The sequence below is a fragment of the Haemorhous mexicanus genome, chromosome 1, assembly GCF_027477595.1.
Source record: "Haemorhous mexicanus isolate bHaeMex1 chromosome 1, bHaeMex1.pri, whole genome shotgun sequence".
NCBI classification, from domain to species: Eukaryota; Metazoa; Chordata; class Aves; order Passeriformes; family Fringillidae; genus Haemorhous; species Haemorhous mexicanus.
This window is the reverse complement of record NC_082341.1, coordinates 6,165,688-6,296,288: the sequence shown is the minus strand read 5'-3', so window position 1 is coordinate 6,296,288 and position 130,601 is coordinate 6,165,688. Positions and strand designations below refer to the sequence as shown.

Here is a 130,601-nt window from a genome sequence, read left to right as displayed (position 1 = left end):
TCATAGCCGTTCTCTTTGCTGAGACTGTTCAACATGCTTAAACTTCCCAGCTGCCTGAGCTCAGCCAGTTCACTTGTTCCTTCATGTTCCTTGGGTTGCCCATAAATGATTGACTGAATCAGGCTGAAATCCTGCAGATCTTGGGAATCCCCTTGGAGGTTCTGTGCCTGCAGGTGGCACGACTCTAGATATGCAGTACAGAGTTCTGGGAAGGCTCAGCAGGCTCACGTGTAAATCTGCTGTAGCTGACTTGTTAATAATTACTCCTGCCTTCCCAATAGGCTTGTGTCTTACACCTGGGTTACCTACCTCAGCTGCAGTCCTTTCCTGCCTTAACCAGGGAGAGGACAATACTCTGTCAGACACTCTGGGTACTCTTGAAGTTGGCTTTTCTCTACCTCAGAAAAGCACATGTAAAGTTAGAATTGTTCTGATGTATCATGGCTTTGTTAGATCTACTTTGATACTCTGCCTTCAGCAGTGACAAACACCTGGTGCTCTCTAGCAAGCAGTGCCTCCCTTGCCTTGTTTGTCCAGTGTTCTGAGTTGTTGTCACATGGAGTCTGCCTCTGGACCTTCAGGCAGTTGGCTTATACATTGGGACAGGAGATTTAATTAATCTCATTTCAGTTTGAGCTGGCATTCAATACAAACATTATTAATGGTCATAAAAGTTACCCAACCTTTTTAAAATTCCAGTCATGCTGTTTGACTCTCTGACCTCCTGTGAAAGTGACTTGTGCAGACTGCCTGTGTGTGGCAGGAGGAATTACTGTGATAGCATCCTTAAACCTGAAACACAGGCTCTGTCTTCAGAGATGTGAGCTTCACTTCTCATTAGAAGAACATTTAACATGTAATGAGTTTGTATCTGATCAGAAAATATTATAAATTATTTGTGCTGTGCCATTCCCTCAGGATCACAGAAAAATCATCACATGTAGTCACATGAGTGGTTTATACAAGTCAGTCCCCTCCCAAGCAGCTCCATGGGTAAGCAACAGAACCACAAAGCAGGTAAAGGAGCCAGATGGCCAGTGAGACAAAAGGAATGGGCCCAGGTGGTACAGCAGAGAGGAGGAACTGCAAACAGGATTAGCTCAGCCAGTCCTATATACATTGCAGTTTGTTTGCTTCTCAGGGAAAACTTGTGAGCGGAGTCTGCATAGAATTGTTAAGGCTGGAAGAAACCTTTAAGATCAGCAAGTCAACCCAGCACCACCATGTTCACCATTAAACCATGTTCTCAGGTGCCATTCCCCAAGTGCTTTATAACCCTTTCTATAAAAAAATTTCCTAAAATCCAGTCTGAACCTCTCCTGATGCAATGTGGGGCCATTTCCTCTCATCCTGCCACTTGTTACCCAGGAGAAGAGACTGACCCACACTTCACTCTGACCTCCTGACAGGAGCTGTAGAGAGTGAGAAGGTCCCCCCTGAGCTTCTTTTTCTCCAGATTGAGCCCCCACAGCTCCATCAGCTGCTCCTCATCAGACTTGTGCTTCAGGCCCATTCCCAGCACAGTTGTTCTTCTCTGGACACACTCCAGCAATGTCTTTCTTGTTGTGACAGGCCCAAAACTATACACAGGATTTGAGATGTGATTGAATCAGACTCTGGAGGTGAGTATGGGTTTGTGTGTATGTGTGTTTGTGCAGATACACTTTGCCATTAAGGCATGTCTCTGTGTCTGTGTATATATGCACATACACATATCTGTATATATACATACATGTGTGTGGTTTTTGTGAATAATTTGCAACCAGGATATGATTAATAAAAGAAATTGCAGCTCTAATCTCCATGACATCAGAAAATACATGAGGTTAATTGTGGCTTTGATGTGTAGTGAGCTGATGTAGCTAATCCTTGTTATGCCACTGGGATAAACTTGAAAACAGATTTCCCACAGGTTCTTTTCTTACAGCATAGTGGAACAACTTCTTTTTAGGTATTAATAATAAATAAAAATAAATTCCTATTGTCATGCATGCATACCATGTGATTTCTTTTAAAATCAGTCAATCAATCTTAAAATCGAGTTACCTGGAGCTCCAGAGCCCTGTAGACTTTTCCAGTATGCAGCAGGTGGCACTATTGGAGTGGCATGGCTGTGTTTGCCTGAGACTGACACCTGAGAGATCCCCATTTGGGTTGCTCTAGGTTGCTGAGGAGTATAAGCAGCCAAGCCATTCTCTAACACTGGCACATGTATCTCCGAACAGCACTACAGGTTCTGAAAATTTATTGCCATGATTAGGTTTGTGTCAAAACTCGTTCTTTTTTAATTGAACAAATTCCTGATCAAAACCTCATCTGAGTGGTTTTCACTTGATTATCCAGTGAAGTCTGAAGTGCCCTGTTTCCCTTAAAGCTTTTCTTCCATCACAATGGAACCAATTCTTCATTTCCTTGAGGCAAAACAAAATTTGAGAATACTTCATAGTCCAAAAGCTGTCTTTTAGAACCTGAAGTAGATGTTTACTGCCCTTGACCTTGGTTGCAAAATCTCATTTAAAAAGATGCCACTAATTTTATCTCAAACTAATTAATTTGTGTGTAGTAAATTAGTTTTGTATTAAAAATTGTTTGGAGGATCTTTTAGGAATAATTGTTGATTTAAAGATAATTAAAAATGCTCATAATGGTTAACTGACTGAATGCACTTCCTGTAACACTGGGTTTTACTGCACACCTGAGACTAGAGGTATATTATTCATGATATTCGTGTGCTGAATTATAGACATGTTCAGCACTGTTCATGGAGGCTAAAAAGACAGAATACAAATGTCTGTAGATTTTAACTGGCACTGAGAAGGAAAATCAAAGTTACTGTGCTAATCCTCTTTCTCTAGCTTTCTACAGTGCTTTTTAAATTTTTATTGAAGTGCAGGCTTGAAGTGTAAGAAAGTGACTATTTTATTGTTAGAAAATGTAATAACACAAAAAGGATAGAAACTAGGTGGCTGCTATTATTTGGATTCCAGGCAGTATTAGTAGAATCAATAGTAATTGTTTACTTTTTAGTGAGATTTTTGATAAGAGCACACACATTTCTATTGTTTGAAAGCACAACCTTAAAGCGTGCCCCAGCTACAGTGTGTTGTGAGTAGAGCACAGGACTTTCTGATGGGGCAAGATTATTTCTGGTGCTCTCTGTGTGTCCTTGCTAATGGGGTAAAAGATCCCATGATGGAAGTTTTCAAAATGATCTTGAAATGTTTCCTCTGATCTGATATTTTCTTTGCTTTTAGACCTAAAGGGTCAAGTATGTCAAAGGAAGGGACCAGCTGTCCTTCAGGTTCCTATGAAGGTTTGGTGAGCTTGGGTTGCTTGTAGTCCCTCTTCTCATTTCCTTGACAGGATTCTAAATACCCATTTTATTCCTTGTGCCTTTAGGTAAATATAATTAGGTAGTGTGTGTAGGTAGGCATATCCCAAATATCTCTGATCCTGCACTCTGCCTGGGTGTCTCTAACGGCCTAAACACACCAAGTTAGCACTGAGGGTTTCATACCAAATATCTTGTGCTTTACATTCTTTTACCAAGTAAGGCTGGACCAGCTGATCCTTGAGGTCCCTTCCAACCTGGTATCCTGTGATTCTATGATTTAGTACTCACTCATCTGGCTTTGCAGGTGTCAGGAGCTTGGTGCTATCCAGTCTCCTTTGCAGAACCACATTCCTTGTTTATTTTGCTTTTTGTGGATGGTAAATGTGGTCAAACAGAAGTTACTGTGTTCCTGTATGTCAAATTCAGTGCTGCTCTTGAGGAGTTAAATGCAGCAGATGTTCTGTATGTGCTTTTTGTGCCTGGCATAAGCAGCGTTAAAAAACCTCTGTTCTTCTGTCTTGATTTGTGGAGGATTAAATCATATTCCTTTGGAGTGTTAGTTGCTAAAAAAAGGAAACTAAAATGCTGCAACATGCTTTGTTAGAAGGCTGCTCCCTCTGTTGGCTGTCTCATTGACAGGACTGAAATCTCTCCTGGGCAAACAAACAGCCTCCAGAACCGAGGGTCAGGAATTGTTCATTTTACAGCTCTGCTATCCTTGCCCACCAAGAACTTCTGAAATTCTCTTTTAGAGGTGACAATGTGCAGAGAAACACATTGTCTGTGTTCAAAGTCTAAGAAGTAACTGAACATATTTACCAGCTAGAGATTTTAAACAAATGAACTTTTGACGTCTTTCCTCACAGTTCCCCTGTCCTCCTTCTCTTCTATACCAACTACTTTTCTGACTGTTTCCTATCCATGGAGTTATGAAGGCTACAGTTCTGTGGTTATTTGTTCTCCCAGAAGACATAACAGGCAAATAGAAATCCTGTGGGAATTTCAAGCAGGTTCTAAAACAAATTATGTAAGCTATGTAACTTTTCCACCTAAAAGTCTGCCTTGATTTTTCCACCTAAAAACTACAGGGTTTTGATTGCAAGATTTTTGGTCCTTCCAGGATGGTGCTGAAAAGAGCAAGGTTTGTCCCTTATTAGTGTCCAATTCAGGCGTTGTTTGAGTAGGAATGACTTTATCTTTGATTGCTGTTAATCAATAAGATGTACTTATCTGTAAGTGAAGTTTGATAAGAATCAAGTACAGTGTGAAAGAACTGGTTAATGTGTTGTTAATGGAAAGTTTTATCTGGATGACACCATCTTGCTTCTGATATATTTGCTTTTGAGCACTAGAACACAAACAACTTTGGTATTAATCTCCAAGAAACTCTGCTGGGTGAATAAGTTAACTTTAATAAGCCTTGCAAATGGCTGTAGTTAGGTAGTCCTCCAAAGAGGATGGTTAAGTACTGTTACTATTGTGTAAATGAATGTGGACTTGAAGTCTGTGCAGGGGAGGAAAGTATCCTAAAAATAATTTGTTATTCAGAAGTATCCTTCACTTCCATGCAGAAATCTCATGAGGACTTTGTACTGCACTTCATAATCACTGGTAGCCTAATTGAGTCAAGGAAATTACATCTGTAAAACTAGAGTATATAAACTAGAGTATATAAACGAGAGTATGTAAAACCAGACACGATTCCACAGCATTTGATTCAGTACCCACTGAAGTCAAAACATCTTCTGCTGAATTCAACAGAAGTGAAATTGGAGGATTTTATGCACATGATCAAATAAAAACTGCAAACTGACCAATACCCATGAAGCTGATGGTATAGTGGAGATTGTGTATTGAGCCATCATTTAAACTCTTTTCTTGTACCCATTATTTGTGTGCTTGTGTATGCTTTTATATGGAATCCTGCACCAATTCCTCATGAGCTCTCTGTAAAGGGCCTTAACTGGTTAATGAAGTACCACACCTGGCATATTGAATATGCACATGTCAAAAAATTAACTCAGCCACTAAGTTTGTGTAGTAATTACTATACTTAAATAATCTACATTTTTAGTCTCTGTGCAACAACTGTGCTTTGGGCTTCCTCTTGTGGAGCTCATTCACGGGGATTTTGCTGGATCTTTGATTGTACCTTTATAGAATCACAGAGTGGGTCAGGTTGGAAGGGACCACAGTGGGTCATCTGGGTCAACATCCCTGCTCAAGGGTTGTCCGAGGGCACATTGCATAGAACTGTGTTCAGATGGTCCTGGAATGTCTCCAGTGAGGGAGACTCCACAACTCCACAGCCACTCTTGGCAGCCAGCACAGCAACAAAGTTCTTCCTCACACTCCCATGTTCATGGCACAGTCAGTAAAAGAACTGGCCACCTCAATCTATTTAAACATTGAATTCCTATTCTTACAGAGTGAAGACTTTCTACTGCTTTTGGAGGTATGGACAAACATAATGGTTACCACAAGATCATGTGGAAAAATTATTTCAACAGATAAGCACATATTTAGGGAAAGAAAAATGCTTTTGGTATTAGAATGCCATCTCAATAAAAAGAACAGAAACTTCAACTTTTAATTTATGGTACTGCGGTATTTTATATTTTCAGTACTTGGTTAAACATTGCTGGAGATTTTGTGATAAGAGTACTTGCAATGCCAAGTAGAAAGGGAATGACCTTTAGGGCTTTGCCATTGTTCAGATATTGTTCTAGCAGGTAGGTCCAGTGCTCTGGCTGAGGCTGTTTCTTTTTTAAACGTGATGTGTTAATGTGTTACTGTTGTGTTACTTGGAGCTTAACATTGTAAACATCTCCTTCCTCATTAGCAGCAGTGCACGTGACTCAGGTTTCTTGGCAAAAAGGCCAGCTTGCATCTGACCCAGCTCACTATGCTTTGTGTTTCTGAGGCTGATTACAGAGCCACAGCATTTCTTATTGGGTAAAGGATAATTGTGCCAGCAGAGTTAACAATACTTGCACTAACACGGGCTGCTGTGGTTTATTGCATGTTTGTAGCTTAAGTCTGTATTTGCGGTGACTCTTACCTGTCCCCTTGCTTTTGCTGGGCCCACCTATGCAATGTGGAATACCTGCTTGGGGTTTAGAAACACTTGGCTGCCTGCTACTTAAAATAACTAGTTAGGTGCCCAAAATCTACTGCTGGGAGTAGGAGGATTGTGAGCTTTGTAGTTGCCCATGGGTTTCCTGTGGAGGTGTGAGTCCTTCCACATCCCATTAAATTATGTAGCTGATATAAATCAGGTCAGCTGGACTGCTGTCAATACAGTCACCCTAATTTAAAGCAAAGGTCTGGTCTATCTGCTCTCTAGCTTGGCATGTCTCAGATGATGTGGTGATAATGAAGCCTGGAATTTAGGCTGTCACCATTTTCCAAGGAGTTCCCCTGTGCAAAGCTGAAGAGGGCGATTAAATCTAAGTTCATATTAGGGAGCAGCTGAGATCAGAGGCAGGTTTTGATACTGGAATTGAGAATAAAAAGTGAAAAATCTCAGTATGTAGGAATGTGGGATGCAGTTAATTTGTGTTTTGCAATGAATTGATATAAATGTGCAGTTGCAGTTAACTGACAGTGGGGTAAGAAAAAATAGCTTTAATTGGCATCCTAGTTGTAACTTATCTAAACAGCCAGGGGCCTAGCAAAGCATGGAAGCATTGCTTCTCCATCAGGTCAGAAACTAGTTAATAGGAAAAGGGGAATAAACTTGCTTTTCCCTTTACTCTGCTCCACGTGTCTGGAGTGATTAATCTGTGCTTTGCCTCGAGCAGTTAATCTGCAGTGGTGACATTTCAATTATAAACGGCATTTTGTCCATCCCCTCTGGAAATTCTGGATTTGTCAGTGCTAAAACCTCACCAGTACATGAATTCAACTTCACTGATAAATGCTCAGCTAAACCTTTTTTGCTTTCAGGAGACATTTTTGGAGGCTATGGAAGTATCTGTAAGCATGAATTTGAGTCCAGAAAGAACAGCAGCAATGCACATTTTCTATATTCAAACAATAAATTTGAGACAACACTGCATTCATGAAAAGATGGGCAACAGAATGACTGAGTGAGGCATTGATTCTACAAACTTCCTGACTTTCTTTTGAGAAACATGGACAGTGAAAGTAGCAACAATAGCAGTCCCACTTTGTCCTTCTCCTCCTTACTTGTCTTGGCCCCTTATTCCTAATTAAGGAGATTGATAACACAAGGGAGGTTATTCCAGTCCCAGCTTTTCTGTGCCGTTTAAGTCAACTTATTTCTTGTTTTTTGAGAGTATTCTGACCTGACTGCTGAAAAATAGAACTGATTCTTACATCCTCACAAGATTGCTTTTTTATTTATAAACTCTGGTTCCCTTTCTACTAGCCAATACCTCCTTAAAAAAAAAAAAAATGAAAATCCACTCATTTTTCTTTTTCAGAAGTATTCAGCATTCTTACATTCAGACTTACAGACTTCAGTTTCATGTTGTTTTTTCAAATCTTTTGAAAATTGCAGTGCTTCAAGCCTCAGCCTTTGAATCTATCATTGTTTACAGGGACTGTGCAGCCAATGAAAGGGCTGAGCAAACCTCTCCTCTCTGGCTCACCAGCCACATTCTGCATTAATAAAAAACCCAGCCTCTGTGTGTTATTTGATCCTTTGTTTTCTGGTGTAAATTACACCGAGGAAACAGTTCTTGGTAACATTTCAAAAACATTATTTCCTTCACAGCCTCTGGTTAAGTGAGACCTTTGTTCAGGACAGGTTCATCCAGCATGAGCTTTTCAGGGGCAGGCAAATTCCACTGCTGCCTGGTGGCCGTTGTTCTAAAGGTTGTTCTTTGTATCAATAACTGGAAATGCTGTAAGTATAAACCAATGGGTGTTAAGGCTTTGAGAAATCACTGGATATATTTTTAAATGCTCAGTCTATGACAAAATTTGGTAATATTTTATAGTTAGAATCACAGAATGTTCTGAGTTGGAAGAGACCCTCATGGATCATCAAGTCCAACTCTAAAGTGAATGGCCATACAGGGATCAAAGCCACAACCTTGCCATTATCAGTACCATGTTCTGACCAACTGAGTTATCCCAAGTGTTTGTACTGCAAAAATAGTTTAAGATCCTGGGCATGCAAAACCTATTTGACTTCATTAAGGCTCTGCTGAGATACTGCCTTGATTGCAGAATGGAAGTGTATTTTAGATGAGTCTTCTTTTGATTAAGGAATACCACTTTGCTTGTCACAGGCAGATAATGCAAAACCCTAAAACCTTCCCAACCCTCCCAAGTGAGAAAAGGCAAATGAGAAAACAATAATTCAGCCAAAGTAACAATAGTGGGTTTTTTAATGGAATGCTGTGTGTGTTTGTGCTGATTAGAGTGTGATACCACAATAGGGCTGTGGGATAGTAATTGCAATAACATGATAATAAAATTGAATTAATTCCTTGAGACTGTAGCTTGAGGTTGCTCATTTTGATTTGGTTCTGGACCCTGGGTGGCTCCTGCATGGCAGCTCTGGTGTTCTCTCTCTGGCCTGGGTGCTGCTCCTGGGGATCCCTGTGTATGGGTGCTGGTTATCCGTGCTCAGCTGCCCCATGCATCACCCTGGCACAGTGTGACCCACCAACACATCATCCCACCAGCCCATCATTCTGATCCCAAGCCCCTGAACAAGGGTCTGTGTCAAACTTTGCAGGTGTTTTTTTTTTAGCTGCTAACCACTAGCTGTAGCTGGACAGTTAGGATTAAGCAACTGCATTGTGAATTCTGTATGCTTGGCTAATCTGTTGTTTAAAGGAAAAGGGAAGACAGTCCCAAGATGAATGAGCTGGACAAGAGCCACCAAGAGTGAATTCAGCAGAACTGAGCAGTAACTGGGGGAAAAGTGATCGCAGCAGCAGGTAATCTCGACCATCGATTCACAGACTGCCTACTCAAAACCGACTCAAATGCCGGGAAAAGTTATATAATTTGTAACCAATAAAAGCTGACGCCTTTGTTATAATGTATAAACAGTGTAAAGTTTTGATGACCTGCGCGCCAGCCTTTTGTGGGTTACCGCCCCGCTCCCTGCTTTGCTCAATCTGGAAGGAAGGGACAGCATCACCTCGCCCCGGTGTGTGAATTGAGGGTTCGCAGCGGGGAACGGGCAGTGTTCGGGACAATCCCACCGCAGCATCACCCCACCACGGCCTCTGTCCACCACCACATCGCCCCCCGAGCTCTGCCCGGCCTCTCAGTGCGAGGGAAGGAGCGCTCCCCCCCCTCCCTGCCCCCTGAGCACTCATTAACCGCGGTGCCGCCGCTCCGCGGGGCCGGGCCGGCGGCTCCTGCCCGGGGAGGCCGGGCCAGCGGAGCCGCCCCCTTCCCGCTGCCTGCCCCGGCTCCCGGCTGAGGGCCAGGGCCGTGCCGTGCCGTGCCATGGCCGCTCCCTGCTACCTGGGCTGGGATTTCAGCACGCAGCAGGTACCGCGCCACCTCCCCCGCCCCTCCCCTGCTCTCCCCTCCCTCGGCCGGCGGCGGGGTCGGGGCTGCCCTGCCCTGCCTTGCCCTGCCCTGCCCCGCCCTGCCCCGCCGGCTGCGCTGCCCGGGACGGCTCCGAACGCGGGCCGGGGCTGCGGGAGCGGGAGCTGCCCCGGAGGGATGCGGGGGATGAGGGCGGTGCTCCCCGCCGCGGCCGCCGAGCAAGATCGGGGCCAGGCCTTCCCTCTCTCGCCGCTTCCGTTCCCTCCCCACGCCTTCCGTCCCCGCTCTCCTCCTTCCCCAGGCCGGTTTGGTTTGCCGGGCGGGGCTGCTCGTGGTCCCCGGGCCCGGCCGGGGCTGCGGGGAACGGGGCGGTGCTCCCTTGCCCGGGGCTCGCAGCCCCTGCAGCCCGACACGGCTGGTGTCAAATTATTCGCGGAATCACACAATCCTTAGGTCTGGATTGCCCAGAGGGGTTGTGGAGTCTCTGTCACTGGAGATAGTCAAGGGATGTCTAGACAGAATCATGTGCCAGGTCCTTAGGGACGAACCTCCTAAAGCAGAGAGGTTGGATCGGATGATCCACTGTGGTCCCTCCAACCTGACCGATTCTGTGAGTCTGTGGAAAGGACCTCTGGAGATCATCCAGTTCAAACCTCCTGCCAAGGCAGGGTCACCTGGATGCAGGAATATGTCCAGGTGGGTTTGGAATGTCTCCAGAGAGCAATACTCCGTGTCCTTCCTGAGCATCCTGTTCCAGTGCTCTGCCACAGTCAATGTAACAAAGTTCTTCCTCATTTTGAAGCGGAACTTCCTGTGTTTTAGTTTATGGCTGAAATTACTCCGAGTGTTTTGTGTGTTTTAAGATGTCCATGGCCTGCTCACAGTGCATGTACCTGGTTGTTCTCATATCCCCTTCACCTTCATCCCTTTCTATTTGCCCCGTCAGAAGCAGTGGGTTGTATATCCAAATGTGTCCTGCTTCCCCATCCTGCTAGGGATGGGTTAAATCCTGGAGGAGTGCTGTGGTCCTTCTTTATATGCAGGCCCCTGTGGTCCTTCTTTATACAGACCCCTCTGCCTGCTGCTGTAGGAGCTGGGATTTGCACCCACACCTGGCTTCCCAGTGTCTTTGTGTGAGTCAGGACTCTGAACCTGGATGCTCAGGTTTCTGCTTGAAATTCTGATTTGTAGGCACAGCCAGGTATTGCTGCACTGCAAATAGAAACTCTGCCCAAGTTGTGCAGAGACCTGAACAAGTCAAAAATAGGTGTTTGAGCATAAATCACCATTATGGTTGTGCTGAAGTTTGGGAGTTTGAAAAGACACATCCAGGTTAGGTTGATCAAGTGTTTTTATGGGGACATGCTGCAAGCAGAGAGCCAATTAAGCTGCAGTGGGTCAGAGCCATTTTTAAGCTAGTGCAGGGTGGTAATGAGTTGTGCCAGGGCATAGATAATGGCTCTACACTACTGTGGTAAAAATGGGGATGGCCTTGTTATTTGAATGAAGCTCCTTGAGATGACAGTCTTTGTAGTTTTTTTTAAAAATCAGTTCCTTTAGCAGCAGTTTGCACTCTCCCCCTGGTTGAAATAGGCATAGAATGTGAGCTTCCTTCTTGCTTTTCTTCTCAGATCTTACTGTCTTCTTCAGAACTAGGTGAACTTAAGTGAAGATAGATGAGGAATGGTTGTGGTACCCTTCTAATTCGTGCTTACAAGAAGGCTCAGCTTTATGGAGTTGGGGATGTTGCTTTCTGTTGCAGTAGCTCAAAATACACTTATATAATGCCCTCTGAGCTTTTCCAAATGGGCAGAATTTAATTTGCTCACCACCTGGGAAGCAGGAAAGATGTTCAAGGTAGCCTGAAGGGTCTGTGAGGTTCCTTGGCAAGATAAGGGAAAAAAGAGGAGGTGACAAAAAGAAAAAGAAGAAAAAAAGAAGGTGTATGACATCTTTAATCTAAGATACTGTATTTGGAGGAATTGGAAAAACTGGCTACTGTGATGCAAGCTATAAACCTGGTAACATGTTTGCCATTCTTTAACACATGCCTGTAGACTGATCTTGTGCATTCCAGGAGAAAGAAAATACAAACAAACCTACATGTTGCTGAATAGGTAACATTCTGGAAATTCACATAATAATTTGTTTAATGTAAAATTATGCCCTACTTTCAGTGAGTGGTATGGATTGGGGTGATTTTTAATTCATTTTGTCTGTGGGAATTAAATTATTATAAATGAGTCATCAGTGCTATTCAATTATTGCTAGATTTTGTTAACTTCCTGTTTTATCTCTTCTAGTTGAAAGTCATTGCTATTGATGAACAGCTGAGGGTCATTTATGAGGATAATGTTCATTTTGATAAGGACCTTCCAGAATTTAAGTAAGACTTTTTATATTTCATATTTTACTTGGATGTGATTTAAAGCTTTGGAGATTGGGGGGGGGGGGGGACTGTTGGCCTTTTTGGTCCCTCTGATATGTATGGAGGCACAGAAAAAGTCATGCCATGCTCATGTTTCCCACTCTGCAAGGGCAGTGTATGCTATTGCCTTCCTTGAATGTAAATATAACAAGAGCTCCCAACAGGAGACAAATTAGAAAATATACTCCAAAATATTACATGTAAATAAACCATTCTTTTTCTTTTGGATCTTCAGACTTGTGGACGTGACTGGGTGGGAGGCCCTCAGAACAGCATGTAAATTGCATGAGGGGAACATCTAAAAGGCATTTGGAGATAATTGCATGAGGGGAACATCTAAAAGGCATTTGGAGATAAATTCAGTTGTTAGGGTGTGGGACGACAGTATTTGCTTACTTAAACAATAGACTAGAATTGACAAATGTCATCCTCCAGTCACAAGTTTCAATAAAACACATTTATTTACTTGATGGTTTAACAGCAGAATTGAACTTCATCTTTGAGGTTCAAGTCACTAATTGTGACAGAAATAATTATGAATCACATGCAGCCAATGAGCAATATCAGCAATGGATTCTATCACAGATCTTTAGGATCAGGGCCTTTCCTTGAAAATCACTTATTTTGCAATTGTGTCAAACATGTCACCTCCTAGGAGCTGGCTTTTACTTTTCCATGTTTCAAACACTGATCCTTGCTTTTAACATAAAAGCATTGCAAATTCTCTTTGGTCATTATAAACTTGAAGAACTCTACTTGGTAGGGAAAATAAATTGCTGAATTTATCAAGAGAAAATCCTGTTTTTCTGTAGGACTCAAGGTGGAGTCTACATTCACAGTGACAGACTGACAGTCACTTCACCAGTGCTTATGTGGGTCAAGGTATGAACAAAATTTATATGGATCAACTTTTCCCTTGCTGTTACAGAAATGAAAGTTTATTGTGAGCAATAGTGGAACCCATCACTCAAATCAAAATAGTCCTTTTGCTTACATTCTGTTTCTTTGAAGTGTTGTTCTGTGTCTTTGGTATGCAAATAGTAATGCTATCAACAAACATAGTAGAAATTGCTAACATTTTGATGGGTTTTTTTGTTTGTTTCTTCACTCTCTACTATTACAGCATTCTCTGTGTGAGAAATTCCTTCCTGACTTTCCTTCATTTGAAAAAAAGACCAGTTTTTTTCCCCTCATACACAAATGGGGCAGCTGTCACTTTGCCTTTCTTGAATCTGTGTTTTTGTAGCACCCATATTACTTAAACTATTTAATTGAGAATAAGCTTTGCTTACCAGCTGATGTCGCAACAGGTAAGTGGTGAAAAGGCAATTTATTCACTGGTTCCCAATAACTTTGACTGATGATTATTTTGAAGTACAGCATTTTTTTTTTTCTATTTTAAAATAAGGCCTTTCTTACTTGTGTGCAGATTCTGCAGTAGTTACATGCAGGCACACAGTTTGTGGTCATTGGGATGGGGCTGTGGCTGAGCCTCATTCCTAATGGGCTACAGCTGTGAAAAGCAGGTGACCAGCATTGACAGCAATGAGCCATGGAGTGCCCAGGTGTGCTAATCACCTAAGGGAGCAGAGGGCACACAGGTGCAATGCATCAACATGAGGGGATAAAAGGTTGGGCTGAAGAACAAGAAGGGCAGATGCTTGCAGCCTTCTGAAGTGGGAGGATGTTCTGTATGGGCAGACCTCTGAAGCCTTCTAATGTGGTAAGGTGTTGCTGTGTATGGACAAATGCTTAAAGCCTTCTGGAGTTGTGTGGTGATGCTCTGTGTGTTGTGGCCATCTCAACTGTGACACTTATGTGATATCTGTGAATTTGAGGGATTTGATTAGTTAAAATATTAGGTCAGAGAACCCCCAGTTGGTTATCCACAGTAGCTGACAATGGCTTGGTAAATTTGCTTGCAGTTGGTTTTTTGAACCATAATGAAGAAACACTGATTATTAAATTAATAATATAATGATATAGGTATATATGATGTTTCTTTGGAAGTCTTGCAGTGATCCCTTTGTCAAGAGCATCTGGGAAATGCTAATCTAAATTAAACTATTTAAAGATAGATTAATTTTTGGCTTTAAACTTCAGAAAAATGCGTCAAGAACAAAATTTACCTAGGTGCTTGAAGGGCTAAAATCACTTGAGTTATCTTTCTGTTAGAAAAGAAAGAATCTGTGAATTTATTGATGCTGGAGGCCCTGGTAGTGAGGTTACCTAATGTCTTGTAGGATGGGGTGCAGGGTGTACCCTATTAAGATTTCATAGATTTTTCAGAAGTAAGAACAGAAAAGATAATCTTGCTTTGTGTCTAGCACTCTTCAAGTGCTTTTTAATGAACTGGAGTTCTTTAATTTTTGCCTCTTATTTAGGATTCAAAGAACGGATCTTTGTGATTTAGTTTCTTTAAAGATCTTATTTTTCCCCTGTGTGACTCAACTTTTCTTTTATGGCCTCTCACTTAATAAGTTAATTTATGCAGATTTTTGAAAAGTCCATAGTCATTAACTAATTTTTCATTATCTGCCAATGAACTCTTATCAGTGATGACATGAATTTACTGTTTAATTCCAGATTGTGAGTATGCATAATTTGATAGCTCGTTACTGTCATTCTTGAATCTGTTTGTTGTTGTAGGCTCTGGATATTATCTTGGAAAAGATGAAGTCTTCAGGCTTTAACTTCTCTCAAGTCAGAGCTATGTCTGGTGCTGGCCAGGTTAGTTTATACAGAAAAGTTCAGTTTTACTGCATTTCTTTGGTAGAGTATAAGGTTGAGGGATAAATTTAAACAATTGTATGGCAGAAGACTGTAATGGCATAAAATAATATCTAAACCTCTACATAAGCATCCACAGACATTCCTCAGGGGAGCTGGACACCTGAAGCATACAGAGCAATCACTAGAAGATGGTGGGAGTGGAGGATGAGGTTTACAGTGCAGTTGTTTAGATCAGCATAGTGCAGAACTACTTGGCTTCATAGTGTTTTAATTCTTTGGTCATTTTGAATTTCAGCAAATCCAGGTGCTTGTGGAGAATGGGGTAGGAAAACCAGCAAGGAGCAAGGTTTGCTAAAAGCACAGCAAGATCCCACTGAGCAGTGTTTTGTTGGCTTGAACAGGGATCTGCACAGAAACAACAAAACCCAAATGATGCAGAAATGGCAAAAATGATTCCATGATTTAGCCTGTAGAGCATAATGCCTTTTTTTTTTTTCTTAAATTTATAAAACCCACCCTGACATTTAGTCAGTTAGCCAGTCTCCTCCTTGTACTCCAATGAATCAACAGAGGCTTTTATAACTTTCACAGATGATATTCAGGGTGAGGACAGCACCAAAGCAACAGCTAATTCTGACATGTGAGGTTTAGATTATTCATCTTGATGTATCTGGGACTAATTAATCAAAACCTTTGCTTTTATCTCCACGTTTCATTGATTGCAGTTGGAAGTCTGGGCAAAGTGTCTGAAAATCAGAGCTGGTATCAAGGCTCTGTTATGAATTCTTCAGTGAGGACAAGGTGGGGACAGCCAAGTAACCCCACCTTACTCAAGTGAATGAAGAGAGTGCACTTCCAGACTGCCAGTATTCCCTTTATTCCCCCCCTCCAGCAAGGGGCACAGGCTTGTAACTGATGGATCAGGGGGCTCTGCTGAAATAGCACAGAACTAAATCTTGACTGTGGAGCCCTGGCTACAGCTCAAATAGCCCTCAAATAAGTATCTAATGCCATTAACAATGCAATAATTGTCCCCACTAGAAAATTCCACAATTCAAAATAATATTGTGGTTTAGTATCTGCTTTGCTCAGTGGTAAATAAGAGATTTTTTTTGTGAGACCCTTGATTTGAAATGGGCCATTTTTTTGGTCCTGATTTGGCGAGAGCTCTTTAGTTTCTTAGAATGTAAGATCAGGATATGAACTTTGAAGCTTGGGAGGGCATCTCCAACTCCTGTTTCTGTATTTCCCACAGCAACATGGGAGTGTGTACTGGAAAAAAGGAAGCATCCAGATTTTAAAGAATGCGTCATCTGAACTGCCTTTACATCAATCACTAAAGGTAAGGTGCACAAAGGCTCTGAAAGGAGGGCTACACTGTCCTTTTTCTGGTCCTTACACATTGCTTTTCTTCCTCTTGTTTGGCTGGGCTGCAAGCCCCTGCAGCAGCTGAAATGTAGTTATTCCTTCAGTTGCAGGACTTTTGACACTTCACATTCTCCTGAATGACAGTGTGTTTTGCTTTAAGAGCTTACAGGTGCCAGTAGGTGCCCCAGAATCTTTCTAGGTCAGAGTAACAGCTTCTTTGTTCTTCTAGAAAATGTAATATTTTTGTAAACCATCTGTAAATATTTGACATTTTTAATATATTTATATTAACAAAAATTTGTAATTTGTGGTAGGACTACTGTACTGAGTTCTCTTGCAGGATGTGCAAGTGATTTCATAAGAAAGTATATCTATTTAAAAAAACCAGTTTACACTTGCCTCTGAAAAGATAGAACTGTAATGTTGTGTGGACTCAAAATCCTAACCAAGTACCTTGTTGAACCTCAACATTTTGTATGTGTGTGATTGGTGAGCTTTGAACACAGACTTGACAAGCTTTTATTTAAAAAGAAAAATTGTGAGGACTCAGTTTTCCTCTGGAAGACCCTTCTTCCCTTACTTCAGTGTCAGAAAGGACAGATATAGGTTGAAAGGGAGACTTTTGTGTTAAATGTGCTAAATCATTAGTTTTGTTACTATCTCATCTGTGCAAAACTCGTGGAAATTGCATTAAAATTCTGGAATAAATGGTGTATTAAGCCACAGTTGTATTTCCAGGTGATTATGTCATGCATTAAGGAGAAATGTGTTAGTAGAGCTGTGGGAAGATAATCTGATGGTTTGTGGAAGGGGTTCTAAAAGGGGCTGGGGTTCTGGCTACCAGAGGATGTGCTGCAGGGTCTGTGAAGAGACAGCAGAAAAAGAATGTTGCTTCCCTCTAATGCAAAGTTTGGGTTGAACTTTTCCTCCCTGGCCAACATTGTACCCAATATCTGCATTCTGTAATTGCTGAGAGAAGGGCAGAAGGCATGCAGGGAGCTGAGCTGTGAGCTGATACGTATGGCTGCTGTATTTCATTACTCTAGCAGGGACTTCTCAGAGACCAGACTTGCTAACAGAGGGTGTTCTTGATTACAGGGCTGTTTTTCAGTCAGTGACAGTCCCATCTGGATGGATTCCAGCACAGCCTCCCAGTGCAGAGCACTGGAGAAAGCCCTGGGGGGAGCTCAGCACCTGGCCAGTGTCACTGGCTCCAGGGCCTATGAGGTAAGGGATGGATGGGGAGAATGTTTCCAGCACAGGATCCTGCTGGGAGCTATTCTGTCACCCCAGGGAGCTGCAGCAGGTAACCATCAGCCATTAACTGTGAGAGACAGCTTTTGAAGAAACTCCAACCATACTGTGCTTTGCATTAGTCTCACAAAGGGAGATGCAGAAATTTCACAGTGAAATAAACCAAATGCTGGAGATTTTGCTGCAGGAGGCAGTTGCAGCATTTGGCCAGTGCTTCCCAAATGCAGTGTTGGCTGGCCATGCTTAAAGTCTCAGGGCTTGCTTGACCCCTGGGAGCATCTTGTGTGGCCACATTTCTACTGGACTGGAAACCCAGTTTGTCTTACATGTTTGTTTAGGGTAAATCCATCCACCTATTTGTGAATCGTGCTCTAGGTTACTTCTGCAATTAAAAGATTGGCCTTTTAATATTCCCTGGAGGCTAACAAGCAGCTGTTGACCTCAGAGAGGTGTTTCAGAGGCTTGGGACACTGTCAGAGATACGCTGTCACTTGTGTCCTCTTCCTGAGTCTTCCCTCCTTGTAACTGTGACAATGAGTTCTGGAGTGGGAGCAGGGCTGCCCTGCAGGCACCTCAGTCCCTGGCTACTCATACACTTGATTAATCAGAATAAGGTTTCAACTTCCCAAACTGATGTTTCTGAGTCATCATGCAAGGTTTATGGCTGATGTTGAAATCAGACTTTGCATACCACTAACAGGTTTTTTTTTTCACTTGTTAAATGTTAAGGTTTCAGTGTTAATAGTTCTTTTGATTATCTGACATAATACATGGATGAAAAATAAATATTCTTACAGCTGTTTTTAGCCTGTGCTGGAGTTTCTGCTTTGAGTATGAAACTTCCTGTTTTAATTTCAATTCACCTGCCTCACAGGCAGGTACTCAGATTGTGTAGCTTAAACCTTTTCAAGGATTTGAAGGCAGCATTTGAATTGTGCTGGTTCCTGTGCACAGAATAAGTGTGATTCATTCCATTGAACTGTCATTTCTGAAATGTAAATTATGGATAGTAATGCTTTTCCACATGCCTTTTTTTCAAAAGGTGAACAAAATTCTCATAATGAGACTATGTGTTATACCCTGTTTAGTGCAGATTGCCTGCTGTGCACTGACTTTCATCATGCATCAGGCAAATTAAATATCCAAAGTGCAATGTTCTGAACTCATTACACAGAGTTAATGATTATTGACTCCATTTAGGGTTTGTGTTTCTAAGCATTTGCATTTCTTTCTCAGCGTTTTACAGGAAACCAGATAGCAAAGATTTACAGCCAGAATCCTGAGGTCTACAAGCAAACTGAGGTTGGCTTAACTTCAATTCCCTTATTGGAAAACATGGTTGAAAATCTTTTGCAATTTATTTTGTGCAGATGTTTTTACAGACCTTTCTGCTAAAGATTATTCTGATTCTTGTGTTTGAATTTAAGATGAAAATAGAATTTTAAAAATTCTTTTAAATTATTAGTGGTTAGGCAGATAAAAATCTGATATCTGTTCTACTTCTCAAGCTGCTGAATTGAACTTTAAACTGAAGTTGTTGGGGGAGGAGAACCTCAGAGCATCCCACTCCTATCAGGTTGGTGCCAGAAGGAGATACCCAGAGCCTGGAGAGGGATGGCAGGTCAGCAGGAGAGCACCTGAAGGGCAGCAGCAGCCAGCAAAGGCACCTTCATTGGAGGGACAGATTAAATGTCTGGGCAAACACACATGGCATGGGGAATAAACAGTTAGAGGGCCATGATCCTTTTAGCATCATAGGGATGCCTCCTGCAGTGCTGGAATGGAAGGATACAGGCTCTCCTAAGCTGGTTCATATTCAAGGATCACCTCCTCCAAGCTCTGAAGTGATGCATCCCATCTAAGGTGAAGTCAGGCAAAAACATCAGGAGGGCTTTGTGGATGAACAAATTGCTCCTGGACAAACTCAAACACAAAAAAGAAGGCTAGAGAATGTGGAAATAAAGGCAGTAGCCTGGTAGAAATACAGAGAGGCTCTCTGAGCACTTAGGGATCAGGTCAGGGAAGCTAAAGCCCTGACAAAATTAAATCTGGCCAGGGGCATCGAGGGCAATGAGAAAAACATGTATAGGTATGTCAGTGTTAAAAAGAAGATTGTGAGAAATGCAGGCCCCCTCCAAAGGAAATGGAAGACCTGGTTACTCAGCCTGTGAAGAAGGCACTCAAGGACTTTTTTGTCTTGACCTTCACTGGCAAGAGTTCCAGACACATCACCTGAGCCCCATCAGGCAAAGGTGGGGACTGGGACAATGAAGAACCACCCAGTGTAGGAGAAGATTGAGTTCAAGACCATCTAAGGAACCTGAAGCTGCACAAGGACCTGATGAAATACTTCCATAGGTCCTGAGGGAACTGGTGGATGAAGTGGCCAAGCCACAGTCCATCATATTTGAGAAGTGACAATCTGAAGTTCCCACTGACTGGAAAAGGAGAAACATAGACTCTGTTTTTATAAAGGGAAATAAGGAAGATCTGGTTTTCCATTACTTCAGTTCTTGATAGCATTATTATTTTTTTTTGTTGGTTTATTTCTTTAAATCTCACCCCTTTAAGAAGCAGTTCATTACATGAGACAGTGAATTGCAGCATTGACTCTATTTTGTTGGAGAATGCTTGATTTATAATTTTTTTCCCTTCTTTCTTTTACATTCATATTGTAACTAATAAGGTATGAGATGAAACAACACTGATAGAGTCTGGTCATAAGCTTAAGACTAAATGTAGAGAAAGATATGTTATTGGGGGGAAGTGGGACTGAGAACTGGTTAAACCAATTTCAGACTTTGAGGGCTGTTTGAACTGATGGCAACTTCTAGCAATAAAGCTTATGCAAAATGCATTCAGGCACAAAACATCTCTCTGCCAGAGCTGCTCTTGGGGACCCTCAAGGAGCATTTAGCAGCTTGGCAGTCTCAATGACATGTGGAAGGTGGATGTTTTTGCTTCTGTAGGTCAGCTTGCTAAACTGGCTGGCTGATTCACAGTTTAACTTCATCCTTTTTTCCTTCCATTTCAGGCAGCTAGTGCCCACTGGGGCACCACAGAAGGTAGGCCTTTGTTACCTGAGCACAATGTGATGTATTCTTGGGGAGAGATGCACCAAGAGCAAGTGCATCATTAAATTTCCTGGCCACTACAACCACCTCTCAGATCTCTGGCTATAGGCTGCCCTTGAGTGCTGTGAAGCAGTGCTTTTGTGATCATGAATAAAAACCTGTCACTTCTGGCTCCCTCCACCTGTAGAGGTTTGATTCTGTTTAGTTATTGGGTGACAACCATATTTCTTCTGAGTGAGTCACAGCACAGAATGAGGGATTTGTCTGCTTTTGTGCCAGCTTCCTGGGATCAGGCAGTACCTGGTCATGCAGAAAGCCAGGTGGTGGCTGGTTAACCTGGCAGCTCACACAGCAGGTGTGAAGAGGAGGAAGGTTCATGGTGGATCAGTGTCCTGTGTCATAGGGGGCATTTTTTGGCTGGCCCTACAGCTGGATCTGATGCAGCTGGAGCATGCCCTGAGGCAGGGCTCAGTTCAGAGCTGTTTATTACCAGCTCCTGGGAGTTACTCCATTTAGGTCTTCCAGCTGGAGGGAAGGCAAGAGGTCACAAAGAGGTGCTAAAGGTGCTCCAAGAGCTTTGCCAGAGCTTCTAAAAGTTTACATTGTGGGTGGGGCAGAGCAGGGTTCTGAGCATTTCCCCTGTCATCAGCACACAGGTGGTTTGTTGTTTCTGTTTGGTATTTGGGGTCTCTTTGGTGTGTATGTGTTTTTTAGTTTTTTTTTTTCTTTAGTAAAGGAGATTCTGTAATAGACTGAAGCTGTGGGTTCATGCTAACACAGTATGATAACATACCAGGTGTGTTTTGCATGTTTCAGAAGGCAGAGCTATTAACTGCTTTTATCATGGGATTACTTTTAGGCTGGTATGTGCTGTATTACTGTGGTGGTCAGAGCTGAATAATCCTTCTAGATGTATTTTTGTGTGCTTTCTGGGCCTAACCTAAAGCATCTATTAACATTTGCTGCTTCCAATTATTTTATTTGCTTTCCACTTTCTTTGAAGTGAACAGTGATGTGACTCACTACTTCTCACTGTTTTTTTTTTTTTTTTTTCAGAGAATCTCTTTGGTCAGTAGCTTTGCAGCTTCCCTTTTCCTAGGAGCTTATGCACCCATTGATTACAGTGATGGTAAGTGTGGGCTTTTTTCATAGTAACAGTTTACCAAGGAAATTTTCCTTCCAATTTCCACATTACATAGATGGTGGACGAGGTGTTTGGTGCTTGTTTTCAATCTTTAAATTTTAATGACAAGTATATTAGATTTTAAGCTAAGTTTCTCCTTTCAGTTTGATGTTTGCTATGCTTATCTATTTCCATCCTGCTGATTCCCACTTCTATCAAATGGATCTACAGAAAAGATTCTTAAATGTAATTATAGCTTTTTCTCATTATTTTGTGATGTATAAAGGAGTGGTGAAAGATCTTCTAGAGGCATCAGAAAGTTGTGGAATCTTAAACTGAACGTCAGAGTTCTGATATTTGTTCTTTAGTTTTGCTGGTTCAGCTCAGAGGTGCACAGGATGAACATGATGTATATTGTGATGATTTCTTCCCCACCTAGCTGGAGTATGGATCTACAACAGAAGTATATTTTCAAAATGAACTAGGGAAAAAAAGCATAAGTGAAGCAAAATGCACTAAACCCAGTTAAAAAAAAAAAATCTTCCATATCTCTCCATTCATCATAACAAAGACAAAAAAGTGACAAGACTACTGTCTTTCTTTTCTGTTGTGTGTTATCTCAGTTATCCCACTTTTAAATGGCAATTTAAAATGGCAATTACAAAGGACAGCATTTTCCTGGGAGCTCTGCTGTTGTTTTTAAAAACCATTTCTGATTTCTGCTCTGAAACTAAGAAGATATATTTCAGAGCTGAAAGGTTGGATAACAAGGCTCTCTACAGAGTTTTTGCATTATAGAGTCATGGTTGACACCCATGTGTTAAGACCAATTCATTTTTTCTCCTTTGTTATTCCATCAAATCTTACAGGAAAAGAGAAGACACCTCAATTTTAGCTAATGGACAACTTCCTTGCTATCAGAGCTTCCAGTTATACTGGAGGCTCAGAAATGGCAAGGCAATCCATGCTTATTTCATACCACTTCTGAGATTATTATTTCTGTTTTCTGGACCTGTCCTTTTAGCCAAGTATTTCGCAGCTGAATTTTGTTTTTGTGTATTATTGGCAACAATAACTCCTTGGAGATTTGCACTTTGCTTCTCAGCAGGTCCAAATACTGAGCACTTGGGCTGCACAGCCACCTATGCATTTCAAAGAGAGATAGTGAGGTCTTTAGGTGCTTTTTCTGATAAAAAAAGGATACTGGTTTTTTATTTTGCAATGAGAGTGAAGTGTTAATTTTGATTTGAATATTTAAAACTATAAGCATTAAAAATATCACCTGTTTGAGTTTGGTTTTTTTTTAATTTTTTGAAAATGTTGCTTTACCTTTTCTCCTTGGAAGCAAGTGGAGGAAAGCCATGCTTCTCCAATTTCAGAACATGAAAAATGCTTGGAAAGCAAAATATTTTAAAGTAAAGAATTTAAATTTCCTTAATTGGAAAACTTTCTTAGAAAATGAGTCACATTTTTCAAACAGCTCCAGGAGAGTGTGTTCTGTTACATCTGTGGGTATTTACAGAACCTGAGGAAATGTTATGTGCTGTTCAGAGCATGTAAGATTATTAAATCTTTTGTGGCAAAAGATAAGAGAACTAAGCAGGCTGTTACAGTTCTCTTTACAAGACAAAAGATTTTTTGGCATTGTAAGCTATATTTTGCCTCATTCATTCCTTTCTTCTGTTAATATAATGAGAGAGAATTCTAATTCCAGTAATAAAATATAAGTATAGTGGATGCAGTTGTTATTTGGATGCAGCTGAAAAAGTTGTTTTCTTGTCACTTAGAATTTCTTGCAATTCACTTGATCTTTTACTTAGCACCTGTGTATTGTAGTTTAAAATGCATCTCTCAAAATAATATTCAGCTAATAGACCTATTCTTCATTTCTGAAGGTTTAACTTCAGGTCATATCATCTTTAAAAGACCCTGTCAAATTGTTTAGCTCTACACAATAACTTGTCTCCAAATTGGCAGGTTATTGTGGGAAATGTGCTATTCAGTTTCAGAATTTTTTCTTTTTCTTCTTAAAGGTCCAATCTTTTAAGGGTCAAATCACTTGTGAATGGCTGAGCACTCTGAGTGATGGATTTAAAAATAATGAAATTACCTTCTAGTGGAATGAATGATTTTTATTTATATTGTGCAGATGTTAAAAGTAAGATACATCTGGGACCTAAGAAGTTGAACACTTGGGGCATTGTTTCTTTTAGAAGATACCTTAAGGAACAGCAATTCAGCTCTTGACCTAGAGAAGCTTTATCTTTTGAAATGCTTTTCTAAGAGCCTTAGGCAAATTGTAGCTTAGCATACTTGGTTTTTGTTGTTCTACCAAAAAGATGTGTGAGACTGGGGTGTGGTAGGCTGAATTTACTCCTCCTGTAGCTTGTGTGGTGTCAGCAGTTACACTTCACATGGCTTCAGCTCTCTGAAAAGGCAATCCAGAGGGCTGTAATGCAGAAACAGATGCACTTAGCTGCTTATAAATGTATGCAAATATTGATCTTTACTTTGTGGATTAATAAAACCAGTTAGTCTGCATGGCTGGGTCATTGGAATGGAAGTGTTTGTGTTCTCCCCTTTCCCCCCACATGTTCAAGCACTTCTGTATTTGTAGTAAATATTAGCAAGTCCTGCTTGTGCCCCTGGTCATTCTGTGCTAAAAGTCAGTGATGTTTGCAGTGAAATATGGAAATTTAGTAATCCATATTTTGACCCTTTCCTCAGTGCTTGCTGTGCCATGGCCTTGGCTGTTGACCTTCACTGCTGATGGGGTGATGAGTCAAAGGGCTGCCTTTGGTTTTTGTTTTCTTCCCTTACTCCTCAGATTATTACTGATTTTGTATGTTAAACCTTGTGATGTTTAACATGAGCAGAGGTTCCAGAGTTAGGAACTCAGTGTGAATCACTCCTTGTATAATCAGAGGAGCATTCAGCTCTGTTTTTTGTCTTCCAGTGAGACTCCCATGCCCACAGCTGGACAGGATAAATCCAGTCCAACAGATTAATAGTTATTCTAAAAGAGTTGTTTCACATTTTTTAAATGAGTTTCTGAGGTTGGGGCAAATTGCCTCACCTCTCTTTTCTCAGGGCATATCAAAGTCTTTGTGCCACTGCATCTACCAGTCAATAAACTGAAGTGTTGTTTCTGTATAATGTAAACATTGAGTTATAAAGATCAGAGGCTTTTCTGTTTTATGCAGGAAAAATTGAAGGCTGCCCTAATGTCTTGTAAAATTGCATTAGAGGATTCTGATGAAATGTTTCTCTAGGCTTGTGGGGTGTGGACCAAGAAGGATTAAAAAAAAAAAAACCCAAACAAAAACCTACAGAAAACAACAGCTAATCTTTCTGTAGAGAAATCCTATTTATTTAAAGATTTGGTTCCTCACTGCTTTAGTTTAGTGAAGAGGTTTTTGGCCTTTTAAATCATGGACTCTTCCAGGAAAATTAATAGATTTGTGTATTTCCTTGTAGAAAGTCCTGTTATGCCTGAGAGCATGGAACACATGACTACTCACAGCCTCTGCCTCTGAAAAGTGCAGGTGGTGACTCTGGCTGAGTTTACCTTGTCAGAACAGTTTACCCTGGGAAGGAGGGGATGGCTGGATTTCAGAGTGATCTCTCATAGAGACATGAGAGATGCTGGATTAAATCTTGCCATCTTTCCTATGTGTGTGATTTTGATGGCAGAAAAGGATTCTTTGCCTGTGGGAGGGTTGTTGCACTTTGTGCTCTGTCAAAGTCCTGCTGCTTCAACATAGGCCAAATATTTTAAATCTGTTTAATTTGCCTGAAATGGAATGGATTGATTGATTTGGATAAAATTAATTCTATTTTTATGTGAAGTATAATCCACATTTGCTGCTGTTTGGCTTGGGTTGTTCCAGTGTCTCAGCTCCTGTGTGCAGCACTTTCTGTTTATAACACCGTGTGGAGCACTAGGTCCAGGCAACACTGGGGGTGCTTAGGATTGTGCTGAGAAATATAAAGTTTGTTTCTAAATGCTATTAAACCCATTTTTAAGCCTGTATGGAAAAGTCTGCTAAGAGTTGATAGGGTGGGCTCACTTGTGCTTGTGTAACCAGCAGCAGAGTGTGTGTTGAGTGTGTTGAAGGCTCTTTCTCAGAGCAGAAGCACTGCTGGAGCCTTCTGATGTGCTGCCTGAGATGGGGCTTGAATCCTTTTCTTCCTCTGCATCCCAGCACTGCAAGCAAAGTCTTGTTCCACAGGCTCTGCATGTGGCATCAACTTCACCTTCTTTGATTTGAAAAGCTTAAAAACGTATTGAACAGAAGGAAATGCCAGGTTTTCCACAGTGCTCAACTGAGGATGTGGCTGAGTTTCTGAGATCAATAAATGGAGGGCTAAGCAGTCCTTGGAATGAAATTGGTATTAATCTAGAATAAGATGACTCTGTCCCTGAGCAGCACTAACCAGAAATACAGATTTTTCAAGTCTAATGAAATGTGCAATTAAAGGCATCTTAGAATCACAAGTCAGGAGTGTGGAGTGCTCAGTACCTTATATAGATTTGGCCACTAATCCACTTTTAAACCAGCAATAAAACAGTGAGAAAAGAGCAATGAGAAACCAAACCAACACTGCAAAGGCCTTTCCCAGATCTAATGACAGTTCTGGTGAGAAAACAGGTGACCAAATCAGTTATTTAGGTTTTTTTACATCCTGTAAATCATTTCACAGATTCTGCCTTAAGAGGTTTGCACACTTGCAGGTGTTGAAGATTTCAGTTGGGCTGCTCAGCATGCCTGAAAATCATGGCTTTGGAATTCAAAACTGGGTACCAAATTATCCTCAATTTAGAGGCTTTGTTTGAAAAATTGAAAAGGGAAAGGTTGATATGCAGGAAGATTAGTCAGTGTGGATTTAGATGCTTATAGGATGCTCTGCTCAAAGGCAGGAGTAATGTAAAGCCATCTCACTGAGGGGGGAATTTCTTCACTTTTAGGTCTCTGCTGAGCACAACACATCTTCAAGGGACATTGCTCCATCACTTTTACTTGTATGAAGTCCTTGTCTAAGGTGGAAGATTAGGGGAGGAGTTGATGGGGAGGCTTTGATATTCTTGTCTCTACTTATCATTATTGAATGACTGAATTGCCTAGTGCCTTGTACATCACAGAAGCATTTTCTGCTACTGTTTGCAGGTGAAAGCTCTCCAGAGGTTAAATTACCAATATCCTTTATTCTTAGAAGAGCTGAAACCCTTCTCTTTAAATGGAAAACATGCATCTGTAAATTTTCTGTTGTGGAATTTTCTGGTCTTTTGCTTAATCCCATGCACTTCCTCTTTTGATCTGTCTTGTAGGTTCTGGTATGAACTTGCTGCAGATTTGGGAAAAGGCTTGGTCAAAGCCCTGCCTTGATGCTTGTGCCCCTGGATTAGAGGAGAGACTGGGATGCCCTGTACCATCCCACTCAGTCCTGGTATGTCCCTGGCCACAAGGGTTGTAAGCAACAAGGGGAGCTTTGCTGGGAGTTCTGCTAATGGCACTTGGAGTGTGTTTGTGTGTGCAATGCTGCTGCTTTAATGTTTCCAGCTGTGTGGTGAGGATGTTAAGCAAATCTTTGTGAACTGTTACCCATCTTAGCTTTGGTCTCCTTGGATTCTTGCATACCCTGGGCTGTGAGAGAGACTTTTTGGTAGATGCTCCAGTGATAAGAACTTCTGGGGTCCTCTCCCATGCCCCAGAGCACCTGGTCACTGCAGAGCTGTGCATGGGAGTTTATTGCTGCAGAAACAGAACCCCACATTTGCATTTCTCAGCAGAGATCTTGTTTTAAGCTGTTTGTAGAGTTAATGAGGTAATCTTTGTGAATAATTTGGGGTATTTAAAGCTCCTCAGTTCACATAGCATAATGGTGAAATCAAATCAAGCCTCACATCTCCTGAGTAAATGAGTTTAGTCTTACTACCCAGCACAAAAGCAGCTGTGCACATGTGAGGAAGTGGAGATACCCATCACCTGAGCCCTCTGAATTCACTGCTGATCTGTAATGGAGAGGAACATATGAAAAAAATCCTTATAGATGTCCTTGTGTTTTTTTATGGATAGTTTTCTTCTGGTTTTCTCAATGGCTATCAAATGTGGCTTAAAAGAATACAGTTCTTGACCTCTAAAATAATAGGGGTTGTATTCCAGCATTTGATGCTATGATGTATATTAATGTTGTGTTTCCTCTTATGTTTGCATTGAATTTCTAATTTCTAGCTATTAATATTCATGTATATGTGCAAAACAGATAGATGTGTTTATGGTACTTGATGTGAATAACTGAAGAAAGACCCAAAGCTAAAATGCTCCTATTTACTACTCTACTTTCAAATCTAATTTGAGGGTATTCCTGTGAGGTTCTCAACAACTACAAGGAAAAAAATTGCATTAAAAAAAAATTTAAAATATTCATTTATACCTTAAATGTTCAGAAATTATTCTTGTAGCTGCTCAAGGGTTATTCAGTTCTGTGTTACAATACATTGTCATATATTGCAAGATTGCATTCAGTTTTTTGAGCTTTTTTTTCCTCTCTTTCTTTCTTTCCTTAGGGGCCCATTTCTCCATATTATAGTCAACGTTATGGGTTTAGCCCAGACTGTAAAATAGTAGCATTTACAGGAGACAATCCAGGTGAGATGATTAACTGAGCAAGATTCAGTGGATATGATTATGTATGTACTGAAATTCTAAATCTGTCTTACTGGTCCTCAGATGCTGCCTATAAAATGAAAGAATATTGTTTTTATCAGCATTAATTCCTCTTTCCAACAGCCTTCCATCACTGATTCTTTTGAGATAGAGGTATCTTGGATAGGCTGTGCATGACAAATTAATTCTCTTTTGCCAAGTAATCAGACATGAATTCATTTGCCTCTTGATAACTTCAGTTTTTGTTATGAGAAGCTATCCCTATTATGAGCTAGTAACATTTTACCTTAGAGAATTTGAATTTAAAAAATGCTCCTGTATCTTTTCAAGCAAAAAGGTGGAGATGGACCTTGTTGGTTTTCTCTAAGATTTAGAGCTTACCTTTTGTCAGACTGATAAAAAGCATTACAAGGGAAGGTGTTAATTCAGGGTCAGTTTTTGAATCCTGGAGTCTGTTTCTGTGTAAAGCAAATGTTTGTTTCTCCAGACTGTGAAAATAAAATACTTCCCATATTACAGTAGCTTATGTAGGTTTGAATCATCATAGAAGTTCATTATGGTATATTTTACATTCTTATTCTGGGAGTTGGGTAAATTCTGCATTTCCCAAAAGTCCAATTTTTTTTTCTGGAGACCCAAATTCAAGTTAGTCCAATCAATATGTGATTAATCTGATGGAAGTGGGAATGTTCCTCCTTTCAAGTGTGTTGTTAATCAAGGGTCCACTGCACATAAAACCTGAATACATAAACCATCAGAAAAATCATGCTGTTCTGTAGTCTTGTCTTGAGCATTTTGATTTTATTAAAATAAAAATCACACCCTCACCCAAAAGTTTTGCCCATATTTTATGGTAGGTAGCCAAGGCCACCAGGAGCATATTTGCCATTTAGGTTGTACTTTGAGATGGTGTTTGTAATGTCCTATGATGTCTCAGGTAACAGGCTCTAATTAAGTCACAGAACTACCTTTGTACCTGGTATTGTTTTTGCTTTCAGCATCACTGGCAGGGATGAGACTTCAAGAAGGAGACATTGCAGTAAGTCAAAACACTCTCCTGAAAACTGTCCTTGGATGCTTGAAAACCTTGAAATGTAAATAGCTGCAGGTTGCCAGTTAAATATACCTGCTAGTGTTGATTTGCTGCTTATTGGATTCGTGCTTGTTCTATTTCTATCAATCTGTAAGCTGCCTGAAAGATTTTAAGTAAACTCTTGTGACTATTTTTAACTAACACTCCAGACATTAAAACCCAAGTCTCCATCTAGTATGTATTTCACTGGCATGACAGCTTAAGTCAGAGCTAGCTTCAACACGAATCCAATTGACTTAATGTGTAATTTAAAAACAATTAGTGGCAATAACAAATGGTTTTAATTTAATTTCTGTATTGCTTTCCATGCACATTGTGATAAGGCTTCAATTATTTTTTTTCCCCTGCAGATTAGCCTTGGCACAAGTGACACATTGTTCCTGTGGATCCAAGAGCCAACTCCTGCCTTAGAAGGTCATATTCTCTGCAATCCTGTTGATTCTCAAACATATATGGCCCTTTTATGGTAATATCATTTATTTTTTTTACATCTGGGATCGATAACATATATTTCTTTCTCTGTGTTAGTGCTTTTTATTTCTTTTGTGAGATGATAATGAATAGAACATTCAGCATTCTCTACGGTATATGGCAATCTACTGCTGAAACATTTCCATCAACCTTATAGCATTCCTATTGTTTAATCTGAGGAACTGAAACTGCAGAGTTGTGCAGGATAAATTCTCATGGCAATAAAAAGCTGAAATGATTTTGGTGTGTGGACAGAGCCAGTTCTCTGTGTATCTCAGGTAATGCATTTAATGTGCAGGAATAACAAATCTGCTGAGATGGGATGTGAAATGTGTGGAGCCTGACCAGGCTGTGGAACTTCTGTGCTCCTCTAGTGGCCCAGCAGGGTCATAATGGAGTAGGTGAAGATTCCCTTTCCAGAGAGGAGCATAATCAGTGCTGCTCAGGGATGCATTAGGGCTGTGCTTGAGGAAAATATTGAGCTCTCAAGAAACCCAGCTGAGAAAATGATCCTCATGGTAGCTTTTGGCTGCTGTGATGTGGGAGTTGTTTGGCCCCTTGCCAGCCAAGTGGGTGGATTGAAGCTGTTTGCCCTCACTGAACCACTGTATTCTGGATTAAAATTTCCAATCCAGGTCAAGTATTTGCAAGTAATATACAGATAAATTTTGTGTCTAAATGCCCTGGATTGGAGATGCTTGAAACTCAGAACTTCAGCAGAGCTCAAGCCTGCCCTGGAGCCGTAGTGTTGAATCCCTTGAGTTCCTGTACAGTAGTAGATGACAGTGGGAACAGTGTTCATGAAGTTGAGTTCAAAATCAAGATGTCAATTGCAAGTTACTGAGTTTTGTTTTGTGATTTCCCAGCAGGTTTTGTTTATGTTTTGTTTTGTGTGTTTTTTGTTTGTTTGTTTTTAATTTACATTTGCGTTTTTCTTCCACCCAATGTTTTCTTTACTTTTGCTGTGTAAAAGAGCTATATAAACAACCTGTTCATAATAGGAAAGCAGATACTGAGGCATTTTTCTGAATAAATGTTACATTGCTGTTCTTTCACTGCAGCTTAACATGCAGTTTGGTGGTGGCCTGGGCAGTGCTGAGATAATCCTTCTTGCTCCTTCTGTGGAATCATTTTTGAGCTGACCCTGCCCCTTTGGCACCAAGGCTCTTTATTTCTAGAATATTTGAGTTAATAGGGGACTCTCAGTAGAAAAAGAATGCCTGAGCTACCAGACAGGGTATTTGTATAGAGAACTCAAATAGCTTCAGCTGGTGCTACTGAGCAAGTTCAATGATTTCCTTGCCCTCATTTTTGATATTTCTGTGCCTCTTCTGCTGAGCTGCTCAGATAACTCTGTGCTGGAGTGTTCAAACTGCTTTCCCCTGGATTCGAGTCCAGTGCTGCAGTATTTTGCAGGAGTGTGATATTCACAAAGAAGGTGACAGCATGAAGTGTGCAAAGACCATAAAAAATGAAGAGATGCACATTTTACTGCATGTTTTGCCAGCTGGCTGTGGTGCTTTCCTTTGCCAGATCCTGGCACAGAGCTAGACCTCATCATAATTCTTGTTGGACCCAAGCTGGTTCCATACAGGTACCATGTCCCTGAAATCATAAATGCAACGTGGGGACACTGCTGCTGCTCCTTGCAGAGTCACCTCAGAGTGAGTGGTGGCAGGGCCCTTCTCTCAGGAGATGTCCCAGCTGTGCAGAGCTAGCCTGGCTTTGGCCTGGCCTGCCTTGGATCTAACCTGGCTCACTGCAGAAATGCATTGAACCCCCATCTCTGCACTGTGCTCCCCAGCACCTCCTGTAAAAGTTGTCTTCTCTTATCTTGCTCTTCCTTCTCTATCTCCTTCCATAATGAAGTGTTTACATCTTGTAACTTGCCCAGCTTTAATTCAGCTGATAAACTAAACAATATCAAGTAAAGGAACAAAATGCTTTAAAAATCTGGAGCTAAATGTTTTGGAAAATGCATATGGTGTGTTTGTGTGTTTCAGTTTTAAGAATGGCTCCCTGATGAGAGAGAGGATCAGAGATGAGTGTGCTTCAGGCTCCTGGGATGAATTCTCCAAAGCTTTATCATCAACTGTTGCTGGAAACAGTGGAAACTTGGGTATGAGCCTTAGCAGGGCTGGAACTTTGAGGGTTTGCTTAGACATGTGCTGCAGTAGGTGTTGTACCTCCTTTTTACTTGGGCTCTCATAAAGGTCAGGAATTAAGTTAACTAGAGCAAGAGAAATTCCTAATGTGTACTTGGAAATGCTCTGTTGACAACCTAAGTGTCATCACAGTGTTTTCCTTCAATGTTCACTGAGTAAGAAAATTGTATTTATGGATCTCCTGTGGTTGTTGGAAGGGTGTTAGTAATATCTTAGCTGTAGAATGTTTAAAACTAGTAATTTCTGAAGGAGGTTTTCATTAAATTTGATTTCTTTTTCTGAAGACTCAAACCAAGTGAATTAAGTACCTCCATATTATTTCTTTCTCAGTCATTACTCTAGAATCTTGTTCATGCATGTGTACAAAGAAATGATGTCAAGGGATGCCCAGATTTCCTGAATTTTCCCTAGTGTGTGTCACAGAATCATTTCATCCCTGTTTTTTCCCCCATGTTATGGTTAGTAAATGAAATGTAACAAAATTCTGTTGATGGAAATATTTTAAAAATACTATTAAACTCATGGATTTGAAGTTTTTCATTATTTTCTTTCCCACAGTTTAGCATTTTACAAGTCTAATATATAGCTCTGAAATAAGCTGTTGAAAAGTGAGCACATGTCTAATCAAGATTAAAATGGACCCATTGCAGAGCAGGGTATGAAATCATCACCATCATCTCAGGTGTGAATTGATATAGGTAAAATTAATGTAAAAATTATAGGCAGCAAAGTTTTTAAATGTATGTATTTAAGCTATAGAAGGCTTCAGGTGAATTTAAGATAGAGCCTCTTGACAGTGTGAGATTAGATTTTTCATTTTTAGAAGCTCTGTTATGTTGTCTGTCAAATCTAGTCTCTGTGGGGTATTAAAATGACCAGGAATCTCTTTTCACTAGAACACAAATCAATTCTAGTGTTTTAGAAAATGGGAAGAAATTATTCTAAAACCCCAAATTCAGCCAGTTTAGACAACATTAAAAAAAAATTGGAAGTTGATAATTTTGTTACCGAACCAGGACAATGCCTTAAAGTTTTAAAGCTTGTGTTATAGTACATTCACTGGACTATCTCACTCCTCTATAAAATGGGTAGTTCATGAAAGCCATCCTCAATAATCTATGTACCAGAATAACCTCTGGGTATATCTGTTACAAATGCAGTAATCTCCATAGTTTAAGTGCCTGGGGGGAGCAAAGCAAAGGCATAGCTGGTTAAATACCCCCCTTTTATTCCTTGCTCCCTGTTGTCTGGGGAGGTGCCTCTGCAGAGGTTTGGAGGTCAGGATTGGAATGTTGGGATGTGCTTCCCCTGCAGATCTGTGGCACACAGAGTTGCTTGCTGGCAACTTTGCAGCATGTTTAACCAGAAAGGTTATGTGTGCCAAAGCACAGTATTATTTTGGGTTTTATTTTGCCACTAATCACAGGTCTGCTAGGACAGCACAGTTTTGTTCCAAGGTTAGAACCTCAGAAACTCTCCTTAGTTTCTTAGCTATTCTGTTCAGTTTTTCTGTCCTCATTTTTTTTCCCTGGTCTCCTTTCTTTGAATATCTTTTCTGACCAACCTAAAGAAATCTTTGTCTAGCTGTCTGCAAAGCATTACAGAATTTCCTCAGATCTCATCAAAACTATTCAGAGACCAGCTCTGCTTCGTGACTTAAAATATCTGATGTTCTCTAATAAGCTTGTGAAATCTAATCCAGGGTATGAAATGTTCCAATATTCCTGTACTCTTCTTACCAACTTCCCATTTTTTCTGTGTATGTTTTTTTTTTTCTCCTTTCACCCTTACATATGACCTACTCAGAATATTTCCAGAATGTGTTATGTATTAGCTGTGTTACTTGCAAATGTGTGTATTGTGGTGGATGTATCCTCTCTTGTAGGCTTGGTGTTTATTGCATTTTTTTGGCATGTTTAATATCCACACTTTGTAAACTGAGAGAATCATAGAATTGTAGAATATCCTGAGCTGGAAGGAACCCCCTGGGATCATTAAAGTCCAGCTCCTGGCTCTGCACAGGAGCACCCCAAGAATCCCACCACATGGCTCAGAATATTAAGAAGTTGATGTGTGGACTGAAATTAGTAAAGAAACAGGCTGTGTGGTGACTCATGTGTCCAAATACATGATAAACATTTATTATCATTTTAGCTGTGTGCAGGAATAAGATTCCAGCTTTGGGCCTGGGAGCAAACATGACACTCTTTAATGTTCCTTGATGCAGGTTTCTACTTTGATGTGATGGAAATTACTCCTGAAGCAGTTGGGATTCACAGATTCAACAGAGACAACCAAAAGGTAATAATAATCTGGTTAATATATCAGACTTTGAAGGAGTGCTGTCAAGGCTTCAACTCTTTGCCATAATATTTTTTTTTTCTGTCTGAAGCATTTGCTGTCCAGTTTCATTTATTGATGCAAGTCCCTGGGATGATTTTCATCAGGAAGTATTTGGTCTGTAGCTTGAGAGCATCTACAGAGCAATGTCTGAACTAGAACTTATATGGTATTTTTTTAAGGATATACTTTCTTCACTGGAAAATGTGGATTTACTGAAACCAACACTGTTTGAGACAGGATTCACTTTAAGCTTACTGAGAACTTAGTCCATGTACATGACTTAGTCCTTGTTTTTTAAGTTTTAGACACATAGATAAGGGTGTGTTGAAACTTTGGGCTGTAATATTTTGTCTATATATGTGTGAACTTAAAGACCTCATTTTGCTATCCTGCATGACTTGGAGTAACCCACAAGCCACACAGTGGTATTTAAGTAAGCACAGGCTCAAGTCCAAGTGGAATGAAATAGAAATTAAGTTATGGGGGAAGTTCTTAGTTTATTTTTCCTTTTTTTTTTTTTTTTTTTGAGGAATGGCTGTTATTTAAATGCCTGGCTTTCTGGGTGGTACTGAAACTCAGGAGATGTCTCTGATCAATCATGACTCCCAGTCGATCAGACCTCACCTAGGTGAACAGAGATTGATGCTATCTGGTGTTTGCAGTGCAGCTCTACTCTCAAGTGTTGGCTGTTAAATGAATGCTTAATCACTTCTAGCTGTTACACAAATGTAGGCACTTACTGCAGTGCATGGAGAAACTCAACTTCATGTGAAGGATTCCCTCTATTTGTTTGCAGTTCAATATTCTCCTGCTTCTGTTGCCTTATTGATGAAAAGACAGAAAAATGTTATAGACAGAAACAAAATAAATTAATGAAAAGATTGCATGGTTTCACTTTTGTGCAGACAAATAGAATTAGACTTCTGTGACATTGCTTAATTCATTTGAATTTTACATACTAATTTTAATTTTATATTTCTGAGATATTGATTCCTAAGCAGCTCTTGGTGATGGGAAATGCTTAGGGAAGAGTTTACAACTTGCCCTAAACTTTTTCCCATTGTGTGTCAACTTCAAGTTTGATGTATTTGCCAACAGCACTGAGGATATGTCTTGTGTTCTCTGTCATGAGTCTTTAGGTCCATCTTGTGTGTATGAGTGAAGAACTGGGCCTAGATGAGAGCAGAAGATAATCAACTATAAACCTGTCTTGTGTTTTTAAGCCCTCTGCAGCTTGGCAGTGTGTGCTGGGTGAGGAGCTGGTAATTTATTCCCTCTTTGGTACAGGTTCCAAGGTTTCCAAAGGAAGTAGAAATACGAGCACTGATCGAAGGGCAGTTCATGGCCAAGAGGATTCATGCTGAAAAGCTGGGCTATAAAGTCTGTAAGTATGATGAGAACTAATGGCACTGGAGGCCAAAGGCAGTAATGTCAGTGCTGTCATCCCTGTCCTGCCTGATGGATACAGAAACTGGTATGAATTCTGAATTTGGTCTCTCAGAAAAGTTATTGGTGTGTTGGGTGCAAGTTTTTGCAGGTGTGAACATTAGAAAGACCAAGGAGGTTTAGCTTCAAGAAGACTTCTTTTTCAAGTATTCTTGCTGTCTCATTGTTTCTGAGCTGCATTGTCCATTTTTAAATAAGAGTTTGGCCTTTGATAGCTTGTAAAGTGAAAAGAAGACCAGCCTTCTGCCTGAAGCACAAGACTGTAACTTAGAAAATCTGAAATCTGTGTTCAGTTCTTGGATCTGCCATAAGCTGGTCACATACCTCATTACCTCAGTTTTCTGTTAATAAGGTAGAAGCCCTTTCCCTGTCTTGTGATTTAGAAAGCCAGAGATCCAGCCTCCTAGAATTTATGATATGAATAGTTTTTAGCACATTGGAACAGCAAAGTCAGCCAGTGTTTTACCTAGGGAAGTGGGTTCAGATCAGTACTAGGTGTACAATTCTACAGAATAATACAGGCAAGCCTGTAAGATTTTTATTGATGTTTTCTGACAGTGTATCAGCCAGTAGTGTCTTAAACATGCTGAATTAACTCATCTGGAGGATTTTTAATAAAATATTTATTTAAAAAAATCATAGTATTTTTATTTACATCCTGACCTTCTTCACAAGTCATTGCTTGACTCCTACCCCCAGGCTTTTATCAATAATCATGAAGGATGGAATATTTTTATTGTTGCTTTTTAAGAGAACTCCAGGAGCTGAAAGTTGAAAAAATGCAGAGATACTGGAACAAATCACAAGGCTTGACAACACCACTTCATAAATTTATGCTGTGGAGGTTTTTGTGTTGTGTATTTTCTTATACAGTTGAAACTGTATTTATTTGTGGGGATTATTTATGGAGACAGGCAGAGTTTCAAACAGGCTATGTTTAAAATACCTGTTTATCCTTCATTCTTAGATTCTGCTGCACCAAAACCTTGGCTTATATAGCCCAGAAAGCTCATGGCTGAGGATACTTTTGCAGTCTGTAAATGTCAGGGGTTAGACAAGCCCCAGAGTGTGAGAAGAACTATTTGAGATATCAGAGAACCCTGGCACAGGAATAAATGGGGATAAATTTTCTGTAGATACATTTAGGCTGAGTAGGATAGCCAGAAATCCAAATAGATTTTGGATGTGGCTTAATAAGCTTTAAGAATTCTTCATTAGTATTTTTTAAAATGCTGTAGATGCCTACAATGAAAAGGAGACAGGTGTGATTGGATTATATTCCCATGGATTCTTTGGAATATTAGGTACTTTTTAGTTGCATCCCTAGGGCCTTTTAACTCATTAACAGATGAGTTGCTTTTAAAAAGAACTGCTGTACATAGTGTAGGCTGTGTGCATCTCCCACTTCTCCTTAGTGGTATTATTTAAATGTCATACTCTGTTTGTGTAGTGATGGCAGGCTCACATCTGCATTTGTTGTGTGACAGCTCTGAAAACAGGGTGTGTTCTCAATGTGTTTCAGGGTAAGGCTGAGCATTGTGGGAATTACTCCAGCATTGCCAGACTTTCTCTTGTTTATCAGCTGCTGTTTTTTAGGCTGCCTGTTTTTTTTTTTTCCTTTTAATGTGATTTAAAAGCTTATTTATTTGTTGGATTAAATATGCAGTCGGGACCCTTGTGTTTATTCAATTCCTTTTAGGCCTTGCCTACATGGGGGATTTACTTTGATATTTCCAGGAATCAAGCTGATTTGCATTCAGAAATATAATCACAGCAGGGTAAATCTTGGCTTTTTTTGTTGTTGTTGCTGTTGTTTGCACTGATGGGAGAATACAGTAAGAAGTGCTCACAAGCTCTGGAAGGTTCTGTGATGACACCCATTAAATCAATGTATGTGGCATGGTCAGTCCCAACAAATGCCTTGCTGGGGTGCCCTGGGGTTTGTGTGGTGCTGTCACAGTGGTGCATATGAGTCAGAAACCTGGCTAAGAATTTCCCTAGCTCTGGCACCGAGGTGCTGGAAAATGATTTTGGCAGCTCTGAACCTGCCTCTCTGTTCCTGGGCCAAATGCATTTTGGATGGCTGTGATCAGAAATGCAACAGCGTACGTGAGAGAGAATTTTGTAAAAACAAATAAAATCTGCCATATAGAGTTCTTGGTTATGCACTGTGAACATGACAAACATTAGATAATCCCTTAGAATTAGCTTCCAGTTAATGAATATATTATCTTGCAAGGAGCAGTATTTTGAATCCTCAGTCTAGCTGGTGCTGTGGGAAGGAGTGCAATGATGCTGAACAAGCTTTTTATATGTGAGCTTTTGTTCCCAGTTGGATGTGTCCAGCACATTATAAATCTGATATAAATGACAAATAATAGCTTAAAATATCCCTTAAAGCAGCTCCTCGGGTGCTGTTTGTGCTGCCTCTGACACAGGCTCAGATTTCAGTGTGGCTGTGGTGCCAGTAGAGGGCAGGGGATTCTGTCTCATGAGTTTTATCTCCGAGGCAGGGACGTGTCAGCCTTGTTCTGAAAATGGCACACAGTCACCAGATGATTCTTAGGAGAAAGGTTAAACCTTATATTAATTGTGATTTAAGGGCTTTCAAAGTGTGTGTCACTCTGTTCTAATTGCTCTAATCTTTCTCAATCAGGTTTCAGAGGAAATCATTCAGTAACACCCTGTATCCTGTTTTGCTTATGTGCTTAAGGAGTGGACTGAGTGTTGAATCTAGAAACAAACAAGTGAAGTTTGGTCTGTCCCTGTTGTTTACATCCTCCCATTCAGAGATTCATGAAGATAAGATGAGGGTTTGCTGTTCTGCCTTTATTTTCCTGAATTTTGATGGTATCATAAACACCTTCTATTTTTTCACTTCCTTTTACTGCTTGCAGCCATCCCCCTTGGAAAGCCAAGCTCACAACTGCGGTTCAGAGGCTGGAATTGCAGCCATTCCTGCTGCATGGTTAGGGGACTCTCTGAAGTCAAAACCATGGTAACTTTGTGGAGAAATGACAGTGTCTGCAGCTCAGTGACACAGGTGGTCACAGCAGCTATAAAGCTGTCAGTGCTGCAGACTGATCTGCCAGTATATACTTCAATAATCCTGATGATCACTTCAGAGTTGCTTCTGCTCCTGACCAAGCAATCCTAAAGTTCATCCTAAAATTGACACTGGCTGGAGAAAGTTGCCATGGTCCTTGCTTGGACCTAGTGAGGCTGTCCTGGTGAAGACCCAAAAAAATGAGTAATTTTGGGAGCAAAATCCATCCCCCACCTTACTGATAGGTGAAGTAAATATGCCATATGATGTATGTTACCTATGCTGAAGGAAAACAGCCCACAGGTAGGGGGCTCTTTGCTGATCACACATGTAGTCAATGGATATTTAAATTAAAATCTGCTCTACAGTGTAGGAACCTTCATGACAATGGTAATCTGAGCCCTGAGTCAACACATGTTGGATCAGGTGTGTGCTAGAGTTGTGTTAAGTCAGCTTTTGTGGGACTGCAGCAGCAATGAATAAATCCTGCCATGTAGGAGGGCTGATTATCTGGGGTGGGGTCTGTGTTGAAGCTGTGAACTTTGGACAGGGCTTTCTGCCTTGTTTTTGTGCCTGTCAGTGAGTCCATAATACTCCAATTGCCCAATGTGTTGTTCTGTCACCTTTATACCTTCAGGAATCTGATTCTGCCACCTGACTGTCCTCAGCAGGGGCAGGTGGTAGAAGGTGCCACAATTCATGAGTGCAGGCTTTGTCCATAAAACCCTCTGTCTGTGATGATTGTGTGATTTATAGTTTCTTACACAAATCCATCACTCACAAATGATGTTGGTGCCTTGAATTCTAGAGACTGTATTGGTGCTTAAGTGCTGGGTGGGGTGACACTGACATGCCTGGGGCTTTGCACTGCTGTAAGAATGATCTTTTTCAATGGGGTGCATTCTTAAAAAAAAAAAGCAGTCCTGCAGTGCTAAGAAGAAAAAGAGGAATGTCAGAGAATGCTGGGCCTGATTTCTCAGGGATTAGAGGGGGGACTTACATTTCTGAAGAACTCAGTTTAAGATTACGTGAGATTAAACTCCAAGGTGATGAATTTTCTTTTTCTTCAGGTGGTGTTTTCTTCTGATGCTCTTCTCAGCAGGCTGGAGGTAGCAGTGATGTGTGGCTTTTTTTCTGCAGGGAAGGAAGGCAGTCTGATGGAGTCAGGGATGCTCAGAAAATAGAATCAATCATAAAGGTTGGAAAAGTCCTCCAAGATCATCACATCCAACATTTGACCTAACACCACCATGCCCACTAAGACATCTCATGAAATGCCATGCCTACACATTTTATGAACACTTCCAGGGACAGTGGCTCCACCACTTCCCTTGTTCCAAACTATCACTTAGTACAATGTGGAGCAGTTGTGTTTCATTTTTCCTGTTGTCATGTGGAGGCACAGAAACCCAAAGGTGAGACCTGAGGCTGTTACTCCACAACAAAATATTGGATTGGAGGATGCAGTGGCTCTCCCTCTTAGCAAGGCAGGATGTCACTGGCCTTGGGATGCTTCAGGGATGCCTTTGTGTCTGGCTGTGAGACAGATTTTCCTGCTGGTGGTTGTCCTTGACTGTCTGGCATTTGTGGCTGTGCTCTCCAAAACTCCTGTGAATTATTGGGAGCGTGGGGATTCTTGTTCTGTCAGCCTTTGCCTGCACTGCTGAGTGTGTGTTTACTCCAGTTGTAGCAGTGTTTTGGCTGAAATAAGGAACACTGGGAGTGAGGCCATTTTGTAGTTGCATACAGATTAAATTGATGTTTATGCCCTGCGGGATTTAAATTTCTTAGAGAAATCAATACTAAAATGTTGTGTTGGCTTTGTGCTTGTCTCTTGCTGTTTGCTGCTGAGAGTGCTGATGGTGTTTCAGCAGCACGAGGGTGCTGGCTTTGTTAGGGGCCTTTTGCTTCAGCAAGCTTGTGAAAACAGTTTAAAAATTATTAGAGGACAGTGACAGGTTGAAGTTTTCTTTTTGGAACAAAAGTGAATAGCAGTAAATTGAAACATGTGGAACAGAGATGGGGCAGAGTGTGCTGCTTGGCATGCAGTACAAACAGAAATGCCTTGCCCTTACATCTTAAACCTATATTTTTGAGGGAGGAGTGTTGGCTCAAAAAGTACTTTGAAATTCATCAGAGGCAGGATCTTCCTCCCAGATAAGCCAGTCATTCTGCTGCAGAGGATATTTGTATTTTCTGATGAAACTTCTGCCTGATAAGAGTGCCAGTTTGAGATGGGCAATAGCTTGCCAAGAACTTGACTCAATCCACTTTTATTTTTCACAGAGCATCGGACTTTTATCACATAGCTGAGCCTTGAAGGCACGATCAAGCAAGGCTTGGTTTTAAGCCAGTGATCTGGAAAGGTTGGTTAGCTCATTACCAATTCCCTGACCAAGTATTTCACAAAAAAATGGCTTTTTATTATTACTTGGCTCAGGAGAGTAAAGTATTAGTTTAACTAATTTTTAAAGGCTTAGATAAAATGTCTCTGAAGGAAATGACCTCATGTGCTATAAGGAAGCTGCTTACGTGCTCTAGAATTTTTCATGCAGTGGCTATTGTCTTGCTTTTATTTTGCTTTATTGTTGTCATACATATACAGGAAACACAATGAAGACAGAAAATCTGAAGAGTTAATAAAAAAGATTAGAAAGGGTACTATCTGTCTTTCTTCTCTGACACAATGATAAAATGCTGTCATTCTTTGAACAATTGCTTTAATGTTTGGTCAGCAAAAGACCAAGTATGTAAATGGTTCAATTCCTGTGCCCTGATGTTAGGAGAGATTGTTTATGGCTCTGTCAGTGGATGTACTGTTCAGGCAGTACTCAGAAAAATAGTCAAGCTGTCAGTTTGCTGGGTTTGTTAGAGCTTTGTGGATCTCTGGAAGCTGGGGACCTGGGGATCAGCTGGGTTATCTACTAAATCTCCTTTTATTGCTTGTTTTTTGAGACTGATCTACAGTTTTAAATCCAATTAGATTAGCAAGGGAATGACATGACTGCAGTCTATAACTACCTTCTTGGGGAAAGGAAACTTGATGGTATAGGACTCTTGGGCCTTACAGACAGAAACATTATGGTTCAATAACTGGAAGCTGAAAGCAGGCAAACCTCAAATGACAAGGAAGGTGCAGATTTTTAACAGAAACTGAAATCAAACTGCAGCAATTGACAGTGGTGTAGTGAATTCTTTAGCACTGGCAGTTTTAAGAACAATTTAAGAACAAGATTTCCCCCCTTCCCCCCCTAAAGCTGGGTGTACTGGTCTAAAGAGATCATTTATGTTAGAGAAGGGTGAGTTTAAAAGATGAGAGTTGTCCATTCCACCTCAGACACATGGGAATCTATAAGAAAAAGAAGTTAATCTGATTCACAGCTATATAACATTGCTCTGTAGCAATCATTCATACCCATAGCAGCTTCTGGTATCACTGTAAATGAAGTCCTGTTTTCATAATCATTCTGCTTGTAAAATACTACATTTACCTTAGTTGACACTTAGTGAAATGCTACATATTTATTACTTTAAATCTTTCTCCTGGTGCGTTCCTGTATTTTCATTTTTGTTGCTCAAATGTGGCAGTCCTGTTAGTGAACTCTAATCAGCTCTCCCAAGCCTTTCCTAGTCCTTCCAGGTGTTTTTCCTTTTTTTTTTTCTGGTTTAAGGTTGTTCAGCTTCTTTTACACATCTCAGGTTATGCATCCCTCCTGAGCACTGAGTGTCTCAATGCTTTCAGCTGCATCAACCCACACTTGAGGTTTTCAGTGTTAACAGGGGTTCCTACTAGACAAGCCATTCTTTCCCTGCCTCCTCTATTTGCCTGCACATACAGTGATTTTTAGCTGTGCTTGCTGCATGAAATTAGGCAAGGCAATTTTCCCTTACTTAAAGAGATTACTGCCTAAATTTCAAAAACAATTTTGGATATGAGGCTTTGTTTCCATCCATATTTTGATTTCCAGAGGACAGCTACTCAGTGCTTACCCAGATTAGCTCAAGGAAAAATATAGCCAACCACCTCCCATATGTCTTCTTTAAGTAAGACCCAAGTGAAGTTCACACAATTGTGGACAAGAGTTATTTTGCTTTTGACTTGCATAACTTCAATTCTCTTCAGACATGAGGAATTAATTTGGGCAACTTTTAAAATTGTTCTTATTTCTGGCCTGTGGTTTTCAAGAACACACATGAAGGATGTTCTTTAAACTATAATGTTATTTAACCTGTATGTGATGTGTCTAACTTAGGCACCAGCACAGATATGTGTGGGGAATGTAAAATGACAGGTCTCAGCCCCAAGGTTTTCCCAACCCCAGTTTAGTCCAAGTGTAAAAGGTGGAAAGTTAATGAAAAATAACTTTCAAGTGCAGTGTGTGCTTCTCCAGTTGTCTCTCTGAGGTAAGAACAGAAATGTGTTACCTTTGCACTTGGAGGCTGGAATTTAGGATCAGTGGCAAGACCAACCTAAGGAAAAAAATTTTGTGTGTGGAAGAGTGAGATTAGAGCATCCACAGAATTAAGATCCCAGCTTCTGGACAGTAATATAACTTTTCTCTTTGATGTTCAAAAGGCTGGACTTAACAGTGTCTTGCAGTGACCTCCAGCTTGTCAGTGCTATAACTTTCCTAGCTGGAAAATCCAAAGAATGGATAAAAGAACACAAAGAAAGTTTGCTTGAATCTGAAATTGTCTTTTTCTGACTGCAGTTAGTGATTGTACAGCATCAGACAAAGAAACTAAACTCAGGGGTGCATGCAGAGCCTTGTACATCAATTACTACACAAGTAGAAAGTGAGTTTGATAATGGCCACTTCTCTACCACTTCTGTTGGTTTTAAAGTATTTGTGTTCCATTTTACAGCATCTGAAGATTAATAAGAAATGTCAAGAAATCTCTGAAAGCTGGAAATTTGAAATTAAAAATAGAAGTATGAATATACATACAAGCAAAGAGTAGGTTTGTAATGGTTTTATTTTTCATAGTATCTCAAAGTGAATTAGTTCTTTAGAGAGTACCTTGACTGCAGATAATTTCACTTGTCAATATATATCTGAAATGTTCCTAAATTGTGGCTTAGCACCTCATGCTTCACCTCTGATTGTGCCTATTTCCATGGATTCTTCTGAAATGCATATTTATTAGACATTTTCAGAAGTTCTGGTGGATGAAGGTTCAATTAGCTCCTGGTTATAGAAATCAGCTGGATCTTTCTCGAATATAAATCTAGGACTCCATTTCAGGCTATCCCTTCTTTGTGTTTCCAGGGGTGGTCACTCAGCTCCTTCCCTCTCCATTGCCAACATCTGTTACTGAGCAGGGTAGATGTCAGAATTTATCTGCACACAGCCATTTGCTTGGTGGGAAGTTTAAAACATACAGAAATGTTCTATATTTTATCCTGCATGGCAGCAGCCCTGTGAGTAGAATTGGAATGAAGGTGGTCACTGGTCACAGAGCCTGAGGGATTTTGAAGGATATTTTCAAAAGCATCCATTCTCTTCACTTAAGATGCTCTTGATTTTTTTTTTTTTTTCCCCTGTGTTTATTCTGGTCAAAAATGAACTTTTTGTTATTTTGAAGTAGTTCTAATTATAATGGCAATACAAATGTACAAGTGAAGAGCTGCTTGACTAATCTCTTCAAATTAAGAGCACTTCTAGTTAAATGACTTAAGGTTACCTGCAAATGAACAGTTTTACTGCAGAGAAAGTGATACAAAGCTCATATGGGGTACTCAATTTTGTGAACACAAAGGCTCTGTACCCACTGAAATGGAAGTGAACATCTGAAACCATTGTTCTTAAGTATGACATATTAGTATAAGAAATTGCTGGCATGTCTATTGGAAAATGTGGAACTCTGTTTATAAGTGAACTGCAAGTAATAACTCCTTTAATAATCATGTGCATTGCTTTGGAGCAATGCCACAAAATTATGAAAAAAGTGATCTAAGGGATGGTGTGTACCTAAGAGCTTCACATAAAAGGCTCAAAGAACAATTACCTAAGTTGAATGCAGTGTTTTAAAAACAGCTTCATCCATTTTCCTGCCTTTTTTTGGTGCCTTTCCTCTAAATAACTCTAATGTATATTAATTAATTGCTTGAAATAATACCAATAAATCTAACAAGGTTTGTCTAAAGCTTCACTGCACAAAGGAAACTTCATGTTTGTTTCAGTGGTGAGAGAAAAAAAAATCATTTACTGAAAATATAAAGAAAGCTAATATTAATTTAGATGGAACTTAATGAAATCTTTAATGGCTTTTTAAAATTATTTTCCTTAGATTGTAATTTGAATTAAATCATTACTATTGTTAAATTAGTTAAACACTAAATTAAGAAATGCAAATGAAGTGAGCCCAAAATCCAATGTGGTTATTGTTTTTATTGATATATGTAGGGTAGTGGTGCGGAGCAAATTCCAATTATATCTGATCTGTTATTTGCAGTACAAGTTCCTGACTCTTCATTAAGTGTAATACATTAGATTAAATGCTTTGTTCAATAAGAGCTTGGAAAATACCACTATTACAATAAAGCTCTTGCCTCTTTGTTTGGGCTGTTAGCACTGTGTATAATGCAGGCTTCAAGGCTTTCTGGTTTAAAGTTTGCAAATCCTGCCCAGCTGTGATCATCAGAGGAAGATAAATGTAGGTAGCAGAGTCACAGGAGGCCCAGGAGTGAGGGAGAGTTGCTGAAGGCAACTCCATTACATACATGAGTTCACCTGAATAAATGTTCAGTGGCTTCTGTTTTGCTAACTTTAAAAACTGGTAGCTAGTGAGGAAAATGCTCCTTTCACATGGTATATCTCTCTCTGATTAAAACATCCAAAATAAATGAAGTGTGCCTCCACATTTCAGGACTGGATTGATCCAAGTTGTTCTTTATCCTTTGGTTTATGTTTTTAAATAATTTTTGTATTTGTAAAACACTGACTACTGGAATCAGTAGAAATCCAGGGAGGAAAGAGGAAAATGTGTGTGCCATTTTGGGCTTGCCTGCTTTGTGCACAGCCAAGGTACTCACCTGTGTCAAAGCTCATTTATCATTTTTAAGTTGCTGTTTTCCTCAGAAGCTCTTCAGGAAGGTGAAATGGAGCACACCAGCTGCCAAACCTCCCTGTGACAGTCCCATACAGGGAGAGGACACCATAACCAAGGGTAGGTCTGGCTGCATGACTGGGCAAGCTGGGCACACGTGGTGCAACCCACATTCCTGAGCTGTGCCAGGCTTGTCCTGTGCCTCTGCATCCATCCTGGTGCTGCTTGGCTCTGCATCAGGTGATGGGGCTTCTCAGCTGCTCTCCAGAGCTCCTGTTTGAGCTGAGAGAAGAATTATTATCCACATTATTATACACAGTGGAAGAACTTGCTTGTTCTGTTGAGCCCCCATGCAGAACTACTCTTACCTTTGTCAGCATTAGTGATAAAAAATACTTTCAGCTCAGTGTGCTCCTCAGTTCAGTTTATTCTGGTGGTGTCAAGGCATGTGTCCAGCCCAAATGGAGGAGCTGCCTCTGCTCTGGCTGCCCTGCAGTGGCAGCAGGGTGCAGAGACAAAAACCATGAGACCTCATCACTGTTTTTCACCCTCTGGAAAGCACTGTTGCATTTGGGAATGCATGCAGTGCTGGCAGAGCAGTGGTGGCAGCTGATGTTTGCAGCAGTGGCTCTGGTTTCACTGCACATAGATCTCTTCTTTCTCCCAGTGTATGAGGTGTAAGCAGTGCAGATAGCTCCATAACCATGTGAGTACAACTGATTGAGCTTCAGTCCCTGGTAAACCTTTTCTTGGCAGAATAACTGCTGGAATTGATGAGCTAGAGGCTTGTGAGGAGGTTGCTGCTCTGTTTTAGTCTAATGTGGTGGGCACAGCTAATGTGTTCAGGTATTAGTTGGCTTTGGGAGATGGAGTTCCAATGCTGGAATTCAATTTATGTTCATATCTACACCAGGAGTGTGTGGCAGAGTAGGACAAGACACTGAGCATGTTTTGTGAGCCTTCTTTGCAATTACCAGAGAAATTTTTGCCCATTGTACTCCAAATATTGAAACTCAATCCTTTTCCCATACTGTCTCTGTCGTCCTCCTCTTGTTTCAGTTTCTTGGAATTCTGAATCACCCTTCATCTAGAGCCATTCAAAGGGTTCTGTGAAGGCACTAAAAGACACCAGAATGTTTTATTACTGGAAATAATTAAAATCCCCTGTTTTCTGCATCATGATGAGGACCCTAAGGATATTTGCCATGTTGCTTTGTTTTGTGCATTTGAATGCCCAATAACTGCTACCATACAATTAGCAAAGTGCTTCCCTTTCTTGGTTTCCTCCAATGCTCCTCATTGCACAAATCCATGGAGGGTGGCTGCAGAATGAGTCTCTGAAATGCTTTTATGTGTCAGTGTAGCCTATTCATCCCACTCGATTCCCATGGTCATCCCTGCTCTGTGCTGGGAATAGAAATGAGACCATTCTGGCTGGAAAACCTCCTGGATGTTGTGCTGGCATTGCTGCTGAGGGTGGTGGCAGCTGGAGAGTGTCTCCTCACCGTGGTGGTGTGTAGAGAGGAGTTTCTGGGTTGGAGACAGATCTTTACCTTCCAGGAGATGTGTTGTAGTTTTGAGGCTGCTGTTACTTGGCCTATTAGTCTTGAAGATTTTTGAATATGCTCTTACAGAGATGTTTTTAGGTACTTCTCCCAGGCTTAGGGGCCTTTTTGCCACACTGCTCTCAGAGGATAAGAGACTTCTAGGATGATCATCTGCCCTTCTAGGACCATGTTGCAATGGCAACGTCTTGTACTTGAACTGAATTGAACGTTGTGGCACCAGCAACCTGCAAAGAGTGAGGATCTCAGCACCCAGGCAGAGCAAGCAGGGGTTATTTCCAATGCATACTGTGAAATGGGAATCAGTTGTGGAGAAGCCCTGGAAGCACTGGCAGAGAGGAAGTGTGGTTGGTGTTGACCTTTAAGGTTTGACCATGCTGCACAACAGGAGCTTGTGCTGCTTCCTCCTGCAAATCAGTGTCAATGAAAGCACTGGGTTATGAATAGTGCAGCTGCTATGAATAGTGAGGATAAGCAGTGCTGGATTAGAAAATAAATCTTAATCAGGATTAAGCCTCAGCAAATATGTATCTATCTATGAAGCAGAATGTGCTGTATGAATAGGGAAGAAGCCAGATAAACAGATTCTGTAAGTTCAGAGACAGCCCTGCTTCAGTCTGCAAGAGGTTGTGCCCTTTTACACTCCAAGGAGCATTCCTATTGCACTGGATGTGAGGCTTTTCTTTGAAATCAGATTTGTTCACAGAATTGCAGAACTGTTTGGGTTGGAAGGGACCTCTGGAGATCATCTAGTCTGACTCTCCTGCCAAGGCAGGGTCACCTGGAGCAGGTGACACAGGAATGTGCCCAGGTGGCTTTGGAATGTCTCCAGGGAGAGAGACTCCATGACCCCCTGGGCAGCTGTTCCAGTGCTCTGCTCTGTTTGTTGGCCCACAGCTGAGAAAAACTTGCTGCAGCATTTGTGAAGGATTCGCTCACCCCATCTGAAATTCTATCAGGGCTGAAATGAAATGTGAGCAAGAGGAAGAACCATGTAGCAGTAGAGGCTCATTTGTTTTCACATGAATACATTAGAGCAAAATCTCACTTTCATGAATCAGCATTTCCTTTGTCAATAGCTTTCAATATTAAACAGTAAGGTGACACCAGGATTACATTGGAGGAAAAGTAAATTAAACTGCAACAAAAGATTCCAGAGGGTAAATTGACACTTCAGGTCTTGATTTAGGTTCAGCTACAGAACAGGAAGGGAATAACTGTTTCCTCCCCACCATGTTTCAAACTGTTTTGTGACTGAGATAAAAAGGACATTTCCAGATCCTTAGTGGATACCAGCTTATCCAAAGCCCACACTGTATTGAGAAATTATTCTGTTATTCCCTTCCATGTTCTCTGAAAATTGTAACACTCGGTTTGCCAAGATATGGAGCATATAGTGGTGCACATCCCTTGTTGCCTAGAAAGAAAATAGCTGATGTTTTAATATCCTCATGTGCTGAAATGTCATATTCTTCTGCTGAAGTGCAGTTTCCTCCTCTTCCTTCTTGCCAAATCCATTTTGTGTTTCCACACATTAACCTCTTCCTGACCTAGTGTTGTTCATGCATGAAATGCCCAAGTGCTTCTAGGCTGCAAGCACAGCAGTTATCTGATGTGTTAGTCTTGACAATGATGCAAAGGAAATGCCCAGGTGTATGAATGTTACCAGTAATTTTAGTAAACAGTCCCTGGAAGTTACTTGGGGAAGTGTATTTTAGTGGAAAGGCAGTCTTTAAGTGTTCTGAATCTGTTTTTAAAATTACACAGGTGTCCCTGCTATTCTGATCTTAGCAGCAGAAATTGTTTTACCTTGAGATGCATTGGGTTGGTACCCATAAGTGTCCATGGGTTTGCATAAATACAAGTACATGCACTTCTTGACTTGTCAGTGTAGTGACAGCTTCTCCCTCACACTTCATTGTGTGGTCTCCTGTGTTCTTTCACTTGCCATTACAAGTTCAGATGGCCCCTCCTGAGATGTTTTCAAAGTTCACAGAAAATTTAGAAGGCAAACAAAACCAAAAGGGAATACATTTTCTGCAGCATTGTTGGTGGAAATTCAGCTGCTTCTTTAGTTTTAGAATAGGTTCTGTGGAGCCAATAGCAGTGAAGCTTCCTATGCTTCAACTGCAGCTGTGACTTAAGGAAGCACCTTTAGAAGAAAATGTACATATCTATATAAAAAAGGACTTTATCTCTAGTCTGACCAATTCTTTATTGTGAACCTAGATTTAAATACAGACACTGTCATCTCATTGACTTGTTGATACTAATGGTGCTACTTGTGTTTAGGCTTGTTCTGAAGCAGTTTTCTAAGTTCCTCACTTGAATTTTTCACCTCCTCCTGAAAGCCACCAAGAAAACTGAGTGGTGTCATTTGTGAGCCAGTGTGTGCTTAGCAATTCCTGGCAGAAATCCCTCAAACAGGGACGTGAGCCTCTCAGAACAGAGAAGTTTTCAGCAGTGAGACCCCCAGTGTGTCACTCACTGTCAGTACAAACACTGAGAGAGGTCTTGTGATCTAATGAGAAAAGGCCAAAGAGGTGAACTGTGCAGCACACTTCTCCACCCAGTGTACACCTAATCCTGTCTTGCACATTCAGCTCTATCTCCAGGCTTATCCTCTGCTGTGATGATGAGAAGCTCATGCTTGTGACTTGAATAAATCATGGAAGTTGCATGTTAAACAGAGGAATGGTCCATCGGGAGCCTCATCAGATTCAACAAGGAAAAATGTCAAGTCTTGCACCTGGGGCACATCCCTGCCTTGATAAGGATCTGGGGGGAAGCTCAGCTGAAAAGGATGTGGGAGGTCTAGCTAAAAATGAGCCAGCAGTGTGTTCTTGCAGCAAGGAAGGCTGAGAACATGCAGGCTGTACCAACAGAAGCACAGCCAGGCAGTTGAGGGAGAAGAATTTTTGTCCTTTATTCAGCAGCCCAGCAGATGACATCTGGAGTGCTGTGCCTGGTTTGGGACCCTTTAATGTAAGAAATTTATTGACAAACTGAACCAAGAGCCACCAAAATGCCTTGTGGCTGGAGGATCTGCTCTGGGCAGAGGCTGGAGGAGCTGGGCTTGCTCAGCCTGAAGAACAGGAGTCTTTAGGGGAGCCTAATGGCAGCTTGCTGAGGTGCTTCTGTCTGAGGTACACAGCATAAAAAGGTGAGACAATGTCCATAAACTGATAGAAGAGAGTTTCTAATGGGACATATAAAAAAAAGATCCCAGGGAGGAGTATAAATATAAAACATTTTATTAGTGAACTCTTCTTAACTGAAGGTCTTAAAATCTTGTCTGGGAAACGCAACACGACAAGGCTAATTTTATGTTGTCCTCCTCCTGAATAAAGTTGGTATATTGACCTAGTTCTGTCACTGCTGCCATGAGCCAATTGGATCCCTCAGCTGCCACCCCATCTCATTTTGCCTTCTTTGGGAGATAGAGTTAATCACAGTAGGTACTCCATCCAAATTTTTATGGATTAATTTACAGCATGATGAACAGAGTCAGTGATGGAGATGCAACCAAGGAAGTGAGGGGTGCTCTGACCTTGTCACTCACAGGATGTGGAGGCATACTGCTCTTTTCCCAGCTGGCTTTTGAGTTCTACAGAAAGTCAGTGATGAGTTTAATTATTTCTGACAAACAGAGAATGCTTTCTCTTCTATCTGCATTGTGTTCTGCCCTTCATGATAGTGGAAGAAGGCAAAGCTAAGAATCTTGACCAGCCACCCTTTGGGTGGGATATTTTGGACTGAAGTTTTGGGGTTGAATTCCAGAGTTTTGGCTCCAGTTGGCTCAGTGCTGTCAGAATTAGATATTTCTGATGCAAGAAGATGCTCAGGTACCTCTCAAGTCAATGAAACTTCAGTGCCTGCCTAAATAATATTTGGCAAAGAGATGTTTTCTCAGCAATCAAGGTGTAGTTTACATGCTATATGGCATTTGATAACTCCTGCTAAACAGAGAAGATTAATGTGAAGTTGTATTAGCATGTGGGTAAAAAGGTCAAGATTGTTGCAATCTCCAGAATTATGATAAATGTAATTACAGTTGTAAGACTTTTGTCTTTTTATAACTTTTGAAACAAAATTATTGAGGGGGGGAATGGCTGCACTTGGACATTTGGTGCTGGTTGAATCAAATATTCCTTTGCAAGATTTGAAGGTGCCTTATTTGTTGGTTTGATAGTGAATTTTTTAAACACCCATTGCAAAATACTTTCATGTGTTTTGTGACAGGGAAAGGAAAATTGTGCAAGCTGTGTCTTCCCAGCTGAAAAGACTTTTGCATCACCTCTGGCTGGACCTGATTTGCAGGCTTTTGTTCAAAAGAGAATTAGGGAGAGGTTCTTTCAAGAGTGCTCAGAGTTTTGCTGTTTGTGAAGGCAAAAATGATTATCCTGAGTCAGGCTGAAGGCACAGCTAGGCCAAAGTCTTCCTCTGACAGTCTCTAACACACGTGCAAAGCTTGAACATCCTCCTGGTCTGCAGCTTAGCAACTTCCAAACCTCAGGGTTTTTTTTATGTAACATTTCTTGATGGACTTTTTCCCATGATTTCTTTAAAAGCTTGTAGGTTTTTGGCACCCATGGTATCCTGCAGCACTGAGGGTTTCACCTGAGCTGTGCATTGTGTCAGGTGTCCCTATTTTTTGTTTGTGTTAAGCATGTCACCTGATAAATTCATTTGCACCTTGGTAGGATTTGTACTATGAGAAACAGAGAATATTTATTCTGTATTTATGGTCTCTGACTTCCTGAGCTCTGCTGGCCTCCTCCTGGTATCCCCTCAGCCATTTCTTTCTTGGATGAATAATTGTCATCAGGACCCACTCAAGTCTGGTTGGAAGCTGTCCCACCTTTGATCAGCCTTGTTGTGTCTTTCTATTTTGTTTCCATTTCTCCTACATTCTTTTCGAGATGTAAGAGTGGTGCTGCACTGAGTATTCAAACAGACACTCAACTTCTATTTACCTGGTGGCAAACTGCTGTTTATTCCTTTGATAAAAGTTTTGAATGTACTTGCTTTTCCCATTTTTTGAGTATTGGTCTGGTATTTGTATGAAATTTTTAAATTTTACCATGCTTTACTCAAAGATAATACCTCAGAGTCTGCTGGGTGTGCAAATTTAGGTCTCTTCAGTGCTGGGTTTGTTGTCCAATTCTCTGCTTTTCCCCAGGTTACCTTTCACTAACAGCTGTGAAAACTCATCACTTACTTCTACCCTCTGTGTCATATCTTTTTTAAAAATGATCATTAATTTGTGAGACCACTTCCATTCTTGTCCTGTGGCAGCCTTCTTTCTACAAGAAACTTTGGTGAAGGACTTCATCTAAATACCTGCTGGAAATTTATGCTTGTGTAAAGCCTTTATATTTTCCACAGGTAACATTATAAAATTGGGCACTCCAATTGTACACAACTTTTGCTTGGGTAACATATGAATTGTTCTAAATATCCCTTGTTGACCCCCTAAACCCATTTTATGCTTAAGTTAAAAGTTGCTTGGGGTTTTTTTAACGAGGGTTCTTGAAGTTTTAGCATAAAGCAGATGTAAGCATGATGCTTAGCCTAGTATTTATTAGTTTCCTAATTTATCCTACTACAGGGATAACTGTAGGGTGTTGTGGTTCCTGTGTTGCCTGTCCAGGCAGTCTGTGAGATCTTTGTGTGTGTTTTGATCCCTGCCACTGTCCTGGGCAAGGGGGCTGTTGTATGGTCCTGGTACTGATGTGATATTCAGACCATATGGATTATGTCACAAGTTGGTACAAATAACTGCTTTGTCTGCTCTGGCTTCAGGTTTTCATTAGTGTATGGCAACACTCACTGCTGTGCTTTTCCTATATCTTTGCAATATAATTTGTTCTTTTATTTTACAGCATGTAATGATTGCCTGCCTTTCACCAGTGTGTTGATTCTATCAATATCCTCAGTGAAAACGAAGCATTTTAAGCTTTTCTATCTTATTTTTTTTACATTTCTAGTGTCAATATAACAGCACTTCCACACTTGGCTCAGTAGCTTATTTTCATGCTATGATTAAAATGGAATTGTGTCCTCTTTGTGGTTACTTGTTAAGATTTATTAATGTCTGCCCCATCTTTTATTTATAGATACAAAGTTTTAATGATTTCAGCCCTAGAAAATGTGTCATGTCCATTTATGCCAGCCTTACTCTACTTCTAAGTTTAAGGATTCTTTTGTAAGATTATTAATTGTAAATGCTGGTAGTTTAGTACTAGTTTGATTTGGATGAAAAGCATCTTTTATATAAAAGCAGAATTTCTTCCAAAAGTTTCTTCAGCTCCTACTGAAACAAAAGTTTGTAGTAAAAACGAGGAGAGAGTTGCACCAGAATGGAGGGATTTTTTTTAGATACTAACTGAAATATTTGACAGACTTTATTAATGGGAAGGGATTTGTTAGAACAGGTGAATATGGTTGATAGACAGTAATCTGTGGATACTGGAAATGCAGAGTGGTAGTTACCAAAGCAATGGGCATTCAGGTGTTGGCTATGACTTTGGAAGAACTAAGCTATAAAAGAACACTTTGTTCTACTGGTGACTTGGCAAAAGACATTCAGAATCCTCATCAAAGGGGAGAATGGGGCTAAAAAAGGCAGATTCATGGTACATGGGTAGGATTTGGTTGTAGGAATTTGAAAGTTGAAGACAGTAAGCTAAGCAGCTTAACATCTTCAGAATAAGAGGGAGTGAAGCTTGTAAGTGCGTCAAGCTGTTTGCTTAGATCTGGACTAAGGAGCTTAAGTAGCTTATAACACCACAAGCTCCTGAGCTTCAGAGGAAGGGACTTACAAGCTGTGCAACAGCCACACTTCAAAGGCCTTACAAGCACAGCTGATGAAGCCTGCAGGGCTTCTAGGGAGCGTGTCAAGTGAACGTGTCCGTCTGTCTGTTTCCGTGCCTCATCCAAGCGCTTCCTTTTGTTTCCTCCTTAGACCACTCTCCCCCCTGGAGTTATCACAGTGTTAAATACCAGGCACTTGGAAGTCAGGAGGTTCTGAAAATTAATTTAGTCATGTCCTTTATACATATTCTGTCCTTTTTACTCACTTAAAAACCATAGTATTATGCATGCTGGGATGTACCACTTGTTTTTCTGATTAAATGTATGAGGACCTTGAAAATGAAGAGTTCCCTTCTTACAATGGGGGATAGATAGAAAATTATCTCAATTGTATGATCTCCAAATGTAAATGAGCTGTCTTCAAGGTCTTTAGCTCTAAATGTGTTTGGTTCTTGTTGAAGTCTTTAGGACTAGATCATCACAGCTTGCAAAGTTGTGCTGTGTTGCTGTGGTCCCATCCAATTCCCACTGAAGTCAGTTGACTTGGTTGGAGTCAGAGCCTCCTGCAAAGCAGAGATAGCTACTGTCACAAACTTTTGCTCCCCAAAATAGTTGTGATGTCTTCAAGAGTGTCATTACTTACTAGTCAAAAAAATTACCTTCATAATGGTGCTTTCTTAAGTAATTTTGTCATCTTGAGCTTGTTCTGTCCTGATTTTATTAAGACTACTGAAGATGCACTTTAAATTAGAGGCATATGTCCACATTTCTGTTTTGCTCTAACTCCTTGCTCCCCAGCTATTTAGTTTCTATATATTTCAAAGTAGATCCTTACATGCAGCTAAGTATTTTTTTCTGTGCAGACTGAAGCATATGATGACAAAAATTGGATCTTTGTACATTAATATCTCACCCAGACTGATTTTGCAAAGTAGTCTTTCAGGATATTTTGCACTGTTTGCAGTTACATGTAGTGTTATACTAAGGGTAATTCAAATCACAGTGGGGAGAGGATGGAAATGATCTCAGGAGCTGTCCTGGTCAGAGCAGGGACAGTTGGGGGAGATGGCCCAGGACTGTGTCCAGTTTGGGTTTGACTCACAGAATGGTTTGGGTTGGAAGGGATCTTAAAGGTCGTTTCATTCCACCTCCCTGCCTTGGGCAAGGACACCTTCCACTATCCCAGGCTGCTCCAAGCCCCAGCCAACCTGGCCTTGGACATTTCCAGGGATGGGGCACTCACAAGTTTTCTGGGAAACCAAAGGATGTCTTAACGCTCTCACAGTAAAGCAATTTTCTTCATAGTTAATCTAAACCTACCATTGTCTCAAAGGGTGGAGGTTCCAGAGCCTCTCTGGGAAACCTGCAGCAGTATTTAATCACTGTACAACTTTTAAAAAAAGTCTGTATCTGAAAGGATTTTTTCTTTTTCAGTTTGTGCCCTTTGCCTCTTGTTCTATCGCTGGGCAGTACAGAGAAGAATTTCTTGTCTTACTCTCCCTCATCAAATATTTATGCTCATTAATAAGGCTCCCTGTGAGTTTTCTCTCCTCCAGGCTGAGCAGTCCCAGCTCTCTCAGCCTTTCCTTGGATGTCTGATGTTCAAGTCCCTGAACCATCTGCACATTCCTCCACTGGGCTCACTCCAGTGTGTCCATGTCCTTGCACTCTCTTGCCCAGCCTGGACCCAGCACTGCTCTTCATCCTGCTGTTCTTTCTAGTGCCACCCAGGATGCTGCAGGGGCACAGGGCTGGATCTTGTTTGCCTTGCTCTACTCCAGGATCCTCAGATCTTTTTTTGCTAAGCTGCTTCCCAGCTGATTTTCAGCCAGTTGCTGCATGGGGTGTTTCCTCCCCAGCTGCAGGACCTTTCACTTCCATTTATTAAACTGGATGAGGCTCCTGGTCTGCTCCTCCAGCCTGCTGAGGTCCTGCTGCTGGCAGCACAATCCTCTTGTTTGTCAGCACTGCCCTCAGCTTTGTGTCACCTGCAAACTTGCTGAGGACTCACTTTGTCCCATCATCAAGGTTGTTAACATTGAGCAGTATCAGACCAGTGCCGACCCTTGGGATACACCACTAGTGAGCTGCCTCCAGCTGGACTTGGTGCCACTGTTCACAGCCTTTAAGTCCAGCAGTTCAACCAATTTTCAGGCCACCTCACTGGCCATGTACCTAGTCTGCACTTTATCAGCTTGTCAGGGAAGATCTTGTGGGAGACAGGGTCAAAAGGCTTGCTAAAATAGAGATAAACACCATCCCCTGCTCTCTCCTCATCCATCAAACCAGTCATCTCATCTTGGAAGGCTGTGCTGGCTAATGCCAGTCACGTTTCCATCCTTTGTATGTTTGGAAATGGTTTCCAGGAGGTTTTGCTCCATCTTCCCAAGGATCAAGGTGAGACTGACTGACCTGTAATTCCTGGTGTCCTCCTCTTTGCTGTTATTGAAGACAGAAGCCACATTTGCTTTCCTCTAGTCCTGAGGAGCCTCCCTGAATTGCCATGACCTTTCAGAGATAAGAGAGTGGTCTCACAATTCTGTCAGCCAACTGCCTCAGCATTCAGGGTGCATCCCATGGGGTCCCATGGACTTCTTTGCATTCAGTTTATATAAATGTTTCCTAACTTGGTCTCTTCCATTGAGAGTTTTCTCTGCTCTGGATTTCCCTCCTGGCCTCATGGGCCTGCCATCCCTGAAAGCAAATCAGACTGAGGCAAACTCAGCACAGAGGATTTTGCTCCTTCATCACCCAGTCCTACTCCCTAGCTGCCTGTGTCTCTCTGTGTGTGTTTACTTGTGGGCTCCTTTCCAAACAAACAAACCTGAGTTTTGTGCTGGTTTCCCAGACAAGCTTTTCCTGTTCATGGCTCAGGATGTCAGCCAGCTGCCCCAGTGAGCCAGCAATTCAATTCCAGGGGAAGTTCAGCTTGGGTGAAAACAAAGACAGCAGTACACATATTTCTTTGGGTTTTTAATTACTTCCGTCTCTGTATCTGAAGCATTTTTCTTAAAAATATTTCACTTTGCAGGTGTTGCCTCACAGACTTTCTCTCATCATAACTTTTCTTATCATCTGCAGCCATTAAAGAGCTCAAAATACTTTTGGCAAGGGGGTTAACACAGGTGTCCTGGAGCAACTCCCATTGGGATAATTGCATTCTTTTTAAAGTCCCCTTTTTGTCAGGTGTTATCTTAGGGCTCATTTAATGTCAGGAGTTGCTGTGTTGTGCTGTCTGCCAGAGAGGGATGTATTTCACTGTGGACTTTTCTAGGGCTGAAACTTCTGTATGCAAAGTAAAATTATTATTTTTTTTTTTTTTTATTCTGGAAGGACAATCCAATAAACCATTTTCTTTCTTATTGGAAATTGAAATAATGTTGCTTTTTTTGGATGGAAAGACGTGTAAAGGCTGGATTTTTATGTCTCATTGATTGTCAAGCAGAGCCATGGCTGCAGCTCACAGTGAAAAGGTGGGATGATTTCAGAGCTGCTTTAGCCCTCAGGAGACTTGGCCTGCAGTCCTAGTTCATCTAGATGGGTATCTTCTATTTTTCTCACATTTGAAATCAGGATGCTGATAATTCCTATCTGTCAAGGGTGTTCTGAGCACGAATTGACTATTTTTAGACTGGGATTATCAACTCCCTCAGTTGTTAAATGGGAAATGAGATTCAGACCCAGCAATTTCTTTTTTTGGTGCTTAAATTCTCAGATGAAAGATCTGCTAAGGACCCTGAACACCAACATGTGCAAGGGTCCAGACCTGGACCACTGAAGTTTTCAGGTTCACAGAGGGTTATTTGCAGCTTGGATGAGATGTTTGTGTACAAGCAGAGGAGAATAAACCAGGTTGACTCTTGGTTCTGGAGAGCAGCAGTCGTTGCTTCTGCAAACTTTGAAGCATATGGTTTGCATTTCTGTGTGGTAGGAAAATGGAAGATGCTTGGTAGGGCTCCCATGGTTTCTTCTGAGAATCTGTGGAAGGAAATAGGAGCTGATAGGCCATGAAGCCTTTGCATGGTGAGCATGATGTCTTTGATATGTCAGATCTCTGACACACGTAGTGCACAGGAGACCAGGGCCCATCTGGTAAACCTTGATGCATTTTGTATTCCTCCCTTGCCAGCCAGGCAAAATTTGAGCTTAAGAAAGGAAACATGAAAGCAGAAATATGACCATATGGCAATCCTAATTAAGGGGGTGATGTTAGGTTTTTTTTCTTCCTTCAAACTTAATGCAGTCATGGTGACCTCAGAGCTCTTTGTTTTCCTATGGTGCATTTCAGCATGAAAAGTTTGCTCTCCTGAGCAGGGAGACTGAGGGAGCATTTGCAATCAAACACTTGTGGTCTTGTTTCATATGAAAATTATATGCTTTCAAAATTTCTGTTCAAACTGTCTCATAGTTAAAATCACATTTTAGGTGCCTTTTGTGAGGAAACATCAAGGATGCATCTCCTTTAGGAGACTGAGATCCCTTTTTTGAGTGATAACAGAAATTATTCTTGAACTTAAATTTAACATAAATCAAGCCAGTGTCTTTGCTGTTGGGTTTTGAGTCAGTCTGTCTTCTGCTTGGGGCTATTCTGCCTCTTATGAAATATTCACCAATCCAGAGACACAGTGTGACTTTAACTTGATGGTGAAGGAAAATCTGCAGGATAAAGCAGGTCCCAGTTCAGGTTCTGTCTCTGCTCTAAATCAAGGGATTTATGTCCTGAGTCCATAGGCAGCAAGGTGATAGTGTTTATTTACTGTCTTTCTGATCTTTCTTCAGTAGCACATTTTCCAACATGGCCTTGAAAAACTCCTCAGTTGGCTGTTCTGGTCCAACAAAACATATCTGGTCAAGAAAAATTCTTGACCAACTCCTTCAGGATTGCTTAATAAGTTATGAGTTACAGAACAAAGGTGCTGATATGTTCCAGGTAATAGTACATAGGGTTTCCCATTTTATTTAGTCAGTCTTTGCTGAAGTCAGCACTTCTCTTTAGATTTTTGGCTTGTTTGCTGCTGCTATATCCCTGCTTTGCATGAGACCGTGTAAGAAGAGGGTCTAACACTGTGTCTCTCATGACCAGACCTTTGTCTTTCCCTTTTTGTGTGATTTTCCATAATTTAGATAGCTTGACTGTGTGTCTTAGTGGATTTTTAATTTTGCAGAACTTGAAGTCGATTTGCTGCTGAAAAATTAACCAGTCCATGCCCTTGAAAAGTCATTGCATCTGTTATTACCTCCACATGTGATAAGTTTAAGAAAATGATTAGCAAAGGTGTCACTCATTTCTGCATGCTGTATATCAGATCAGACTGGCTGTGAAGTAGTGAACCATATTAAAGCTGTGAAATCAGCCCTGCTCTACAGGGACTACAACCAGCTGCACCAATTCTACTATTTTTTTTTTCCCCCTTGCAGATTCAGGAATGATTGGAATAGAGTTTGACAGTTTATTTACAGATTTGCTGTGACTGACAGGATGCCAGAGGGGAAATGTTTGTACTCCCTGAAGATAGTTTTTAGTAACTAAGGCTAAATATCTGACAGGACTTCTGTTACAAAACAGAGTGTGATCAACAGTTGTGTTACTGCAGAATTCAGTGCAGTTTTTCATTTAACATACAGCTAAAAATACAGAACTAGAGCCAGCATTTGCTTTAATGTAAAATGTCTCCACAGAGAGGTGTGACACTGGTGCATTCAAGCCCTCCAGTCCACTACTGATCCCCCATCCCTGCAAGAAACTGGGGAAAGAAGGATGAAAACTGCTCACATGCCACTTTTTTTCCTCTTGATCATTGATTTTCAAACTTAAAATTTCTAGGATCCCTAAATTTTTCAGTATGGGACTGGACTTCTTGCATGGCAAGTTCAAGTCCCCTTGGCAACCAGTGTGTTTCTCTTACATTATGGGCTGCCAGGAGTTCATGGACCAGGCACTGAAAACTTGCACCCATGTGTGAGATATTCAAGTTCTTTGAGGTTTAACCTTGAAATGAAGAAAACAAAATGAATCTTGTTTTTCCCCTTACATTCCTCCCTTGGCTTTTTAACTAGTGTGAGGGTGAGTTTTCTTTTTCATGCTCATCCTTTTTCTGATTCCCAGTGTAAATCCACAGTAACCTAAAGGATCCTTGTGGTGTATAGAAATCTTATACAATAGTAATTTGAAAACAGAAACCTTTTAAAAGAAGATGCATGAGCTATGTACTGTATTATGTACAATATATGGGTAGTAATATTATACTTTGTATTCCCAGAATTAATATTAAACTTTTAGTCAGAAAAGTATTTTTTGTTCATTAGGAGCTCTTTGTTCATTTATGAGGCACAGAAGCTTTTGTGCATTGCAAAGGTTAACTGTGCTCAGAGTAAAGGTACTTGAATAAATTGTTTTATGGGTAGCAGAGGTTGAAGGTGGGCAGATTTGTCTAGCACAGAGGAAAAAAAAACTTTTATTAGATCGTTAGGTGCTAAGAAGTGCTGCCAACTTGCCAAATGTAATCTGAGTATTCATGAGCAAGAAATGCTGAAATATTGCAGGAGGTAGAAAAGAGGCACCTAAGCGCTTGTGTCCTTACTTGTATTTAAGATAGTCCTGGTTATGTCAAGTGTGAAAAATTTTATAGGGTTAATTTTTTCTTCATTTTGTTGTTGTTCTGGCTGTACTGATAACCTTCTGCAGACAGTGTTATTTGCTGTATGTTTTTGTCATAATAAAATTGTGCAGCACGGGAGAGATGTAGAGCCCAAATGAGTGAAGAATAAATGAGAAAAGGCAAAAGAAGCCTTTCTCAGTTATGATCTTCTAATGAAAAAGTCCCTTTTTAAAATATTGATATGTGAAGGATGGCTTACAGAAAGACCTGAATACACTGTGCTGTGCCACAGCCCTAGGGAAGATTTCTCTGGCTATCACCAGGCTGAGCTCATCTCCCCAGTGATAGGGCTCTTCCAACATAGTCTTTATTCTGGTGATGCCTCCGGTTTTAGCTTTCATATTTTTCAGATCTGTGCTGCTTAAGTGTGTAGTTCTGAGCTTCACATTAGGGGATGGTGAGCTCTCTGCACAGAGTAGGGAGACAAAACAATTCCTTCTCTAGCTGGGGACCAAGGACAAATGATCCAAATCTCAGCCCAAGAGCACAAACCCCGTGGGCTGGAGAGAGAAAAACAAGAAGGATAGGACTGGATGGGCTAAAGCTGGAATGGGACAATGAACTGCAAGGTGCAAATGGAGCAGAACTTATAAAAGTGGGAGACCCTGTGAACAGTCATCCATTTTGTGACCATTTTGGTTCATCTTGGGTGTAGCCCCGGCTGGGCTCTTGTGCTGCCCCAGGTGCATCCATTGGGGCTTTTAATAAATCCCTACTTTATTCTTTAGCTCTGTCCAGCCTCTGTTCTAGCACAGCCTTCACAAGGCATCACTGGATGCTACAGGGGAATTCTTATTTGCCTTTTTCAATTGTTGGTAATAAAAACCATACTTCTGTTCTAGCTCAGCCCTTTCCCGGTGAATTCTGTTTTCATTAGCTTGTGTGGCCATGGTTGTTCTGGACCTGTGGCTCTGGCAGTCCTGGTTGCAGAGTGACTTTTTGAAGGTTTTCTGTGTTTGCACCATTGTCATCCACACAGTCAAGGAGTTCCTCAGGGAATGGGAATAGTGGTTAACCTATTCCTGTGTCTTGCTATCCTATCAGAATCTTTTCTTGCAACAAGTCCAACTTTGGTGTGTCACAGCCTAATCCTACCAAGCTCCCTCCTGTCTGTGCTGGCTGTGGAGTGGCAGTGATGGCTTTCTCTGCCTGTTGTTTTCCATGCAGTCAAGCAGTTCCTCAGGGAATGGGAATGTCCAGTGTCCAGTCCTGGCCTCTCAGGTTAGGAAGGACGTTGGGACACTTGAGCACATCCAGAGGCTGGAGAGGGGCTGGGAACACAAACCCTGTGAGGAACCCCTGAGGGAGCTGGGGGTGCTCAGCCTGGAGAAAAGGAGACTCAGGGGTGCCCTCATCACTCTCTGCAGCTCCTGAAAGGTGCCTGTGCTCAGCTGGGGCTGGGCTCTTTCTCCAGCAGCACTGACACAACCAGAGCACACAGCCTCCAGCTGCACCAAGGGAAATACAGGTTGGATAGCAGGAAAAAGTTTTTTACAGAAAGAGTGATAAAGTTGGGAATGTTCTGCCCAGGGAGGTGGTGGTGTCCCCATCCCTGGGTGTGTTTAACAAAGCCTGGATGTGGCACTGGGTGCCAGGGTTTAGTTGAAGTGCTGGGACTGGGTTGGACTTGATGATCTCGAAGGTCTCTTCCAACCCAGTCATTCTGGGAATTCTGTGAGTTCTGTGGTGGTTGTGGCTCTGTGGCTCTCTGGTGCCTTTTAAGACTTCAGAAAAGTGACCAGAATAGTTAAAGAACAGTCAGTGGCCAGTGTGCCTGATATTATGGTTGAAGTTCTTCAGCAGTTGGATTATGTTATTAAAAAAAGGATTAGATGATATAGCAGGAATGGAGTGCTTTGAGATCAGCAGCAGAGCTGTGAACTGGAATCATGAGCATCACTAAGACTGTCATCCAGTGCCTAAAGACAAAAGCATAATTACCATCAGAAGGTCATTTTTCTAAGCAAAGGACAGTTGTAAACTGCCTTTACTAGGGAAAAAAAAATCAGTATTTGTTGCATTGCATCATTGAATTATTCATCGAGATCAGACACTTTCTTGTTCAATTTACTTTGTCATTTTCTTCTGGCTTATTCTCAGCAGTTTGGATGAAAATATAACATAGTAGCACCTGCTTACAAGAGACATTCAATTCACTGGATGTCTTGATTGGAAAGACATTTGCTCTGGTCCAAGGTAAAATCAAATGCTCTTTGTTTTAATGGGATATTCTTGTTTTATGGACAAATAGCTAGAATTGGTGTTATGGTACCTTTCTGTTAACCTGGTCTTATTACTTTAGTGAGTTATTTCAGACCCTTAATTTAGAATAAATGAGATCTACTCATGGATCAGGTCCTGTATCTTTTCTTCTGTTCTATACAGCCTGTGTTGAAACAAGTGTTTTCCCAGCAGTAAGATTTGATTGTTTAGAAAGGTGTAAACATTCCTTTTTCTGAAATTGCTTCATGTATATAGGTGAAAATAACACTCTCTTAGGAAATTCTAGGCATGGTTAGATTGTTTCAAGACCCTGGTCAGAGTACTGAGATGAGTAAATAGTAATTTTTCTGTCACTTCACAAGCTTTCCTTCTTACACACATGTACATAGAGAAACTCAGACACAGGATGATCAGAATCTGCCCCATATATTCCCCTCACCATGATCCCTTTTTTCCTCTTTTGTTGCTTTCCCCCATAATTTACTTCATTTGCATATTTCAGTGTTTCATACCATGGTGCCTGAGTCAATTTTCTTTTGAATAATTAAACAGGTACATGCCCTTGGAAAGTCATTGCACCCTTTATTGCCACTTAATGTGTTAACTGTGAGGAATTGGGAAAAGATGTTGTACATTTTTGTTGACTGCTGTTTTATGTGGGGATTGGATGTGGTGGAGTGAAAGGGACTCAGAGTATGCTGCATTTTGGTGAACCACACCTCAGGTACCCAGAGGATGTACCCAGAGTGGAAAATCTCATCCTTTTGCATTTGGAAAAAAAAATAAGTGAGCACCCTCTTTAACAACAATAATGAAAAAAAATTAAAAATTGAAATTGGTAGTTTCAGTGGCTTTTCAGTGATGTCTCATACTAAGCTGGGGCTGGGTTTCAGGAAGTGGAAAATTTTGGCCTTTGCAGAAGAAAATTAAAAGAAAAGACCTGGCCCTGAGTCCTCTGTGATGTGATTTTGGGAGAAGGGGAAGAGAGAGAGAGGGAATGGACAGGAGGAGTTTTTCAGCTTTTTAATGAAGATAGCTGGGACTTCTCTGGAGGGATGACAGAGGCAGGTGGGGATTGGGGTGGATAACACACCCTGAGCTGCTCCAGGCAAGGCTGGGCTAACAGGGAAGTTTTTCAAAGCAGGGGAGAGCTCCAGGATGTCATTAAAATCCTGAGCCAGGTGAGCTGGAGCATAGCTCTGCTCCAGATGCAGCTCTAGCAGTGATGTTATAGGGGTTTGTTAAAATTGTGCTGGCTTGGAGAAATGAGTCACTGTTTCTGTTGTGGGATCAAGGAGTGTGTGCCAGGGTAGGCCAATGACAAAATCTGCTTTGCTAAATTGCAAAGCACATTTTTAGTTTATTTTACCATTGTCTGGTAGTCATGCTTTACCTTACCCACTCCTTTATCTAGAGAATACTCTTAATTGTATACATATTTCAGTGTCTTTGGTCACTCTAAATGACATTTAAATGTTGATTTGCCTTCATTGCTCATTCAAGCCCTACTCTTTGCAATTAAGGTGCTACTAGAAATTTATATTGATTTCTTTTCTTAGGATAGGACATATCTCTGCTTAAATGCTACAAAATAAACCAAGGCAGTTTTTGCTTTTTAATGCTAGCAAATAGGTTTTTGGGAGTGTGTGGCTCATTACTCAGCATGCAGAGAGATCTGGAGAGAGATCCCAGCTGATCCCTGCAGCTGCTGGACTCCAACTCTGTGGCAGGGAGGTGAAATCTCTTCTCCAGCTGTCAAAGGCTGAGAACTCCTTTAAAACATAAAGCATAAAACTGCTTGGTCAAGCTTGAGAAAAAAGTGCAGACTGTGTTTTATGCTTTTGATGTGTGAGTTTGTTAATAAGTGTAGAAATAGGAGGAAGAGGTTATGGCAGGGTGGGTTTGGGTTCAGTGCAATCAATAGTGATTTATCCAGAGAAAAGGGACTCCATCCATTGAGACAGCTCTCTTTTCTTGGCCTTTGGAAGAACTTTCCATAGAATTGCTCAGCTGTGCTTAAAATATCCCCATGTCAGCATGGCTGATGTGTTCAGCCAAATGCTAAATTAAACACTCCTGATTTTGGGGCTCACCAGTGGAGAAAAACATGGGGAGTATGGCAGCAGTTTATAAAAGAGCAGCCTCTTGAATTATGGAGATTAGCATCTCAGGGAAGGCTACAGGCACAAAGCATACCTAAATAATGATCATTGGTTAAAAGGCATCCGTGCCTTGGAGATAAAGAACTGCTGTAGATTGTCAAAGAGATTATCAAAATCCCTCAATCCAGACAGTGTTAATGATGCAGATCATGAAATGTGTGGTGACTGAGACTTAAATGTGTATTTTGATATGGATTGTATGATCACTCATCAAAGGATTCAGACCTGTTTTTTTTTTTTTAAGAGTGTTTTCTTTACTATCTGAATCAAATATGTCAGCTCTGCAATCTGTGGCAGGTTAATTGAAATGCAGTGAGAGTGCAAAATCTGAATCAAGCATGAGGTTGGCAAACTTTGTTTATCCTTTTATTTTTTGCAATTCTCTTAAAGTAACTGCTTAACTTGAGAACTGTTGGTGAAATTAGTGTGATTTTTCCGTCCTTCCTCAGGTAGGAAGTATTTGGGCCATAAAGGAATAATTTCAAAGATGTCTTATTTGGCCAGATTGAGTGAAGGTATATCAGGGGCTTGAGGAACATCTTATTATTAGTAGAGTTGTAGTTAAGTTTCAATGGCCAGTGAATGGACTTCATCTGACTTGAGTAAAATTCTGCAAGAGACACGCCAAAAATATGCCAAGGTAGTTTTTGTCATCTCCTTTTTCCTCAGAAATTATTATTTAGTTAAACTTGGTGAGGCTGAGTGCACGTTAGAGGGAGACATTTCCAATGATTGCTAAAGCAAAGGTTCAGGGTATTTCAGGCTCATCCTTTGTGAGCTGTTCTGGTTGTTCTGCCAAACCCATGTGCACCCCTGCCTGTCAGAGTCCTGTGCCAGAGCCTCTGACTGAGCTCCTGCCTTTAGATCAAGTGAGATCCTCAGACACCACCAGCAGAGGAAGAACAAACCCATCAAACAGAGATTTGTAAAAATTACATTGTGAGGGGCTCAAAATGTTCTTTCCTTCTCCTTAGCTGGACCTTTAGTTCCCATTGCAATTTTGGTCTTTAACTTTTATTGATTGTACAGGGAATGTGAGGGCAGCAGGGAATGGTTCAGCTACGAGGGTGATGCACCAGGTCCATGTTTGCACAGCCCAGCTGCAGAGGGTTGGAATAATAGGAATTTAAAAAGCCCTTTGTCATCAAAAAGTCCCCACTCTTCAGTGGCATGAAGCTGTTAGGGTGTGTGTTTGTACTGAGGGGTTGTATTGTTCAGTACCCAACAGTGTACCCCTCCTAGATCTAATATTTCATTTAAAAGCAATTTGCCTGAATGAAATAAAATATGCATGATGGGTGAACACAGATGAGCTCTGTTAATGTATTCTAATTAACTTGCTAAAAATATTTTAAAATCTTAATAAGCTTAAAGAGAATTTCTGATGATCAGATGCAATGTTAATGAGCATGGTATAAAAACATAAGAAGGTAAAGTGAAAAGCTGATTGGCAGTTGCAGTGCTCTCTGTATGCCTAACACCTTTCTTGGACAAAAGAAAGATCTTTGGGTTAAATTTTACCTTTTGTCTTGGTAGCTAATTTCTCAAGATCTATTTCTAGAAAGTTTAATGAGTAAAACATTAAAAAAAACCAAAAAACAAAACCAAAGGAATTTACCTGTTTGATTTGGGGTGTAGTGGGAATTTTATTGCCTAATTATGCCTTAGAAAAACATGCTAAGGACATTTATAATAAAGTATCTGTGTTCTTTGTGTGTGGGAGAATGACTCTTTCCCTTTTTCTATATATGCCATAAATCTCTGATTGTAGTCCTTTTTCTCTCCAGGCTATTAGGTTTCTGCAGACTGTATTTCATTCCTTAGCACCTATAGTTGCTTGGCAACAACATCTGATTTACATGAACCCAGCCCTGTGAATGAATAGCTACCTGGAACCTCTCTGAGCAGAAACCCTGAGAAACACAGCAGCTCTCCCATTCACTGTGACAATTATTAGGAAATATTAATTGCTTCTCTCTATCCATCTTTCCATAGCCTTTGTTTTTCAGTTAAATGGGAACAAACTGTATTCTCTGTTTAGTTCTGGCCTGCCAGAGGTCACAGAATTCATTTATAAATAATCCACTTGGAAAGGAGGAGATTTATTAATAACAGAAGGCTTTAGTGCTGCTCAGAGACCCAACTGGTACAAGTGGTCCCCAGTGCTGTGTTCTTTAGGTAAAGGAAGAATGAGTTCAGAGGAGTGAAGTAACTCAGCACAGTCACACAGAGCAGGTCAGAGTGAGTTTTTTTTTCTGTGACTAGGTCTGGTGTAGTTTTTAGGGAGAAAAATGTTACTGCCTCAAATTATTTCCTTCTCTTCTTGATATATGGAACTTAACTGAACAAACAAACAGAATTTCTGCTACCTCAGCTCTTGTTTGGTGAGCAGTTGCACCTTCCTATCAATTAATTTTATTCTTGTGAAGTACTTTCAACCTGTAGGTTGTTTCTGTTGAGAGGAGTAGGAGGTATGAAAGACAAAAATCAAGAAGAAAAATTCTTCACAAAGCACTGAATGAACATAAACCAGCCTTCCTGGACTAGGAGATGGAAAACTACAGGCAATATTTGTGGATGCCAAAAGAGATGTAATAATTCTTTTGAAAAAATATTTTAAGAAAACACCCAAATTGCCTTGCGCTGGGAGCTCTTTTCTGTTTTTTTATCAGGCTTATCCTTCACAAAAATAAAATATGGCTTGGGCTTGGCTCTTTTCTGTTGCATTTCCAGAGGTTTTTATTGTTGCTGTTGATAAGGCACAAAGTCTGATGTAGAAGGGTGAAGAGAAGGCCTGAGACCTGGTAGAGATCTGCTTTGCAAATCTAGATCCCAGACTGATTTCCCCCCCAAGGTTTCTTGTGCTTTGGGTTCTCTAGAATCAACATACTTGATAGCACATTCTTTTTTCTCATCACTTGAGTGGCATTCAAGGTCAGGTCATTGCACCCTGTGCCTTTTAATTATATCCTGTGGCTTTAGGTAATGCTGAACTTGCAGCTCATTATTATTATATTTTCTCCTGTGGACATGTCTTGCTTCTGATGCTCATGCTCTGCAGATTAACTAATGCAGAATTGAATGCATTTGTGATCTAAGTAATGAAGAGGCTTTTGTTCTATTCTTGCTTGTTCTTCTGATTTTGTGTGACCTTGGGTGGCTCATTTATCTCCTTCCTTGCTTTTCTCATTTTAACCTTCGATGGATGGTGTCATGTGTTGATTTGCCAATGTAATTTTCCATTTTCCTTAGAAGATTTTCAAGGCTGGATATTGGTGTGTGAGGACAAATCTATATTAAAAACTCTGTTCTTTGTCTTCCTGAATAAGTCAGTAACAAGCATTAATTACAGAAGGGTGATCTGTAAAGCCACATGTGGTATATACACATCAGAATTGTGAAATGTGTGGGAGGGTGTGTGTTTTGCTGAGTTTCAAGCAGAAGTTTCTCCTGTGTCAGAATACTTTGAGGAGATACTGAACTGTGCTGCAATGCTGCCTTCACAGCACATTGAAAAAAAATTGGTTTTAGTCAGTGGAGAATGCTTAAAGGTAGCAGAAACCTTTTTATTAAAACTAATTTGTGAGCATATCTTGCATGTGCCTGTCTCTGGGTGAGTGTCCCACCTTAGCCTGGGAGCTGAGCAGCAGGAATTGTCAGGGTTGCCAGAGGCACTGGGGTGTAGCTCAGGGCAGAACTCTCCAGAACCCTGGGCTCAGTGTGATGGGGACCACAGGGCACTCCTCTCACATGGCACTGCAGGGCTCCCGCCTCTTGGAGCTACAGACATTCAGAGCCAGAACATTCCCTCCAAAAATTCTCCCAGGCAGTTTTCCAGTGCAAGGTCCTCTGTGATTTACCAGGAGTTTTATTAGCAGGTAAATATCTGGATAGGCCATCTGACAACAGGCAGCCAGGCTCTTCTGGGACAGGGATTTTTAGTGCTCTTACCAACTCTGCTCTTTTCTTTGACAGTGGTTTCAGAGGTGAAGACCAAGGCAATGGTAATAGACCAGCAGCACTAAGCATCAGTGGTTTGTGGTCTTGAAATGATGCCTTTTAATGAGTGGCAGAACATAATATCCTTAGCTCACTAAAAAGAAATAGAAGATGTAATTTAATTGTGGTCTGTAAAGTGCCAACATGTGAAGGGGAAACCTAATTTTAATAATAACATTTTGACTGGAAGGCTAAAGCCACGAAGATTAAGTGACTAGAAGTTTAAAGAATAAAAATATAAATTATGGGAAGAGTGCAACTATTTAGAGGTATTAAACATGGAAACAGTCAGTAGGCACAGCAAATTCTCAGTCACTTTAGCTGGAGTTCTGTGTCTCTCTAAGGTCCCTGTAGCTCAGTGGTTACAGATCTGGACTCTGGGCTCACTGTGTGGAATTTGTGTGATCTCATTTAGGCAAATAGTCCACTCTGATATTTTACTATTTTGGAGCTGTCTGCAGGTATGTTATTAAAAAACTGGATGTGATGGCCAGATTTAAAATGCCTGGTTTGCATCTCCTCTAGGTTTTGTTTTCAGACTGGCACCACCTGCTTCAGAACATTTTTTGGGAATCAGTTAATTTGTCCCATTGGTTCCAGATCTCTTGTTTATTTGCTGAAAACAGGAATTCTGCAGTGGAAGGTGAAGGCAGAGGTGTTGCCAAGAGTCTCATGAATAATTGTGGCAACATAGGGTAAATCAAAGCAGGTTGTTCTTTGTTAGGTTAAGCCTTTAATTGGAGCCTTGGCTGCTTTATAGATGTTTGAACAACTGCTGAATAGTTTTTGTGGTTATCAGTATTTTCCCCAACACACAGTTCTGATAATATCTGAACTTTGGGTAACAAAAGAGGAAAACTGGGTGGCCAAAAACCAAAGAAATTAAACTTGATGTAAGCAGTTACATTGGTATGTGAATCCTTTCTACCTTATTACTTCATGAAGTATGTTACTTATTTTTTCTTTAATGAATTCATTGAGAACCTAGAAATTAAATTAACAAAAGATAGCAAAGTTCATTAAATTGCTTCTAGTAATAATGTCTTCAGGAGAAGACTTCCCCCATATGTTTTCAGTTTTGACCAAACAGATTTTAAGTGTTCATAGAATCACAGAAAAGCTTGGATTAGAAGTGACCTTAAAGATTATCTAGTTCCAGCCCCTCTGCCATTTCTTCCATCTCCTTAAAAGCTTCAGAGAAATATTTTTCCAAAATATTCATCCTTTATATACAAAATTTATTTGCCTGAATCTGCTGCTCTTTTTCCCCCCCTTGCCATAGGCTCTAGTGCTGAGTTGTGGATTTTTTTTTTTTAAAACCTTACCTTTGGAATTTGTCCCAGGCTTCATCATAATATTCTGCCAAATAGAGATCTGTGTCTAAAAAAAAATAAATTAAAAATCACTGTGAATTGATAAGCAATTGCAGCTCTGCAGTATTTGTACAAGAATTGCAAATATTTCAGAAGCCTTGTTGCCAGCTTCAATGTATATGTTTTAACAATGTTATGACTATTGATCTGCTTGTTCCCAAAGAAGTCTTTACCACTCATGTACCAAAGTTTTCCCTGCAGTATAATTCTGCTGCAGTCAATGAAGCTGAATTGTATCTTGAGTAGATTTTGTTTCCTCTGGAGTACCTCTTGGGCTCTGTGGGTTTTTTGGGGGTGATCTGCAGTCATTTAAACTGCTCTTAAGAGGTAATTTATGTGCATGTCTTTCTTTGTTTATTTCTTCCTGAAATCCATGAAGAACAAGGCTTTGTGTCAACATTACATTTTAAATTAATCTCTGAGCTGAGCTAGACTAGGAGGATTTTCACTGAGGTGGTTTGGTGTCTTCAAACTTCAGGTTCTGAAATCCTCAAGTTTTGTCTTGATTGAAATAAGTTTTTAGGAAAGCCAAATTTGACATCTTCATGAAGAACAATTTCTTGAGAACAAAAGGTGGCCTGTGACTCTCAGTGGCACATGAGCCTTGGTTACTAAAATGTTCCCCTAACTCTCTTTCAACTTGGTTGTTGCTCCTCTGCTCATTTTAGTGGCGTCATTCTTGCCTTGCAGCAGTGTGAGCAAGAAGAATCATGCCTGGTCTCCCCCACATCATTGTAAAGACTTTATCTATGTAAGTAGCATAAATGTTGAGAATATTAGGCAAATTTGTCATTGCTGCTGAGAAAATCCAGGCTTTTTTCCCCCTCTGTTGAATCACAGCTGATTTAATGGTAGTTCTACTACAGTGGCCTTAGAGGCTGATGATCAATTCTATCTGTAAAAGTTGTTTTTCTTCCCCAGGCATTGCATTTAAAAAATAAGACTAAATTTTGTGTCTGGAAAATTCTCGACAAACATTTGAGCAACCCTCAGTGAAATTAAAGCATGTTACAAAATATATGAAATCTTCTTCACTTGCCAGTTCAAAAGGCAACCATCCTCTATGGCAAACCTGCCTTGCTTTTGTCAGTAATAAATTAGCTGATGCTTCAAAGTGAAAGTCACAAACACTTCTAAAAAATAAAAAAAAAAATAATAAAAGAAAGTTTTTGAATGGCTTTTACTTGGGCAGTTGTATTTGTCTAAATTAAAAAGGAAAAGGAGAAAAAGGGTACTTTCCACTTTCCATTACTTTTGCCTCATTCATGTAGATATTGTTTAGGACCCAGTCCTAGAAATCTCAGGGACATAAAAGGCCATATTTACAAAGAGTTTAGATAAGAGCAATCTTTTACCATAACAGGAGTTAAATTTCAGTGTCTTTATATGAATAAAGAAGATTAGCATGAATTTTGGAAGAGTTAATAAGCAAGGAGGATGATTTTGGAATATTTGTTTGATAAATGGGACAAAAACCCCATATATTTTTGTTTTGTTTAATTTTTTTTCTTGAATGAAAAGCTAGCAAATACTGTTTAAAAAAAATTACAGCCTTTGAAGTTAATCAGAGAAATAAAGGAGGGGCTTTTCTTGTTGCTTGCAAATTGTAAATTGCAGTTATTTGCAATCATGCTTAAAACTGGCGTGGGTTCATGTGCATAATCAGCTGCTTTTTGAATACATGTTCTATTGTTCTGTTTTATTTATGGATTCAGTTGTGATGAGAAAGATGTTATGAAGCTGTTTGGATGAATTCTTGAAATTGTCATTTCAGAGTTTTGGAAGTCAGCATGTGCCTGGAGTTTGGGGTATAAACCAGGACTGTGGGTAGCACTGAAAATTTAGATGAAAAAGTTGAAGGGTTTTCAGCCTCAAAATGGAAGGTCAAATTCTGGTTTTGGACTGTGAGGTGCATGAACCAGCAAAATTCTGTAGTGACACCAACACACTGTTTCTGTCCTGCTGAAATACAGCAAGAGCCAAAAGCCCTGAGGTCAGGAGTCATCCCACCAATTTCAGCATCTGAGTCTGTCACCAGCCTGATCTGCCCCACTCCTGGTGGGACAGGAGGCTGAATTTCAACCTCCAGTCTCCCTGCACCAGTGATGTGGCAGAAGACTTTTGGTGGCAATTATCAGCGTTACCCCTCTGACAGGTGGGAGTTTGCCAGGGTAATTATTTTTCTTCATAGTTATATTTATCAGCAAAGTCACAAAATGCCCTCAGTTGGAAGGGACCCACCAGGGTCACAGTCCAGCTCCTGGCCCTGTGCAGGACATTCCCCAAGAGTCACATCTGTGAACAAGAGCGTTGTCCAAGCACTTCTTGAGCTCTGTCAGGTTTGGTGCTGTGACCACTGCCCTGGGAGCCTGTCCAGTGCCCAACCACCCTCTGGGTGAAGAACCTTTTTCTGATATCTGCCCTAAACCTCCCCTGACCCAACTTCAGGCCATTCCCTCAGGTTCTGCACTGTCACACAGAGCAGAGATCAGTGCCTGCCCCTCCTCTGTGTTTGTAAATCTACAGTGAGGCAGGACTGTGGTTTTATTGGGACCACTGACAATGCTGAACATATATCATTGTATCATTCTATTCTCAGTGACAGATTTTTTTTTTTTCTTTCCCCTATGTACCTTTCAATAAAAGCAATATTTTGGCTGAAAGCAAGAGACAGGAGATGGAGTTTAACATCACTCAGCTCGTGCTGGATCTCTGTGGAAGGCACAATGAGTATTTTTTGTGCATGGTAATGTGCACAGAGTGTGCTGCCTTCTCAACCTTGTGGGAAAGTGCCTTTGGTCAGACTTCCTGCATAAACAAACTACTTTACTTGGGGCTTCCTCCCTTCTCCTGTCCAGTGGGAACCATTATTTTAACTCTATTTTTTTAGGTTAATCACCAGGTTCCACAGAAAACAGTAACTCTCCAGAAGATGTGCATATGGCAGAACAACACTGTGCCATGTGCAGCTGCAAACACTTTCTAGATAGGGTTAAAATTCAGCATCAGCTCTCTAAAAAATAATTAGTTTTTCAATGAGGAAATAAGCTGGTTGGTTAGGTAGTATGCAGGGAGTTTTTAATTAAGAGATGTTTAAATCTGATTCTCTCATCTGTTAAAGAATTGAATTCTTGGATTATGTTTACTAGTGTTTTTGGGGATTTTTTTAGTAGCACGGTGAAGTTCTCTTTGTGCAGTGCTGTAGGGGATGGATGGTAGCTCCTGACAGATTCAAACACAGCTGGCTGAGAACACTGCTGGTGATGGATGAACAATGCCTCTGTTAATGCCTTTTATACATAAATGATGGGCTTGCTTTATTTATTTATAAGATGTATCCAATTACACATCTCAGAGCAAATGTCCACTGTTCAGTAAAGCACACACTATTGGCATTAAAAAGACAATCCCTGAAATCAGTGATCAATGTATTTTCCTTGCTCTTTGGAGAGAGACTGAAATAAGAAGTAAACTTAAAATTCAGCAAATTCCAGTAGTTCTTTAGGGACCTAATCCTTGTCTGTAAGAAGGGACTGAAACTCGAGGAGGAATGATGTTGTTTCTGCTCTGGCCACTTGCAGAGCACCACATTCACCTGAGGTTTTGCTTCCATCTGGCCTGGGTGGATCAGTCCCACCTGTAGAGCAGCTCAGAGTCTGTCATCCCACAGTGGTGGCTAAAGCTCAGTTAGCTGTAACCCTGTGGGATGTGTTTCAGTGGAGTGAGACATCTTATTTACTCAAAGAGAAGGAGAATGAATGGTTTTGCCCTTCATGTAGCTTCAGCATAGGTTTTTGGGTGCTTTCACTGTGTGTCTGTGGGTGTCTGTACTCATGAGTGGATCCAATTTAGAACATGAGCTGGCTAACCAGTGTTAGAAACTTCACAGTGAAAATTAAGTTAGCTTCTTTTCTCATGTAGGTTGGGTATATTCTGAAATAATTCTTAGTATTTTGCTGCAAAAGAATTGGTCTGGATTAAGGTGGGTACAGATAGCAGCATGTTAAACAATTTTAGACTTGGGATCTAGTTTGGCCTCTTGGAAGACACCTAACTCAACTGATGGTGGGGTAAATGCTTACTTGTGTGGGGCCTGTGTTAAATAGAAAATGCACTGTAAATTTACCCCCATGTTTCTGATAACTTATTGATATAGAAGTTGCTTGAATTACATTGATGGCATGAATTTATAACATAGCCAAAACCTGAAGGTGCTGACCTAGCAAGGAGGAAGTCTCCTGTCCATTCCTGGGTTCCCAGTGCAAATATTTGGGATGTTGTGGAGCAGAAGCCCTGAGACACAGAGCTGGTGAGCAGATGGCAGGAAGCAGCTGAGCTGTGTTTGCTGCTCTCACAGGGGTGGGTGCTGTTTGGCTTTGCCACTTTCATCTTGCCCACTGCTCTTTCCTGATGGTGGGAGCCCAGCAGGGGCCCCTTTCCAGAGGCACTGGAGAGCCAAGCCTGGCTTATTCTTTGGTTGGAGCTGCTGGGAAGTGTAGCCTGTGTGTCTGTTTCTCATCCTGTCCTGCTGCCTGTCTCTGAAATGTGGTGTTTTCACATTGGATGTGGTAGTTCTGCAAGAATTTATATTCTCAACAAGGTTTAGCAAGACAGAATTGTGGCTACCAGGCAAATAATTTAGAGTTTGGTTTGGTTTCTAGGAACAGAGGCTTACTAGTTATTTTTCACTGGTTTCTGTGCTATTATGTTGTTGTGATAATCTTGGCAGGAATCTGTCACTCTGTGTTGGTATAATTGAAACTTGTTTTCCCTGAGGAATCACTCTGCTGTTTGTTTTATTTGTTTACTGACATTGACAGAGATCCTAATGGCTTTTAAAACCCAATTTGTGCATCACTGAATATCCTCCAAAGAGGAAAATAAAATTAAATTTATCAGTTAAATAGGGTCCCCCATGCAATGCTTTGTCTGGGTCTTGGGCTCCACCTGAGCACCCAGATGGGGGTCTGGAAATGGTGTGGTGAGCTGCATCTTCTGATTATTTTTAATTCTGTCTTCAGGGCTTTTGTCATTAAGATACTTGAAAGGATAAATGACAATAAGTTATTTAGGACATCAGTGTAAGTTGCTCAACTTTGCCTTGTGAGAAATAAATTATCTTTAGCTTTTATTAAAAAGGAAGTTGAGATAACAAAACAATAACCACAGTGAAATTTCCCTTTTGGGAGGGTATACATGATGGTATCACTTATTTTTGTCATAAATCAGGGTAATTAAGTGTTTAGATTTTTTTTTTTAATGTATGATATCAAAGTGTTTATGCATTTATTTTGTTTTAAGCCTTTGAAGAACTTCAGTGAGAACATTTGGACTATTCATGTTTGGAATGCCTTGCTGAATTGTGATTGTGGATAGCTGAGTGGCTTGTTGCCTGCCGTGCACAAATAAATGGTGAAGCACACATTCAGGAATGTAGAAGAAAGGATGGGTTTCTTTAAGCCTAAAGAACACAGGATATATTTTTTAACTCCCCCAAAGCTGTGGGTTTGCACTGGATGAAGATTCAGATTTTTTTTTATTTTAGTGATTTAGACCATCTCTCTTGCCTTTTAAGACACTTCCTTGTCATTCAAGCGTGTGGGGATTGTCCAGGTTTCAGTGAACTCTGACTGTGAGCATCACGAGGAGATAAGTTTGGAAAATACTGCTGATTTTAAAGGTTATCTGTCAGTTTGTATATATACAGCTATGAGCCAAACCATCCTGACCTCAAACCAGAGCTGTAATATAATAACACTGCCTTTCTTACTCTCTATCTCCTTTGCAAATCTCCCTGACATTGATAGCACTACAATAATAATAGATCTGCAATATTTATGCTGCCTCTTCTAAGGAAGAGTTCTAATGTGCCTTGGAAAAGTGGGTAATTAGTGTTATCTCCTTTTTTACAGAAGGTAAATTAGAGGTACAGAGAGAGCGCCCTGGCTCCCACCTCCTTGTTCTCACTGTACTTGGCCCAGCAGCACAAATCTTGACCATATGCACTGTCTGTCTGATTTGTACTTTTTATTGCATTGCAGTGCCTAGAACAAGGATTTTGGCTACTGGTGGTGCATCTCACAATAAAAAGATCCTACAGGTAAGGAGAAAATTAAGTACTGAACTAAGCTTGCGGTTGCATCTCCATTTTTATTTTGCTGTACTGAATCCAAATCATGGCAGCTGCAGAACAGAAAAGGATTTTTCCCCACCATGGGAAAACTTTTAACCCTTTAGTCCCTCCCAAAGTCTTGTCCATTGACTCCTTCTTTGCAGTCCAGTGGACATCACTTTCTTACATCTTGATTAGAGGCCAGGTATTTCCATAGTAACGAGCCCACTCTCCCAAATGTCCCAAGTACCCAGGGCATGCTGTGATAACAATGCAAGGAGGGAGTAAAGCATAACTATATATTTTAATAAAAGGCAAAATAAGAAACTTTTTACAGAGAAAAACTGATCTAGGTGCACGAGGCTTTCTTGCCCTTGGTAAAACTCCTCACAAAAGTGATTAGTTTCTCTGTTTTCTTCTTTTTTTAGTGAATTGCTCAGGGTGGGACTTTTTGGCTCTTGTCTAATTAGCTATCTTTAAGTTTGAGGTGAATCCTCTGGGTCCTATGAGATGCCTTTTTCACCTAATTGAGGAGAGAAACTTCTGGGCTTATTTCCTTTTTAAAAGGACCAAGAATAGTTTTTTCACTCCTTCAACAAGGGGCACATTCCTACAATAAATCTATAAAACTTACATATAATATTTGCCATTTAATTGTGAGAGTCAGCCATCACATTATTCATCTATCACATAGTGAACAGAGGGTGAAATGTCTTCTGGAGATTCCAATCCCTTCCCATCAGCTCCAGAGAGTCAGGGCCAGCCTCAGCTGCACACCATTCTCTTTGACAATTGCAGTCAATTCTCTGCTCCACAAAACCTGAGCTGGATTAAATGGGACTTAGAGAGCAAAAAAGCAAAAAGCTGTTTTCTCCTAAGGCATCTAAACCACGTGTGTGTCTAACTGCTGCTTGTGCAGCTGACTGGGGAGCAGCAAATTTGGCATGTTTTGCCTGCAGATGTCACTTCTCTTCATCTGCTTTGGTTACTTTGCCTAAGAATGTGACATTGGAAAATTAACTGATTGGTTAATTGCTTAAAACATTGCTCCTTACAGGAGTAATTCTGCTAAGGGTGCATCAGGAAACACTGTATTCACAGAGGAGTTTGTTTTTAAAGCTGTATTTCAGTTTGTGTGCCAAGAGGATCTCCTTGCTGTGGAATGAAGGCAGAGAAACAAAAGTTATAATACATAGTTTGTTAACAGACACAGCTGAAAAATCATGGGATTGGGAGAGTGGTGGCTGGGGTGCTTGCTCCTCACGTATAACAATTCAGCTGGTTTTAAAACTCATTAGAAGTGCCTTAAAATAATATGATCAATACAGTGTCATTCACTTAATTCAATCACTGGTTAATTGGATCTTTCTTTTTAATTTAATCAAAACCTCAGAAACCATATCAGTTGCATAAAGAATAACAGCTTCCACCCTTATCATGGTCAATTTTGGATAATTTGTTCCAGGGCTACAAAGGACTATCATTTAATTAATCAATGTTCAGGAACTCCTATATTTTACACCACAAAGGAGACAACTTAGGAAAATCTGTTAAAAAAATTTAGTAGGGCAGCTTTCTTCACAGTTCCAGGAAGCTTTTTATAGCATATATGGTGCTTGATTAATGACCACATGGAACCCAGTGAATTATCTTAAGCAGTAGAACCTCTAACAGTTTCTTTTGAAATTATTTGTGAGAGATACCACAGTTCCAAACGACTTACCAAATATATTTGGTATATATTTTTGAATTTTGAATCATTTTTATTTTATAATTGAGGAAAAAAAATGTTATTTGTGAAATTCTTAAAATGTTATTAGCAGTATTACAGCACTTCTTAGCAATCAGTATAGAGTAGAGCTGCATTGTATGAGGTTCCACAGAGATACAAAAAAAAAATTGTCCAATTTAAACTTAAGACAAGAAATGCTTGCTAGAGATGAGGTGAAGATGTAGATGGGGAATGTGTTGAAACAAAGTGGTAGCATTGGCTGGTAGGATGGGCAGTGGGACTAGGGCTCTGTGACCTTACAATTTCCAGAGTACTTTTTAATAGATGATCATGATTTATTTCTCATTTGTTCTTTAGCACTGAAGTTCATGTGCTGCTCAATGCTTGCTTGCAGATGAAATTAGCCAATCCTGACTTTTCTGTCTTACCAGAAGACAGTTTTAATTGTATAAGCTCAGGCTTCCCCTGGGTTCTAGTTAGCAAACAGACACTTTCATTTAAATTGTGAAAATCAGTGATTTTTCAATGGTTTGGATTTGAAGATTCTCCACAAAGTTTCAGAGAAAGAAAAATCCTTTAGAAATTCCATGTACTATATGTCTCTATAGATGATATGGATTGAATTTCTTAGTCATCTTTTAAGAAGCCCTGGGGTCCATCCACAGCAAGGTTATAAATTCCAGGATCAGGGTTGCCTTGCACTAATCCAAATGGTTTGGAGTTCTGGACATTTTGGCTTTGTTTTAGACTCAATTGTATGGATTTAAATCAGGTGAGACTTTTCCCTTTGGTAAAAGTAATGAAACCAGCACAGGTTATATCTGAATTGTTTCCTGGTTCTTGCATTGCTCAGCCTGAGAGGCATCTGCAGTCCTAGAAGTGATTTTCCATGAAAATGGAAAGCATTTGTTAACAATGTTTTTGGGAAGGAATTATTAAACCTCCTATGTCCCTATCCAAATATGTCTTAATTTTCCCCATTCTGTATTGTTTTTCTAAACCTAAACTGTGGGGAAGAGCAGATGTGAGGTGCTGATGGTGTTGATTTCAATGCAGAATGATGTGTGGTCAAATAACTTTGGAATCTGTTGGATACCATAATAATTTCTTTGCCTGTAAAATTTTATTTGTATTACTCAAGCCCAATGTCTCAATATATCATCATAGCTAAGGTTCCCTTAAAAACAGGAAACTGGTAAATTTGGAGACTATGTAATCAGCTCCTGTGTCATTCTCCCTGCTGATCCTAATAGGATGGGAATGGTGGAGATGAAGAAGAAAGGTTTAGCAGGCCTTCGTGTTGCTGGAGGTTTGTTTTTATCCCAGTTTAGAACTGAGGAGCCATGACTGGTTCTTCTCTCTTTCCTTCCCACTTGAATCAGCCTCAACAGGGTGGAAGCAAACAGGCTCCAGCTGTGGTCTCCTGAGCAGGTCTCCTTGCCCTGACATAAGCCTTTAGCATGGGCTGACTGTGTGAGCTTTTAAGGAATGATACCTGAACCAGGGCTCCTCTGGAATGCAACCAAGAGATCTGGAGAGAAATGGGACTTCATTTCCTGGCTAGGGTTACATCTGGAGCTCAGAATTACCAATACCCTGGGGTGTGACAAGTTCAGGCCTCACTGTTGCCTGCAGTGCTTCTTTCCACAGGTTCCTGAGTGCTTGGCTGGGGCTTGGGATGGCTGCTTGTTTTCCTCAGCAGTGATGAAGGATTTCCTTTTCCCTTTGTGTTTCATGGATGCTTTGGTGCCCCTCAGGTCCTGTCCGACGTGTTCAACGCGCCCGTGTTCACCATCGACACGGCCAACTCTGCTTGTCTGGGAAGTGCTTACAGGGCAATCCATGGTAAGGCTGCCAGGAGACTCTTGTGAGCAGTCAGGGAATTTAATTTCACTTGGATAATACTTGGGATTAGCGAAACTGGGCATGATGGGGGGAGTAAAGCTGTGTGCATCCGACTGGAAGGTCACACAGGTCAAAGAGGGATTTTTGCTCTTAGTACACTTGGATTAGGGCAGAGAATATAATTTACATTGTAATTCCTAGCCTGGTGGCTGCTTCTCAACCAAGGGATGGGGTATGGGAAGTGTTGGTACTGTCCAGGGCAGGTCTAGGACCTTCATATGTTGAGTTGTTACATCTGTGTGACAGCCAGCTGAAGGTGCTGGTGAGCCTCCATCCAGTACAGCCAGCTGAAGGTGCTGGTGTGAGCATCCATCCAGTACAGCCAGCTGAAGGTGCTGGTGAGCATCCATCCAATACAGCCAGCTGAAGGTGCTGGTGAGCATCCATCCAATACAGCCAGCTGAAGGTGCTGGTGTGAGCATCCATCCAATACAGCCAGCTGAAGGTGCTGGTGAGCATCCATCCAATACAGCCAGCTGAAGGTGCTGGTGAGCATCCATCCAATACAGCCAGCTGAAGGTGCTGGTGTGAGCATCCATCCAGTACAGCCAGCTGAAGGTGCTGGGGTGAGCATCCATCCAATACAGCCAGCTGAAGGTACTGGTGAGCATCCATCCAATACAGCCAGCTGAAGGTGCTAGTGGACATCCATCCAGTACAGCCAGCTGAAGGTGCTGGTGGAGCATCCATCCAACACAGCCAGCTGAAGGTGCCGGTGAACATCCATCCAACACAGCCAGCTGAAGGTGCTGGTGTGAGCATCCATCCAGTACAGCCAGCTGAAGGTGCTGGTGGACATCCATCCAATACAGCCAGCTGAAGGTGCTGGTGAGCATCCATCCAATACAGCCAGCTGAAGGTGCTGGTGTGAGCATCCATCCAATACAGCCAGCTGAAGGTGCTGGTGAGCATCCATCCAATACAGCCAGCTGAAGGTGCTGGTGAGCATCCATCCAATACAGCCAGCTGAAGGTGCTGGTGTGAGCATCCATCCAGTACAGCCAGCTGAAGGTGCTGGGGTGAGCATCCATCCAATACAGCCAGCTGAAGGTACTGGTGAGCATCCATCCAATACAGCCAGCTGAAGGTGCTAGTGGACATCCATCCAGTACAGCCAGCTGAAGGTGCTGGTGGAGCATCCATCCAACACAGCCAGCTGAAGGTGCCGGTGAACATCCATCCAACACAGCCAGCTGAAGGTGCTGGTGTGAGCATCCATCCAGTACAGCCAGCTGAAGGTGCTGGTGGACATCCATCCAATACAGGCAGCTGAAGGAGCTGGTGTGAGCATCCATCCAGTACAGCCAGCTGAAGGAGCTGGTGTGAGCATCCATCCAGTACAGCCAGCTGAAGGAGCTGGTGCGAGCATCCATCCAATACAGGCAGCTGAAGGTGCTGGTGAGCATCCATCCAGTACAGCCAGCTGAAGGTGCTGGTGCGAGCATCCATCCAACACAGCCAGCTGAAGGTGCTGGTGAGCATCCATCCAATACAGGCTGCTGAAGGTGCTGGTGCAGCCTGCTGCCCCAGTTTTGGGGACTGGGCTGTGAACTGGGTTGCTGAAATGGCCAAACCAAACAAGAAGTTGATCCCAACAAAGAAAATCAATGAGAACAGGGACAGCAAGACCTGTATACTGCTGGACAGTATTAAACCTATATTCATCTTCCAGCTTTTAAACATCAAGTTGAATGATATGCAAGGTGTCCTGGGCTCCATGCACTTCCTCTTGTAAAAGCAGGAATCTTGGGATACTCTTAGGCTGACCAGTCATCTTGCTTGCTGTACTACATCACTCACTGTAATATAACAGTCCAAGCCCCAGGATTTACATGTTAATTAACTTATTAATAATGTCTGTGGGAGTGTGTTAAGGGTGGGCCATCAGCTATTTAAGACTTGAATCCCAACTATGAATTTTTATCCATGTACTTTAAAATGGTTTCTAATATCTTACAACTAAACAATTCAAGGAGTGTGGAAGTCCTTGTTTAGGCCAACTTCAGTTAGCCTCAGTTTTTTTAATTTCAGTCTTTAGGATTTGGGCCTTAAGACATGGGTAACTTTTCTACAAGTTCATGTAAGACCATGGGATTGCAACAAGCATGTAAAAGATAGCACCAGCCATCAGAAGAAATCAGCCAAGTTTTAATTTTAGAAGCAAATTCTGCTGTCACATTATAGCATCTAAAGACTGCACGATCTCTTGCATTTGAAAACAGCACAGAAAATTGCACAACCAAAGCCTGAATTGTTGTGTTTAATGCACACAGCATGCTCTCCTCTTTATCTCCAGAAAAGGCACAAGGATTCTGTCAGGCCAAGCAGGCTTTTGCAGGACAGTGGAAACACTTGGATTATCTTTATATTTAAAGCCATTTTTGCACCTTGTGGGTTGAGTTTCCCAACTGTTTTTCTTTATACTCAAACTTTGCCTGCCACTTCAGAAGCCTCCCAGCACTGAATGCTGCAGGCAGATTCCTTGTTGCTGAATGTGTGTGAAATGTGGAGCCACCATTCAAGTTTGTGCAGATATTTGGTGTGTATGTGTGTGAGGTGTGCATTCCCTCTGCCAGATATTTGGTGTGTGTGTGTGAGGTGTGCATTCCCTCTGCCAGATATTTGGTGTGTGTGTGTGAGATGTGTATTCCCTCTGCCAGATATTTGGTGTGTGTGTGAGGTGTGCATTCCCTCTGCCAGATATTTGGTGTGTGTGTGTGAGATGTGCATTCCCTCTGCCAGATATTTGGTGTGTGTGTGAGATGTGCATTCCCTCTGCCAGATATTTGGTGTGTGTGTGAGATGTGCATTCCCTCTGCCAGATATTTGGTGTGTGTGTGAGATGTGTATTCCCTCTGCCAGATATTTGGTGTGTGTGTATGAGGTGTGCATTCCCTCTGCCAGATATTTGGTGTGTGTGTGAGGTGTGCATTCCCTCTGCCAGATATTTGGTGTGTGTGTGAGGTGTGTATTCCCTCTGCCAGCTTGGCATACAAGATGTGGAGGCTTGGCTGACAGAGCGTTTGAGCGAGGATTTTGGCTGCTGTGCTGATGGAGGGACTCCTGGGCTCACATCCTCTGCCTGCCCAGCCCCAGGGGGTTTGCTGTGTGTGTTCCTAAATGGCATTTTTGATTGATGCTTTCAGCTGCCTCACTCCTGGCCAGGCAAAGGAATTGAGGAAAAGTGAGGACTTGCTAATATAAATGAAATACTGATGGCAGGGGCTCTTTAATAATATTGCAGTGTGCATCTGGGGTGTTTCACAGTTAGCCTGGGGTTCTTAGCAGGTGTGCAGGGAGCTCCTAGAGTGCTGTGATTTGCTCACAAAGCAAAATGCTGTCTCAGCAGAGCTCCCCTATTATTCTGCTTCCTTACATATAAAGATATTTAATAATTTGTAGCATATTTTCTTAAATGTGTTTTCATTTCTCTTCATTTTTATGTTTAGTCACATTTTGTCCTTGAATCCTTTGCTTCCACCTATTTTCACTGCTGTTTACTGTACTGTTGTAACCATAAATAATTACTGATATTGTTGAGTAGCAGTTCTGCTGCTTACCTGTTCCCCAGGGTATGAATTGAGTGATTGGCAAAAACTCAATCACAGAGTCCCCACTTCCCAGGCTAGCTCATAGGAATGTAAGATCTTCTGCCATTTATCCTTCAATCCTGAATGCTGACCTGACCAGGGAAGATCAATATAATGTATTAATTTGCCAGGGAGTCAAGGCACATCCCTCATGGTGGTTTTTTTGCATTGATCAGGATTGTGATTCTCATTGCAGGACTTGTAGCTGAAAGGAATGTGTCCTTGGCTGATGTTGTGAAATTAGCACCAGAGCCCAGATTGGCTGTTACACCCACCCCAGGGGCTGAGGAGGTGAGCAAGTTTGGGAATACCATTTTTCTTTTCATTTCCAGTCTGCTTCAAAATGTAGTGGTCTGCTAATTCTTCTGGTGAAATAAATTAATTTAGGGAACACTTGGTTACACAGTTCTTACTCCTTTTTGTAAAGACAGATTGGATTTTGAGAGGCATTTGTTGTTGTAATGATGCAATAATCTGATCCCACCATCCAGGTCTGTGAGAATGAATTTTTCTAACAAGGTGTGATCAGACAGCAAAATATCTTCCTTAAGGGACAGAAAAAGTCATAAAATAGATTGAATTTGGAAAAAGGTCAGTCAGGTTGTAACTGTTAATCCTGAAAAAATAATCTGGACTTGTTTGCAGCAAGCAGCATGGACAAAAGGGTGGTGATGGTGCTTTCTGGCTTCTTGGAAAACATCTCCAAAAACCCTTCCTGTCTGTAAACAGTGCTCAGCAATTGTCTCTAATCACTGGTAGCTCCTCTGAAACCATGGCAGCTGCGAGGGCTCAGCAGGCACAGCTCTCTGGTCCTGTGCCCATCCTGTGGATTTCGGCACGTCTGAAGGTGAGGCTTGTGCTTTATGGCCCACGCAGACAAAGAGGAGAGAGTCTTTGTTGGCAACTATGTGATTCCAGCCCTTGTAAAACCAAGGAAGGGATCATTGTCTCAGGCTCCCCAGTGCAGCCCTGCACGTCTCACTCTTAGTTTACGACAGCTTTTGAAATGTAATGCCCAGTAATAAATAAACAATACAACATAGCAAGATTCCTGGAGAACACGTGTTTAAATAGCAAAGGTGAATCTCACCAAGGTCTTCAGCTGTGAAAAAGCTTCTTTTACATCAGCACAGCCTTACACTCTCCACCATTTATGAGATTTGGAAGTAGCCTAACTACAGGCAACAAGGTTTTAAAGCTTTTATTTAAACTGGGAAATTAATGATCTGCCAAAACTACCAACTCCCAGCTACATGTGTAGAGGAGCCCCAGATATCATCATGAGTAATAATAGAAATGATCATGCTGCATTGTGCCTGCCAGCATATTATTTAATTATTAACTGAGATGGAGGAGCTCAGTAATCGAATAGAAGCCCCCTTCAGAAATATTAAGACATTGAATAATTTAAACTTGATTGATCTGATCTCATTTACTCAACCTTCCCCCCTCATTTTAAAAGATAAAATAATTAACAGCAGTGGCCTGTGCCACGTGTGTTGCAGCTGAAGCTCTCTGCAGGGAGCACACCACAGGAGCAGCTCCCTGGTGTCTGATCAACCTCACGTCGCTGCCCTGTTCCTCCCCAAAATGCTGTGTGCTGAAAAGCTGGGCTGGAGGTGGGGAGTGCTCAGAGACCTGCTTCTGACCCCCTGGTGCTGCTTCAGCTAGAAAACTCAAGGGCAGAGAACACAGCTGTCACTCACAGAGGCCTTGCAAGCACCTTGTACCCCTGCAGGGGCCAAGCAAACCTGACTGGAGAGATCACTGGGGAATTCAGATACCTCTTTCTGTTTTGCTCTCTGCATAAAATGGCCTGGAAGCTAAAAGAGTTAATTATCTCCTTCTCAATACTTTCCTTTTCCACATGGTTAGACCTGCAAGGCTCTCCTTGCACATCTCTTTTATTGGTTTTAAATGATGTACAGTAGTGAATTGTTGCCCCAGTAAATAGGAATGAATGACAGGGGAGGCAGTGGCCAAACAGCATGGGAAGGAACAACCATTCCTGCTCTTTAGCTTAGCTTTCCTGCTCATTCCATTAAAATCAGCTTCTTGCAATTACATATTCCACACCATTTCTTCTTTCTTCCTGCCTTATAATTTTGCAGTTGATGGTGGATTCCCTGGCTACTTTCATGGCTGTGAAACTGCAGAAAGCCAGAGGGCCTGTCAGTAATACAGTGTGCTAGCATGAACAGTGCAGCAAAAATTCATAATGCAATGAGTCAGTTTGATTCTGTTTCATACAGGGCTGCATCTCCCTGTCCATCCAATTTCATTCTGTTGAGGTTAGAGCCTTTCACTTAAATGATAGTTCTTTTTATAAACTTCAAAGTCATCCCGAGGTTAAGTCCTGTCTTGCTGAGGAGCTCTTCTGAAAGAGTCTGGCTCACCAATGTGAAATTCCCCCATCCACTTCTTTACATTTTTTGGACAGCTACAGCTAGATCTTGGCAGGGTGGAGAAAAAACAGGTCATAACACAGCAATCTGCTCTGGTTTCATCCTTTCTTCCTGGTATAGGTTGGAGACAACGTGTTAGATCATTGGAGAGAGGAAAACCTCCTATAGACAGAGGTCAGATGGGACAGTTTGATGTAGCTTCTCCTTGCTTGCCAAGGCCTATGCCCACAGCAGGGGTTTCCAGGAACCAAAAATGCAAAAAGCTTTTCTTTGATTTCTGAGGGCTCATTTGTGATAATGAATGTGATTTTAAAAAGCAAGGGCAGGGCACACAAAGCAGCTCTTCTGGTTCAATTAAACTGATGGGCAGGTAAAATAGAATAAAGTCACAAGATGGGGAACATAGGGCTTGTGGTGGGCCATGAATCAGTAGTTAGTGGAAACTGAAGTCTCAAAAGTTCCAACTTGCCTGGCAACAATGTGACTTTGTCCTGCAGCAGACCATGGTGCCTTGAAGAGACCATTTCAAAGAGGATGAATCCCTCTCTGTGGGTATGACCCCGAGTCTCTCAGCTGAACCTGATTTCCCAGTATTTTTGTAGGATAGGGGTATTAATCTGAGCTTGTTTCTAATTCTGTCAATGCCCAAATGGGTCAGGAGGTGTGCTGGTGGGAACCACTGTGGTGATAGCCCTTGGTCACTCACTCAACCAGACCAGCTCAAGTCAGTCATCTGTGGGTTAATCTGATTAATCTTTTTTCCTTTTTTTCAGCATAGCAAAAATTAGAGTCATTTCACCTCTTTGGGGCCTCTTCTCTTCCCCGAGGAAAAAGATTAATCAGAACCACTAAGCATGACAAAAATAAGCAGGAGATTCTAGAGCAATAAATAGATGCTAACAGACAGAAGTAATCTGTTATTTTAGCATTAGAATTCAGATCTATTTTAGTAATCTATTAAAACAGGGATGGTTGGCTAGTTGGTTAATTAGGCAAAAATAAAACATGAGAGAGAACATGATTGTCTGGGAGTTGGTCACTTGTGTTTACACAAGCTGTGTGACAGAGTGCCAGATTGGTTGTGATATTATCCTGTGGGGTTTTGTAGGAAGAAGGCATAGAGCAGCTCACTACCTCTGGATGTGGGATTTTTGATTGCTTTATTGACTCTGCTGAGATGTATTAATCTTGCAAAAATTCAGGAAGGGAAAATGTAAACCTAACAGGTTTTCTTGACTTTGGTGAATTGCCTTGTAAGTGGGTGGATTTATAGAAATGACCCTATTACCCAGGAAGGTTATAATGACCTATTTATTGATTTAAAATAATTATATTTTCTTGAGTTAGATTTTGGAAGGGGGAGGTTGTTTTCTAGAATTGGTTTAGGTTGGTTATTTAGTGCAAAGTAGGTAATAATAATACAGCCACAAAAATATAATAGGTATTGATAGAAGTTTGATTAAGGTGATTTGTGTAGCCAATAATTTTTAAAACTGATTAAGATAGGCTTGCAGAATGGATATCTGAGGTAAAGAATGTAATTGTTTCAGGTGTGGTTCCTTGGAGGAGTCTTCAGAGTATTTCAGAACATTCTTTTATTGTTTCTGCTTTATGAGTGTTCTTTCTCTGTTAAGAATAGGGAACAACTGCTATGATTTGAAAAATAAAAGAACCCTTGATTTCTTAAGCAAATCTCTATGACTAATTTGACTTTGGTTTAAAAAAAAAGGAACACAGCAAAAGCAGCAAGTGTTTGTGAGAGACTGATTAATTTTAATCTATTCAGGGTAGATTAAATGTACTTGGGTAGATTAAAATTAGATAATCATCAGCATCATCTTTGTGATTTGTAAATTTTGAATTGCTCCAGTGATTGGCTAACAGAGCATTGCAGGAGACAGGAGGATCCATGTGGATTGTCACTTGTAGTAATAATTTGTAGCTGCTTTTGCTCTTAGAAGGTGGCAGGGACAATCTAAACAGTAAAAGCCCAATTGAGTACATGGGCTGGTAATGTGGTGAGATGTAGTAACAGGATGAAACATTTGATTTGTTCTAGAGAACAAGGTAGCATTGTACAAATGCATTTTTCAGAGAGGGCAAGTTAAATTATTCCCTGCTATAATGTATTATTAATCATTAGCATTTTCTTCAGTTGTGGGACTGTCAGAATGTGACCAAATTGTCCCAGGAGAGAAGTTTAGGGTTTGTAAATGAAACAGTCAGAGTACTGGCAACGTTGTGGAGTAGGCTATAAAGATAAGCTGGAGAAAGGGCCATAATTAAGCAAGGACAATTAAATTATGGACAATAATAAGGTTTGTGTTGTGATACATGTAATTACTTTTATTAAATATCATGGTTTGATAGATTAGGTTTGAGGCTGTGGCAGAGAGGGAATTTATGTCCTTGGGTTTTTATGCATTATTGAGAGTCCTTTAGTCCCTTTGGACCTCAATTATAAGAATACATCCATATAATTGCCTCAGGAAAGAGACTCCCAGAACTGCACAGGAGGAGTTGCCCAAGGTTCTGTGGAGGCACTTCAGTCATGACAGAAGTGGAGAATCACCTTCCACAGGCACACCTGGGTGCACACTCAGGCCATGCTCTGGGCTGGTGCTGTTTGACTTTTCTTCTCTGTGTTTCATGGGAGCTGCAATGCTCCAGCCCCAAACCTCAGCTGGCATGAAAAATACTGCTTGTGAAAAGCCCGTGGTACTGCTGCACTTATCAGCTATGATGTACTGGTGGTATTACAGCCAAATTCCCTGAGGAGGAGGAATTTAGGGCTTTGCTTATCCCTCTGAGCTGCACAGCTTTTTACCCCAAAGAGCAGGAATAGAGTACAGGAAATATTCTTGACTATTTGTTTGCAATTTTTTTCATATGGTCCATAATGCAGGATTCATTTACACTAATGGCTGAGAAGCTTATTGCAAATGCCTGAATTTTCTCAATTAGCAAACTAAGTGCTTAAGCTTAGGAAAAGAAACTGTGTCAGTAAATGTGGTTGTTCATTTATTTTGACACATTTTAATTTAGAGTGATGTATTAACAATAATACTTCCCAGCCTTCTGGTAAATGTGTGTATTTTGTAAAAATACTGATGGGCAAATAATATGGAGCCTGCTTTCTCAGTGCCTGAGCTCACTTACCAATGCAGCTTTGCTGTGCTGAATCTTTGCTGAGAAGCACTTAGCACTTATCAAATTTACAGAACAGTGAAGTAAGAAATAGCCAGTCTTCATTACAGATGCTTCAGTGAATAGAGGAGCTGGTTTTATTTGAAATACTGATACTCCCAGTATAGCCATAGTTGCCTGCTCAATGTTTTGTTTACTCTGATGTGCATATTTACCAGAAATGGGAGCAATATTTTCATGTTCTTTGGGAACATGAAAAGAATATATATGTGTACTTCTCTGAGCCCTCCAGGCCCTCATGTAGTTAGTTAAAAATACCATGCTGAGTAATGTGACAGTTCATAATAGTGGTGCATTTTATTTTCTAACCCCATAAATCTGCATAAACCTCCAGGATCTCAGTATCACTGTCCTGTGGAGAAGAGGAGCTGGGGCACACACATGTTAAATGCCTGACCTGGGGTCACTGAGTGAGTCTGTTGCAGAGGCAGGAGTGAGTAGGATTCTTTGCTTTAATCAGTGGAAGACACTGTAAGACTCAGTCACTGTGAGGTGGCTTTAAGAACCATTTTCTGATGTCTTGGCTAACAAACAGTGTCTCTTTCCACTTGCTGTGGATGCTCTTCTCTTCTACCCCTTCATATACTTAAACTGTTACAGAAATGTAGAAATGCAACTTTAATTTCTCTAACATCTGGTTTGTAAAAAGGAAGGAGTTGGTCAAAACTAGATCCATCTGCAGAATGTGTCCATTAAGTCACTTCCACCTGCTGTTGTGGAAGGTGGAAATGAGAATGAAGAGATAAATCCAGTTTTCACTGCTCTATCTTAAACTATCATTCAGCAGAAGGGAAACATAAAAACTGGGTATTTTGCCATGAGTAGAAACAGAAAACAAAACCTCACCATTTTCTATTTCCTAGATGAGGAAACTTTGTGATATCTTTTTTTTTTTTAATCTGGGAAAGTGTGGCTGCTACAGACACTGAGGCTACTGCAGGACTGCACTGAGACCTGCCCAGGGAGAAGCTGGTCTCCTACTACCTCCCCATATTTTACACCTGAAACATTTTCCTCCTGAATTTTTCATACATGTACACACACTGCTGTTGGCTGTCCTGACAAGGATAAACCACATTGAAATGCTAGATCTCTCTTACTGATGAGAGCAGTAATTCAGTTTGCTGGCTGTGATTCATTATGGCTCTATAACCTCTCTGAACCTGGAGCCAGGAGTGAGGCTGCCCTGATTATGAGTCAGTGCAGAGGGCATGTAGACCAGACTGGCAGCCTCTAGGATTCACTGTGGCAGGGATATGACCTTATGGCATCCTCCTAGGGACTGCTCAAGCCTGTACCAGACCCTGCTCATGGCATTCCCTTCTTTGTGCTGGAGCCAGCAAATGTGCAAAGCTCTCCTGGTATGGCTTGTCACAGTGCTGGTTTTATTAGAGGGACAGATAAGGGAGGAGATAAGGAGAAAGGTGCATCTCCAAGATCTAGATGAAGTACAGTTTTTGGCTGGAGCCAGAGCAGAGGTTTATTCAGGGTTTCTCATGTCATGGATCTCACCCATATCTGAAAGTGCAGGATGTGTCTGAGTCTGGGGTTTTGAACACATTTGAGACTTGATTCTTCTTTTTATGGTTGTAACAATACTGTACCTAAAAACTGCTGGAAAATTCTAGCTAGGAAAATACAAGCTACTCAGATACTTGGTGCAGCTGTGGCTAGAAGCTGGGTCTGCATTTGTCCCTGTGGGCCTGGGGAGCAAGGAACATGGCTGTGGAGCAGCCTGTGGATGGCAAAGGATGTGGCTGTGAAGGATGTGCAGTAGAGAAGCAGCTCTAACAGGTTCAGGAGTCTGAGAGGGAGTGTGAGGTGTGTTTCAGAAGGCCCTGGTCAGCACACTGGCCAAGGAGGACCCAGCTGACTGTGCTGGAGGTGCAGTGGGGTGATTAGTGAGGCAGAGGAGGAGGAGGGGACAGAGGCAGTGATCCATCCTGGGGCAGTGGAGGGAGGCAAGGACAGGAGTTCTGCCTGGGTGATTAGCACAGCTATTACTGAGGGGGCATGTCACACTGGGAGAGGTGACTTTAGCTGAGTTGCTTCTGCTGGAAGTAATGGCTTCTGCTTATAGCAAGAACCCAGTCACAATAAGAACAACCTGTGCATGTCATAAAATTAAGCTGTAAAGGCGATGGTAAAAAGGACTGTGACATTTAAAGAGGGAAAACTCTGCAGCTCTTTCATGAGCAAATTGGGGAAAAAACAGCCCAAACCTTCAGGTACCTGTGAAGATGCTGCATTTTTCATGTCTGAAGATGCTTTTTAACTACAGTGTAATTTAAAAACCTAACTTTTCAATGAGACATATTTATTTATTTTTGCTTTTTAGCTCTATCGTCCACTTCTGAAAAGATATGCTGAGCTTGAACAGAAGGTTATCTACAACCCAGCCTCTTCTTGTCTTGTGAAATAGAAGCAAATAAAATTTATATGTTGTCTGAGCAGACTCCCAAGGAGAAGATCAGAAGAGATTTGCTCAGAATTTACTGGAGCTGCTTAAATCATTTCGTTCCTCTTTGTAGACAAATAATTTTTAAATGTCTGTGTTTGAGTGTGTTGGTGGGGAAAAAATTACATTGTGATTGAAAACCTGATTAAAAAAGCATCATATTGCTTTGTGTGTTTGTAGCCTCAATTTTTCTTAGGTACTTTTCAGACTGTGCTTGCTGTTTCAGAAGAGCTGGGTGACAAAGTCAAGTTCCTTGTGTATGTGAGTCACTCTACCCATCTCTGTCAGCTTTGATTCCACGTGTTTGGTGTGCCATCCTCTGCATACCTGTCTAGCAAAGTATCTTAATTCCTCAATTTCTCTTGCTTAAATGTTTTGAGACTATCTTTCTGTTCATCTGTAACTTGGAGATGTTTATATCTTTGCCCACACAGAAAGCATAAACACACTGACTTAATCCCATCTTTCTTTAATATGTGAGTAGGCTGATTAAAGTCTTTAAAGTCTCCCTGGGATCCTCTGAGAAGGGAAATTCTTGTCACATGATACTATGGAAAGCCTGTTGTGTGATAAAGCATGATCTGGCAGGGTTTATAGATTGTGGAGTGCACAGAGATCTTCTGTGATACAGACACCACTGTGCAATGTTTTACTTGACATCGGTTTTGTGAAAAAAAAAAAAAAAAAAAAAAAAAGAGACCAAAATGGGAAGTTTCATACACCTCCTTTCTGCTTCAGAAAGCAGGGTCAGTCCATCTGCACACCAGCTTGGGGTTACTCTCCTTCTTCCTCCTCCTTGTCATGGCTGTGAAATTCTGTGTCATGACCTGCTCTCAACAGGGCAGGAAGATAATTTTTTTCTTACACTCCCGATATCCCATTTCTTTCTTGGACATCTTGAATAGAAGAGCTTGATTGTCTTGCTCTGTTGCTACTGTTTCACTTCAAATGTTTTAGTCCAGTTTAAGGAGCCTCTAGCTGAGAAAATCTTAGAAAATGTGAGCCAGGAGATCTTTCTGCAAAGATGTGTGGAAGTTGCAGAATTTGAATGAACACCCCTGTGCAAGTGGGAACACTTTACTACATTCTGTGGAGCTGGTATCTTTCCCTTAGGATAAAATTTCTCCTGGGAATAAAGCAGATTGTTTAATGAAAGTGACTGGAGCCTTTCTTCCCTTCCTCTAGAAGCTGTAATGTGTCTTGGGAATAAGCCAGGGAATTGTAGAGTAGTGGATCTCTTTATTGACTGAGAGCTGGATTGTGCCCTGCTGGAGCTGGATGACTCAAATTCATATTCCTCACATTCTGGGGGCATAGGAGCACTCTCCCTATCCCTGCCACATCCTGTTGAGAGTGGGGACCCCTTGCCATGACTCACCTCTGGAGTGGCCAGGGAATACTCACATTCCTCCTTTGGTCTCTCTTTTATATTTAAGTGCTTCACTTTTGAGTACAGACAGTACCTTCTTTTCTTCATGACTGAATAATTACAACTTCTCCTGATATTAGCATGATTACTCAGGAAGGTCAAGAATTACATTTTCTAGTTGCTAAAGCAGGATTCTTTTAAGCAATTGCTTTAAAAGGTGGCTTTAGAAATACACATCTATCTCTTTTATGTGCTTATTATTCTGGGTCCCAAGGTACAGTGCTAAAACATATAATACTTCTTGCAGGCCTCTACTGTCAGCAGTTGCTTTGTCATTGAGCAAGGCTGTAGAGAAATGTAGTAGGATTAATTAATGCAAGTTAAACAATGCCTGGTAGTTTAAGCAGCATTACCATCCTCATTAGCCTGAAGTTCTGCCAGGTTACTGGTTAGTTTGATGTCAAAGTTAACCACAAAGGACAGGGGTTTGGAGAGGTCACAATCACAGAAAGGGTCAGGTTGGAAGGGGCCACAGGGGTCATCTGGTCCCACCTCCCTGCTCCAAGAGGGTTAACCCATGGCACAGAATTGTGTCCAGATGGTTCTGGAATATCTCCAGTGAGGGAGACTCTACACCCTCTCTGAGTGACCTGATCCAGTGCTTGGTCACTGCCCAGTAAAGGGGTTCTTCTTCATGTTCAGGTGGAACTTTCTGGGCATCAGTTTCTGCCCATTCCTCTTGTCCCATTGCTGGGTGCCACTGAGGAGAGCCTGGTCTATGTCAAGGCTGAACAGCCCCAGCTCCTCACCCTTTCCTTGTAAGAGAGATTCTCCTGACCCTTGATGACCTAAGGAAGGTCTTTCCCCTGACATTCATTTACCCTGGTCTCCTGGGTCAGAGATTCCTGAGGTCTGCTCTTGTTGGTGAGGACTGATGAAAGGAAGGCATTCAGTAACTCTGCCTTCTCTACATCTTTCAGCTTTGTGCAGTTTTGGTGACAATTTCTTGAGTAGCTCATTAGTTTTGTCAGGGTGAGATGATTATTGTCTCTTGTAGCTTTCTGGCTTTATTTGCTTGTGAAATGGGAGGCTCAAGATCAGTTTCTGACTCAGCTGGGGAAGATTAACGCTCACATTTCCCAGCTCATAGCACATTGTAGAACATTTCTAGTTAATATCTTGGCTCCTAGCAAAGTATTTTATGGTGCTAGTAGGATATAGTCTGTATGATTTAACTACTTTCTGGGCCTGAGCTCTTCTCTGGATAGGAAGAGGAGACACTTCCCTGTCTGTTGGGCTGGGCTGGAGCTCTCTGACACATCCCACATCAGCACTAAAGCACTGTGTCCTCAGGGCAGCTGATGCACAGTGTGTTTGCTGCAGGAGTCCCTGAGAAAAGATGCAGGGCTCTGAAGAGTGAGCCACCACTGAATTATAGTATTGCTGTGGTGATGAGTTTATTAGGGCTGGCCTCTGAGGAACAGTGTCTGGAGTGCAAGAATTTATAGACAAGCTCTTTTTTTTCCCCGCTTACCCAAGTTGCACATGTTCACTGACTAGTGTCTGATAGAATAAGACTCAATAAATCTTCCCCTTGAAAGGTCCTTTGAAGAAATTCTGCGGTAAGACTTCTACTACTCTTTTATTTTTGTCCTTCTAGGAAAGCACAACAGCTCACCAAGGAAACACAGGTTCTTGCTCTCACATCCCTTTAAAAAAGTGATGGAAGGATCTGGTGCCCTTTGGTTTCCAAAACCACTTGGGCTTTTTGCCAGTTTCTCTACCTTATGGTACTCTGGCTGTCTGGAGTAGAGGTGGTGTTGTTACGGTATCAGCTGGGCTCAGTGATCTTGGAGCTGTTTTCCAACCTCAGTGATTCCACAACTTAACAGCTTAGCTAAGAGAAATCTAAAAGCAAGGCAACAGCTTCTACCTCTAAATATTTGATGGAGGTTGATTCCCTCCCTCCTCCACAGGGGACCTTACTGTTCTTCAAGGTGAGCAATGAGGCATGCCCATCTTGCCTAGATGAAAGTTCAGCTTCTGTGTTTAAATATCTGATGAACTATTCCCAGTCTAGAATAACTTGATGGAAAATTGATCTCACCTCCTGTAAAAAAAAAAAACAACCCTTGATTGCCACAAAGAGATTGTTCCCCTCTGTCTTGCCTGCAGCTCCTGTCCCACACAGGTAAAGCTACTCTAGGTTGGAGGTGGGTCATGGAGTTACATGGAAAAATCCAAGTACCTTTCCCAGCTCGATGGGCCTGTGCTCTCACCAGTCAGTCAGAGCTTCACTGGATTCACCCACAGGCTCCTGCTGTACAACAACCCAAAGAAAAACAGTTTTCTTTGCAGCCTGAAGTCTTTAAAGTCTTTTGTGATGCAGCTGGAAACAAACAGGGAAAGATGTTTGTTTTTTCTTAAGGGATCAGTCTGAGAGAGTTGGAGCTCTGATTGAATAAGTAATGTACTGAAAAAAAATCTATGCTGTGTCGGTGCTTTAATAAGTAATTGAGCTGAATACTGCTGTGTGTGATCCCAGGAGGACCCTTTTGTTTTGCAGCTTGCTTTTCCTTTGGAGTTGAGCTACCACCACAGATCACAGAGCAGTGCAGTGAAGGATGTACATATCAAGCCACAAAAAGCCAAAATAGGACTTTGAACAAATAATCTGTTTTATCCTCATTTCTATTACCTTGATCCCCAGACTGCTGCATGCAGGTTAGGGTCTGAGGAGAAAAAATACCAACATTTTAGAGAACTAAACTGTCTGGTCTCGGTGTTGTCATCAATGCCAGGCCAGTTTAGATCTCTTCTATAGGAGAAAGGGACTAATTTGGATTTTTCTTCACCTCAGCTGATGATTTTTCATGTAACCGCTCTGATTTTGGTTTTGGTGAAATCTTGACCCTCATGTTAAATTTGCATTTCAATGCAAATTGAAATTGCCAAACAAAAGGCAAAGGAAAATAGGCAGAACATTCACTCATCTGATACCAGGGCATCACAGTTCTGTGAGGAGCATTTCCCTAACAAGCTTCTCTGAAGGTGACTCTAGTCCTGATTCCATGTGGCTTGAAATTTTATACTCCTGTGCAAAATTTGGTACAAAATCTTGTCTGCACCAAAGAATTGTACCTTTTTATTACTTTAGGCTCATTTTGTGCAGGTCAAAAGCACTATGTGATGTGCAAGGCAAAAGAAGTCTGAATGAATTCTTTGGGAAACCCCTGCTCACCTTCCATGCTTTGCAGTCTGGATCAAGCTCTGGTTGGTCAGTTCAAATGGTTTAGCTTTCAGCCATCACAGCTTACACTTCTAGAACATAATATTTTTAGATTATTTTCCCCCCTAGAACCAGTTTTTCCTCTTTTGCTGCAGATAACTACCTTTTCTTGTAGATGATTTACCCTACTGGCTGTTTCCACTTCTGAGGGATGCTGAGAACTCCTCTTATGTGACACTTTGTTGAAATCCAGCCCCAAGAGTCATTTTGCTATTCTTGTTCTTCTGCCTCTCTGCTGCTTCTAAAACTTGGCCTTGACAAACAGAACAATGTTTTTGTGGTGACCCCAGGCTTCTGGGAATGTCTCAGCCACTGTGGGAACTCAGTGACTTGGTTCAATGTTCTTGAAGCACATACTCTGAGAGAAGCGTGAAGGAGCAGCTATCACTGCCTATGGATACTGCTACAGTCTCTGATTCCAGTCTTTCACTGAGTCACTGTCTTGGTTTGGAAAGACAGGTGTCTGCTAAGGAAGACAGGAGCCTCCCCTGAAATGGAAAATGTAAACCCCCTCCCTCAGAATTGCTATAAATTTTAAATTAAGGGGCTCTCAGGCAAAAATATGGGAGCAGGAATAACAGCTCTTTATTAGGGAAGAAAATAAAAAGATAAAATAAACAATGCAGTAAACTAAAACAACACTGACAGAGTCAGAACACAACCTGACACCCTGTGGGTCGGGGTGTTGGTAGCAGTCCAACTGGAATTGTGGCTGCAGCCCTCCTGGAGTGTCAGGTGTGGTTCTGGTGGAGCAGGGATCCTGTAGAAGGGTGGAGTCTTCCTCTGCAGATCCAGTGGAAGAGGCAGCTGTTCCTCTGGGAAATCCAGTGGAGAAGCCATGCTGGTGTTCCAGAATCTCCAGATTATATCCGGGTAGGAATGCTTGGCTCCTCCCTCTGGGCTCACATCTCCCAGTGGGATGCTGTAGTTCTTATCAGGCATGCAGTGACATTCAATATCCTGTTATCAGCAGATGTCCCCCCAAGGGAGGATGGGATGTGGAAGAGATAAGGAAAACTGCCCATTTAACAGAAGACAACTGCCTTACAGATGGCAAGTAGAATACAATTTGCTTGGCAATCTAGGACAGTCACCTCATCCACTGATGTGTCAGCCTGCCCATTAGCCCATTAGGCATGCTGTTCCATCACCAGCCTGACTACTTTGGGGATATCATTAATTGTGTGAGATGTTTTTTGCTCTAATGTCTTTAGATGACAGGCATTTGTGACACATTCTTAAGATGCTTTTATTTGGTATATGTTGGCAGAGTACTCTGTAATGCATTTGGTTATTGTTCCTCTTTTAGCATCTCATCAGCCAAAGAGGAGTCTGGTCATTCAGGTGTGGGGTTCATCTGACCAGTGTAGACATCTCTGTCTGCTGTCGTATGGGCTCCTTTAGCAATCAAAGGAGAGGACCACGAGGGAGAAGAGTTTCTGGCTGTTGTTCATCTTACCTTGTGGCAGATGTCTACAACAGATCAGGTGATTTGTCTCCTGAGTGAGCAGTTTCTCCCTACTGAGTAGAAAGGCAGTGGTGTGGAAAAGAGGACAGAAAAAGCTGATTTCTCTCGTGCCAAAATTCCTGAAGACTTGATTGAAAGCTTGTCTCAGTTTTGGAGATGAGATTTGTCCCCATTTACCACTCTACAGCTGGAAAGCTCTCTAATTCCACAACTGCTCTGTATTTATTGTCAAATTCATGAGACTGACCTCTCCAACTCCTCTCAGACTCACCTGCATGGAGGTATCCAGCAGACACAGCTTGAGAGCTTTGGTACTCACATTCTTTCTTTTTGTCCTTTATTTACATGCCCTTGCTTGTGTTTATCCCTTCAAGCTGGACTCTCCCAGGCATTTGTGTTATGCCTGCGAGCTCAAAACCCTGGTTCAGTGAAAGACAGCTCCCTTAAGACTGAGACAAGCTTTGCACAGGAGAACAAAGGAAAACAAAGGTCTGCTCCACTTGCTGTTCGAGGACACTATTTGCTCTCTGATTGACATGTATGCACTACCCTCCTGAAACCTCAACTCTCTTCCAGGTCTGATAAACACTGGTGTTTTGGAAGATGGAATTCTCCTTAAAAAGTCATCCAAGCCATGCTGTGTAACAACTTTGATATCACAGCTTATGCCACCTGGGAGCATCTCTTCACATGGCTGTCACAGCTTGTTAGGTTAGTGTGGGACATTCTCCTGTCACTCCTGGAATAATTTCTTTGCTGGGTTATTGCCCTGCTTAAGGGCAGTTGCATATAGCAGAAACAGCCTATTGATAAAGAAAGATGTTGTCAAAAGGCAACAATATGTTTTCCCAATTTCCATTTCTCAGTTAAATTATTTGGGTCCCTGCAATTTTTGTCCCTTAGAAGGAACTCCTACCCAAGTAGAGGAAAGAGAAAACATTGAAGGCAGCTAACCCAATATGTGATTTAGTCAGAGAGTTCAACTGAATGAATAAGCAAATAAACTTCATTTCAATTTCTGCCTGGCTGTGAAAGTATTTTATTTTCCTCAGAGTGATTCTTGGCTGTGAAAATAGAGCTGTTGTTTTTCATTTGTGGAAGGTGTCCCTGCCCATGACAAAGGGATTGGAACTAGATGATCTTAAGGTCCCTTCTCACCCAAACCATTCTGTGATTCTGTGTTTGGCAGACTCTCACAAAAACCTTTCAGCACAGACTTATTTTGCTGTTTGTCCAGTAAATACAGATTTTTTGTGTTGATCTGTGTTGTGTGTGGTTTTGGCATGATTTAAAAATGGACTGGTTAAGCAAGTTTTGCTACAACTGCTCCTGCCTGTTGTCAACCCTCCTTGTTCATGGGTTTCCACAGAAAGAAGGATGAGCCTCTGTGGGACAAAGGACTTCCCATAAAGACCAGAGTAAATCTTAAAAGGCTCTTTTCCCTTCCCTCTTGGCCCAGAAACTTTTTTGTAACTCAGGTTAGCTGGACAGGCAGTGTTGGATTATCTATAGTATGAGTGGTTTGATGTGAAGGATGCTAATGTTCAGCCAGATTGTCTGGATGAGAAATCACTGAGGTGAGACTGGACAGGCAATTTGTATCAAGTTCTGCATTTTGTAATTTATACTCTGAATCTTTAATTGACAAAGTGAATTAATTTGCTCAGGTGGCTGAGAACCATGTTTAGATGGGGAGGGAGAATTCACCTGAACTCGGGAATTCTTGGTGAGGAGAGCCAGGCACTCAGAGGCTCTTTTTTCTGGCCTGGTGCATCCTGACTTTTTAATCTACAGCAGCTCTGGTTTACAGCAGATGTGGAAACCTCTCCCTCCCTGAGGTTCCTGCAGCCTACCAAAGGTGGTCTGCAAACTGGCACCTGGGGTCAAATCCACCAGGCAGGGGGAGCACCCAGAGCTCCCTGCTCATGGTGATAGCCTGTTGTCCAAAATGTTGTCTGCTTTGCATCAGCTAGACATCAGGCTCTCTTTGGGGGCTGAGTCATGGTCCCTCTTGGATCTGCCTTAGACTAGAGTTCAACCTTCAGCAGAAGTAAAAGAGGTGAAAGGTAAAAAAATATTAATTTTTTTACACAATACCTAAGAACTGTGAGTATGACCTGGCCATGAAGAAGGTGAATTTTATCCTGGACTTCACCTGTGTGCCTTTCGAGTTGAGATAGAGCATTGCCTCACGTAGCACTTTGGTAAGACCCTGCCAGATCTGCTCTCTTGTGCTGAAGAAAGAAGAATTAAAACTGGAACAGGTGAAGGAGGGGCTGGTACCTTGATCAGGGGAAGGGCTGTCCTAGGAGAGGAGGCTGAAATTTAATTTGCTTTGCCAGAAGCACAAAGAAGTTGGGTTATCCAGTAAAACCTATTTATTGGGTTGTTCAGTAAAAATCCTTCAGGTTGGGGGTGGAGAAAGCTCTTCAGGCCAAAGAACAGTGTTGGCACATGAACAAGTGACACATACTGGTTGGGAATAAATTTGCACTGGAAATTAGGAGCGAGGTGGGGGCGAAGTGTTTAAGGACCTCTTGTACTCTGTACCAGGTGCCAGGAAAACAGAGCCCCACACCTGCAGCACAACATGCTGTAGGCTGTGACAAGGTGTTAGAAATCCTGTGTGAAAACTGGTTTGGACCAAGTGACCTTCAGAGAAACTGTTGTTTGCTGTGTGGACAGGGCAGGTTTTAACACTTGATCTCTTCCTGCTTGACTGTGTTTGGTTTGTGGGAAGGAAAAGGTAAGGAAGGAACAAATAATGGAAAACTTCCAACTCTACTTCTTAATCTTGGGACATGTAACAGCCCAGTTTGCTATCAGTTTGTTGGGCTGGTCCTCTACAAACAAGAGGAATTTACCTCACGGCAATCTTTCTTCACTAGAGCCCTGCAAAAGGAAGTGAGGTTTAATTAGCATTTTAAAGTGGACAGCCTTGAAGTTAATGATATTCAATAAAGAAAAATTGTTTTAACCTTATTTGCACTTTTCAATTTACTTATTAGAGGCCATCTGTTATATTTTAAGCAAGAGCACTGGGAGCTAAACTCTCAGATTGTCAAATGAGGTTTTAACTGGCTAAGCAGAAGGGAAAGAACAGGCTGCCTTAAATGAGCAGTTAGGCTGTTTTTCTTCAATTTCTCACTTTTGTGTCAAAAAGCAAATGGCCACCCTTTCAAGAAACAGTCAAGTTGCGACAATGACATCTGTTTTTACAGGTGCTGATGAGTCTTGGCCAATGTCACTTGTCCTCAGATCTCAGATACGCTCTAACATGGATGAAATTCAAAAAGCCAAAAGTGAGATGAAACTGGTGAGGGTGTGAAGGGCAGGAATAAGGATTTCTATAAGTAAATCACCAGGAAAGGGAAAATGGGAACATATTGATTTGCTGCTGAATGTATTGGCCAACCTAGTGACAAAGGGCATGGGGAAAGCTGAGGTGCTCTTTGCCTTTGTCATTGCTGGCAAGGTCTGCTGTCAAACCTCTTCATTTTCGTGCCTAGGAGCAGGATTTAGGAGAGGTAGGTGCCACCTGTCACAGGAGAGGATCAGTTTAGGCACTGGTGAAGCAAAATGGGCATATGTGGATGCACGGGACCAGGTGGATGTGTTGGAGGGTGCTGAGGAAGATGGTTGATGCCATTGCGAGACAGCTCAATGTGATCTCTGAAAGGTGGGTGTGATTATGGAAAGTCCCCAGGACTGGGGAAGAGGCTGATGTCAAGGTCATCCTCAAGCAAGGAGGGCCTAAGAAAACTGCAGACTGGTCAGCTTCACATTTGTCTTCATGAAGGTCACTGAGCAAATCTTGGGGACCATCTCTAGGCATGGGAAGGCCAAGAAGTCACTGTGGAATGTGGGGACCTGATCTCCATTGACTGTTACAGGATTTTGACTCCTAAGTTTAGCTTTCTTAAGCTTGACCAGATTTCCAACATACCTCTGAGAAACTGGGTGTTTTTCCTGTGTTCCTGGCCAAAACAGAAACCTTTCGTAGGACAAGAGTCAAACCTTGGTCTCCCAGGTCTCATGAGAATAATTTAAATACTGGGCAACCCATAGTTCCTCCTAAAGGGTTGGGAAAGGAGAACAAAGTGTGCTGTCCACATCTACTGAGAAATGCTTGGGATCCATACAACTACTGCAGTGCACCTGGATTTGGGACTGTGCATTCATGTATGGTTGTTTGGATTCAGGGGTGTTGCTATAATAGATAAACTGCTGTCCACCTGAGCAGAGGCTCTGAATCCTGGTCTCTGGGGAATTTGGCTGTGGTGGCTGCAAGGTTGCCATGCCCAGACTGGGGTTGGGATAATCCCTTCAGTCCCTTTTGCAAACGAATGCAAATTGTGATCAATGCCATGGAGCAGCAATGTAAATTGCTTCAGCCTGAATCCCTCTGAACTGGAAATCTGGAGACAGATCCCACAACTGCTTGAACATTTAGCTCTCAGGCTGAAGTTGTGAGATTTTTCCCTCTCTGTGAGATTTTGTGTGTATCCCAGATTTTCTGGGGACTGACCCAGCAGCTGCTGGTGGTGCCAGGCTTGCTGCACAGCCAGCTGTGATTCTGTGCTGCATGGTGAGTTATGGCAACAGAAGGAGGGAGAAATGATCCACACAAAAGAAACAGGGCAGAAATGTAAACTAGATCACTTTGATTCATGACATCTCTTGATCATTAGGAAGAAAATCCCCACTAAACCAAATGAACTATGAAGTATCTGTAGCAGTGAAATCTGGCTGCCAACAATGTTATTGTAAAACAGAGTCATGGGTACTGTTAGTTTGCTGTAAGCACTGAAGCTGAATGAGTAGGCAATAAAATAGCTTTTATAAAACCTGTCTTTTGTGTCATTCCAAGATGAAAATGCTATTTTGTGTTCAGATCTATAGATTAAAAAAATCTCCACACCATAACTTGGGGTGACTTTTGTTTTAAGACTGTTTTAAATTTATAACTGAGCTGGCTAAAATGCTTTTCATCAAAGTACAAAAGTTTCATGCTGTAATTAATGGCAAGTGATATCTAATGCAATAAAACACCATCATTTGAGTGTTCTTACAAGACTATTTATGACTGGATATTGAAACTGATAATGATTCTGCCATTTGTCCTCATAATTTATTATTCCAAGGAGAGGCAAGTGGTGTTAAGGGTTCACGATCCGTTTTATGGAAAGAGTGCTGAATTCAGCTTTTTATTGGTGTAAATGACAATGTTTGGCTCTCTGTGGAAAATGAGCTTGTGACAGTGAGTGCAGGCCCTATGGAGGGGTGGAGGTGGGGGGTGTTGATGCTCTTTCTTAGAGAGCTGAAGCCTCTGGCTGTGTGATCTGATTGCAGGGAGACTTATTGGGAACAATGCAAAGACTCAGTTGCCATTCCAGCAGGATCCCTTGGAAGACCAGGTCAGGATTTTTCTGAAAACCTTCTGCCTGGTTTCTCAGCTAGGTGATATCTTGAGGTATCAAGCTGAGCTGCCAAAGCTGAATCCACTGTAAAGAGCCTAATCCGAAGTCCATGGAAGACAATGGAAAGAACTAACGGCTCAGGTAAAATCTTGGGTTAAGCCAAAACAAAACTCAGCTCTGGAGGAGACTTCCCTTGGTCTTGTAAATTGCCAGCCAGGCTGTGTCTCTCTGAGCACAGTCCTTTCATATTGTGCCAGGCCAATTTATGGAACTCTCAGGCTCTGATCCTCACCTTATTCAGGCTCATGGAAACATGGAAGAATTTCTTTTAAGTCAATGTCGATGCAGCTAATGGAAAATCTGAATGAAGTTAGACCTTGTCTTTTTTTTTTTTTTTTGGACTGCTGTCTGAAAAATAGAGATTATACCTCATTCTGACAGACTCTCAGCCCTGAGAATACAGATTTTTGGTTTCCCCCAGCATGCTGTTAATTTGCTGTGGAATAAGGTCCTGTAGGTAAAGATTTGCATTTCCATCAATAGCCCTAGCAGCAATCTAATGAGTTTCTTGCCGTTTTGCAAATAACTTGCAGTGAATCTGATGGCACAGAGTCAGGGAGGAGGATGTGGCCTGTTGTCTTTCCTTTTCAAGAGCTACAGTCACCTTCCTCTTCCCTTCCGCCTCCCCTCGTTCATTCTAATCAGTGTGTCAAAAGGGAGGGCACTCCTTTATTGGAGGTTATCCATGTCAAGGGAAGTTATGTTTCCATCACTACCTGGGGGCCCATCAGCAGATGAAGATAGAGAGCAGTGACTCAGAATGACTTTGAAGCAACGCCCAGCAGCAGCTGAAGACAAGAACGTAACCTCAGCTGACATTTAAAATAACCTGATTCACAAATAAAACTGTTCTGCTAAATTATGCATCTTTTTATTCTTGGCTGTTCTTAAAGGAAAGGGACTGGGTGAGTGTTTTCTGCGTGTGTCTCTGCTTTTCCCTGTGCTGGGAGCTGAGTGACAGATGCACACTGATGGAGCAGAGTGGATTGATTTTTGTGGCTGTGGTACTTTATGCTGAAAAGAAATATAGCTTTTAAAATGATGGAGGGCCCCTTCCAGAGAAAAAAATGTGAGGTGTACTGGTGAGTTTTGCTGCATGTCCCTTAATTATCTGCTTTGAGTTAAGGATGTGCTTAAATGCTTTGTTGACCAGCATTGATGGGAGTACACTTAACAGTAAGTTTGAGTTGAACTAAGTAATGGCTAAAGAAAAAGAAAGAAGAATAAGATAATAGAGAAAATGAGAAAAAATCTATCTCTGTTTTAGTAATTGAAACCAATAAAGAATGTGCTGTGTTTAAATCTTTTCCCCTAATGGCACAAACACAGTAAGTGCCATTGCTTGAGCACTCCTCTTTTCCCAGCTGAGATGTGGGAACAGTGAGATGCTGGCTGGCAGTGGACTGTGAGTCAGCAGTGAGCCTGGACAGCTGTAAAGACAAAATCCATTCTGTGGTGCCTCAAACACAGCAGGACCAGCTGGTCAGAAGAGGTGATTGTCCTGCTCTACTCAGTGTTGGTGTGGCCTCATCCGGAGCACTGTGAGCAGTTCTGGGCCCTGCCATTTAAGAAGGGTGTGAAGGTCTTTGAATGTGTCTGGAGGAGAGCAACAAAGCAACAAAGCAGAGGAAGGAATGTCCTGTGAGAAGCTGCTGAGGGCTTTGTTTGTCCTGTTCAGAGAAAAGGAGGCTGGGGGGTGACATCATTGCTCTCTACAGCTTCCTGAGGAGGGGAAGTGGAGAGGGAGGTACTGAGCTCTTCCCTCTGGGATCCACTGACTGTGTGGGAATGGTTGAAAACTGCACTGGAGGAGGTTAGATGGGACATTATGAAGCATTTTGTTACCAAGAGGTGGTCAAACACTGGAACAAGCTTTCCAAAGATTTGGTCCATGCACCAAGCCTGTCAGTGTTCAAGAGGTTTTGGAGAGTACCTTAGTAGAAGGTTTTACCATGGTCAGCCCTGAACTAGTCAGGAAGTTGAAGAGAGGGGTCATTGTATGTCTTTTCCAACTGAAACAGCCCTCTCCTCTCCTCTCCTCTCCTCTCCTCTCCTCTCCTCTCCTCTCCTCTCCTCTCCTCTCCTCTCCTCTCCTCTCCTCTCCTCTCCTCTCCTCTCCTCTCCTCTCCTCTCCTCTCCTCTCCTCTCCTCTCCTCTCCTCTCCTCTCCTCTCCTCTCCTCTCCTCTCCTCTCCTCTCCTCTCCTCTCCTCTCCTCTCCTCTCCTCTCCTCTCCTCTCCTCTCCTCTCCTCTCCTCTCCTCTCCTCTCCTCTCCTCTCCTCTCCTCTCCTCTCCTCTCCTCTCCTCTCCTCTCCTCTCCTCTCCTCTCCTCTCCTCTCCTCTCCTCTCCTCTCCTCTCCTCTCCTCTCCTCTCCTCTCCTCTCCTCTCCTCTCCTCTCCTCTCCTCTCCTCTCCTCTCCTCTCCTCTCCTCTCCTCTCCTCTCCTCTCCTCTCCTCTCCTCTCCCCTCTCCCCTCTCCCCTCTCCCCTCTCCCCTCTCCCCTCTCCTCTCTCCTCTCTCCTCTCTCCTCTCCTCTCTCCCTTTCCATTCCATTCCATTCCGTTCCATTCCATTCCATTCCATTCACTGGTTCCAGCTCCTCACTTTTACAACAGTCAGGCTGTTTCTCTCACCATCACTGATTTCACTCTGCTCTCACCAACAGAGCCCCTTGTCACCTTCCTGAGGTTCTGTGGCCAAGCCTTTGCCAGATGCAATTTCCACAAGGGAGATGTGTTGATTGACCTTGAGCAATGGCCTGCCCTCCAGCTTTCCTTTAGTAGCTCTAAAGAAGTGTTGGGGAGGGCAGAGGGAAGATGAGAGATGTCCCATTTGATTTGGGTATCACTGTATTAGTTCTCCTACTGCAGCAGCACTGAGCAGCTGTGGGTGTGGATCACTGTGACAGATCAAGTACCAGGTTTGGACACCAGTCTCTCTTCCTTTTGTGACTTAAGTGCATAACTAGAAAATACAATCCAATTTTACACAGTGAGATGTCTGTTTGCTTGTCTTCCTTAGGTTCTTGCTGTGGCAGGCAGGATAGAGAGCCACCAAGACCTGTTTTCAAAGTGATGTCCTCTGAAGCACTGCTTCTGTCAAGTTTCCGTGTCAAGACTATCTTTCTGTGGGTTCCCAGAAAGATTCAAGCATCACACATGTCAAGGGAGCTGTGGTGTGCAAGTGGAAGGGCTGATATAAGGGAGTTGTTTTAATGTTTATCCTCCTGCCCTGCCTCCCAAAAAACCTGCTGCTTCTGATGGGGTCTGGTGATCTGGTCATAACTTTGAAGATTTGAACACAGCTCAAACCACCTCTGATACCTTTAGCTCACTGAATTCAGGATACCCATTTCTGTCTGGTGAGTCTCTGGTTTGAAAATTATAGTTGATTTTAACAAGAAATCTTATGAAGAGGTGGAGGGGGGAAAAAAATCACTCTTTTGTGAATCTGTTGCTCAGCTGAGATCAGTCTGTCCCATGGATGGGCTCTGTGAACATGTGTCCACATCGTAAAATGGTCGTGCAATTTAGCATGACAGGCAAGAGGCTTTTTAGAGGGTATTAAGGGGATACACTGGCTGAGGTTATTAAGGGGATACACTGGCTGTGAGAGCTTGCACAAATCCTGGCTCAGCCTGTGTTTTTGTGTTTCTGCATCTCTTACACTAACTAGCAATAAAAATTTAAGCCGTGTAGCAAAATTACTTTTGTTTCAGGGGCCAGGTGAATGTTCCAGGTTTTGTGTTTATTTATAGGAGATGAACTTGCTTGTGAGATGGCTTTTGTAAAACTGGATCCAGCTTTACCCAGAGCTGAGCCAGATCCATGGCTTGCATTTTTTAATGGGAATTATCCTCCTGGTTCAGAGGAGCACAGGACACTGAGGAGGGTGGTGAGGATGCAAGAGGTGATGCAGGAGACACATGGCCCTGGTTTTCCCCTACCCAAGCAGAGTCCTTTGGTGTTGGACTAACAGGACAAGAAAGAGCATGAGCTTGTAGAGAGGTGAGGGTTGGTGTCTTTGAGGGCACCAGAGGAAATGTCCAGAAATGTTTACCAGTATCCAATAAAAACCTTGGCAGGGGAGATTTTTATTGGATACTGTTAAACATTTCTTCTCTGAAAGGGCTGCCAAGGATTGGAAAAGGCTGCCCAGGGCAGTGGTGGAGTCACCATCCTGGAAGGGATTTAAAAGATGTGTAGATGTGGCTCTGAGGGACATGGTTTAGAGGTGGAACTGGCAGTGCTGGGTTGAAGTTTAGGCTTGATGATCTTAGAGGTATTTTCCAACCTAAGTGATTCTCTGAGGGATGAGGGTACAGGACTGTTTTGAGGTGACAAACAGGCCCTCAACCAAACACAAAACTCTGTGAAGATCATAGAAACCTCTAACACATCAAAATGCCAGTAGTGATGTGTCAGGCAGGGGTGACCTTCACTGGCACAAAGGTTTGTTAGATTCCAGGTCTTCAAGGTCAACAGGGACATTCACAGTAATGCAGTTGCTGTACCACTCAGATGGCCTTTTGGGACTTGGCCCTGTCCTGTTTCTGATAGCTGCAGCTGCTCCTAGGACCTACATCCCACCTACACCACCACAGGTGCTGAAGGTCAGGCCACCAACCAGTGTCCCATTACCACGTGCCTGACCCCAAAAACCCTTTTGCTTTCAAAGCCCTGGGAGAGAAGGACATTTTGCTCAGTAGTGTTTGTGGAGGTGGTCCCAGTGCCTGGGAGGGGATGCTGCTCTCTGGGTTGGGGTGTTTTATCTCTGTGTGGGTTCCTTGGCTGGGAATCATCATCCTGAGAAATGCAAGGGTGCCTGTTTACCATTCATGGAGCAGTGCTGCTCCGATGACACAGCATACATTACCCAAAAGTTCACTGGAGGACAGTGAAGGTGATCAGGAATGGAAGAAAGTTGTTTTTCTTCCAGAGACTTGAGAGCCAAATCGTAAAAAGTGAAATGTGATTGGGTGGCTGTGGCTGTGCCTATACTGCTGGGTACGGGCTGGACTGGGACACCCTGGCCTGTCCTTGGTGGTTTTGTTTTTTCAGTTCAGACTCACTTAATACAAATGTCCCACACCAGATGTCACACAGTCAGCTGACCCTGCTCTCTCCCAGCTTAATGCTGTCCAACAGCAACATGTCTAATTTCCAGCATGTGCCCTGGGACACATCAGTTTTCATGCCCAACCCTGCACATGTGGCACTGCGAGTCATGGTGGCCCTGATGCCCTGGCATTGGCACTTCTTTACCCTCAGCCCCACCAGGTCCTCAAAGCTTTGAAAATCTCCTTTGAAGCTTCTTTGGGCTGTGCATCTCCTTCTGGTCGGGCTCACACGTGCTGGATGTCTTGGGACGTGGCAGGCTCATCACAAGGAGATGCTGCTCGCACTAATGAGTTTCGTGTCTTGCTACAGTGGATGGTAATTAAAGGGGGCTGATGAGACGGAGCCTGCAGGCACGGGTGGTCGGTGTGGGGGTGAGGAAAGAGGCTGCTGAGGAGCAGCGCTGGGTGAGGGATGAGCTTTTCTCAGAGTGTCACACTAGAGGGTGCCAGATGGCTTTCCTCCACCCTGCTGCCTTCCCTCGCTCGCGTTTGGACACATTTGGCTTTGCACATTTTGAAGGCTCCTTCTACCCCCTGAATGCTCATTGTTGCTGCTAACTGGTGCAGAGTGCTGTTTTCCACCCCGAAAACTGTGCTATGGACAGTTGTGCTATGTGGTGTCCTCTGCACAGCCTGGTTTGTCCCAAAGCCAGAGCTGCACTTTGAAATTCAGTAGTGGCCAAAGAACAAAGTGGTCTGACTGTGGGGTGTGGATTGACCTGATAGCAGGACTTCAATAGGGAGCCCAGAGGCTGTCCTGGTCTTGGATGGGGAGTCACAACAGGAAAGCTGGGGATTATCCCCCACTATGCCATAGCAGGTTCATGTGCTTCCCTGTGGATCCCCTCCAGTACATCACAGCTCTGATGGGATGCTGCTCTCATTGCTGGCTCTTTGTGGCCCTTTTCCCTGTCCCCCAGACCATAAACAAGCACCTCTTGATGTTCCTGTGCTCTGGAGATGTCCCTCCCAAGGGCAGGATATTAACTCATTCCTCTGGATTTCCTGCTTGCTGCTTTCAGATGCATTTCAGGCTGAGGCCTGTCTGAATTCTGCTCCCATCCTCTTGAACATTTGCACCCCTTCAGGACTTGATCCATCCAGGTGTTTTACAAGCAAGTTCTTCACCCTTCATCAAAGGCATCAGTCAAGATGCTGGCCAGACCCAAATCTGGGGCAAACCTCTGCAGTTTTGGGAGTGAGCCATCACTAATCACGTTGTATCCTATCTTTCAACCACTTGTGCCTTTATCTCCACGGCTTTTGTGCAACCTGGGGCCATGATCTTTCTGAGCCCAAAGCATCCACAGGATGAATTAACCAAGACCCATTGATCTGCCTAGGGACTCTACTGAGCAGTCCCATCCCTGCAAAGACAATCTCACCCTGGTGGGCATCTAGGCCAAGCTTTCTGAGGTGACTATAATTCATGAGGACAGCAGCTTTTCCTTCCAAACTGGTTGATGGGTGTGTTCAGTGTACACAACTCTCATTCACATTAATTGGAAACCTTGGAAGTACTTCTCCTTCCCAGAAAAGTGGGGTTGGAATTGCTGTTCCCTGTAGGCTTGAGACTGTCTTCTAATTTGAGACTTGTAGATTCTATAAAAGGGGAAGTGTATGAGGCAGATGGGAGGAAATAATTATCAACTTCAAATCCCTTGAACTGCAATTTCACCCATGCACAAACACAGTCTTCCTCACATCCCAAGCAGAATTTTTACTCCCCAAATGCCTATAAGGACTCTCACTCCATAAAATCTCTAGTAATAGAGGTTGGATATTGCTGGGGTGGGTGGCAAACTCTTGGGTAGGTAAAGCTGCATGATGGTAAATCAGACACAACCTGATTCCTGCATACCAGCAGGATAAATATTTCCTCAGTGGGGAATACCCCAACTCCATTCCTTGCCATTGTGCACAGCTCAAGGGATGGCTTTCTCCCTTCCTCCTGTTGCTGTCTCCATTGGAGCCAGACCAGTGTGTTAACTCTTTCTTGCCCCACATGGGTAAATTAGAGCAGAAATGATGTGGGGTGTAATCAAAGCTGCCAATTAGAATTATGTTTGGTTTTACATAATAAGCCTAATTAGAACCCAGTATAGATCTGCTGGAACTCGATGAATTTCACTGAGGATGGATTTGGTCCAGTGTTTTCATGCCATTTGCATGTGTCTGTAAATGGCTAATGTGTGACAAACCAGTGGCATCACAGAACAATGCAGGAAGGGGAGATGTGTTTTTTATCCCATCCTCTCTGCTTGCTCCTTCCCCCAGCATTTTGCATTTATATTTGCCCACTTTTGTTTTGGAGTGTGGATAGTATCAGGAATGACTGGCTTATCTAAACATCTCATTTGATTTTTCTAGAGGTTTTAGTGGTGCTTTTTTATCATCCTCTGAGCTTTAGGGGGTTGAGAAAGGACTTTCTCCCAGCTGCTTAAAATCTCCTGCCACATATTCATTGCTCCTTACAAGAAGTCAAGCTCAGAGGGGTTTTTGAAGCAGCTGTGGGTCCTACTTCTCACTGCTGTGTCAGCTCATCCTCTCTGGAGGGGAATCTTTCAGCCCAGTGCTCAGCATACACAACACCTTTCTGCCCAGGTTGTCCTGGTGCTGTTAGTGAAGTGTTTGATGAGTAACTTGTGGCTTGGTGAGCAGCAGGAGGATGACACATGTCCTGTGCTCTCTCCATCAGGCTCAGCTTGTGTCCTGACCCATGTCCCTTGTCCCTGCATGGATCAGAGTGGCAGCATCCCACTGGAGCAAGGGCAAGAAACCTGCCAAGAGTCTTGGGGCTGCTGGCTGATGGAGGACCCATAGGAATTTTCTTTCATTTTCCAAAATGATGCCTGGTACTGGCTGCTGAGTACCACAAATTTAGTCTCTGATTCAGCATAATTTATTTAATTTTTCTTAGGATTGTATCAGAATAAAATTCAAGGTATTCTTCTTTTCCTTCCTAAACTGAGACCTCACTGTTTGAAAAAGCACAGTGTCACTTCTCTCATGCCTTGATTAGTGGGGTCCTCTAATCCTACCAAATTTTGCAAGCTTTAAGCATTCATGCTTAAAATGCAAAGGAGGGCAAAATGGGAATATTCCCTTATTTCAGCACCCTTGCAGCCTGGCCTGCCCATTGTCAGTGAGCAAGGATGTCCCTTAGGTTGTGGTGGTATAGAAAGCAGATGCCCAGGACCCTGCTGTCTACAAAGTGTAAGGCCAAGGCTTTGAAATAAGTTATTCTTATTGTGATTCTTGTTTATAACACCAGATTCATTGTTTGTAATTTTGTTCAGTGGCATCCAATCAATAGCAGACAATAAAATATTATTTCAAGTGGTGTAGACATTCCACGAGAATGTGATTGATTGCTTTAATTTCTGCCTTCCTCAGTGTTTTTACTAAACCCTGTCTTCATTTCTTTCATTCTGCCTAGTTCTCTTCAGCATCAGTTGTTAAATAAAGTGACATATTTATTATATCAGCTTTATTTGACAGATTGTGGGGTGACATATTTCAGATTAATTTTTTCATTTATAGATGTATGTGTGTGTGTGAAATTATACATATATATATATACACACACACTGTATAAAATCAGTGTGTGCCTGAATATACTGAAGGCCAGAATTTCCAAGCACAACTGGAGATTTTAGGTGGTGGTTTTAGCTGCCTAAATTGACACCCTTCGACTAGTCTAAAATCAATTGCCAGCAAGTATATGATCATGCAATTTAAGTGACATGTTATATGAAGTTCTCAGTGGCCAGATGAGGTTTATTATCTCTTTGGATGGCTGCAGAAACAGACCACACAGCATTTCTGGTTTTCCTTGTCTGACAGGACAGCTTAACAGCCCACCACTAAGAATTTTTATATTAAAACAAGCCCTGTAAGGTGGCTTTAACATGTGTTTTACAGAGATATTTCAGAAATGTCTGGAAAAGTTCCTTTTTGTCAAAAATCCAGGGAATTTTCTGGAGCTATTTCTGGTAATCATCAAACCCTCTTGGAGCACCTTTGTTCCTGTAAGTCTGGTGTGTGCAGGGCATGGAGATTAAAATCAAACTCTTTGGGTGGTGTGCATTGACTTATTCCATGTAAGGATATGGGCCATGAGATTTAGTACACCTCCTAAATTACAGCCTAAATGAGCTTTCTCCTGTAAATATTTCATGATTTTAAGTCAGGTGCTCCAGAACCTCAACAGCTTGTCCCAGAAATCCAGTGTTGTGGGGAACATGACAGCTGCTTCCAGCTTTAGCTGGTCTTGATATTGGGCTGTAAATCCTAGCCTTGCTGGAGGACTGAGCATTGCTTCAGAATGTGCCCAGTGTGCTTTGGGTAAGGAATTTCATTGCTGGAGAACATCTGGGTGCTGTTAAACATCCATTCTTGATCCTCAGACGAGTCTTTTTTTTTGTGCTGATCTGAGTTTCACATTTAAAATGGTAATTGTCTGAACTTGTTTAGCAATTTAGGATGTTCTCATAGCAGGGAAGCATTAAAGACTACACAGGCTCTGAACCACATATTGAAAATGGAGCACATTCATGTTTCTTTCCTAATCCTTACAAAATGTTGCTGGAATAGGGTTTAAGCCCAGCCAGCCCCCTTTTCATGAACATAGCTTGTTTTCTCTGAGCTTAAAAAAACCCCACAACCACCAAACAACCAACAAATAAATCCTATTACTCCAGAATATGATTAGTGTTCTGGTTTGAGTTATAAATCCCCTTCATTTAAAATGCACTGTTGCTACAAGTTAGGATTTGAAAGTACAATCATGCAAATGCCATTTGCAATGTTTTCACTCTAGTAACCTTGGCAATACTGCAAACAGCTCTCCTGTTTGATACACACAGGTTGGGAATCTCAATTGTAAAGGAGAGAGGGGGATGCTGCCAATTTGTGCTGCTCCTGGGAGGGGAAGAGGTCATTTCTGGGGTAAAATCTCATTGCTGCAGGAGCCATCCCTTTTTAGTCCACCTCATTCTAGATACTGGTGCTTTGTTTTATGTTGTTTTATGCTGGTTATATCCATCTTTACAATATTTAAACCCCTTGTATAAATCAAAATCATGGACCATAAATATTTATCAGCACAAGAAATACCCTGCACAGGAAACAAGCTCAGGAACAGAACAAACCAAGTATTGCTCATAAAGGCAAAACCAGTGGGTTACATTTCCATACCACCCAGAATTAGTGTAAAGCAGTCACAGACCCAAGCACCTTAATTCCCTCTTTATTTGATATTAAACATCCCAGACCAGCATGGATTTTCATGCTGGTCACTTGTTCCTCCTGGCTGGTGCAGAGGAGCAGCAGGGCTTTCCTTGGGCACATCTCCCTTCTAACAAAGCCCCACCTCTGCAGGCTCACAGCCCCAAACATGGGCCCTGTCCTGCACTGCTTGACCTGTCCACGATGGCTGGGGGCTGTTTTTGGTGGCCCTGGCAAGGCTGGTCACACCTGACCACTGTTTTGCTGCCTGGTGGAGTGTGGAAGATGCTTTGTAGGTGACTTCTTGTGAGTGTGGGAGAGGCAGAATTTCTTCTTGCAGGTAAAAAAAAAAAAAGCCCCTGTGAGATGTGGCAGGATCCTTGTCTTTGTCAGCCATTCCCTACTGACTGACGAGCTGGTCTGACATTTCCCCTTCCTGATGTTGATTTTCTGACAGCAGCCTCTCTGGAAATTCCTGCACCCACCTTTTCCACTGCTCCTGGATGCCAGCCCTGCTCATGGAATCAGATTCATTAAGGTTGGAAAACATCCCTAGGATCATCAAGTCCAGTTGTCAATTGTCTTTGAGTCTGGGACACCAAAACTTCTTGTGCTTTGGAGAGTGGGCAAGACCACAGAATCACAGAATCACAGAGTAGATCAGGCTGGAAGGACCACAGTGGTCATCTTGTCCAATGCCCCAGCTCAAGCAGGGTCATCCCCAAGCACAGGGCATAGGAGTATGTCCAGATGGTTCTGGAATACCCCCAGTGAGGAAACCTCCACACTCTCTGGTTAATCTGACCAGTGCTTGGTCACTGCATAGTAAAGAAGTTCTTCCTCATGTTCAGGTGGAGCTTCCTCAGTATCAGTTTCTGCCCATTGGCTCTTTTCTTATTGCTGGCACCACCAAGAAAAGCCTGGTCTGTCTTCTTGGCACCCATCCTTTAGATATTTGTACATATTTATGAGGTGGCCTCTCAGTCACCTCTTTTTGAGACTGAACAGCTCCCTCAGTCTTTCATCATAAGAGAGGCTGTCCAGACCCTTGACCAAATTAGTGGCTCTCTACTGAGCTGCTCCATGTCTCATGAAATCTCCAAAAGGCTTTGTGGGAGATGTTCTGTCTGCTCTGATCATAGAAAGTAAGCAGAAAATAACAAAAATATGAAGAAAATGTATGAAGACTTCTAAGGAAAAAAAACCCAGTGTTATGTGCATGTGTGTCTGCAGGACAAATTATTGCTGACTAGAAGTAGCAAATCTAACCTTACGGATATTCATGGCTGCTTGAACTTCAGCTGATTTACAGCAGTGAATGTATGAGCAAAAGCATGAGTTAAAACTTAGTCTTTTCTCATGCAGCTCACAGGATAATCTCCTGAGGTCTGGAAAACTCCTCCAGAACTGCAGAAGAATGGAAGCTGCATACCCTGAAAGGCAGCAGAACTGGAGGTACAGGAGCTTGGCTGAGCTCAGGAGGTGTGTGGCCAGCTGCACACGATGCTCATGTGCTTCCCACCTCCACACCAGCAGAACAGGAGGGGATGCTGGGCTGGGCTGAGAGCACAGAGTGCCTTGAGGGCAGAAAGCAGAACCTGGGGTGGGTTTCTGAGCAAAGGGCTCAGAATTCCTGTACAAGGGGATACCACCACGTGCCTTGCCTTTCTGCAGTGCACACCTCATTCAGAAAAATTTCACTCTGAAACTAACCACCTTTACTGCACCTTTTCAACATGAGCATGAAAGCATGGCTGGGCAGGGGCTGTCTGGGGGCCCTTCCTGCCTCGGGAGGGCTCTTTGTGTGACCATTGTTCTTTTATTGCCTTTTCAGACAGCGTTTTGCAGCCTTTAGCATTGTTCGAGTTCTATAGCAGAGTCAGATGTTAATCGGTTTGTTGTAGAAAATAGTTTTATAGCACAATTTAACTTTAGCTGTGCCCTCCCCCTCTTCCCTGCCTTGTTTTCCTTTGGAATGGGAAAGCCACCTGCAAGATGCAATTTGTCAGGGTGGGAGAGGTCTCCTGACCATGCTCATTGTCCTTTCCTGCTCAAGCAGGGAAGGCGCTTGGGTAATAATTTGTGGGTTAGGTGTTTCTTCCACCTGTGGTGTGCAGGTGATCCTGTTTGGATCTGCGGGCTTTGAGGGAGATTCACCCCACCCCACACAGATACCCAACACCCCAGAGACAAGGTGTTGTGCTCAGGAAGCTTTTCTACCTTAGGAATCATGTTTTCCACCAGTCTCCACACAAGCATGCCCAGCCCCCCCTTCATCACTCGTGGCACAGCAAGGCTCAAAGTGTTGGATACAGTCCCTTGTGTTTACTGCAGTCTTTCCAGACTGAAAGGGCAATTTGGGAAATAGTGTTTCCAGTGCAAAACCACTACTTGGAAAACAATAATTCATCATTTTGGAAAATCATGTTTTGAGCAAGGGAGGGATAAGGCACTGAACCAGGCTTATTGCTGTCAGGCTGCTTAATGTCTGCTCTCCAGCAGCTTCCCAGGATTACAGACCTCCTGATAAGGTCTCAGCTGTGCTTGGAGACTGTCTCTGGGATGCTGAGATACTTCAGGATCTGTGGTCATGTTGTCTGTGGCTGACTGGCTTCTGGTTAAAAAGCTACCTGGAAGTCAACACAAGTGCTTTATCGACTTGCTGAAATCTTCCCTCAAAGCTTGTTAGGTCAGTATTATTAAATTCAAAAGGGTTTGGAGTAGGATGTCTGGAAGCAGACACCTTCCAGGTGCTGCAGCCATGGGGGTGAAGCATGCAGCACCTGGAAACAAAGACACTGTTTGGATGCTCTCCTGTTTATGGAAACTCCATAAAAATAAATGACAACAGGAGCAAGAGCATTTTCTAAGTATCAGATAAAAATGTTTGGTTTTTTTTTTTTCCTTCATACTGTAGAATTTAATACATATAAAGATTGCTTCTAGGAGTGTCATTAACAACTTGGTTTTTTTAAAGTTTTGTTGTCAAGGTCTGAAACAGAAAACACACAGTTGCTATTACAACATGTAGAGCATCCTTCTAAGGATTTTTTTCCTCTATTATCCATAAAAGAAGCATGCTCCCAATCAGTTAAGGCTTCCCTTTTGTCATATTTTCCATTCTCCCCTAATCCTCCTGTTGTCAGAGGTCTTCAGACAGCTATGATGCAAATGCCTCCATTTGGTGGCTTAGGATCCAAAATTCACCCTCTAAACAAAATTACCCAGACATGATTTAGTGTTTTTGATAGACACTGCAGTGTTGAAACGACAATGTGCAAACATATCCTGTCTAGTGCTTGTATTGTGGACAAATCCCAAATCATGAGCTTCTGCAAGAAAAAGGGCTGGAGGGAAAATTTCCATGCATGCTGGCAATGCAACAGGCATGCTAATTAGCTGGGCTGTTTGCTGCTCTGGATCTCAAAGGACCTGGGTCTGCCCAGGGATTTCTTAATTCTTTCCCTCATTTCCCCCTTGTTTAGTTGTTTTGATTTTTTCTTCTGGCCTTCACCTGTTTGCTCTTGTGGGAACAGCTATTAAAGGCCCTGAGGAGGCCTGTCAGTGAGTAATTGCTAGCACCCAGTAATTAGTTGAACTAATCAGAAGTGGTTAATTGTGATGGGATAATAAATGTAGTAGCCCACCACTGTGGTTTGCAGAAGGGAGGTGAAGATGTTTGGGTGAATTTTAGCACTTATTAGTAGGTAATGAATGGGGTCTGGGTAAGGGCTGTGGGTCCTCATTCAGTAAATCTGGTGACTCTTGATATCCTGATGTTGAGGCACCTCCAGTCCCTGAGCTGAGGTTAAGCTGTATGGCTTCCAGGTTTCTTTACCCTACTGTGGTTTGTCATTCCTTACACCAGCTCTGAGTTCCAGTCCAGAGGGTTGCAGTGCACACTGGATCAGGAAACTCCTACTGTCTTTCCTTGCTCCTTGTTTATAGAGGTGGCTCTGATCTGGAACAAGGTCTGAAATCACCACCCTGGACATTGATGAGGATCTCTACACCCCGAGTCCTCTGCTTGCAGAACTCTAAGCCCTGAGAACTTGCATTGCTCCTTTTTGACTTGGCTTGCTCTGCTAAAGGGCATGCTTTGTGATCCCTGACTTGTGGCACAGCAGGCTTTGGCACATCCTGAGACACCAGTCTCTTGTTTCAAAGCTCCTACATCAGGCAGTGAGTGAATTTTTATACCTAAGAAGCAAGTGCAGACACCACACAGAGAATGGGGTGGGCAGAGCCCTTCAGCAGAAAGTGTTTTGCTACATCCTTTCTCCCCTCTGAAATTTTGGACAGCACCCCTGTCTCCCTGCTACTCCATGCCTTTGTTTCTGAAGCAGCATGGTCTGTTCTGTGCTTGGACAGTTTCCCTGACTGTGTTCTCCTTGTTTATACATCTCATTTAGAAGTAACCTTTGTATTTTGCTCTCCTACTGCTGACCAAAATTCCTGACCATGGCTTGGGTGGGCCACTTGGGTCAGCTTTGATCATCTGTTGCCACAAGGCTTTGACTTTTCTTCTATAAACAGGGGCTGCAAATGAAGTGCTGGATTCAAAGCAATAATGGGGAAACAAACCATGTTTTTTACCACTCCCTCTCCTGAGGATGGACCTTATTTAAATGGGGGCTCCTGTTGCTGTCCTATGCAGAGTTTGTGTAGAAACCTCTGACAGGATTGTCAAAAGTAGGTCATGGAAGCTGGAACTTCATGTTGGAAAGGCAGAATTTCTGGCCAGAGAGAAATATCCTCATCTGGAGTACCTGGAGATGGGATGAGTTTGGTGGCCACCCCAGAGATGAGAAACTGAGCCTCACACCAATACCATGGCTCGAAACCCTGCTGCATCCTGCACTTCTTGCCTTGCTCACAGTTCAGTGCTTGTTGCACATGTGTTATTTTTCTCCTCTTGCACCCTTCCCACTTCACATGGATAGCTCAAGAACCATTGAGCAGGAGGAAAGTAGGAAAGAAATTTTCTTATTTTTGTCCCCCCCCTTCCATCTCCCCTTTGAATGTCACAAGACTGGAAGGTTTCTTCTTTGCAGAACCAGATTTAAAACACCCTGTAATGTTCACTGTTTTCTGTGAGACTGAGCCCTCCTGGGAGGTCCATATCCTGCCCCAGGGGAGGTGAGGGATGTGAGTACATCTGTGAATCCCAGCACCTGTTTCCCACAAAGATACATTCCTTTATTTTGATACTGTTTTGTTGTTTAGTGGTTTTTGTTTTTTTTTCCCCCTGGTCACATTATTGGTTTTTCATTTTAAAGGCCACTGAAACATTGCCTCCAACATTAACTTGCCACTCCTCTCCTGTGATGTTTTGGAGACCCTTTGGGGCAGCTTATCTTCAAAGAAAGTCAGTTTTTCCTGTTTTACTTGAGGACTTTCATCACTCCTTCTTCAACCTGGGGGAAAAAAAACAAAACAAGCCCTAAACAAGCCCATGTGCAGGAGCCCAGGCAAACTGGATTGTACTGAAAGGACAAGACACAAACTGTACCTTACACTGCCAAGCCCACAAAGCTCAAATCCATTCCAATTTTAATTCCTTTTAAACACCTAGACAGCCTGTATAACTTAGAAAAAATCTAGTTTTCCTTGTCTATACATGGTGTTTGCTGTTTGCCTTTCTCTTGATATGTCTCTTCTCTGCCTGTCCTTGGCAAGAGGGAAACTGTCACTTCTTGAGCATTAGAGAAAAAGCTTCTCACACTGTAGACTTATAAATAATAATAGGAACCTATAAGTGTTCACACAGTGAATGCACATTAGGCACCATCCTATCTGGAAGAAGTATTCATATTTTATGAGACACTCTGCACAGCCACCTAGGCACACATAATACTGAGGTGTTTGAGCAGGTGATCATGTAGCAATCTAGGCCATAAACTGTGTTTTTTCTTCAGGAGTGGGGACCTGTTTGTTTGCCCAGAATCACTCCTGCTTCCTGACATCCAGTGTGGCACAAAGTTCAGAGGATACATGCATGAGTATGGAGTCATCTTCAGATCTCACTAAATCTCAACATAGACAGTTTTGCCACAAATGTAGCATTGGAAACAATCAACAGATGTTAAAGATGTGTTGTACTAATGACCTATTTCATATTCAAGATCAGTTCTGAATTCCCTTCTCAGCTACTCATCTGCATAACATTTTATTCATGTTCATTAGCCATCAGGAGATTCTAACTCAGCAAAAGTGGATATTAATCAATTTCCCCTTTGATAATGAATGGATACGACACCCAAAACCATTGTAAGCCTCCCTGTACCTGGTGCAGTACCTGGAAAGAGTGTGTTGTGCAGCCCAGTCACTTCATATCTGACAAGGATGCCTTGGGGGAATTCTTGTGTTTGATTTCAGTGGAATAAATGAGCCCTGCAGAGAGGCAGTAAAAAATATGAGACCATGAGCGCATGCAAATGAACCTGCCTAACTGTGGAGGTATCCAAAACCTCCCCAAAATGCTGCCTGAAGTCCAGGAACCTCTTACAGCTGGACTTAGCAGCTGAAGCCTTCAAATCTGCAGGAGTGTTACCAAGAGGGAAAGAGAAACAGGGTAAGAACCAGCATGACCAGTAATCAAAAACTGCTTCTAAATCTGATTGAACTGCTTCTAAATCTTGCACACTGCCCCTGACCTAGTCCCTGTCAATCTGCCTCATCAAAACCAGCAGCCACCACCTATCACCTGAATGGAAAGAAAATGACAGCCCAACATGCATGTCTGGAGAAGACCAGAACATTTTCAGTGACCAAAAGCTGTTGATTAGCCTGGATTTTATTTTTTTTTTTTTTTTTTGTCCTTATTTTTAACTCTGTTGGAAAACTTGGTGCTTGGGACACACTGAGTTTGTTTTCAGCTCTAAAGGGAGATGTCTTGATGTCAATCTGTAATGGTGATGGCACAGAGAAACCCAGCAAAAATAAGCATGGCACATTGTTAAGGGAGGCAGACTTCAACATGAAGATTAATTTGGAATGATATGTTTCTACAGAGTCCAACTAGACCTGGAGAAACTTCAGATTCTGGTGTTTATTTTTGAATGTGTCATGCTAAGCACAATGAATCTTGTTTACCTTCAGCTGTCAGACCTAGGGCAGGGTGGATTTGTCTCTGCATGGGGGAAGAAGGTACTGGGGAAATGTCTTTCTCATCCCTCTCTGCTCTGGATCTGGAGGGACTCTGTGTCTTACAGCTCAGAGTTGTGATTTTAAGTAATTCCAGGACAAAGCCAAGGCTCAGTTAATAATGTAAGACAATTCTGGGAGTGGGGGTAGGGGGCAGCCTGCTGTTCCTTGTATTGATCAGGAATTAATGTCTAACCTTTGAAAAAGCAGTGGAGAATCTCAGCATGATTGTGAAACCCTACTTTGTGCTGTGATCAGTTACCTCTGGGGACCTGCAGGGCTCAGCCTGCTGATTACAGATGCATTAGGAAAAACCTGAATTTTCAATTTTTCACATGAATCTTATAAAGTGAAACGGACTCCTGCTGGGATTTATGGAAACTGGTTTACTCTCCACTGCACTCAGTACATCTACTTAGCTAAGTTGGGAGAGTGCTTCAACCAGAGAGGCACTGCAAGAATTATTCCACCCTCAGCAAGTTAATTGCTGCATCGTCAAGTAGCATGGTTATCCATCCTATTCCTTCTGCTTTCTCTCTCTTTTTTTCTCCCCTCTTCCTCTCCAAGAGCTGATGTGTGATGTCTTTTATTTTTTTTCCTCCTCCTTGCCATCTGTTTCATGTTTGTAACTTGCAGAGGGTGGGTGTGTGGTAGTGGAGCTTGTGATGAAGTTTGCTGGTGGAGGCATTTCTTTCACTCTGTTAATTAGATTTGTGTTTTCGTTACTCCCAGTTCTAAGGGCCATGCAAATAGGACTAAATTATGCATTAGTGATATGCCCCAATGTTTAAAACATTCTTATTGTTGGGGGACACTGGCTCCATCCTCTACTCGTCCCTTTCATGGAATTCAATTATATTTAAACTATTAACATGGAAAGTCTAAAAATTCTATTAAAATGTCAGTTTAATAAATCTTCCTAGGTTTAATCTTTCATTTCTGGACCGGGGGAAAGGGAGGATGAATTATGACAGTTTTAAGTTTTCCCTGAGCAGCCCCTGTGTGTTAAATTGTCTGTAACTGTCAGAGTGTTTCTGAACTTATCTATATTGGTAAAACAATCTGAGGCAATAGGAGAGTGCCCGGGGTATTCACTACAATCAAACACTTCATGTCCAGGTCTAAAACATGCTACAACTAGGGGAATTTGGACCCAGTTCTTTCTTTCCAGCCATTACAGAGAAGCAAGGGAAATTGGATGCTTCATGCTTGCCCTCCACTCCCTGCTCCAGGCTCTCAAAGATGGGTTTATCTGGCTTTGGACATGTGATTTGGACCCAGCACTATTTACAACTGATTAGATTGGTGTTTTTAATTCCTCTCTTCTCCCATGTGCCACTTCAGAAATACCAAGGGAGTGTCAATCGTTCTGGTTTGTACCCCATGGTACTGAGCACCATGTGAGCATCTCCTGTAAGCAAAGCTTTCTCCTCTCCCTCTTTTTGTGCTGTATGTCTGCTTTTAATAAATGCTGAAATCGTGTCTCTCCTGTTTGCTTCAGCTAACTCTTGATTTGAAGCTGTTCCAGTGTCTAACACACAGGGAGTTTTTTATTATTTCCTCTTGGCATTCCTGTGCTTGAAAATCAGGACTCACATAAGACCATATAAAGAGATTGCAATGGTTTAGCCCAAATAAAGGAAATCCAGCTCTTGGTCCTGCACTCTCATGGCTGTAACACAGAGGATGCAGGTGTAGGGATGGTTCTGAGACCTGGGACATGAACAGAATTTCCAGGAATGCTTTGTCACAGGGCTGCTCCTATCAGGTGAAGACTCAAGAGCTAAACACCCTTTGGTGGGGGTCTTGTGAACACTGTCTGGTAGGGAGAAGAAGATCCAGGTGATGATTTGATCTGAGTGAGTCTGCTTGCACCTGAAGTCCTCCTGGATCTGGTGTGGAGACAATGATGAGGACAGTGGTGGGTGATATCTGGAGATGATATTTTTTATGAGGCAATTAGTAGTCCTGCTCTTCCTGTCCCATAAAAATGTGAATTGCTACTCTGTAGATGGTGATGGTTGCAGTGAGCTGTGTCAGGTCTGACCAGGCTTGAAGGGGCTCAGCTGGGGTTCCTCTGGAAAGCAATGGATCATGATTTGTGCTGGCTCTGCAGGCCTTGCTCATGTGTTGGGGTGCAGATCCAGCACTGGGAGAAAATCCAGTTACTGTGGGCTCTTCAGAGGATGGATGATGAGGAGAAAAATCCAGCTGCCCCTCCATGGTACAGACTGATGCCAGAGTCAATGCACATGAGGATCTATGTTGAAATGGAAGAGACTTTCATTAGTTTCTTGGCTTTCCTGGGGTTGTCTGTGTGCTCTCAGAAAATGCCTGCACAGCAGGAAAATGTGGCTGGCATGGGCATATGGCTTATGGCATTTCTGCCATATCAGTATGAAGGATCTCTGACAGAAGACAGTTCCATGTGGGAAATGCTGCTGTGGCTGTTGGTGACATAGCACAGAATGAGGAATAACTCCCCCCAAACAGTCCAGCTGAACAGTGACCCTGTGATCACCTGGCAAGCATGGCATTGATTCTCCAAAATGGAAATGGGTACAGTCTGGCACAGCACACCAAAAAATCAAACTTTTTGCCTCCATCTTGCTCACATTTTCAATTTCTCCCAATACTTAAGCTCAGTAGGGCTGAATTGTCCTATTCCAGCACTGGATAAGGAGAAAGTAAGTGACCAGCAAGAAGGGTCAAAATGTTCGTGGTGGATTCTAGGGAAAAAGAGGTGATAAATGGTACTGGTTGAATGCCTTGGTCAGCTGGGCTGTGGTGTGTAGCTAATGCCAGGCTGCAGGGAGAGTGTTGGGGCACAGTGCTTTGTTTGGGTGAATAAACCATGCATGTTCATGGAATATTAATTAATAATAAATGAACATGCATGAATTATTCATGCTCATAAAAGCAAATTTGCCCTGAAGGCATAACACAAGATAGGTTTTAAGAAGGTTTGTTTTTTGCTGGTTTTTTTTTTTTTTTTTTTTAGCTAAGGGATGGATTTGTATAGGGCATAACTGATTGCTGGTAATTTGAATCCAAATGCAGTGTGACTGCCACTGCCAAGCCAGTGTATCTCAGCACACTGAACAGGCACTCCTGCTTCCTCTAATGCTATTTCAGTCATTCATTTGTCTTCCAGGATGCATATAGGGACCTACTTGCTCTGAGTCCCACTTGACTCTGGCAGGTCAAAAAGTGTCCCCTGGGTGAACACTGTTGCTGTTGGAACAGGGATAGATTTGTCCCTGCACGTTTGTTCTGCTGACAGATTTGTTCCGTGCAGCACAGATGTCTCATACATGATGCAGGATTCAGGTGAGATTTGAAGCAGTGAGCTGATGCAGGAAATGCTGCCTCTCTGTTTAAGCTCCAGGTTATGCTAAACGGGCCAGCAGAACATTTTGCTGCACCAGGGTTCGTCCTTCTGGACAGCATAATAAACCCCATTAAGAAAGATTTAAATAAAAAAAGTCTGTGTGTCTTAGTGATGTGCCATCCTGCCATAAGAGGCTGAAAATTGTCCCTAACTTAGGAGGTATTTGACTCACCTTGGGCTTTACATTGCCAAGTCAAAAAGGATGGCTGTAAGCATTACATGTAGGACAGGGATCACTGTGGGACTGTCACCTTGTTCACTGTGCTCTGCAAAGGCTGACCTTGCAAGGGCCAGGGGCATAATGTGTTGTAGCCATGCAAAGAAATATGCAAATGTGTGCAGTCTCTTTCTAAGTGCCCTGCTCTGTCACTGCTCTACAAAGTGAAATGCAAAGTTTTTCTCCCTGTCTGAAGCCATTAGAAATTCTCAGGCTGCCATCCTGTTAGATCCTAACACAGTTAGAAACATAGCACCCACCTATCTACATCCCTGAACAAGTTTCATGTCAAGATATTCTGGCATCTCCTGATCAGATATAGGAAAACTGGGTAAGCAGGATGTTGCTGCACTCGTCCAAAAGCTGCCTGTTGATGGTGGCTAATTTGTTTATAGCCTAAACAGAGTAAAGTAAATGTCAGTCTGTAGCACCCTGGGTGCTAAAACCTCTCCAAAATATCCTCCTGTTCTCAGGAAAGGAGCTGTCTGGGTAGTGTACAGGTGTGGCATTATGGCTAAAGCCCCTATTCTCCCTCCCTGGGCTCCTTGCACACTCCCAGCCTTCTCATGTTTTGCACCTATGGTCAAAAATTGCAGCTGGCTTCTAAGGTGTACTGTCCCTGCTTCACAAAGACACCACAGTTTGGCCAAAGTGCTGTCTCTGGGCAGGCAAATGTGGCCATGGTGTGTCAGTGACCAGCTGGGGAAAGGGCTGCCCACATCTGTGGAAAGTGGGTTAGGAACTGTGAAAGTGATGGATGGTTTGGACATTTGCTGAGTGCTGCTGGATAGATCTTGTGGGCTGCCAGGATGGCAGGTGCACAGGAAAGGATGTAGAGTGGCACCATAAACATGGTGCTTGCCAGCCTCCCAGCCATCATTTCATGGGAAAACATCAGGGAATGTTAGAAATAGAGGAGAGATCCCCAGACACAACTCAGGTCTGCTGTGAATCTGGCCTCAAGCCATCAAAATAATCTTAAAGTCCTTTTTATTTCCTCTCCTATTTTTTTTCCCCCAGAAGCGTGTGTTGACTTCCTCAGCTAATAAAGAGCAGGGCCATAAACTCTGCTGCCTTTCCCTGGCAAAGCCATTCCCTTTGGTGAGCTGTTTCCTCTTGTCTTCATCTTCCTGTTATTACATTTTTAGTTTCTGCTTTTCCAGCAATCCTTCTCTGCTGAGCTGCTGCGGTTTGATCTCTTCTTTTTCTGATTCCACAACAAACATGTTTTAAAGCCTTTGCTGCTGGTCTGCAGACAGTTTTTCCAGGAAAAGTGCTTCATGTATTACAACTTAAAACATGGGTGGATTTTTCAGGATTTAGCGTCTTGGGACCTAAGCCTTTGGTCTCCTCTTTCATATAGTCATGCAGGCAGATAAATGGGAATGATTTGAGTAATTTATATATTAAGAAGTAATAATCTTTGCTACCACTTTATCCATTCAAATGCTTTTAACTTTGATCTTTCTGTTTTCTAGCAACACCTTGTATTTTTTTCAGACCTCTTCACCTTTCAGAGATAATCATCCCTGATGACTCCTTTGAACACTTCTCTCAGCTGAAGAGAAGCAGTGTCTGACTGCCACTGCACCATCCAATAATCCAACTATCTCCACAATTAACTGAGATCGTTTTTGGTGTTCGAGGGTAGGGCAGAAAAGGGAAAAAGCTCTCTAGACCTTGAAAGCTGCTTTGTCCTTGCACAATGGCAATCTGAAGCCCTAGGTCTTGCTGTGTTCAGAAGTAAATTTACTAGTTAACGTTCTTCACCCAATTAATAAGCCCTTGATCTGAGCCCATCAATAGATTTTGGTATCTATAGAAATCCTGGCCTTGTGCTGAAAGATTCAGCAATTTCCTTCTCTCCCTTCAGACTAAGTCTCAGTAGGGATGAGATGCTGTTTGGCAAAATGGGCTTGGCCACTCTGCTGGGCTGTGCTGGGAGCCCTGCCGGGAGGCTGCAGCTGGGAGCTGGGCTTAATTGCAATAATTTACTGGGCCGGGTAATTATCGGATTAAGGGTCAGTGTTGTAGCGCTGAGAGAAGGCACTGACAGAAGAAGGGTCTTGTCCCAGGAAGAATCTGGCAGGGCTAGTGCAAAAGCAGCAAAGGCATCTGTGATACCTCTTTTTGAAAGGTCACACAGCGTAGGGAACAAGGCAGCTACAGACCGACATTTACTTTACTCTGTTTAAGCTATAAACAAGGAGGTAAGAAGAGAAATATTTTTATTTATTTTTATTTCACCTTGTAACAGCATAGAGACAGTCAGTGCTATGTTGTCTCACTTTCACCTCTTGCTATAAATACCTTCTCAGCCCACTTGGTTTGCATTTTAATTATTTTCTCTGTCTGGCACTATTCACCTGTTGAGTTGTCTATTGTTGTTGATGTTTTGTAAAGTCAGATAAAAGCTGAGCATCACTGTGAACGGGACATCCCAGTTCATGTTGGAAAATGCATATGAAAGTTTTCCTCGTAAGAGAAAACCCTGAAGTGAAAACTGAATTAAGCCAGTTTTTCCTAAGATCACTGGCGCAGAAAGATGCCCTGATGTCTTGAATCGACCTAAATCCAGTACTTTACAATGTTAGGACCAATTTAAGTGACTTTCTCAAGAGGTTTAGGCACATGTACCCTCCAGTTAAAATCTTTTTCCTCTTGAAAGACCCTGCTGAAATTGTGAGCCTTAATAATCTCTAATCATTCTCCTCTCCTGAGAAATGCTTTCATCATCAGTTGTCTTGTTAGACCAACTCCCTTTCTTCTTTGCAGGATGAAACCCCCTTGTTAGTCTTGTGCGTGTGGCACATGTGGGTTTTGGAGTGTTGGGAGGTGGCAATAGAATGTGTCATGGGGAGGTGACATGAAGAAGCCAATTCCTAAAGCCTGTCCTTGTTTGGCAGTGCTGTGGCAGAGCTCACTGGATAATGCTCTCTGCACTCACACCTGCCCCAGCTTGGCGTGGGCAGGAGCTGGAGAGGAAGGGTCAGACAGGGCCAGGGAATGAGCCTCTGTGGGTTGAAGAGAAGGCAAAGCTCAGGGACTGCCATCTCTCAGCTCTCACACTGAAAGTGAAGGGGCAGGCGAGGTGTGAGCAGCACAGGCCTCTGCAACACACTCCCCCTTCTGCTCTGCTCTTTAGCAGCCCAGCTCTAAAGCCAGAGAAGTCATCAGCCCAAGGGAGGCTACATGGTTTCATGTCAGAACCCAGGACATTCCTCTGACTGCCATGGATGGCTTGAGACCCTTGCAAGGGGCTCAGAGACCTTGGCACAGAGTCAAAGACACCTGTGCCTTCGATTTTAACCCATGGAAACAATTAACAGCTTTGTGTGAAAATTTACAAGCCACAAGAGTTTGAGTAGAATAATAGTTAATTTGTCACAGTGGGAAAAAGTAGAATTTTGGGGATTTAGAATGGGGTTCAAGAGGCAAGATGGAGCGATCTGGGCATGTCCTGTCATTGTCTTCTTCTTCTTCTTCTTCTTCTTCTTTTTCTTCTTCTCCTTCTCCTCCTTCTCCTTCTTCTTCTCCTTCTTCTCCTTCTTCTCCTTCTTCTTCTGATCCTTCTTCTGATCCTTCTTCTGATCCTCCATCTTCTGCTGTGATGGTGACACTTCTTGGTTGGTTTAGAGTAGAGACAGACTGTCTAACATAGGTGATAGGTATTGGAAAATTATTGTAAATAAAGTACACGTAGTTCTTAGTATAAAACACTAACACTGCCCCAAGGGCAGTCAGTGTGCCACGAACCAACCTACTGGACAGACCTCAGTGGGTTGGAGAAAGAATGGAATAGATAAGAGAAAATAAACAACCTTGAAAAGCAGAACTGAGGAATCTCGACTTCTTCTTCGGTCACAGGGCTGGGATAAAAGACTCTTTAATACCTCGGGAGCCATTTCAGCAACACAAAACCCTAGAATTTCACATCCAAAAACACAGCTCAGATGTAATTCTGTTTTGTCTGCCATGTGTTTGTCTGCTTTTCCTAAACCCTCAAGTCTCTCTGTTGAGGCGGATGGGACTCATCTCATCAAACTGGCATCCGCAGTGTCGGTGCTGACTTCAGCAGCAGTCACCCAGGGCTCCCAAAGGCTCTGTGGGGATGGAGCCAAGGCAGCTGAAGGAGTCCAGGGCATGATTCATCTCTTCTGAAAGTGGATGTCTAAAATAGGTCTGGAAAGTTGTGCTTGGGAAGTGCCGATTTCCCTGGGCTGGCTGTGAAAGGAGCTGACGGTGATTAGCTCAACATCCCTGTTGAGGATATCTGTGTCTAGTCAGATGAATCCTACCCAGATGGCTTTTGGCTGTGTTTGTACACAGAGCTCAGCACAGGGGGGCTGTATCCTCAGTCACCGTGGATGTAACTGTGATATAAATAATACCACCACCACCACTGAGGGCACGTACTGTACATCCCTCGTTATCCCAGCTCCACAGACATTCATCCTCCCATCTTCTGGGGCTCCATATGTATTTGTTAATATAATAAGAACGGGGGGGGTGGACGTGTGTGGGTGAGCGAGTGCGTGGTGTCCTGTATGAATAGGTTGAGATGGGCTGATATGATCAGACAGCTCTTCTGCATCCTGATTGATTGAGGTGTTCTGTTTCCACATTAACTTGCAATAAAGTGCTCTCTGATGCCGATACGCATTCATCATGGGCAATTGTGGAGACTGTTCATAACTTAATTTACTCCAAGGTAATGATGATTATATCTAAATATTTATGGAGAGGTCAGTGCAAGTAAATTTCTCAGTAATTTGGTTTTGCTTTTCTTTCTCTTTTCCTTCTCTTTTCTTCAGCCAGCCAAATTATCTCAATGCTCCCTACAGACCTTCTGCTAATTCCTTTGTTTGCAGTGACAGTTAGTGGAGAAAGAAGGCTGATTAACTGCAGGCAGCCTCTGTGTTGAGCAAGCCAGCAGTCTAACCAGAGGTGCACACTGAGTCTCTGCCTTTTATTTTAATTTTGACCTGCAGGAATGTCATGGGCCAGAGCTGTCTATTAGGATATATCTGAATCGTGTGTGTGTTTGTGTGAGTTAGCAATGCTAAGCAAAGCTTCCCACTAACACTGTTAAAATTGATACTTTCTGCAGACGTGAGAGGGGGTGGCATCTATGCAGCACTGGTTGCTCATCTGATGATGATCTGCTCAGTGCAGACCATGGGTGATCACTTTAAGGGTGAGTTCAGTCAGGAAACCAAGTTATTTATGTCACCTTGAGGTGCTTGCTAATTTTGGGCTGCGGGCTTCTTCCTCCATCTCTTCTGCTTTTTCTTTCTCTGTGCTCTATTTCTCATGTGATACAGTCCACTAAGGGGATTCCATCTCTTCTAGGAGGATTTACCCCAGTGGGGCTGTGGTCTGTAGATGATTCCCAGCCTGTCTGCTAATATTTAGGACTGACTGGTGCTGGAATTCTTTACCCAGGAATTTTTTGAGGCAGTGTGGAAAATGGACCATTTTGTTATCTCCGAGGGAATAGGAATTTCACAATATTGATATGAAACAGCTGAGAGGATGTTTCATTTTGATGTCTTATGAAAAACATCTGGGGATCTCTGAGCTTCTTGGCTCCCCTGCTCCATATGCAG

General features: G+C 42.1%; 1 protein-coding gene across 2 annotated transcripts; it reads left to right on the top strand.

Moving 5' to 3' along the window:
- The first annotated feature begins 9,659 nt into the window (after window positions 1-9,659).
- On the top strand, window positions 9,660-99,430 carry XYLB (xylulokinase). Of its 2 annotated transcripts, XM_059839121.1 has the most exons (20): window positions 9,660-9,817; window positions 12,121-12,203; window positions 13,058-13,127; window positions 14,895-14,975; window positions 16,234-16,320; window positions 17,445-17,573; window positions 18,837-18,902; window positions 21,731-21,803; window positions 27,127-27,245; window positions 28,366-28,447; window positions 29,464-29,504; window positions 29,909-30,024; window positions 32,033-32,148; window positions 34,422-34,495; window positions 35,825-35,921; window positions 76,918-76,976; window positions 80,478-80,565; window positions 84,412-84,506; window positions 98,253-98,430; window positions 98,988-99,430. In XM_059839121.1, the coding sequence occupies exons 1-20, from the start codon at window positions 9,773-9,775 to the stop codon at window positions 99,125-99,127; spliced, it is 1,839 nt and encodes a 612-aa protein (XP_059695104.1). In that variant the 5' UTR covers window positions 9,660-9,772; the 3' UTR covers window positions 99,128-99,430. The 2 variants fall into 2 exon arrangements, with proteins under 2 accessions (XP_059695104.1, XP_059695114.1); XM_059839131.1 differs by lacking the exons at window positions 98,253-98,430; window positions 98,988-99,430 and adding an exon at window positions 92,166-92,450 and having other exon boundaries at window positions 9,661-9,817.
- The last annotated feature ends 31,171 nt before the right edge of the window (window positions 99,431-130,601 follow it).

Coding starts and splice junctions, on each gene's coding strand:
- XYLB (XM_059839121.1), top strand. CDS start 9,773: ATGGCCGCTCCCTGCTACCTGGGCTGGGATTTCAGCACGCAGCAG. Junction 30,025..32,032: donor ACATATATGGCCCTTTTATG/GTAATATCATTT, acceptor TGTGTGTTTCAG/TTTTAAGAATGGCTCCCTGA. Junction 32,149..34,421: donor TGGAAACAGTGGAAACTTGG/GTATGAGCCTTA, acceptor TCCTTGATGCAG/GTTTCTACTTTGATGTGATG.